Source organism: Pecten maximus, chromosome 18 (assembly GCF_902652985.1).
Source record: "Pecten maximus chromosome 18, xPecMax1.1, whole genome shotgun sequence".
Lineage (NCBI taxonomy): Eukaryota > Metazoa > Mollusca > Bivalvia > Pectinida > Pectinidae > Pecten > Pecten maximus.
The window spans coordinates 15568452-15695545 of NC_047032.1; the positions used below are offsets into that span (position 1 = coordinate 15568452).

At 33.6% G+C, this 127094-nt stretch overlaps 3 protein-coding genes across 7 annotated transcripts; 2 read left to right on the forward strand and 1 right to left on the reverse strand.

The window, feature by feature from the left end:
* Positions 1-31230: 31230 nt before the first annotated feature.
* LOC117316254 (neurogenic locus notch homolog protein 1-like) lies at positions 31231-79642 on the forward strand. The gene is made up of 37 exons (XM_033870793.1): positions 31231-31249; positions 32662-32855; positions 33640-33715; positions 36460-36570; positions 37447-37560; positions 38072-38188; positions 42450-42563; positions 44052-44228; positions 45210-45373; positions 48743-48827; positions 49931-50038; positions 50177-50290; positions 51328-51438; positions 53716-53826; positions 55319-55429; positions 56443-56553; positions 57567-57677; positions 58690-58800; positions 59813-59923; positions 60937-61047; positions 62061-62171; positions 63185-63295; positions 64309-64419; positions 65433-65543; positions 66558-66668; positions 67578-67672; positions 68443-68551; positions 69007-69176; positions 70091-70175; positions 70289-70399; positions 72832-72945; positions 73461-73580; positions 74136-74260; positions 74621-74744; positions 76219-76388; positions 78459-78540; positions 79478-79642. The coding sequence occupies exons 1-37, from the start codon at positions 31231-31233 to the stop codon at positions 79480-79482; spliced, it is 4146 nt and encodes a 1381-aa protein (XP_033726684.1). The 3' UTR covers positions 79483-79642.
* A 1060-nt stretch (positions 79643-80702) lies between these two features.
* Positions 80703-102641, reverse strand: LOC117316498 (enoyl-CoA hydratase domain-containing protein 3, mitochondrial-like). Its single transcript, XM_033871107.1, is given in 11 exon segments — positions 80703-81813; positions 86742-86848; positions 90072-90130; positions 90845-90954; positions 91722-91806; positions 93409-93442; positions 98144-98215; positions 99284-99352; positions 99354-99414; positions 100672-100787; positions 102532-102641. Coding segments are annotated over 11 exon segments (927 nt in total). The 5' UTR covers positions 102628-102641; the 3' UTR covers positions 80703-81695.
* Positions 102642-102745: 104 nt separating this feature from the next.
* LOC117316757 lies at positions 102746-117588 on the forward strand. 5 transcript variants are annotated; one of them, XM_033871522.1, is made up of 9 exons: positions 102746-103024; positions 104036-104091; positions 104786-104901; positions 105460-105605; positions 106532-106709; positions 108078-108233; positions 109517-109537; positions 110748-110774; positions 116853-117588. In XM_033871522.1, exons 1-9 carry the CDS (start codon positions 102958-102960, stop codon positions 117166-117168), a joined length of 1083 nt encoding a protein of 360 aa, XP_033727413.1. In that variant the 5' UTR covers positions 102746-102957; the 3' UTR covers positions 117169-117588. The 5 variants fall into 5 exon arrangements, with proteins under 5 accessions (XP_033727413.1, XP_033727416.1, XP_033727415.1 ...); XM_033871525.1 differs by lacking the exon at positions 110748-110774; XM_033871524.1 differs by lacking the exon at positions 109517-109537.
* Positions 117589-127094: the final 9506 nt, after the last annotated feature.

The window sequence follows — 127094 nt, forward strand, 5'->3', positions numbered from 1 at the left end:
ATCATCAATTTATTTCAAATTTGAAAGATTCAAAGACAAGCTCAAACTTTTGGACAGGAAAATTAACGGAAAGTATGTTACTGTTTGTGTTGTATAGAATATAAAGGTAGTTTAAAGGTCATTTCCTTTTCGGTCCGTCTTCGACCGCCGTGCACCGTCTGCCGTCCGACTTGGCTGAAATTTTCCTTTGAAACCCTACTTCTTCTTAATTTCTTAATTCCAAGCCAAATTTGGTCTGAAATATCATTGGGAGACAGTAGTCATAATTAATGTCTATAAATGGGACTGGTCCTACCCCAGACGACAGTGGGGTGAGGCCCAAAAAGGGGAAATTGGCTAAAAGTTGGTCAACTACCCAACTCAACATTTAGACAATACCATATATAGACAATTTACATAAAAAACAGACAGGTTTACATAACATTACGTCACATCCGCCCAGTGGCTCTCTCTCATTCGCACTTGCTATTTTCGCGCGCACGCCAAATGTTTGTCACATTGCGTACGGTTAGCCTTCCGCGGAAGGCTGCATGACTACCGGTACACACGAATCCACATAAGGAAAATACAAAATACATATTAAAAGCAGTATTGGTAAATTATAATACTGATATAACACCTCTCTACTACTAAAAGCCTAATGGATTGCAGTAAAATAAGAAGGGTTTGAATACTTTGGATATTTGGCGGGGCCTTAAAAGGGGAACTATGTCGAAATTTTGCTTTAAAACACTGCTTCCCCTTAATGCCTGAATGGATTACACTCAATTTTTGCCTGAAACATCACTGGGTGAAGATACTCATCTATGTACATGTAAATAATTCTGTTTGACCCCTTCGGACAGAGGGACGGGGACCGTAAATGGGAAACATTGTAGGGGTAGGACTATAATAACAAATAGGACTGCGGCTGGATAGATCCCGGGGGAAACCTAACTGAATGTTTGTAATGTCATGTAAACTTTATTTATTTTACAACAATTGCGAAACAAGTTATATTAACTTATATTAATCACGCTTGTTGGCCCGGATGGAAGCGCGCAAGGGGTCTTACTGTGGGAGGAAACCGGAGTACACGGGGAAAACCCACATGGTCGGGCAGGTGACCCCATACCTTTCCACGTCCGATCGGGGAATCGAACCCCGGCCGCCTAGGTGAAAGGCAAGTGTGTTACCACTGTGCCACCCGACCACACAACTGAATGTTTGCTTCAAACAAACTGCTCCTCCTGATTTCCTGGATTAAATATAACAACATTTGGCATGGAACATAGGTGAAGGGCAATCGTATCTTATGTGACAGAGAGGTGGGGTCTCTTAAATTACTTAACCAAATTTGGAATGAAATTGAAAATTGAGGGATAACCAATTCCAAAGAATCAAATTTCCTTTGACCCTTAGGGACACAATAGTAGGGCTCCAAATGGGAAAATTAACTCAAATTGGGCTTTAAATGATTTTAATTACTTTATTGATAAGTAGTTACCTACGGCTATTATACTAGAACACAAATTCTTAGTGGGATTTTTACTGCAAGTGTTAATATCATAACGATAATTACTCTCCCTGCGGTGAATCTTCAGATTATAGTCATGTGTAGTCATCAAATCCCATATCGGCCTCTTGTTTTCACTTCTTCTTACCTAATTTGCATAACGCTTTTTAAAAGTGCATTTGGTGAAAGTTTCGAGTACAACATTAATTGCTTAAGCGGATGTGAGAAATATTAACCGCGCGAGGAATTTTTGATACAAATGACATTATCAAAAGTATGAAAGCATTTCTCATTTTTATTTTTGTTGGATTATTCGCGTCCATGAAAGAGGATCTACCACAGTAAGGTATACAATAAACTCAAGGTCTATTGTAATGTATTCATATGTGTAAAATTCACTTCAAGGCAATCTGTCTTTATAAAGCAAAATATGTGTTTGCTGAGCTGTAATGGAAATAAGATAGTGATTTTTATCTTGGCGATTAAACCGTCCCGTGAAAGTAATTTGGATAGGTAGGGTTTTAAATACGGGGCGCCGTACTATACCGTACCAAGTGATCATCGATACATAGAAATAATTATACACGCACAATTTAATGCATGGAAATTATTCGAGAAAGCAGCTTCAAGAAAGATTTATTTCCAAAACAATATATAAACATTATCGGCAAATAGCGGGCTCTGCTTTTACATAGACCTGGACATTTATTAATAAACTTTAAGCTGTATTGTTCTGTAGGTATTGTTATTTATTATGTTAGTTTTGTTATTTCAGTGTTGTTAATGTTAGAGTAATCGTTGTTATTTCAATGTTGTAACTGTTGTCATTTTAGTGTTGTTATTGTTGTTATATAAGTGTTTGTTTTATTCTAAGTTTAGTCTTGTTATTGATATTGTTGTTAGTTTATTGTTGTTGTTGTTGTTACAGTCATTTTTAAAATACTGTACCCCTGGCGTTGGCGTCGGCGTTGTTAGTTTAGTGTAGTTATTGATAACGTCATTAGTTTAGTGTAGTTATTGATATCGTTGTTAGTTTAGTGTAGTTATTGATATCGTTGTTAGTTTAGTGTAGTTATTGATATCGTTGTTAGTTTAGTTATTGATATCCTTGTTAGTTTAGTGTGGTTATTGATAATGTTGTTAGTTTAGTGTAGTTATTGATATCGTTGTTAGTTTAGTGTAGTTATTGATAACGTCATTAGTTTAGTGTAGTTATTGATAACGTCATTAGTTTAGTGTAGTTATTGATATCGTTGTTAGTTTAGTGTAGTTATTGATATCGTTGTTAGTTTAGTGTAGTTATTGATATCGTTGTAAGTTTAGTGTAGTTATTGATATCGTTGTTAGTTTAGTGTAGTTATTGATATCGTTGTTAGTTTAGTGTTGTTATTGATAACGTTGTTAGTTTAGTGTAGTTATTGATATCGTTGTTAGTTTAGTTATTGATATCGTTGTTAGTTTAGTGTAGTTATTTATATCGTTGTTAGTTTAGTGTAGTTAATGATATCGTTGTTAGTTTAGTTATTGATATCGTTATTAGTTTGGTGTAGTTATTGATATCGTTGTTAGTTTAGTGTTGTTATTGATATCGTTGTTAGTTAGTGTAGTTATTGATATCGTTGTTAGTTTAGTGTAGTTATTGATATCGTTGTTGGTTTAGTGTAGTTATTGATAACGTTGTTAGTTTAGTGTAGTTATTGATATAGTTATTAGTTTAGTGTAGTTATTGATATAGTTATTAGTTTAGTGTAGTTATTGATATCGTTGTTGGTTTAGTGTAGTTATTGATATAGTTATTAGTTTAGTGTAGTTATTGATAAAGTTGTTAGTTTGGTGTACTTATGTATATCTTCGTTAGTGTAGTTATTGATATCGCTGTTAGTTTAGTGTAGTTATTGATAACGTTGTTAGTTTAGTGTAGATATTGATATTGTTGTTAGTTTAGTGTAGTTATCGATATCGTTATCAGTTAAGTGTAGTTATTGATAACGTCATTAGTTTAGTGTTGTTATTGATATCGTTGTTAGTTTAGTGTAGATATTGATATCGTTGTTAGTTTAGTATAGTTATTGATAACGTTGTTAGTTTAGTGTAGTTATTGATATCTTTGTTAGCTTAGTGTCGTTATTGATATCGTTGTTAGTTTATTGTAGTTATTGATATCGTTGTTAGTTTAGTGTTGTTATTGATATCGTTGTTAGTTTAGTGTAGATATTGATATCGTTGTTAGTTTAGTATAGTTATTGATAACGTTGTTAGTTTAGTGTAGTTATTGATATCTTTGTTAGCTTAGTGTCGTTATTGATATCGTTGTTAGTTTATTGTAGTTATTGATATCGTTGTTAGTTTAGTGTAGTTATTGATAACGTTGTTAGTTTAGTGTAGTTATTGATATCGTTGTTAGTTTAGTTATTGATATCGTTGTTAGTTTAGTGTAGTTATTGATATCGTTGTTAGTTTAGAGTAGTTATTGATATCGATGTTAGTTTAGTGTGTTAGTTTAGTGTAGTTATTGATATCGTTGTTAGTTTAGAGTAGTTATTGATATCGATGTTAGTTTAGTGTAGTTACTGATATCGTTGTTGATTTAGTGTAGTTATTGATATCGTTGTTGGTTTAGTGTAGTTATTGATAACGTTGTTAGTTTGGTGTAGTTATTGATATCGTTGTTAGTTTAGGGTAGTTATTGATATCGTTGTTAGTTTAGTGTTGTTATTGATATCGTTGTTAGTTTAGTGTAGTTATTGATATCGTTGTTAGTTTAGTGTAGTTATTGATAACGTTGTTAGTTTAGTGTAGTTATTGATATCGTTGTTAGATGTGTAGTTATTGATAACGTTGTTAGTTTAGTGTAGTTATTGATAACGTTGTGAGTTTAGTGTAGTTATTGATAACGTTGTTGGTTTAGTGTAGTTATTGATATCGTTGTTAGATGTGTAGTTATTGATAACGTTGTTAGTTTGGTGCAGTTATTGGTATCGTTGTTAGTTTAGTGTAGTTATTGATACGTTGTTAGTTTAGTGTAGTTATTGATATAGTTATTAGTTTAGTGTAGTTATTGATATCGTTGTTAGTTTAGTATAGTTATTGATATCGTTGTTAGTTTAGTATAGTTATTGATATCGTTGTTGGTTTAGTGTAGTTATTGATATCGTTGTCAGTGTAGTTATTGATATCGTTATTAGTTTAGTGTAGTTATTGATATCGTTGTTAGTTAGTGTAGTTATTGATAACGTTGTTGGTTTAGTGTAGTTATTGATAACGTTGTTAGTTTAGTGTAGTTATTGATATCGTTGTTAGTTTAGTGTAGTTATTGATATCGTTGTTAGTTTAGTGTAGTTATTGATATCGTTGTTAGTTTAGTGTAGTTATTGATATCGTTGTTAGTTTAGTGTAGTTATTGATATCGTTGTTAGTTTAGTGTAGTTATTGATAACGTTGTTAGTTTAGTGTAGTTATTTATATCGCTGTTAGTTTAGTGTAGTTAGTGATATCGTTGTTAGTTTAGTATAGTTATTGATAACGTTGTTAGTTTAGTGTAGTTATTGATAACGTCATTAGTTTAGTGTAGTTATTGATATCGTTGTTAGTTTAGTGTAGTTATTGATAACGTTGTTAGTTTAGTGTAGTTATTGATAACGTTGTTAGTTAAGTGTAGTTATTGATATCGTTGTTAGTTTGGTGTAGTTATTGATATCGTTGTTAGTTTAGTGTAGTTATTGATATCGTTGTTAGTTAAGTGTAGTTATTGATAACGTTGTTAGTTTAGTGTAGTTATTGATATCGTTGTTAGTTTAGTGTAGTTATTGATATCGTTGTTAGTTTAGTGTAGTTATTGATATCGTTGTTAGTTTAGTGTAGTTATTGATATCGTTGTTAGTTTAGTGTAGTTATTGATATCGTTGATAGTTTAGTGTAGTAATTGATATCGTTGTTGGTTTAGTGTAGTTATTGATAACGTTGTTAGTTTCGTATAGTTATTGATATCGTCGTTAGTTTAGTGTAGTTATTGATATCGTTGTTAGCTTAGTGTAGTTATCGATAACGTTGTTAGTTTAGTGTAGTCATTGATAACCTTGTTAGTTTAGTGTAGTTATTGATATCGTTGTTAGTTTGATGTTGTTATTGATAACGTTGTTAGTTTAGTTATTGATATCGTTGTTAGTTTAGTGTAGTTATTGATATCGTTGTTAGTTTGATGTTGTTATTGATAACGTTGTTAGTCTAGTTATTGATAACGTTGTTAGTTTAGTGTAGTTATTGATATCGTTGTTAGTTTAGTGTAGTTATTGACAACGTTGTTAGTTTAGTGTAGTTATTGATATCGTTGTTAGTTTAGTGTAGTTATTGATATCGTTGTTAGTTTAGTGTAGTTATTGATATCGTTGTTAGTTTAGTGTAGTTATTGATATCGTTGTTAGTTTATTGTAGTTATTGATATCGTTGTTAGTTTAGTGTAGTTATTGATAACGTTGTTAGTTTAGTGTAGTTATTGATATCGTTGTTAGTTTAGTGTAGTTATTGATATCGTGGTTAATTTAGTGTAGTTATTGATAACGTTGTTAGTTTAGTGTAGTTATTGATATCGTTGTTAGTTTAGTGTAGTTATTGATATCGTTGTTAGTTTAGTGTAGTTATTGATATCGTTGTTAGTTTAGTGTATTTATTGATAACGTCATTAGTTTAGTGTAGTTATTGATATCGTTGTTGGTTTATTGTAGTTATTGATATCGTTGTTAGTTTGGTGTAATTATTGATAACGTTTTTAGTTTAGTGTAGTTATTGATATCGTTGTTAGTTTAGTGTAGTTATTGATATCGTTGTTAGTTTAGTGTAGTTATTGATAACGTTGTTAGTTTAGTGTAGTTATTGATAACGTTGTTAGTTAAGTGTAGTTATTGATAACGTTGTTAGTTTAGTGTAGTTATTGATATCGTTGTTAGTTTAGTGTAGTTATTGATAACGTTGTTAGTTTAGTGTAGTTATTGATATCGTTGTTAGTTTAGTGTAGTTATTGATATCGTTGTTAGTTTAGTGTAGTTATTGATAACGTTGTTAGTTTAGTATAGTTATTGATATCGTTGTTAATTTAGTGTAGTTATTGATATCGTTGTTGGTTTAGTGTAGTTATTGATATCGTTGTTAGTTTGATGTAGTTATTGATATCGTTGTTAGTTTAGTGTAGTTATTGATAACGTCATTAGTTTGGTGTAGTTATTGATATCGTTGTTAGTTTAGTGTAGTTATTGATTACGTTGTTAGTTTAGTGTAGTTATTGATATCGTTGTTAGTTTAGTGTAGTTATTGATATCGTTGTTAGTTGAGTGTAGTTATTGATATCGTTGTTAGTTTAGTGTAGTTATTGATATCGTTGTTAGTTTAGTGTAGTTATTGATATCGTTGTTAGTTAAGTGTAGTTATTGATATCGTTGTTAGTTTGGTGTAGTTATTGATACGTTGTTAGTTAAGTGTAGTTATTGATATCGTTGTTAGTTTGGTGTAGTTATTGATACGTTGTTAGTTTAGTGTAGTTATTGATATAGTTATTAGTTTAGTGTAGTTATTGATACGTTGTTAGTTAAGTGTAGTTATTAATATCGTTGTTAGTTTAGTGTAGTTATTGATAACGTTGTTAGTTTAGTGTAGTTATTGATATCGTTGTTAGTTTAGTTATTGATATCGTTGTTAGTTTAGTGTAGTTATTGATATCGTTGTTAGCTTAGTATAGTTATTGATATCGTTGTTAGTTTAGTGTAGTTATTGATATCGTTGTTAGTTTAGTGTAGTTATTGATATCGTTGTTAGTTTAGTGTAGTTATTGATATCGTTGTTAGTTTAGTGTAGTTATTGATATCGTTGTTAGTTTAGTGTAGTTATTGATATCGTTGTTAGTTTAGTTATTGATATCGTTGTTAGTTTAGTGAAGTTATTGATAACGTTGTTGGTTTAGTGTAGTTATTGATAACGTTGTTAGTTTAGTATAGTTATTGATATCGTTGTTAGTTTAGTGTAGTTATTGATAACGTTGTTAGTTTAGTATAGTTATTGATATCGTTGTTAGTTTAGTATAGTTATTGATAACGTTGTTAGTTTAGTGTAGTTATTGATAACGTTGTTAGTTTAGTGTAGTTATTGATATCGTTATTAGTTTAGTGTTGTTATTGATATCGTTGTTAGTTTGGTGTAGTTATTGATATCGTTGTTAGTTTAATGTAGTTATTGATATCGTTATCAGTTAAGTGTAGTTATTGATATCGTTTAGTTTAGTGTAGTTATTGATATCGTTGTTAGTTTAGTGTTGCTATTGATATCGTTGTTAGTTAGTGTAGTTATTGATATCGTTGTTAGTTTAGTGTTGCTATTGATATCGTTGTTAGTTAGTGTAGTTATTGATATCGTTGTTAGTTTAGTGTATTTATTGATAACGTCATTAGTTTAGTGTAGTTATTGATATCGTCATTAGTTTAGTGTAGTTATTGATAACGTTGTTGCTTTAGTTTAGTTATTGATATCGTTGTTAGTTTAGTATGGTTATCGATAAGGTTGTTAGTTTAGTGTAGTTATTGGTATCGTTATTAGTTGAGTGTAGTTATTGATATCGTTGTTAGTTTAGTGTAGTTGTTTTTGTGATTTTAGTGCTATTATGTTAGTTACTATCATTGCTGTTGTAATTCTTATTATTATTAACGATTTAGATATTATTGTTTTTTTTATTTTAATGTTGTTGCGGCTGCCTATGAATTTTAACTTGTCGTTGTTGTGCTATTTTTGCATGATATTGTTATTTTGATAAGGACTATGGGATACGGAAAACAAACTTGAGGATGCCCTCGAAAGGATACTGCACGATCGCTGGAATCACGCATATAAACGTGAACACCCAACCCAACCTATTAAATTGACGATTGTGGAAGTGAGTCATCGTTTATTATTTGAATTAATGTTTTAGTTTTCGTTGTAGACGTAGTTTAATTACCGTTATGATAGTTGACTTTAAAGATGTTCTTTCAGTGAAAACAGTAATAGATATTTGTTTATCATTGGTTGAGAATTTCTGTATAAATATGAGATTTTATATGAAAACTTAAATGTATTAGCTTTTGATAATGTTTTAATTTAATCAGTCATGTCAGGAAGAATGTCAAATATCTATTTTGAATGAATGATGCATATTACGTAACCGGGTGTTTGTATGAAGAAATTAAATAGAGATTTTATTGTAACCATATGCTGTCAAGGAGGACGATGCCAAACGGAACAAGATAATGAGCGAGATAATTTGTAGGAACGGAAAGTGCAAAAAGGTACGTCCCTCGTATTTTAGCTAAATTACTACCTGTGTGTAAATGAAGTAATGACACTTCCGGTTTGCCACATTCAGTATTAACTTTGATTTTAAGTATCTTTTTTGTCGAGATTCATATTTTCGCTGATTTTGAAGCAAGAGTTTTCTCAGAACATATGAAATACAAAATATATTTCTTTTTATAATCTTGTTATCAAGGTACCGGTTATATACTTTTTGTGATTGCATTCTACCCTCGAAAATTAACACTACGGAGAATATCATTTAGAGAGTAACATTTACAATACATACTCATCAGAGATCCGACACGCTTATTGTGTCTTTCTCGACGATTTTCTTTTGTGAATGCACCACTAGTGGTACATTTATGTACAATAGCAAAAGTACCAAAATCAGTATTCCGCGAGTATCCCTGGACTCAGTCGATATCGCGTTATATTGAAGGCATTAATAGCATACAGGCTAGAAAACGAAAACGTGATTGTGCTGTACGGTTTTCACGTTGCCTATAGCTCGCGGGTTTACCAAACGGAACTAGTTCATGGGTATTAAACTTCGCACCACAACGCTTTGTAAATATTCAGTTGTAATCAATTCAATACAGTTGTATGTATATAAACATATACAAAGATTTGCTAGGCATTCATTTTTGCGCTGTATTAAATGGCTGCGACAATAACGAATGTATACCCCCGAAAATATTACCGACTACCCAGTATGCGTTATTGAACAATCCGATGGCAGTACAAAAGAGAATACAAAAGGCTTGAAATCGAAAACGTAATTCTTAACTTAAAAGCTATAAAATGAGAGTAAATGACAAAATCTAGGTTGATATAGAAATCACTAAACAAATCAAAATAGCAATAATTTGGTCATGAGGATTAAGTGTCTATTTCTCACCAACAACGTCTGCCAAAAATTTAAGTCAAATTCCAGGTTTGTAAGATGAGGATTCGAGTCATTACAATAAAATACTCTTAGTCCTGATATGGTGTCCATGTCCGATTTCACTGATCTACATTTCCCACAAATATATTTATTTTCACTCTTGAATAATGTAGGGCTACTAATGTATCCATTGATTCCAATGTGAGCACTATTCACGAAATCTCACACAGACGAGACCAAGCGAGATATTTCTATTTAGATCGACTTCCGGTTTTGAATTAACTCGCTAAATATAGAAAGATAGATATAAAGTGGCAAGAGTATTGCCACTTGTCGCATAAGACAAATACTCGTAAATAGAAGAGGGTTATACAGCTTCAAATGTATTTACTTTGCGGACTGGAGGTTGGGGATTACGGTCGTTTAAGAAGGTCGTTGCATTCAGGCGGTCCCTAAGGCAATTTTTACTGTATATATTTTTTATCCGAATATTTCTATCTCATAACCACATATGTAGCTATCGTTTTAATAAACATTGTATTACACTATGACCTTAGCTAGTGGATATAATATAAACATGTCACTGGTTAAAAATTGTGAATGCAATACCGTGTTATATTTGTTTGTGCACTTCATTCATCATCACATGAACATATACCATATTGCTTTATATAGTTTCGATTTCGATAGATAGTTTCAAGGATATTTTGAAAGTGATATATCCATGAAAATATCTACTGAAATCGAAATTATATAAGGCAATATGGTGCAGTTCATGTGCAGATGAATAAGTGCATTACTATATACGTGTATAACACGTAAGCCTCTCCACGTATATATTTCGTTGATACTTCAATATCCTAAGTTTTATCATGAACACACATCTTTTCTTTTCAAGGTTACGGGTGGTTATTCGGAATCGCTCGTGAAGATGAAAGATGTTCATAAAACTCAAAAGGTAAGTTGGTATTGGTTAAATATGACTTATTAAAACAGTTATTTATATGCACTTTACTCATCTGAAATCTGATGGTGGGCGTTTTTGACGTGTGCACATTTGAGCGTATCATTAAATTTTACCAAGTTAGAATTATTACCTTTACCAGAAGGGGAATTCTATTGTAGCTTATAGGGGCCACCGCGTAAGTATTATATCTCAATAAATAGGTAAATAAGTACATCTAATTTTCCTAGACCTATAAAATATTCCTTTTGTTAAGTCAGATATCTTTGTTGTTAGTTAGTTTTAGGTATGTAAATGTAAATGAGTAAAGCATTTTAATACTTAATTTTAAGCATGTGTACTGCTATATTTGTTGTCAATATGCGTAAAGTTCTTTATGATTTAAACAGTAAGTAGCTTTATGTTTTCGATACTTATAAGAAAGCTATAACTACAGAGCACAGATAAGGAAGATAGATTAAAAATTATAACTTACAAATTGAGATTTTTATATTACGATAAGTCCTTGTAAGTTGATTATTGAAATTTAGATAAGACAAGATGCATGCAAGATTCGGTAGAATGCATCGTCATTGAAGTTTTTCATAACTCATTGTCTGGTTGTATACAGTAAATATTAAGTACTTACAAATATAATGTAACGTTCAGAAAGATGGTTTAAAGAACAATTATCAACTTTATTGATGAAGAGCGTGTAATTTCAACTGTACTGGTATTGTCTTACTAAACTATTTTAGTTTTATTCAGTTTAAAATGTTAATCTAGCTCCCTTATCTAATTTCATGTATATTAATTTCGGGGACGCAAATAAATTAACTATGTTTATGCATTTAAATGTTATGCAAATTTAAAATGTGCTATAAATCAGAGTATTTTAATGAATCAGAATGATATCATTTTGTGTACATCGTAGCAAAACTTATTTCACAATAAACTTACTGGAAAACAATCTTACGTGACATTTATTTGCGTCCCCGAATTAAATGTACATGTACCTTTTTTATAATTAAATCGCTAAAATGCTGTCTTTATCGTATGTCGCAATTTAGCTGAGCAACAATGCATACGATTTATGGCTGGATGATAAAATTTACATTGAAGGATATTGAAATTATAACTGTAAGATTGAAGATGATATGATGATGAATATGATGACGATAATATGATAATGATTTGAAGATGATTATGCATTATATTATAATACGGTGATTATTATTATGATTATGATGATGTTATGCTGATGGTGATGTATATTATGCATGATGATGATGATGATGATGATGATGATGATTAAAACAAATGTATTTAACGTAATCACCAATACACTCTGAAATATGCTTTGGCGAGTTTCATATGTTTTGCAGTTGACGTTTGGCCATTATTATTGTTATTATTTTCCAATCTACATGACCTTTAATACAATTTCACTCGAATATTTTCTCTTGTCGGTATACACCTGTTATGTTATTCTGAATATTTCATAACATTTATAACACTATAATAAAGGTTAAATTATATCATGGGTGATGTCTTTCGTTACTTTATAAACTCATAGAAGAAGAAACCCGATGGACGCAAACGCTTCATTGTCACTGCTGACCAAGATGGACTGTGGTCTGGGAAAGTTGTTCCCTATGATGCAACTAAGTTGAGTACGTATATGCTATCATACGGTTTTAAATGGATTACGTAATGTTAAAATCTGTTTTAGTGGTCTGACCCGGAACAAACGGTATACATGGAAAAAGTGAACGAATATATGATGCTTAAAGGAATCAATAGATAAATGATTATTGAATTATCCATGAAAAAAAAAACCCAAACAAAACAGGCTGTTTTCATAAGAATAATTCATATAACACTGTTGTTAAAATGTCCCTTTTTTTAATTATGTACAAAGTATTTATCGTATGAATGATGTGATTTTTTTTCCATCAGACAATTTCTTTGATTCGAGTTCGGACCCTGACGTTAAGGAGAGCGGAATACCAGCATTCATAAATGATGCTATTGAATTGTTTGAGGAAAAAACATGTCTTCAATGGAGACAAAATACGCCAGCTGATGGAGTCTCTTATGTGGATATTGATGGTTCAGCGACGGGCGGGTACATATTAGTCCTGTCGGCCTCGCGGGGGGGGGGGGGGGGGGTATTTTTTTTTTAATTCACTTTCGAAAGGACAGATTTCTTTTTCTTCAATCTTTAATCGTGTCTATCTGTTTTTGTAATATTTTATTATCTTTGACATTTGGGAATTTGTATACATAAAACAGGAACAGTCTTGTTTTGGACATCTTATATTTGACCAATCGTGCATTACTTTATAACATTTTTTTAACCGCAATATATTTTCTCTTGATCCGATCTATTATCTAACTAACCACCATAACCGATCCCACCTCCAGGTCTGCGAAATCATACCAGGAGCCTAGCTTCCGTGTTTGTCATTCAATTCCTTACCACTTAAGAGTTAATTGAAATAATGAATTTGCCAGTATGTGTATCGTCATTCCATTGTATTGACTCTAAGACACTTAAATATTTCGTTTCGTTTATTTTTGAGGCATGTTTCAACATTAACCATTCCTCTCTTTAAAGTCTTTAAGTATTGATGATCTTATTTCTTTTGTTTGCTTCGATGATTTAATTTGAACGTTGTACTCCACTTGTGTAAAAGTTCTTTACAATAAGGTGAATAGTTACTCTAGTAAGTAAGTTTTTTTTTAAGTATCCAGATCGTTGGAATATACGTTCAATTTTTTTGTCAGAATTCTTTTAAATGCATACATTCGATGAAGTGCCGTTTATACATTTTTATGATTCTGCAATAAACATAAATTTTTCTTTTCATTTACAAAGACGCTCTTTTGATGGGGTTATGTTCGGAAATAGATTCCACCATCGATTTATTTTCCTTTTTCTTTGTTGATTTTTTTTGTGTGTATATGATTCAGATGCTCAACGTAGGTTTGTGTGTATACTATATAAATTTATTTATTAGTTTTATCTCCACTATTATCTGTAATGTGTTTGATCAAATTATTTTGAAATCGATAATTTATATAAAAAAAAAATGTATTTTAAATTTCCTGTATCATACACGTGTTTGGGCTCTGTCATTTTTCATTTTTGTGTCGTTGTTGATATTCAAAAGGTAGCGCATTTTGCAGTTTGTTTACATTCCGAAAGCTGGTTTTTCCAGTTGATGAAATTATGAAAAATATCCATTTCATCAATTTCACTTCGTTAAGAATACTCTGTGTGTGTGTGTGTGTGTGTGTGTGTCTGTCTGTGTATGTGTCTGTCTGTGTGTCTGTCCGTCTCTTTGTCTCTGTCTCTCTGTCTCTATCTCTCTTTCTCTCGTGCTATATTTCCCAATTATTTTTCTTGTTCCTTTGTGAATGAAAAGTTGAAACTCGTATTTGTTTCATCTACGTGGTCTTCTTTTTTCTTTCTAAATGAAAAAATACATAGTTACTATGCAAACTTCATAATGTTCAAAAGTTACTATATTCGGGCTTTTATACATCGGTATTTTGTAGGATTTGATAAAACTCTGTGTAATAGGATATTTTTAATGTTAAAAAAATCTAGGGATGCGAATGTTTTGAAAACAATCCCCCCCCCCCCCCCCCCCCCCCCCCCCCCCCGTTTATTTCTGGTATTGAAATCATACTTTGTTTTTATTAAATCAGATTTCATTTCTGTAATTTTTAAATCTTCATTTACAGTTGTTCAGCATTTTTAGGAAAATTTTCGAATCGAACGACCGGAGTACATTTCAATCTAAAGGGAGGATGTAATGCTGTAAGTGTTGTGTAGAATTATATTTCTCGTTTATCAATCAGGGTTTTACGACGGACCGTTTTAGCTTATTAAAGATTGCTAGGACTTTTTCTTATTTAATGTGGTTATTAAGATCTAAAAGCTTATCTTGACTTTATTTCGGTTGATAGCTGTACCTCGTGTTCATAATATACAATACAGACTTTGGTTGAGGGCAATCCATGGTTTTACGTACCTGCCCTGGACAATATTTCCAGAGGCCGAAGGCCGAGGGGGATATAGGTCAGGGCAGGTCCGTAAAAAAAATGGATTGCCCGAAACTTAAGTCTGTATTTACTTTATAATATTACTTATATTAATTCAAAAAGGGACAAAAATAATAAGATAGTTCCTGTAAAATACTTAATCACATCACCGGGAGGTCAATACAATGTTTCGCCAGGTCCGTGGGATGTTATATTAAACTCTGCTAAAAAATACAACCCAGCACAAATAACATCATTTCTATTTTTAACAGGAGTCAATATAAGATTACATGGACCTGACAAAGCATTATATTGACTCCTCGGTAATGTCATGAGGTGTTTCCAAGGAAATAATTGATGTCATGTGATCCCATTAGGACCAATGAGTGATAGTGTTATATACAAATCATATATTAAATCTAAATATTCACCTCAAGTGTCCATAATCAGGACTGTTTAATTGAACATATAATTAAACATACGATACACGATATTCTGATACTGTTTTAGCAGTAACTCTCAATCATTGGTAAATATGAAAATAAATACCATTGTGCATATGCAAAAAGTATGGCGCTAATAGTCTTGTTTCGAACTAACGGTAACGTTTTCAAAATAATGAAAAAAAACTTTAATCTATACCATATGAAGATTCTCATTTGCGAAAAATGTGTTTGTTAATCGTATTGGAGATATAAGTTATATGACCGTTAAAGGCTCTTTGCATTTAGAGTGAGGTTTTCCCAAATTCAAATTATGTTTCGATAGAGCGCATCAGAGGATTAGAATTCTATTCCTTAAAGTTGGTCCTCCGATTCGCTGGTATCACAAAATTGAAAAAAAACGTAGTTGATGAAATATTTTAATCTTAGCATTATCTATACTGATTATAAATGATAGTATACACTTTCCAGCAAGTCTGCATAGCTCATATGGCGAAGCCGCCACTTAATAAACTTTAGAATCTGGTCGTCCGGTGTTTGAATCACGAAAATTTATCGTTTTAAATTTTGTCGTTTCTTAATGCCAATTGATTTTCCAAGATTATTATTGTTATATTTGATATAAAGTACTTGGGGGGAAAAAATTCACTTAGAAAAAAAATAGACTAAAATTATCGAAATATTCTGTATCGTTCAAAGTAAAATACGAAGCACACTAATGGACCATGCCGTTTTATGTTGGTACTGTGGGAATCACAAATGTATTTTAAGATAAGACTTTCGTTGGACGTGGCTTGCGTCAGGATAAGCGGAAAACGACCATTAATCTTTAAGAGCATGTTTTCTGAGTTTGATAACGAATACGCTAAATAAAGCTAGGTGTAAACCTAGCAGTTTGTTGTAAGAATTCTTCTGATTGAAATGTTCTGCATTATCTATATCTTGTAAATGTAAGGAATGTTTAAACAAATTAAAAAAGTCGTATGGGCCTGCTCGTATGGCATTTGAACTGTTACACCCATTTACGATCAAATTGGCTCGTGAGCTAAATTCTGTTGTTTTTGTAGCAGGTTCTTTTCATTAGCATGAATCATATTTTCATTTTCCAATTTAAAAAGCCTATTGGTACATTCATTGTTAAATATATATGTATACCTGTATATTGGAATATGCCATTTTCAGTTAATAGCAAGCAATCACTTATCTGATACCGTATCTATAGGCACGCTATTACTTATGCAATTTATATCTGTTATTTATTTCTTATGACTTGTTTTTCAATTTATCAGTTTTCCATTGTTTTACACGAGTTCATGCATGCTATCTACGGCATCCACGAACAGCAACGTCGTGACCGCGACGATATACTGACAATGAAGTGGGATATACTACAGCCTTCCGCTGGCGACAACTACTTCACCTGGGCCGATGACGTTTTTGAAACGAATACCATTCCATTTTCTTTAGCATCGGTCTTACAGTATTCTAGATATGTAAGTAACTATTTATATCTAGTTAGTAAATGATATAAAAACTTGTGGGGAGAGGAATGTAATTTGATAACATTTTTATATCACAACGCCGGAAAATTGATTAGGAATCGGTTTTTAGAATTGTATATATATATATATCATTCCAATGCATTCTTAAGGAATAATTCCCATGAGCAAAACGTCGAAAGGCTTTGAGTTCAATTCCCTAAATGTCTTCATTACAGGATGGTGTTTACACTCCGTTTATCATGTGTTCATAATTTATATTATCTAAATCATTTCTTAACATATCAAACCTACCTTAATTCAAAGGTTTCAAATGCCAAAGTTGGCATTACGATAAACGCTTTTACCCTATTTAAGTTAAGGTTGATTATCCAACGGTCCCAGACGAGTTTGACATCGATATGCTTTAAATCCTTATGCTTTTTCGGAAGTATATAATCTTACGTGAGGCTTTCCGTTGAAAGGAATATATTAACCCCTGAGTAAGAGTTTTACTGACCAAAATGGTACGGGCCCATGTTTAATTATTTTTCTCACATATTGAAAAAAACACAACAGATTGTAAGGTGATGTGAATCCTTTAATCGTGCGATCATCAATGTCATACAATATGCGCTGAAATTGATGACTCTATCAATTTGCGACGTGGTTATGCTACATAAAATGATTACGTTAAGCTAGTGTGATTGGCATGATAGCGTCTGTCGGCTGCCCTTCCTTTTACCGCGTGTGATGGATATATCCCATCCCTAAGAGCTGCGGGATCACCATTTGAAGTTTGTGAGAAATATACATCAACGACACAGCGTTTTATATACCTTAGAATGAAGAGGCAAAACAAACATTAATCAACTATTTTGATGATGTCATATCCCGGATGTACTGCCGATATAACTATAATTACATTGAACTGGTATCAATTATTTTATTGAAATTTGCAGGGTCCATGCCTTTTATCGTGACGAACATATTACCCTGACGTAAAATGGCGCGGAATATTAAAAGGCCATTATCAATTGATATGTGACAAGAAACTTTTGTTTTTATGTAAAAAAAAACTTATCATGTCGCAGACCGGAATCGTTGAAAAAGACGCCAAGAAAATGTTCGCAATATTTTGCACCATTTTACGTCTGCATGTGTATCATTTAGATTGTATGTTTGTTCGATATGGTATTTAATTCGCTATCATTAGTTGTTGTATTAAAGTTACATAAAGTAACGAGATTAAGTGAGTGTCTTTTGTAACGTTTATCAAATAACTATCGAGAGTGAAATAAATCTCATATATCAAACAAAGACGAGTCGGGTGACTTGATTCTACCACAATAATAGAGTTGGCAGCGATGCGAGTATTGCTTTGTTTGAATACACGTGCTTGCTGACATACACATGCAAAAAGGAGCAGTGATAAATTTATATGTAAAAACTTTTAGTCAGGGATAACTTTATCGTAAACCCATGGCAATGAAACGTCTTCAACATGTTAACGGCTGCACTTCTATAATCCATAAACTAAACAATCGTTAAAAATTCCAACAAGTTAAGAAAACGGAAGGTAAAACAATGCATACCACTAGTAATACATGTATATCAATATATCTAACAGTCAGCACTTTTACAAAATGGTCCAAAAGTGGGCTTAAACAGTTTTGTTTAGTCTTGTTTTGTACAATTTAAATTGATATATCCCTATCTATTGGAGGGCTAATATAAAATATAGCCTGTTGCTCAATCGTTTTGTTCTCATTATAAAAAATTTGCAATGCAATATTTTCCAGATATTTAATCGGATTCAAGGACAAGAGACAATGGCCATTAAAAACAAGGATTTGGAATTCTTGACAGAACTATCTAAGAATGACTTTTCATTTTACGATCGCATTGCCATCAATGAGGCGTACAAGTGTAATGAAGGTAAGGTAATAGCTTAGGTTTTGTATAGCCTAACGCCCTATAACAGCTTTGATCCTTAAAGGATGTGTGTGTGAAATGCATGTGTGTAGTGATTTCATGTGTTTTGGAAGGCTGCAGTATGTTTGTGTTTATCTCCGTTTGATGGCGCGTAACTGATACCGATTTTATAGTGCTACTTCACTGAAGCACGGACAACAGGGGAATCAGTCATCCCACTTCAAACATGAGCTTTAACCAGAAGCAACCACTTCCAATTTTGTAGTCTCTGGTGAACCTAAAACCGTGCGCATGGGGCGAACGATCAACTAAAACATAAATGTGATGCAGTTTAAAAGGAGGTATTGGAAAGAAGAAACTTTTATGAAACGAGAAACTATTATATTCCAAATTTAGAGAACTCTTACGAATAATGCAATGGGACAATAAGTACAATTCTAAGCCGTACCTGCATAGGAGAGGCGCAATAATGGCAATTTGGGCAAATTTGTACGTCAAAAAATCCTGAAACAAGGTATACCTAGCATCACTTCGTTCCGGTCGTCTAGATATATTAACCTCTTTCTAAATTGTAATTATGTGCATGTTAATTGTGTATGCAATGGGCTTCACGTGATGATTTAACGCCAGTGGCCGGTTTCAATATTCCTTAACTTAAGGCAATTTCTTACATGGTAATTTTCCGTAGGGAAGCATTACAGAATTGGAAAGTTTAAGTAAAGGAATTTCCTTAAGTTAAGGAACGTTGATGAACCGGGGCCTGAAGTTATACTTCGTATGTAATGGTACTTTAAATGAAATGTTATTTTGTATTTACGTGAAACCTATTATGAATAATCAATGCTTCTTAAAACTACTATTAAAGTACTTAAACAAGTATTATCTATATCAATAACATTCCGTTATACTACTATGCACTTAGAAGCATTTTTTATCATTTTAGGTATAAAATTAGCTGTGAAAGAGAAACTGTAAGATGAAAATAGTGACACAAAGCACTAATAGAATATTGCTGGTTTTTCATGCATTGTCATTTTTTTTGCAGATTGTAGTGACACCGTTTGCAATAACCAAGGCTTTGCAACTAAAACTGTAAATAATCCGACCTGTACATGTGTGTGTCCAGAACATCTCGGCGGGGCCTCTTGTGATGATCTTTCAGGAAGCAATTGTAAGTAACAAAAGCTTGTGTGGAATTCATATCAGATATTTAACATGCTACTCCTAAAAGAGAATACAACATATCTTTTTACCCCTTAAGTTTTCCCTGAATGATTTTTTTTTATATTTAAACTGAACATTCGTGAAGGTTGGTGATATAACGTGAAAACATATTATTTTCTTCTACGAAAATGGTCCCAACCGGCTTTCGTAGTTATACACTCATATATATATGTGTGTGGGTTTATTTCGCGTGAAATTTGATTCGTGTGGATTTTATTTCGCAGAATTTCTAAAATCATCAAATCAACGAATTAGACTCTCAGTGTTATAATGAAGGGGCTTACATAAAAAAGGACATCATTTACAGTTATACGTACTCATCTTATGCAGATTACCGAACCAATTTACGATTTGTTATGTATACATTTTGTCCAAGATCTACCTTCAAGGAGAGTTTTATATCAAATATTTTCCTGAATTACGATTGTATTTAACCGATGTTTATCAGTTACATTTATTTCATCCATTTTAGCTTGCAGTAGAACAATCAATTTGGGAGCAAGTGGAAGTGATGTCATACAATCCCCAAATTTTCCCAACACTTACCCCACTGGTATAAAATGTGTTTTTCTGATCCAGGTAAATTTCAATTATTTATCAGATTAAATACATATGGATATATAAATTCATCATTCACTGTACTGTATTTCAATAAGATGACAATGTAGCACAAATAGCATTCATTCTGTCTTCGCCCTTACATATAATTCCTTATATAATAACGTGGTAGGAACATGCATGTCCCTGCAAAGTACTGTTTATTTTAGAATCAGAAAAGAACGATCAAATGAAAAACGGATGGGTTCTGCAGATATTTTAGTATTTTGAACGGATTTTCTTGTTCTGGTTACGCTCTAAAAAAAAACCTTTAATATTTATCAATAGTGCAATAACATACATGCTCGCCAGTCTCGTACGTCATTATATTTTCAATGCCTATATTAGGAATCGAACCTTGAGCCACTTTGGTGCGATGTGTACTTCCGGTTACAGTGATTTTATATTCATATTCCCTATGTCACTTTTATCGGCAAAAGACAAATGACAGGAATATAGGTCGTATATATATAATTTACAGTTAATTATATAGTATATGCAATGAATGAAATGGTTAAAAACAGTTTATTTTCAAAAAAAATCACTTGGTACTAGAATTCGCAATTGTCATTTAGCACAAATATAAATGAGCGATATTAATCACGGAAGCGTAATGCGTTATTTTATGCATCAAAATTGTATTCAAATATCTCCATAATATAACCAAATCAAAACATGCCCATTCAAAGATCTCATGCAGAGATCGCGTGAAAGACAATCTAATATTTGATGAAATGAGATCACTCCATCAGAACATATCAAGGTTTATTCTACTTTAAATTCCTTGTCGAAATTTTCATATCCGACTCTCACGTTTTAGCCGTAGTTGTAAAGAGAAAATGCAAAAGACAAGCTTCGATATATTGCATATTCTTATTTCGAAGTCATGATCAACGAAGCTAAATCGTCCACACGAAATACATCTATAGCAGTCGCTACAAAGGGAATATGATATTAGAGAACTCGAAATACTGTAAGGATAAGCAACTTTTTTATAATCAATGGATAACATGTAAGCAATGGTACCATTTTGCATTCATCTGATAAATGATATTTAATCATAATAAGCCTTTTACACTGATGGTAAACTGTATCATTCAATCAAAATCCAAAATTGACGTAATTTATAGACTGGTTTGCAGCATGCACTATAAAAATTACAGTGGTTCTGGTTTGCGGCATGCACTATAAAAAATGCAGTGGTTCCATATCAACAAAGTAAGTGATAGCATATCCGAACTTGCAGCGAGCACAACAAATTCAGCACATTAACAAATCAACTATTTATCAAAATTAACGATAACTATTTTATAAAGAAAACAAGCATGTAATTTGAAAATATGGAATTTTTTATATGAAGATCTCTTTTTCAGGCGGCTGAGGGATCAAGGATACGGTTTGACCTAGATCCAATGGACATCGCACAAAATGGTGCAACTTGTATCGACACTCTAGAAACACGATATAACCTAATTGGAGAACGCGCTCCTGAGTAAGTTGATCAACGGATAGATGGGCCCATTGACGACTTTTTCAAGTTTAGACTTGTAAAAGTCGGTTCAAACAATTAATGGATAATGATAGATTCGATTTATTTTTATTGTACATCTTATAACAACGCTGTTATTCCAAACGTAAATTAAAAAAAAGTTATTTATCAAACAATCAATACGGTATATAATTTAAGATGTAGAAAGTAAAGTTAGCATATTTAAATTGCATATCATGTAAGAAAGTAAAGTTAAAACATATATTTTTAAGGTTAGGAAATGTCACTGTAAAATTAGTAAGCATTATTAACTAATGGTTTATAGATTTTGATTGCATATTTTATGATAAGTTATGCAGAAGGTCCATAATTAGGTCAACTGATATCAAAGATTAAATGATACAACATTATTGCCCAATACTAAATATTTCCTTATTATCACAAATCATAACTAATAAATATGATAATCCTTCATAGGTCTCGAAACATCAAAAGGTCACGCTGAACATCAATACAGGAAAAGAATATAAGATTTGCCAAACATTAGTATATGCTTTAAAATATCCATGGTATAGAACTATTTGGTCGTAGAATGAATTGTTTCCTGGACCTTGATGCTAACTTAATCTTATTACTTCATATAAGGGATATCAAAATTTGTTCACATTAACGTTTTAAAGTTCTGGGCATACAAAATTAATGTATTTTATTGCCATACCAGTTTCACATCTGTCCCCATGGTATACTATCACTAGTAAATATAATTTGTATTGGATATAAAATTCAATTTTTGGCCTGGTCTTAAATCCAATGCAGCAAAGCTGATAGTTTGAAAGATACACTGTATAGCTAGTAATGTTATCGGGAGATATATTTATCTCTATTCCTTGTCACAAACATGATGAAATATGACAGTGTCTTCAGTAAAGCAAATACATTTCACTTGTGTGACTAATATTTTTATATTACAGAAGATACTGTTAGAAATTCTTTTTATTACAGTTTTATAGCAAATATATACCGGGTCAGCTTTTAATTTTCCCCATTGTCATTTGTAAGTCGTGTTTTGATTGGTCAAATCAGAAAATTGAAAGGGAATAATTTTTGAAATTTCATTGGTAAAAATATATAAGAAAATGTGATATCGAACACCCAACGATTAGTTAGATATACAGATAGTATTACACCCATGACCTCAGTCGGACTAGGACAGTTGTGAATTATCGTCCTGTGGATATATTGTGTACACTGTATAAAGTATAAAATGTCGTGTAATGGGACGCAGGTGGCAATGCCTGGAGAGATAAATAGATTAAAAAATCTTAAGATTAACGAAAACGCTATATATAATACCCTATTGATTTTCTTTACTGCTACCTTTATTGTTAAGAATAATAAAAAAAAAACAAATTAAAATAAAAAAAATCAAGAAATAAAATCAAGATAATTTGAAATCTAGAACCTTTTTTCAAACAAAGAATTAAGAATGTTTGACTGATGGAAACTCATGACAAAAACAATGGAGTTTAAATCATTGAAACATTAATTTTGGATCGGATTATTGCCTGAATTCTCCTCATGAGCAAACGTTTCAATTTGATGGAATTGTGGTCTGAAATATTCTGAAATATTTCGGTATTACTGTATTATGTAGAATGACTATGACGAGAACTTTGCATTTAGAAGGGTTTCGTGATTTAGTTTGGTAAGCTCTGTTTGGCATTTTAATGACTATGACGAGAACTTCGCATTTAGAAGGGTTTCGTGATTTAGTTTGGTAAGCTCTGTTTGGCATTTCTTACTGTTTCTGACACCATTTGATACTTTTTTTTTCATTTTCTGTAGTAGAATATTTTCTCCAGTCTAATTCTGTGTTTATCAACATTACTTTTGGTGTGGTATTGATTATTCGCAGAAATATACGTGCCAAAAGTATATATGATTTAAACATCCTATCTTTATTCTGATTATAATATGTTGTGCATTATTCTTATTAGAATGTGCGGTACATCGAATGTTCCAAAAACAATGTTGAGCGGACCTTACCGGGAATCGCATGTAGCTACAGTTATATGGGACACGACGACAGGATCAGCTGCTACTGCGGGGACGGGATGGAGCATGGTTGTCAGAGCATTTGTTGCAGGTATTATTCTTTAGCAACGCCGAATGGTTTTAATAGTGTATATACTGTTTTTCTTTCATAACATCAAGTTTTGCCAGTAATACGAATAGGACACAAAGTTATAAAGGGTCGTGAGTTGTTACTGATTTTTTGTTGTGACGTTATTTATGACAAGGAGAGTTAAGAAAAATCGTCATGTGAAAAAAAAAATAAAAAAATTGGGACCAGAAAAGATAGGTAACAATACTAAAAATGAATAATGTAAACTTTATTTTTTACAACAATTTTGAATGAAGATACATCAGCTTATGTTAACCACGCCTATTGGTCCGGATCGGAGCGTGCGATGAGTCTAACTATTGGAGGAAAACGGAGTGTCCAGGGAAAACTCGCGTGGTCGGGCAGGCGACCTCTTACCTTTTACGTCCGACCGGGGAATCGAACCCCTGTCGCCTAGGTGAACGTCAAGTGTGAAACCATTGTGCCATCTAGCTAAACTAATAAATATTCCATTCAGAAAAAAATGGTCCACTACAATATGTTTAGATTAATTCAATAACCCCGTTTGAAATCCTTTTGATTAAGTGCTGATTAAAGTAATTCGTTAATTCGGGTAAAAATAATGTCATGGTTTATCGCAAAATTTTGCGTTCGGTTTTATTTGATTTTAAATATAGCATCATAATTTACCAGTGTGACCACCGATTGCGAGGACATTGCATAGTCGTCGCACAGACCTCTAAAACGGGCCGGTCATTCGAGAAGAGACGCTGTTCCAGTTATCGTTCAAGGCTGGCTCCAGCAGGTTTTACGGCTAATTTTGAGAACGTCCTAGCATGCTCAGTTGATGATAAATCACATGTGATTTTGATCACCAGAGGGCCAATCTAACACCTGTACATTAATCTGCTGCGGTATCCTAGAAGTTCGTCCTGATATCGGTTGCCTATTAAATAGCAAATTTACCACAAGTCTGGTACGAGTATCCCCACCAATTCCTCCCCTAATCTAAAACAGAGCATTGTTCCAATGTCACAAGACTCAACAATGATGAATCCAACACCAGCAACTGCGATTATTTCGGTGATATCACAAAAGATGGGTTTTTTATAGGGACGTCAATCCTTCGATTGGTAGGCGTACCATTTGAAAACTGTTCGCGTAGACACACGGCGCCCAAACAATGTGCTTGTTGTCTCTACTGCGGTTACTTTACACAACAAAATAACAAACGATGTAAGATAAATTTACAGTATTTATTAAAAAGTTTGCAGATAAGGGGTGCATATCACCTTAGCAGTTACCTCCCTTGGACCGGGTGGGGTATAGCCGTGGGCTATTTGAACCCCGTAATGCTGAAGAGCATGGTGCTGAAAAGCTATGGCCAACAACCCGTTGAGAACATGACTTGGAGGTATGGCTGACCTGAAGCTCATGGGTACCATAGCCTGGTCGCTCAAATGTCCAGGAGTCGGCAAGAGTTGAGAGTTACATCACTTAGGCTTGGGGTTCGACTTGCTGTCTTACCCTGGGCCAGATAGAGTTGATGTATGCAGTCCAGCTAACCCTTGGTTCTGGGGTTGGATTGACCGATAGCAGTAGTCTGGAATCATTAATAGTCCATGTTATTATGTTATTACATGGTGTCAGTTTACTGCCATAGGCCCAAGGGTTGAAACCGATAAAGTCACAAGCAACCAATTAGATAAAGGTGGCGGTGGGGAGTTGGATGGTATGACTGTTTGTTCCAGCAGTTAGAACAACAATGGCAATTTGGATAGAATTTCTGAGGAGAAATTGACATTAGCCATGTGACCGAGCGTGGTCTTCTGATTGGATCTCTTGACATCCTTACCTTGTTAGTAAGGGGCTGTTTAATTAGAATATGTAAATTAGGTGCAGGAGTGAAACCTCCCTTCATAGATAACCGTACGGTCAGGGAGGTCATGGATAGAGCCAGACTGGTCAAGACTGAGTGATAAGGGTAATTAGATTCCCCAAGATAACAACTGCATGCAAGTCTTATCTGTGCCCATTACATTCAGACTGGGAAGTTGCTTTGATAAGGTTTGTTTATCTGAGAGACAGAGAACATAAAGACTAGCAGGTGCTTTGAGTATATATTTGCACATGTGTGCAGTTGACAAGCGGACATGAGCTGTCCTTTGATACAGTTTATTTAGCCTTAGCATGACCTGTACTGGTCAGCAAGGAGGACCATAAATCTCCAAAAGCTTCAAGTGAAGCCCTGCAGTGTGTTAAATTGACTGTGTTTGGATGACAGGCAGGCCCCATATCTGCTGTGTAAACCTGCCTAATATTTAATATTAGACTTTAATTATCAGCGGCGCAAGTGTATTAATCGTATACCATGGTCATCCTTAACGGTTGTTTTGCGTTTGTTGATCCACTTCAATTTAAGCGACTTGATAAATGGTAAATTTTATAAACGCTGGAATGCTCGCCACCGAGGAACTCAAGCCTGGATCATCCTTACAACACCTTCCTCATTATTAGTTAGATATGCCATGATGATAAAATTGGAAACGTGTAGAATTAAGTGAATTTTTGTCCTCAGACTCTACTAGTGTCTGTTTTTTTTTTAATTTATTTTTGTTCATGGTGTACGGGTTAATTTACAAATATGCGCAGTTAGCTTCGTAGAGCTCTTCTGATGTAACTACAGAGTTTAACCCTTGAATAATTTTGGTAACATCCTGGGATTAAATAATAAAAAAAATATTTAAAAAGCGTCATTTTGTTTTCATGCATTTTTAAGTATTGATGAGAAATGTGTTCAAGAAAAAAAGGAAGAAATGACACCCTCTATGCTGTGATGCCAGATAATAGCTATTGTGAAGTTGTTTAGTTGATAATAATAAGAATATTTCGATATCAACTGGAATTCTTTTAATTTAAGAAAATTAAGTTTTTAATGTCTATTTTTAGTAACAACGGTGAAGCACATATATACCATTGTAAGCATATGTAATATTGTAAGCTATACCTCCTACTAGGCACCGTTGGGTTAAACGTTGTACACATGTATGCATGCCGTTACTATTCCTCCCTTATCAACCACAATTAGGAACGTGCGCTGTGCGCCAGCTCAAATAGGGGGTCGTTTTGACTGTTGTTCCTCGCTATCTGATAAGGTCTGTGGCTAAAATTTCTTTTTCTATAAAAGTAATAAATATGAACGTATTTTGAATAAGTTTAATTCCCTTAATTGTAAACATGCAGATACTCAAAATGTCCACTATAACTAAAGTTTATAACGTACAAATATTGACAACATCAACTTCATTCGGACGACGACAGCTATAGAAATAAAAATAATCATAAATGGTACGAGGTTATAGGACTCTTGTTTATCATCGGAAAGTTCAACGTAAGAATAAAGCGTGCACATACTCCATAAGATAATACTATGATATATCATAATAACCTTTTTAGCAATTGTTCAAAACAGATCATTCGTTGGTGATATTGATTTCCTTCAGTTATCGATTTTTGATTGATGATAAAATTTAATCGGTTATTCGGTAACAGATTGATTGATGGTCGGTTGATTGTTGATTTACGGTTGCCGACTGAGCGAAAAGTTTGAAATTTTAGCTGAGAAAGTCGTAAGAGCTGCACTGTAAAAGATCGTTTACAATTGAGATGTTGGTTCTGAAAAACAAATTATAATTGCCAAATTCAAGAAAATTGACAACAATAAATATAATAATAATACCATGCCCAGAGAACTACGTTTTTAACAAGCTGAGTGAGGCTGGTCGAGAGATTTTTATAAACAATATTTTATTGAATTTTGATAGCCTGCTTAAATCGACCCTGTAAGAACGGCGGAACATGTACCGAAGATGAAGTCGGAGGGTTTACCTGTACATGTATTACTGGCATTGGTGGCAGTGATTGCAGTGATGCTATTGGTGAGATTGTACTACGTACACATTAAATAGCACAGTAAATAAAAACAATTATTAACATATTTCTTTGAACAGCAATATTTTCTCCCAAAATGTTTTCATGTAAAGGGAATATTGCAGAAAATTGTATTTAAAGCAGAGTCATATAAGAAATGTTACATGACAAACACCATAGCTATATACATATAATTAAAGACTTATTTTAACAGATGTTGATCAAATGTTAATCTTCATTATGCAGGAACTGTTTCCTGTAATGATGGAATGGACAACGATATTGATGGACCATGTTTTTTGAAAGACGAAAGTCCGGAAAATATGTATTTCGGAGAGAGAGCAAGAACTGTAAGTATTCTAACAAAATTAAGATACATGTAGCTTATACGATCGCATCCAAACCTGGTGGGATATATTTTTAATCATCAGTTTATTGCTATTCATTATTTCAAATGCTCAATTTGTGAATAATTGGTTTCAACTTAATAGCAGACATCTGCCCGTTATCAGAAATTTCCCTTGGTAAAACTTGCAAACATTTAACTTATATCCAAAAACCTTTGTAGATTTACAAGGCTATGTTTTCTGGTATTTTGCAAAATTTTCGCAGTTTCTTTGTTACCATGGAAACAAATATTTAGAGACACGTCTGTACAATGTAAGATATTGCCCAAGTTTTCTTTTTGTTAACGACGAAATTGACTTACATGAGAACAATTAGAGAACGATCTAGTGTTTTGAACGTTTTTTTCCAGACTGCATCTCAAAAACCATTTCACCATTCCATTTATTATCTATAACAAAGGATAGCTACAGAGCTCTGCATATACAGGCCTTTCTTCATATGATCCTATAGTTATTTTCATACCAAGAGTGGGCGCAAGGGATAGTGTCACTCTTTGCTTCACTTGTTTTTTTTAATTATTTTGAGTAGATACCAAGGTAAGCAGAATCATAATTGATGTATACGATATCGACACATGAGTTTGTATTAAATCATCAGCTTATAAGTATATAGGTTAATGAATAACGACATAGTCTTTCTGTGTGATTATTACTATTGTTTGATTTTGTGATAGGTAAGTAATTGATATATTTTCGGAATATATGATAAATATAGATACTGTACGTGTTAAATTACGTCTTGTAACCAATGATATACGTGTATTGGTGTTAGAAACTGGTACCTAATTAGTAATTATAGGAGTAATAAAGGGTATGCATCGTTGAATGTGTAATACCTTATTGATCGATTTAAGTTATGTACGGACTAATGTACACATAGAAGGTATATATCTATGTGTATTTTCATAATGTAAAAAGTATATGTATCTCTGTCTAACGTTCGCGTTCGTATAAATATATTGGTATATAGGTAACAGCCAAATGCATATTCATGCGATCACAAATGAAATACATGACGTGTCATGTGTATTCATATGCTATGCGTTTTATGGAATGAGTATGTTCATAGGATTAAATACGAATGCTCATAATAATTATGATACGTATCCAAAAGTTAATGAAGATAACGTTTATATTTTAGTGTATAGACAGAGCTATGTTTTTTTGCACGTTATCAAAGTATACCCTTATACTGAGCAAATACAAAATGAACGACGGTCTTCTGTAGAAAGCCCATAGGATTAAGCCGGAAACCAATGGATGAGGGCAAACTGCAAACATATCACACATGGAAGTGAAATATTGTGGATTGAAATCATGATATCGAAATCAATCTGCATCTCTCTAAGTCTTGCTTTGTTAGTTGTTCTGACAGTATTCGACATCTTTCACATTTATGAACGCCCATTAATGATCCATGATGTATACTAGATTATATTATGATTGGCAATTATTCTGTAGCATGTTAAGTTATTCTGCATAAATCTCCTGGATGAAAGTATATTAGTGATAATAAACCAAATAAATAGTTGCGTCATTTCAATTCTGAGACTATTCACAACCACAAACGACATAATTTTGTACTGTATAATTATAATTACCAACGTTATTTTCATCACCATTTACCATTTAAACGTACAGTACATAACGATATCATAATATGGGAAGCAAAAGAAAACACCTCTCTGTTATGTGGAATATGATTTGAATGAATTGAAAGAATGCAGCAATGTAGTTATCAAATGCTATAAAATATACCTGCATACAAATCAATGGTGTTTGGTTACTGTTAATACGTCCTTGCTTACGTTTCCTTATACCATTGTCATTCTTTCACAACACCGAATCAACTCGCGGTTCTTTGAGAATCCCCAACTAAAATTCTGAAATCCAAACCTCTTAATGATCAGGAACAAAATGCATCCGTGAACTGAAAACATTCTGGCTTATTTCATAAATGAAATCCCGTAATAAGAAAAAATACACAATATAAGATTATTGCTGTTCTTAAATGAATGAGAAACATTCCAATTATGTACCTTGATATGACTGTGGCCTAAATGTTTCTTATTGGAGTTAAAATCAAGCTTGCAGATATATCGCATGAATAATATGCAACTATTGTTCTTTAGACAAACGGGATTGAACCACCAGAACCTGCAGACAGCCCAACATTCTACTACGTGTCATCGAAATATTTTCCTAATAATCAGGCTGCCGTCTTGGTTTCTGACGTAAATTTTCCAGGTTTGTATATTCCGAAGCCGGAACTGTTTTCTGAGGTAAACTTTCCAGGTTTGTATATTCCGAAGCCGGAACTGTTTTCTGAGGTAAACTTTCTAGGTTTGTATGTTCCGAAGCCGGTACTCTGTTTTTTAAAAGCAAATTCTCGAAGTTCGGTTTTTCAAAGTAGTTTTTTTGTCTTTTATATTTTCCGAAATTGGCACTTTTTCCAAATTTATAGATTTTTTACTGCAGAATTAATTCCTTATATGAGCGTGAAATTCTGTGCAGATATCAAGATTCCCATACTATCTGGTATAAGTAAGATATATATACGTATACGTTTCCAGCATATGTTAAGTGATGCATATCAGCAAATAACATTTACTCTCAATAGAATATTATACAAAATTCCAAAGAATTATTCACTTCAGAGAAAGATAAGTATATTAATAAATCAATAGCCCGTGTAATAAAAATACTTAAAAAAAATCCCGGTTTCATCAGATGAAAAAATATATGGGAATAATAAGTTACTTAGTTAGGGATCCATCCTACGACATTCAGTCATTAGTTACTTTATTGTAAGAAAGGGAAGTTATTTTAAATTACGAAATACTGACGAATCTTGGCTCAGGTCTGTCGATCTTCCTCATCACTTGTCAGCTTAAAGAGAGGACTTCAATAGGACATGACGATGTCCAGTAAAGGTATGGGGAAAAAAAACTCGGATCAAAATTTGTGATTTATCCTAGTAAACGTACGGGTATGATGGTGGGCGATAACTCTTAAGCAAATTTGTATTCTGCATTAACTTCTTGTAAGAAAGTATATTAAGAGATCATAAACAAAACAAATGGTTGCATTATTACTTTTCGAATACTATTGAAACCTCAAAATTGCGAACATCGGTGAAAGCGATATTGTATATATACATAAAAAAAAAAAAAAAAAAAAAAAATAGAATAGAATAAAGTTAAATAAAAAAAAAAAACTACTTTTTGCGGAAATGGTCATGCTACTGAATATCGTATTTTATGAATTGAAATTGGTATTTGTGGTGCATCCGCGAGAATTAGTTACAATCATACTTTTGACGAGTACGTTTGTGTTTATACTGTAATGAAACGGAGAATGATCGTGTTTCATTCGATAAAGAATTGACGTAATATCATTTATATCATATCCTGATTAATATCTTATTTCGGGTTAAAGAAAGTGAATTAGTTATCTGTTTTAGAAGACAAATACGAACATAAAACACAAGGTATTTGATTTGAATATGCGTTTTAGTTCTAAAAGATGTGTCGGACGGATCGAATTTTCGTTGATTGAATATTTCCATCTTTCTCTAATAAAACATACGGTAGAGTTGTTTATTTTTTCTGGGTTTTTTATTTTGCGGTTTCCCCAATTGAATCTAGTATACACGAATAACATGTTACACGTCACCACCTTGTTTTACTGAGTAGTATGTAAGTAAACACTGTGTATGCATGTGTGTATATAAAACATTTATTTATGATTCACAGTATAGATATTTAATTCGTTGTAATATCCTATGCCCGCAGTTATCGCAAAATCTAATCCTTCGCAAATATACATTGTATATCAGATTAACAACCGAGGCTTAGTTGGAAAGAATGTGTTAAGTGTTCAAAAATCTTAAAAAATGAAATGAAAAACAAATAAAATCAAAGGGTTTCCAATTGAAATGCACAAGAATTTAATTATTGTTTATGTTAAAAGTCGTTATTGTATTGATATTGGTTATTATTGTTGACAAGTTATTAATAATACCAATGATATTCATTAATGTAACATTTTACGTGTACGTTTACTTTCCTAAAAAAGACGGTTTCCTTTTTCTTCTACATTTTTTGAAGGGAATCATTCTATTTCTTGCTTATAAGTTGTACATTATGTTGAATACTAAATGCATAATATAAAGATGATTTGACTAAGATACATATGACTGATACCACTAATAAAACAGTATATGTATATCTTCCCAGAAATTGCAATTTCTTTAACGTCTCATTAATTCATTTGTTTGAGTACCGTGTTCTGCGTATAATGGAGATATTAGTTTTAGCATGGTATGTTTGACATCTTAACACAGATGACGTACCCCTTTGTGTCCGCTTCAAAGCCATCGTAAATAATCCAACCGACTCAGCTGCTCAGTTGTCCCTGCAGCTCAGCAATGATGCCCAGACAAACGCCCGAGATCTGCTTATTGTCAATAACACTGGACTCGTATGGGTTTCACAGGAATACGAGATTGATCCATCGCCCTCAAGTACGAATCGAACGGTAATATTCCCAATGAAATTGATGAATATCTGGCTTTTGAGTCATTCATTTCTATAATTCTTGAAACATTTTGCCAGTAAAATAGTATCATTTGAAAGATAAAATGGGTTACCATCAGTTTTGTCGAGTCCTAGAAGAACGAGTGCATACATGAATTTTGATCCAAGTCATATTAATTCTGCATGGATCAAAGAAATGCAGAAAATGAAATTTAATTTTCAAAAGTCAATTAAGTAGTTGATACAATACATGATGAATAATGATTATAAAACTTATCACGACACAATAGTTTGGTGCAGTTTAGTTCATTTTGGCTCTTATATATGTGATCCTCCGAGGACTCGTCAGTGATGCTTGGACACGGTTTTTCAACTCTATACTCTTTTTCTTTTGCCTTGCACCCGAAATATTCTACTCTCACCATTAGGAATAATCATACTAGACATATAGCAGAAACAGCAATGTTTCACCAAATGTGAAAACGAAATAATTATGTTGTATCAAAAAAAAAACAAAAAAAAACGAAAAACAATAATGAGTATTATAAAGACTAAAAGTGTAAAATTAGAACGAGATTTTCTGTTTTTCTTTTTTTTATGATAATTCAACATGAAGACCAGTTATTGCGATATTTAAAGAGGAAACAAAAATAACCTTATTTGAAATATTGTAAAAAAATAATTAATGTAATAAAAGTGATTAAAGTTAATGCAATTCGGTGGATAAAACAAACTTGCTTTTACAACTTGTCTTGACTAATATTATCATCATTTTTCCGTGGCAGGTGTACTTCAGTGGCGTTTACGGAGACGGCGATGGAGTATATCTTGATGATGTTTCTATCTTTCAAGGACAGTGTGGTGAGTTTGTTATAACCTCTGATTTTATGTCCCATTTCTTTACATGAAGTGATTAAGGAAAAGGCAATAGTTGGGATACAGCCTCAGACACGTGTTAATCGACCACAAGCGATTAATCGGACGTAGACCTATTTTTGTGGTCGATATAATTAATTCATATATCAATATATAGCAATGATGCATTTGAAGACCTTAGTTTACAAAAGTTTGATTCATCGGGTTTAAACATTTATCTTTCTATGAGACATTTTGCGCGGTAAATTACGTATAATCGGTATGAATCACTATAATTATTTTGCCGGGAATTTAAGTGCACTTTCAATTAACTGCAAAGCGGTATGTAGTGAACCTCAGTCTCTTCCTATACATGGATAAAGCCATTTTATACCTACTTCAATCCTTACAATTTAATTTTAAATTTAAAGAAAAATATCAATACCTGTTTACACGAACAAGAAATCTTTTATCACTGGTGCAATGATTTTGACTACCGACAGAAAATAATGTGGATTGATAAAGCCTATGAGAAAGTACTATGGTCGGCATCTTGATATGATTTGGAAAAGGTGTTTTCCTTGTGACGTCAGACGGTTTGGTTGATTGTTAGTATGCCTTGCGGTTCCGCTGTCAACATGTTAGTTCTAATTTTGAGAGTGTGACATATAACCAGTATTGACTTAGATTGGCATTGCAGATATCGTCTATGAAACCGAAGACGCTTACCCTTACGGTGCACATGGATCCATTTTCGTGAAACCATCGAGCATGGAATTGTTGTACTCAACACAACTTCCTTTCCACTCGCTAAATTGAAACACCAACAACAAACGGTTTTATGAATATGGGCTCTGGTCCTATTATCCTTGCATTTTGTCAAGAGTCGCCATGCAAAACCATATCCTAGTCAATACTTTGCCCGCGTTTTATCATCTGAAATTGGTGTCTCTGGATACCTAACGACAATGATATGTTATTGGTCACCACTGTCTGTTAAATGCCATAGGTACCAGAATATAACGTTATTGTATCAAAAAATAGACAATGTTTCAGATGCTTTCTTCCTTGAAAATTAATATGCTATAAAATTATATCATACAATAGATTTGTGTAGCCCTAACCCTTGTCAAAATGGAGGAACATGTGCACAGACAGGAAATGAATTTCAATGTACTTGTGCGATTGGATATGAGGGAGACACATGTCAAACAATTGGTTCGTATAAATTTCCTTTTGAATTTTCAAAACTTTGTTAGCATACGATATATTTACTGTTATAATTCTACCGTTCTAATGATACATTTAATTCTCAGTTAGTATGATTGATTTACTTTCAGATTTACCTCTTCCTCACATTATATTTCTTCGTCCTTTCTTTTTATTCCTTTGAACCTCTCTGTCCGTATTTTAAGTTGGTATGCTCCTTTTCTGTCTTTCTTAGTTTAACTGCCGTAACCGTAAATCTTAGTATATCTACGCATCACTGTTAATGTTGTCCTCCATTATATCAGCACCTTAACTTCGACACTAATATTTCCTTGCCTATATTTCCCTATTTACAATGTTGTACGGGCTCAATAAGCATTTCTAATGAAACTACAAATTGTCCTCTGTATAACGAGGGGCCCTCTCAAGTCATTCGCATGTTTAGTTAGGTCACGGGACTGGTAAATGCGGTAACATTAACACCGTTATAGATTTTTGCGAAGTGCAACCTCTTAATCCCTTTTTCCAACGAGGTACTTGAATCAATGGAAAGGGTATATCAATAAGCATCTGAAAACTCATATGCATCTGAATGATTTATTGTCGGGAGAAAGGCTCAACTTCGGCGTTTTTGGCTTTATAATCGAACTTTCCCCCTATGTATCACGGAAAGCATTCAGGTCTACCGCATATCTACATCAATGAGTAAATTTCCTATCCGAAATGTCTCATTTCATATCTTTTAAAGTATGATACGATATTTGAACTCTTCAGTGTTTTTATTGTAGAAAGGCGGCAGAGAAACGAACAAACATCACGTTACACGAACGCAACGAATCGTACTAAATTAAATGTATTATTTCCAGATAATTTTCAAAGACATACTGTATGATATATGGAATATTTTAAGTTATACGTGCAAGTTTGTAGTTTAATATTTTGTTAAAACCACGGCCTCCATCGTTACCATGACAGTAGATCCCGGCTTCGATTAGAAATGCGTTGACAAAGTGAAAGTAGAATTATTATGCTTAACTTGCCGTTTCTCTTTAAAGTAACCATAACTAATATTATTTGATGTTGTTGTAATAAAGCCCATCAATTAAAATATCGAAAACTGAAGAAAAAAAATCACTGCAAAATGTAGCCTTTGTGTCAGGCAGTGCATACACAACGTAGAACATTTAAACAATGTGACGTCACCGGAATGTTGAAGTTGCAATAAAGTACAACAAGATATATTTTACATGAATACGCTAATGAGCAACAGAGCGGAGCGCAACATTAACAGTTATACGTAAGAAATCGTCAATTCTATAGAGATTATCTTGTTAATGTCTATACTAATGCAAACCTAACCTTGTTTTTGTCTTATAGATTTTAACAAAATAATAAATTTGATCAATTTGATCAAAGAACTTTAATCGTAACTCAACAGGCATGCTGATTATTTAAGGCCGTTGCTCAAAATATCTATTTAGCAAATGCGAAATTCAAATCGTCATGACAAAGGCAATATAATTGTTGTTATTCCATATTAGTTGTGTGCCAGGCTGACTACTGTAGTAATGGCGGTACCTGTAGCGTAGTAAATGGTGCCCGAGCCTGTGGTTGTGTTTCCGGTTTTACTGGACAGAGGTGTGAATTCACAGGTAAAAGAAGATAACATTAGATTAAACAAAAACAATCTTAAAAATGATATGTTACCCAAATTTTATTGGTCCATATTTTATTGTATGCTTTGTTAGTCCATTCATTTTTAATCCAAACAAAAGTCAAAGAATTTTCTTAATATGAATCCTTTGATTACACTGTTTATGCTATGCAATTTGTTTACAAACATTATAATGACATTATGCAAAAAACAAAATTACATATATATCTTTTTCTTGATTTGTCGATTACCTTGGTTTGAGACACATAACACCCCCTTTTTAAACAAGATATCCTGATGGTGTCCTGTGTGGTATTATTATATTCGAATTATTTTAAAATTTCCCCTGTTGTCAATATTGATACAGATATTCAGAAATATTAGTTAGATTACTAAATTATTATTATAGAAAACAAGTATGAAATTCACAATAAAACAGACGATCCTCGTCCTTCTGGAATGCCTGATCTAGATATTTTTAGAATAACCACTCCCTTAGCCCTCTGGATGTCTCAATAGTGTTATTCTACGAAAGTCGACTTTTGGACGAAGTAGAAAGTAGCTATAGAAAGGAAACACGCGTAATACATTATGTATGTTTTGAAATCAATCTAAAGAAATTTGTATCAAAACTATGAGGGATATCACAATTGATCTTTTGAAAATAAGGTAGCTTTTTAGTGTCCAGAAATTTCATCTTGAAGCAATGATTGATACAACAAAATGGTGAAATCGTAACAAACACGTGCAATATTGCATTTACCTCTCCTTTAACTATCACCCAGTTTAGTTCGTTTCCTTTTGAATATGAATATTTGATTTCCAAGAAATGCTGAACAATGTTTAATATTTCTCTTCATTGTCACATTGACAGATTTATGCTCCCCAAACGACCCTTGCAATAATGGTGGCACGTGCTCACAGATAGCCGATAGATTCACCTGTACATGCGCAACCGGATTTTGGGGAACTAACTGCGATGACGCTGGTAAGGTCCAAATGTGTCAATTTTATTTAATTTACCTTTTTTTACTGACAAAATATTCATCACAGCATATAAAGATCCTAGCCTGATATGCAATCCTATTCATCTTCTGAAATTGGTTACGAGTTAAATGATGTTCGTAGGTTTTAATAATGTTTGATTTATTCCTGAGAGAACTTAAATATATACAAAGTCTTCTTTAATTCGGTATGCAAATTGAAAAAAGGATGAATTAATTTGAAACGTTTTAAAAGTATCTAAATTGTTATGCAATGATTTGCAGATTTCTCATACTTATCTTATTTTTATATATTGATATGCATTACAAAAATACACCATCAAATGTTACTTTATAAGGATCTCTATGCAAATCTTGATATTTTGTTCACTATTCGCCCTCATCTTATTGATTCTGAATTGAAATTAAGGTTTTGTTATTATCTCTGTATTTGCCTTTTTTTATACAGTGTGACGTCTATTGAGTATTTCAGCTTCTATTCTTGTTATTTTGTAGACATTTGTTTGACAAGCAACAATTGTGCTAATGGCGCCACCTGCATACAAACCGGAAGTACCTCGTCCTTCTGTAATTGTCCCGATGGATTTTACGGAGCTTTGTGTGACCTGACAGGTTGGTCATGTAAAAGAAATCTTGTTTTAATATTTTCATAATACTTTAATCTTATCTCCACATGAGCACGTTGTTAACAACCTTAGAATACAGATTAGAAGGGGTGTCAAATTAATGCAGATAATTATTATCAAAGTGTTTTTAACGTTTTTTCTAATAGCTATAGACATGTATAACCAGGGTATCTGGTACAGTTGTGTGATCGCACAAGGTTCCAAAAACATCGTGCGCACATCGTGCAGACATCGGTGCAGACACCGTGCAGACATATCGTTCGCACAAATGTTCGATGTGCGATGCAAATTGCACAACTGTGCGATGTAAACCGCACGGCTAACGATAGGTTTATAAATATTACGAAATAACTAGTCATACGAAAACATATATGAAAGAAAATAAATTATGATCTAAGATGGTCGCTTTAATATGTATACGTGCTGCATAAAAATAGTTGTGATTCATGGAATACATATGACCTTTAATTGTTGCCGTCCTTTTGTCTCGCAATTATTCGTGATGTTTTTGACGGCCCGGTGATCCATACAGTACATGTACCAGCTAGGATGGTAGACGGACTCCACAAAGATTATTTATCCTACTTAATACATTAATTACATTAAATATGTATTTTTAAACAAAAACGAAATGGTTATATTCAAAATTGGACGTTTTAACTGTTGTTTAGTTCTACATGTATAAGATATCCTGCACTAGCGGATCGGGGGGTCCTGGGGATCAGGATGAGAAAACTAAGGCGCTCGCATTACCACTAAAATACTGGAACCCCCACCCCCTTTTTTCAAATTCCTGGATGCGCCTGTGCTGTATATAATCTCGCCGGTCGCTGTCTGTGAAATGAGTGTCCACACGTACATGTATACATACCACGTTATTTTCCTAATTCACACAATGAAATATCGTATTGCTACATAAAATAAAGTTCAGATTCCATGTATCAAGAATCCAGATAACTATTTAGCATATTTAATTCTTAATCCTACGGAAGCGTATTAGGGCCACATGTAAACTTTTTTTATTTTTAAATTCCACACTTTAATGTGTAAATTATACACTTTAATGTGTAAATTTGACACTCAAATGTGTAAAATTTACACTTTAACCTGTAAATTTTACACTTAAATATGTAAATTATACACTTTAATCTGTAAAATTTACACTTTAATCTGTAAAATTATACACTTTAATGTGTAGATTTTACACTTTAATCTGTAAATTATACACTTAAATCTGTAAATTTTATATTTTAATCTGTAAATTATGCACTTAAATGTGTAGATTTTGCACTGTCTTACTTGTTCCTTGTTACGTCATCAGACTCTAAGGGTCAGGATGACTCATATATGTCGTGTTCCATCCGTCGTCGTCTGCCATGCACAGTCCGTACACTTTTAACATGTCAACCTTCTTAATTTCTACCATCGGGAATCAGCTCTTGTTTGCAAAATAGCACATGTAAAATTTCTACCCCAATTCCGCTTGTGCCATGGAACTGTGAATTGTTGAAGATGTTAAGAAAGGGTAGCCGACAAAATGTTATTTTTCGATCCCGAAAATGTATGACATAGCAGCCACAGTACCCATTTGGTAAGATGATTTTGAAAAAACAGGGTTTCTTAGTGACCCAAGATGGTCGCCATGGCCAGCATGAAGTTTTGCACGATCCGAATTGATGTCAATACCTATCTACTGCTACTAATGTATACTACAAAAGTACTAAGGACGGTAAAAGTCAGATGGCAGTTAAGGCCCATGTTCTCTTGTCTTCTTGTTCTATCTAAGCTTCTAAACTAGTATCAACAATGAATACGAGAGTATACATGAGGAATAATATGATAACTTCATTCGCTGGTATTATTTTTTTTTTTTTTTTTTGTAATTTTTTATTTTATTTTTCTCATGTTTATAACAATGCAAATATGTCATACATAAATTATTTAACTTTCACAGATTTTCATTCACCAATGAATCTTCATTCATAATTAATTTCAGAATTGATTGTGATTGTGTCGAATTGACCTACTGTTAATTGAATTAAAGTACATATATGGGCATTGTTTGGAAGGGATAGACGTAGGAGAGAAGGTCCTAGAAGTTTGAGATGAGAGAGAGAGAGAGAGAGAGAGAGAGAGAGAGAGAGAGAGAGGGAGAGAGAGAGAGAGGGAGGGTGAGATTGGGAGACGAGGATTCTAAAGTTGTGCCAACAATTTCAAGGGAGTAAACAATGTATGTATTTAAAAGTAGAAGTTTTCAAAATATTTTAAAGTTATGTTGTTTTATTTTGGCAAAAACTGCGATAGGGTTTAAGAATTATTAATTAAATTTTCCCATTTTTTCCATTCAATATTAAATTGTGATAAAAATAATTCACCTTTATTAACCGCACTATATTTCTGAGTATAGTATGTATCTTTGATAACATTCTTAAGTGCTGTTATTGACAATGATGTCTGTAAACATCTCACTTGGTAAATATAATGCTTTATAATCAAAATTATGGTATTATCTACCCTACTATAGATACTATTTTGACGAAATAAACCAAAAATGAAGGTTTCCTTATTATTACCAAATGGGATCAACAATGCATCAAGAAGGAACTCAAAATCTTGCAAAATTTCTTTACTTTCTCACATTCCCATAGTGTATGAATAATTGTCTCTGTCTCAGACTTACATTGAACACAAATAGCACTATCTATAAGAGCAACTTTAAATAGATAAGAGTTTGTTGTTAGAATGTGTTGGTTTATTCGTTATTGTAACCATTGTCATTTAGAATTTTTCGTGACAGTAAAAGGTATCATATATATCATTTTCCATTTGTCCTCATCAAAATCAAACAATTCATTCCATTTGGTTTTCCCTGTGGATTTGGTACTATTATGGCACAACAAATTGTAAAAATCTTGAGTTCCTCTCCTATGCTTCATGAATACTTCTAAATTTAGGGGTAAATTATTTAAAGTATCATCATTGGACATATAGTTTTTGATAGTGTTAACAATACCTTGATATGTGAGATAGTTAGTGTTTACATCAATTTTTTGTGAAAATTCCACAAAATTACAAAAAGTATTAGAGTTATCTTTTAATAAGTCATTTATAATAATAACACCATTTTCAAACCATTTCTTATAGAAAACACTCTTGTTTCCTATTTTACAACATTTATTATACCAGATAGGCATTTTCAGTATATTTTTTCTCTCCTATAGAAACTTCTTTATCTGCTAATTTTCTCCATGACTGGAAAACATCTTTCCAAAAAAGGTTTTTACATTTGTCATGATTAATTGATAAATATTCTGAACCACAATTAAATAACATTTTTTATTAGCATATTTTTCGAATAACACTTGCCATTTACCTACGTATCCAGGTAAGTTTCAAGGCTTCGATAAAAGACATGAATCATTTTAAGACCCCCTTCTTGTTATTTTTTAATGATTGTCTCCCTTTTTTTTTTATCAACTTTACTTTTCCATAGACAATTAAAGATTTCTGAGTTTAATATTTTAATAAAATTGTTATCCGGATTTGGTAAGGAGATAAATAGATGATTAAATTGGGAAATTAATAAAGATTTAATGATTTGTATTCTTCCTATTGGTGTTAATACTCTTCTACTCCAATTCTTAATTATAGACTTAAGTTTCACTAACCTTTTATCATAATTTAATTTAGGGATTTGATGTAAATCTACATGAAATTCTATACCTAGTATCGTACATTTTCGACTTCCCCATTGTAGGTTCCATTCTGGGTAAAAAAAACCATCATCACTGTACTTTTTATTGCCTATCCATATCACTTGTGTTTTGCTTTTATTTATTTTGAGACCAGAATTTTTTGCAAATGAATTTAGTTCTTTTATTGATTCTTTTAATGATTCTTTTGCTGCTGGTGTTATTCTTGTCTAGTCTTCCTAAAACGAACTTAATTTATTTGTTCTGCGAGTTGAAATAACTGACATTATTGCGATGCGTATGACTCTTGGAAGCGTTTGATGGGCTGTATGCATGCCGTTCAATGAGGTAACCACCAGCTTGTACAAAGAAACCTCATCTCTTAATGAGCATTGATGCTGACGATTAAATAAAATATTAAACTATCAAATACATAACCAAACTATATGTTTAGGTAAAAAGTAATTATAGTTTAGTTTGTTGAATTAAATTTTACGGGATCGTGAATTTAATGTTAGATATGCAATTTACATTTGTATGTTGTTTTCTTTTTAGACATTTGTTCATCGCAGCCATGTCAAAATACTGCCAGCTGCAGCGCTAGTGGGAGTGCGGACTTTTATTGTGTTTGTCCATCCGGTATTATCGGTGATGTGTGCTCCGAAACTGGTAGGTTATAACTGCAAACTCAGTTCTGTATCAAAAAATACTATCTGAACAATTATATATAATGCTGTCAGACGTATTTTGTTATTCTTTCAATTATATATCTATCTAATATAAACTTTATTTTATTCATTCATTTCATACATATATATTTACATTCTGTGTTGCATTTGCCTATATGTCTTTAGTAAACCAAATTGTATTCATGAGACTGTATACTACAATTTACAGTGATTCGGTCAGTGTAGGAATACAGCCCCAGGTGTTGCTGGTCAAAACAATGGCCGCCAGTTACTTTTGGCCTGGAGAGATTTCGAATGCTAGCATTTATTATCCACAACACAAAAAATGAAGCAATTTCACAAGTTATGAGAGTAATATTTTATAATTAATACAAAATGTAGTCAACACAAAATAGCTATAAGCGCCGTCCTTGATCTAAGAATTGTCAAATTTTAATGTCGTCACACTCACAGGGGCTCGTTTCCGAATTTTCAGAAATGTAAGACACGACAACATTAAAAGTCCAGTATTTATAAAAAAAAAATAGAATCTTGTGAAAAATCGGGAGCATCGACATGGTTTCCGGTTGTGTATGTATATTGGATTTTAGTTTTGTGGTTATTCACTGATGTTAAAGGCCTACCTTACAAAATCGAGCCCCTGTGAAGTTGAAAATCGTTTGCGAAGATGCGACTGGTTAAACTTGAATCTGTTTCGAACGAAATATCTTTGGAATCGTTTTCACCTACTGTCAAGACGACTTTCATTTAGAATTTAAGAACTGATATCCTTCTGAAAATAATGTAAATCCAGTCGATAGAAACTGAAGTATTTCCGAGGAATCGAGTCTGTCCTGTGCAATACCCGTTCAAAGCCGCATCGCTTCTAAATGTTAACCGTATAGCATTGCGCCAAAAAACGGCTTGGATTTTAAACCATCAGAAATTATGCAATTGTGAATAATTTGACGATATCTCCAAACGTATATGAAATAGAAAATAAAGCCAAATTTGTGCAAAACCATTGTATGTGTTTGCTATTAATAACGACATGAGGGACTATATTAATCCTTCTGGAAGTTTCGGCTGTTCCGGTATTGTAACCTGATGACGTCAGTGATGGGGAAGCGGCAAATTTAAACATGTCTTAAGCTACAGTAAATAAAAAAATATGAATCTTAATATAAGCATTGGACTGTCACCAAATGGTAGTATACAGTCGATATGAAAACAATTTGGTTGACAGATAAATATTTATCTGTCACCCAAATTGTATTCAAATCGACTGTATACTTCCATTTGGTAACAGTTCGATGCTTAAACAATACACAACCATCAGAATTAATTGTGGTTTTGATAATCATTTATTTTTGGTAAGTTTGAATTGTTTTATTAATATCTTCTTTATAAAAATGAATTATTTTATTACTTTAAACTAATCAGTACTTTTCTGGTTGTCATTTTCTCAATGTGAAACTTTATATTTCAGGTACTGGTTGCTCGTTTGAGCCAGGCCAGACTTGCCCGTTCACTAATATTAATGCTGGGGAGAGCGACTGGGATATCAGCACACCAGGAGGAGGGCCTTCTGTACCTCAACATGGAGAAATATACATGTATCTTACCAATGACTTTGCTTGGTTTTATGCAAATTCTGGGCTACCTAGTATGTATTGATATATATAGATTTTATTCTTATATCAAGTACATTCATACTTTTGTATGTATATATGTGTGGTATTGTTCCTGTAGTAAGTGATGTAAGGTTTCAGGCGACTTTAAAAATAGTTTCAAAATATTATCGCGAATATTACCAACGGTGCAATATTTATATTGTTCCCTCCAAAAAACAAAGAAGAGAAAGGACTTCGAGCCTACAGATTTGTCTTAGTTAGCAGTTACCACGCAATAATTTTCGCATTACTTATTACTTGGCTTCCTCAGTAAAATTCCAAACAGTGTGTTGTGAAGATACATTAGCCTAGTTAAATAATTCTAAAATGCCGGCCACATATTTGTGTATGACAATGGTTACAGTATAGGCTCGTGTGTGGCTGTGCCAGCCAGTGTCATGATTAGTGAGAACTTGCCTTTAAGCAATCCTTTGCTGAACATCCCCTTGATATGTTTTTTTTTTCTAAATGAATAAAGAAGTCAAATGTGAACGGATTGGCATGCATCGCCACTACTATAATCCGCGTTATTTGTACCTTATTTCAGTAGCTTTTGAAGTGTACTTTGAAATGTTTTAGCAATTTTTAGCCATTATTTCATTCTCAAAAGTAACAAAAATTGCATATTTATCTAACAAGTTCTGGAAAATAGTCATTTAAAACAATTCTGAAGATTGGTATTTGATGAATGAGTTTTGGAGGAAAAATGAAAACGAAATCGCCTTGTCAATATTAAAACATATATGTTTAAAGGTACACACCTCTCTTTATGTCCCCGGATGAAATACCTCTAACCATATTATACCTATTTCATAATTGTGTTTTTATTATCAGCTAATCAAGGTACATTATTAAAACATTGCTTTTTTACGTTTTATCACATAGATTCTTTTTTTAAATTTGTTAATGATTGCATTCAATTTGATTGCTATTTTTAATCAGCATGAAGGAACGTTTATAATTCATTTTTTAAGCTGGTGGTTTCTGCTTGACCTTTCACTATATACTTGCGGAAGTGGCGACCTTAGTGGTGTTCTCTGGAAATTCAGGACAACTGTCTTCCAATTGGATCGCATCAGGAGAATCATTCACCGATTATAGATTGATTAAAGTCGATATACCTGCAGATAGATCAGAGGTATGTTTTTACTAAATAATGCATCAATTACGACACTAGATTTATGAAATGTTCACTTATCTTATTTGTGGATTTTATAAAAAAAAATGTTGACGGACGACGGACGGATGGACGGACGTCAGACGCCGCGCCACCACAGGGGATGACCTGATGCGGGTAACTGTAGTTTCCCACATCCAATATGGCGGAGGGCTGAAACGGCGAGGATTAACTGATGTGAATTATCATTGTTTTTTTTTTTTAACTTTATATGGCATTCTGAGTAAGCGTATCGATAGTTGGTTCAATATAAATGATGAGTTGGCGATACTTGGTGTAATGAAGCTGATGTTAACATCGTTAGTTTTGGCATGATGACGGTAACTGTGGATCTATGATGCGGGTAGCTAATAAGGTAATTTGACAAATGATGCGGCTAACTGCTAAACTGAAACAGTAACTGCATATGATGAACGCTATTGTAGGGAAATTACAAACATAAAAATCACATTCTATATAGTAGTTATAGATCTAGACGCGTATCATTGTATTAAAAATTATATACAGCGAGCCCCCTCCCCCATCCCCTACATATCAATTTCAATTACTTGTAATTGTAAGAGTTTGGGTTTCGTTTATGCGGTATGTATCGAAATTTGTATGTATTTATAATTACACTCCCTCTCCGATCCGCAATCATCCAATGATTTATTGAAATGACACTTTTATGTTTTATTATACTTAAAGTTTAATTTATAGTAATTGTAGATTTCGTTTTAATTTGAATTCATACCAAAGGATAATATTTTATGAAGGATTATCACAGTTGTCTGTGATAATCGTGTTCATCGAATAAAACTTTTTTTGCAGCACGTACATATATTAGTGATCATTTCAAATACAAATTTATGCTGTAAAATTGACCAAGCTATCGTTTATACATCGCATATATATACCTGTGCAGTTTGCATAGCACATAGCACAATTGTGAACACGATAACTGCACGATGTACAAAAGCTGTTCTTGGTACATTGAACGACCACACAACTGTATAATATCTTGATTGTAATGCTTTAGCAAGAGTTATAGTGTATATCAAAACACCGTCGTATTCCATCTGTACTAAACAAAATTCAACAAAAAAGGGGGGTCTTAAATAAAGAATAAAAAAAACAAACAAATAAAGAATTATTAAACTCTAATCTGTTTGACTTGTATACATACCTGATGCGTTTAATAAAATATATATAACAGAAAGAATGATTCATCTGGTGGATTTGATACAAGGCGCAATTTTTCTTACATTTGCAGGCAGGATATGTATATGTAATATACACTGTGTAGCTATATTAGGTCTTGAAACGCCCATGTCATGCGACGTGACAACGAAAGTCAAATATTCTTTTACTAATAAAAACTTTTTTCATAAAATACCCGTAATCTAGCATAATTCAGTTTCTTAATATGTAGTGTTTTCAATTTGAATACTATCACAATTATCACTATTTTCTGATATAAAAACAAGTAAGTAATCACACACAACAGGTTTCCACAAACTCTAGTTACATATTACAAATGCACAATTACCTCAATGTAATCTTCTGTTACATTAAAAACCGATCCGTGGGATGCTAAAAGACCACTGTATAATAATAAAAACCTATAGCTACATGTGTATGAAAATAAAATCAATTTATTTAAAGCGTATAGATACACTAATTGTAGTACGGGTTTTGACGCAGGGTATAGAAACAAATTGTCCTGTCTGAATACCTAGTTGTTGAAATTAATTAATGCGTTATGAAGGTACATGTATGTAGTAAAAATAGCGAGATAGTACGAGTACAAAATCATACGAACAGAATAAAAGTATATGTTTTCCAACATATTTTTCCTTTGAGAGAATTTTTAGGCCAAAGCTTTACTGAATTATACATCGATTCTAATGCGTTTTCGATTTAAATGAATTTACAGTAACCAGTTACCCTTATTGTCATCCGAAGATACCCGCATCATCGCGATTGGTTACACTGATTATCGGTAACTCATCGCTTCGGATTACTTTTAAATATAACTAACTATCGATACGCTTACTTAGAATGCCTTATAAAGTTGAAGAAAATTGATAATTCACATCAGTTAATACTCACTGTTTCTGCCCTGCGCCATATCGGAGGTGGGTAACTACAGTTACCCGCATCAGTTCATTCACTGTGGTCATGGCATAAGCTCACCGGACCTTCGGTCCAGATGAGCTAAAAATCTGGGTTTACATTAACCAGTTAAAGTAGTTGACTAGCATACTATCATTTGACACCAAAATAGTGTTTTGGTTACGGTTCCCATGAAAAGGAGTCCCCAAACACGAACGATGTGAAGATTATAATGCATATGGTGGTATCTTATTGGTTTCTAATTTAGAACCGGATCGTGATTCTATGTACCAATTGCATCACGGTCTATGGCCGTGAACGTAGTAACAGTGGGTTAGCGACCACGTGGCAAGATGTTCAAGTGTAAATTTTGCTTGCACTTCTATTTTAAAAGTGTATCACTGTATAAATAGACGACATTATGTTTTAAGATATGAATTAAGGATGTAAAATATCATATTATAATATAAAATATATCAAACATAATCTGCATCAGTACATTTATATCTGAAGATAAACGCAGATAGCCTGCGTAACCAGATAGCTGACACAGAAATGATCAGATGTATAGCAAAGTCAAAGGCTGATTTGCATGCCATAACGGTAATAACACAACCATGGGACTTAACTCGGTGCCTCTGTAAGTAGGAAAGTTCACGTAAAGTGTTGACTAAATGTGTTACATGTAATAAAGTATTGCAAATGTTTGATCTGAAAATCTCCGAATCAATTGCAACTTCAAATCTATCCACATCAAACGCTCATATAAAGTGACATTGACTTCTTACGTAATCAACAGAGAACGCTTACAGTAAAAACTGCATGATATTTGTGGTAATATCATATACTTTGTTTTCTTTTGTGACACAGTAACATCCCTGCATCTCTTACCTGTCATAGTGATCAATATCAATATTTCAGGTGATAATGAGAGAAATTATATGATTTCAGAAGATGCATGTCGATTCAATGGTCAGCATCATGATATTATTGGGAACTTTATATACATTATTGCCGTCTTTGTCTTATCTCATATCCTTATTCAAGATAAGACGTTGTGTTATTTATGTCATTATTCTGCTTTTCCTATATATTGTATATATTTTTCAACGATTTTGTCTCTTTTGAGTTAGAATATATATTCACTTATGCTTTACAGGAAATATGCTGTTTCACATACTTCCTATCTCACAATATCATATATAGAATTACAAAATTATAATATCCCCATTCCAGGTCGCATTCCAAGGAACTGTATCGCAGACGAGCAATACTGGATATATAGCCCTCGACAATATACGTGCTTATTCAGGAGCATGTGGTAAGTGATATACCTCTGTACAGATTATTTCGAATGAGATTAATTGGTTTATTCCCAAACACATAAGAAATTCAAAACTATGCGTGCTTTGAAAAACGCCTGTTTCCTTTATCAAGTGATGAGATGAAAGTGACGAAACCATAACACAGCCCACCATTCGACGATTGGACGAAAGTGTTAAGTCAGCTGTCAAATTGACAAGATGTATTTTTATCGCAATGACACACAAATCCTTTTGCAATCTGATTGATTGGTATTTATTTTCCTTTTCCACTCTTTATTGGTTGTTATTATGAAGTCAAAAAGTGGTGGATAAGGTAAATATAAGAACCCCTAATAAATGTATATAAAGATGTGAATGGACTTGGGTAGATCACAATCGGTAAAGAATTGGAACATTACGTTTTGGTGACTCTGTCAACTTTTATTAAACAAGTGACCGGCGCAGCAGCATTTTACACTGATGTGTTCCTGGCATAAGATGTGGAAAACAGTTCACAAGTATAAGAGGCCAGTCTGAGCTGTGTGCTTCTGTACTGGTCATTTGTCTGATGGTTATACCTAAATTCATTCACATATCTATATGCATGTGGAAAATAGATCTTAATTTGTTATACATTTAAGTTCATCAACATACATACTTACTAAGCTGAATAACTTGTGTCACAATATATATGAATATGTTTCATTAAATAAATTTAAACGAGATAACATTTGCTATTAAAAAGCGAAATTATTAAAGTTCTGTGACTTGTAATGGTTATATATCATTATCTTGATATTATGTTGAACACTAACGTTTTATATTATCATGTTATATTTTTAAAAAATCAAGGGAAAAATGGACGCGTAGAATCCGTGTCATTTGATACTTTAATAACAATTGTTTCCAAAAGCTTAGCGTTATGTGTCATTATAGACAAATAACATTGTTTTACTGACGTTATATAAGAGAAATAAAAATTGTTATTGATCGAGTTCAGAAAGTCAAATTAACACTTATCTACTCGAAGTTTCGTAAACATATATCAAATATACACTTTTTTGTTAACAATGAAAGGTTGTAATGTAAATCGGGTTTTTTTGGAAAAAAAATCTTTCAGATGAATGTAAACCAAACCCATGCCAGAACGGAGGGACATGCGCTTTGGAGGGTAGCACGGCTACTTGTACTTGTCCAAGTGGCTTCTCCGGACCTAATTGCAGTGAAGGTATTTCAATGTACCAGAGAACAATGCTATTAGATGTGATTAAAATATATAAATATTTTATTTTGTTTCGATGTAATGGTCGCTGTTGTTTATTTCATACTAAGTTTCTTGTTATTTTTATTATATATCTTTTTCCAGTGACACAAGTTTGCCAAAACAATCCTTGTCAAAATAACGGAATCTGTTCTGGGTCAGATAATGACTTTTCCTGTGCATGTACTACTGGATTTTTTGGATTATTATGCGAACAAGGTAAGACAACGTATCTATAGTTATCTTATTTAATCATTTGCTACGTTTATATAATACATACGACACAAAAATTAACAACAAAAGTAAGAAATGAAGTCATTGATTCTATTAATAAAAAAAATAAAATAAAAAGCATCACAAAGGGGTCGAAACTGCCATTCCTAAAACAGGTGATGTCACTTATGGCGTTTCAATACAATTTTAAGCTTAATACGCCTATCTCATATATAGAAGATGATGATTATTTGCTACTCCTGTGTTTTACTGAACACATATACATTTGATGTAACATTATATCATTGAAGGTTGTCATCGGGTCCCTTACATGCTAAAGGTCACATTCATTTAACGACTTGGCATCTTCAAGAAAATGTATAGCTAGACAGATAAAATATGTAACCGTCAATTTAATCATGATGATTCTTATGTTATTTATCCAACATATTGTTACAGTAATGACCTTAAGTGTTCTGGTTTGTATTGCTCACATATCATAACTTAAATGTGATTGTAACAAACATCTTAATAGCTTTAAGAAGTATATTACCTTGTAGCGTCACTTTTTATTGGCTTATACAGCGGCGTAATGCTTTCTAAGAGAACAGAGTATAACTCAAAGTGGATTTCCGCGAGTTTATTATTTCCCTTTAAAGCCAGGAAGTCTCTATCCACGCAAACAGTTCCATTAATACAGGGAGTTGATATCAAAAGTACACAAAATCTTACTGCATCTTAGTTGAAAATTGTTAGTTAGTGAACATGTAGAATAAAAAAGAGGAATGAACGCGAATACGTATTAATGATTTTCTTATAAGATAACTGCACTTGATAAAAACGGGGTTAATTATTTTACACCAATCATTTTAAATTAGTTAAAAGATAATTGAAGAAAGAATGATTATTCAGTTTTCACAAGAAAATAGAAAACAATCATGATTACTTTTTCAATATATTCTTTTGTCAATGGTTCATTTTACACACATTTGCAGATAGGTTCGACTTGAATGCGTTGATTCTGTAATTGATTTTTTTTTTAGCTGCATGTGATACCAACACTTGTCAAAATGGAGGGACTTGTTCCATAACAGGATCATCGTTCAGCTGTCAATGTACAAGTGGATTTACAGGATCTAGATGTGAAACAAATAGTAAGAATTTTATCCTTGAATTTGAATATCAACATTCATTATACCCCCGTTACCGAAGTTAAGGGCGGTATACTTGAATCAGCCTGTCTCTCTGTCCGTCTGTTGTCCCGAACAACTCCTACATAAGCACAAACCGTATTTTAAGGAAAGTTGGTATTTTTGATAGATGTTGCGTGTAGTTGTGCACATGAAAAATACCGTAATGCATTATTTAAATTGGCCGTGATGCATTTTCAACATGGTCCCCCGCTTTTGATTGGTTGAGACACAACTCCTACTAAAGTACTGATGCAATGTTAACGAAACTAAAAATTTATGATCGGTATGAAATGAAGATGCGTATAAAAAACTGACCGTGATGCATTATTCAAGAACCCGCCGGCCTCTGATTGGTTGAGGAATGACTAGACAACTCCTACGCAAGTACTAACCGGATTTTAGCGAAACATGGTATTCATGATTGGCATTGCCAGGTAGTTGTACATAAGAAAGAAAAGAAAACATTACCATGACACATAATCCAAAATGGTCACCGGCTTCAGATTCATAGACACAATCATCAACTGACTTGATAGATATGATGTCACTCATATAAAGCCTACTCAAATATAGCACCCTCGGGATACAAATATGGTTGAATTTATTTTAGAATTAAATGTTAAACATTGTGAAATTCATTGAATTATGGCCAATCGCTGTTCCTCATTTACATTCGGATATATATTTCGAATAGTTGCTTCCTTGTATATGTGTGTATCCCTATGTTAACACATTGAGCCATGATCATCATTGTCTTGTCCAAGTAGCAGGAAGCAGGGTTTTTTTCGGTTTGATATACTGAATTCCCGATATCCGTGTAAAAGTGTCGATTTCTTCTGTGACTTTAGTACAATCAGGATTAACGACTCCAGAATATTAAAACACACGATATTACATTAACATCCATGCAATATTGAATGGAATGAAGTATATATTTACATGTGAATATCATGATCAATTCATTAACGAGTAAAATCAGTTCCGTTAAAATGAATATGAAACACAAAGAGAAAAGTCCCAATTGCATGTGTTGTATAAATATGCGCAATGCACTATTACATGACAAGTTGTCCTTTGGATGCAACTTCAGAGGAGTAAAAAAGACGATGACTAATTTGTTTTTAATCACTCAGTTGTATGTGTTGTACAAATGTGCGCAATACCCTGTTGCAAAACAAGTTGTCCAAAAAATAAAGGCGATGACTAGCGTTTTAATCACTCAGTCAAAATATAACTGACGACAGAATAATTAATCAGTTTAAACAGGAATCTACATGTATAAGTATGATAAAGTTCTTTAGTTTCTGTTTACGTCAACGGGTTACTTAAATGGGTATCTAAACAGCAATACAAGTCGAAACTGTGATATTTGTCAAGTATGTAAATTCATACTATGGTGCATTTAAACAGAAATAATCTGACGATCTTTTAGTATGTATCATGGCAAACCATGGGACTTGCTGTTGACATTTAATGTGTTAGGCTGTTTGTTAATTTTAAGAAAACCATGCGAAAAATACATCTTTCAGGGGGACATAATTAGCTCATTTGTATCTCTTATATTGCACAAATAGCCATGTCGTTTTTACTTAACCTTGAAATACAAATGGCGGTTGTGAATGATATCACTAAAGTATGGCATATAAGGAGGTATGTCAAACATAAAAAAATAGTCTTATTAGACACTATAAAGAACTCTAGACACGCCAGTTTATTATTATTTTTCCTTACAAAAAGGCCCTTCTCACTATTCTGTCTTAAAATTATGATACAGCAGCTTTGTTTATTGAAATGCCTCCCTTTATTCCATAATTGTGTAGTATTATTATATTCACAGCCGCCATTTGCATTTCAAGTTCAAAACAAAATAAGTATTTATACGTAGATAAAACCAACTCATGTCAATCAAATGCTCCTACCGTGTGCTTAAGATACTTGTGTGCGTAGGGGCTTAGCTAATTTTCAGGTTTGATTATCAGTGTGAATAACAATAACTCCAAGCTACATCTTAGCACAAAACTACTCTATAGTAAAAACTGTCAGCATATACAGACAAGCATTGGTGATATTAAGAGACTACATGTCCAAACAATCATTGACTAATTTTGTGCAAACTTCTATATATTTACTCGTGTTTGTAATTAAACTTTATTTTCCTTGATAGATGACACTTACAAACAAGTGCAGACAGGTTCGAATTGAATGCGTTGATTTTGTAATTTATTTCTTCTTTATCAGTTCAATGTGATACCAACTCATGTTCAAATGGAGGGACTTGTTCCATAGCAGGATCAACAATCAGCTGTCAATGTCCAAGCGGGTTTACGGGATCTACATGCGAAACAAATAGTAAGACACCTTTTTTTATCCTGTAATTTAATGTTCACATTCACTTTAACATGAACACTATTGTAAAATAATATAGATCATGAAACTCGATAAACGTATTCACACATATTTGCAATTCCCTTTTCCTTACTTATATGTCTGAAATCAGGGACGGCAGTTTTGACTTAATGTAAATCATGGATTCACATCATAAAAATGTCGTTACGTCATTATTACTGACGCCTAAATTGTTTTCCATAGAGAAAAGTGTCAGTTGCATGTGTTGTACAATTGTGCGGAATGCACTGTTGCACAAGTTTTCCCTGTCAGGCAATTTCAGAGGAAAAATATTGACTTGTTTTTTAAAGTCACTCGGTTAAAAGCTAACTGACGATATAATGATAATGCAGTTTCAACTAGAAAATAAATGCATAATTAAGTGTTTTAGTATCTCTTTTTCGTCAACGGTTCTCTTAATATACATTTGCAGACAGGTTCGAATTGAATGCGTTTATTTTGTAATTGATTTCTTTTGTCCACATTCAATTTATTGACCAAAAACGATAGAATAGCCTCTTGTTATTAGCTAGCATCACATTACTGATAGAAGTATCGTATGTTAAATTACGCGTGACATCAATGGTGATGAAAAACAACCTAAAAGGTTAACGAAAGGTTTGAAATCCTTGTGGGTCTTTTGCACATGATTTGGGTAGGGGTTTGTCCTCGAAGTTTCTTGCAACGAGCAAAGTCACGTCTCAATTCAATTGAACAATGACAAAATTCAACTTTGAAACGGGTACTCATGACTTATTGACTTTAGTTCTTGTCCATACCTGCGATTCCGCAGGTAATTATTATTTGTGCCTTTAGTACAATCAAATTAAATGTCTTCAGTCTCAGGATATCTTAACACAAAATATAACATCAGCGTACATGCAATATTTAATATAATGAAGAAACAGATAAATTCTACATCAGTTGATTGCTTGTGAATATCATGATTAATTGATCAACTAGCGCAATCAGTTTCATTAACATAAACACATATTGTAATATAGTATATATCATGAAACTCGATGAAGATATTCACACATATTTGCAATTCCTTTTTCCCTACTTGTATGACTGCAATCACGGATAGCAATTTTATTGAATGAAAATCATGGTCCCACATCATAAAAATGTCGATATGTAATCATTACTGACGTCTAAATTGTTTTCAATAGAGAATAGGTCAGTTGCATGTGTTGTACAATTGTGCGGAATGCACTGTTCCACAAGTTGTCCCTGTCAAGCAATTTCAGAGGAGATAAAAAAAATATTGACTTGTTTATAATGTCACCCAGTTAAAAGCTAATTGAAGATATAATGATTATTCAGTTTCATCAAGAAAATAAAGATATAGTTATGTTGATAATATTTCTTTTTCGTCAGCGGTTCTCTTAACATACATTTGCAGACATGTTCGAATTGAATGCGTTTATTTTGTAATTGATTTCTGTTTTATCAGTTCAATGTAATACCAACCCATGTGGAAATGGAGGGAGTTGTTCCACAGTTGGATCAACATTCAGCTGTCAATGTCCAAGCGGGTTTACGGGATCTACATGCGAAACAAATAGTAAGACACATTATTTTATCCTTTAATTTCAATGTCCCATTCATTTAATTGACCAAAAACGATAGAATAGCCTCTTGTTATTAACTAGCATCACATTGCTGATAAACGTATCGTAGGTTAAATTACGCGTGACATCAATCGTGATGAACAAAAAACCTAAAATGTTGACAAAAGATGTGAATTCCTTGTGGGTCTTTTGCACAGGTGTTGTTTTTGGTGTTTATCCTCCAAGATTTTCGCAACGTGCAATGTCACGTCTCAATTCAATTGAACAATGACAAAATTCAACTTTGAAACGGGTACTCATGACTTATTGACTTTAGTTCGTGTCCATACCTGCGATTCCGCAGGTAATTATTATTTGTGCCTTTAGTACAATCAAATTAAATGTCTTCAGTCTCAGGATATCTTAACACAAAATATAACATCAGCGTACATGCAATATTTAATATAATGAAGAAACAGATAAATTCTACATCAGTTGATTGCTTGTGAATATCATGATTAATTGATCAACTAGCGCAATCAGTTTCATTAACATAAACACATATTGTAATATAGTATATATCATGAAACTCGATGAAGATATTCACACATATTTGCAATTCCTTTTTCCCTACTTGTATGACTGCAATCACGGATAGCAATTTTATTGAATGAAAATCATGGTCCCACATCATAAAAATGTCGATATGTAATCATTACTGACGTCTAAATTGTTTTCAATAGAGAATAGGTCAGTTGCATGTGTTGTACAATTGTGCGGAATGCACTGTTCCACAAGTTGTCCCTGTCAAGCAATTTCAGAGGAGATAAAAAAAATATTGACTTGTTTATAATGTCACCCAGTTAAAAGCTAATTGAAGATATAATGATTATTCAGTTTCATCAAGAAAATAAAGATATAGTTATGTTGATAATATTTCTTTTTCGTCAGCGGTTCTCTTAACATACATTTGCAGACATGTTCGAATTGAATGCGTTTATTTTGTAATTGATTTCTGTTTTATCAGTTCAATGTAATACCAACCCATGTGGAAATGGAGGGAGTTGTTCCACAGTTGGATCAACATTCAGCTGTCAATGTCCAAGCGGGTTTACGGGATCTACATGCGAAACAAATAGTAAGACACATTATTTTATCCTTTAATTTCAATGTCCCATTCATTTAATTGACCAAAAACGATAGAATAGCCTCTTGTTATTAACTAGCATCACATTGCTGATAAACGTATCGTAGGTTAAATTACGCGTGACATCAATTGTGATGAACAAAAAACCTAAAATGTTGACAAAAGATGTGAATTCCTTGTGGGTCTTTTGCACAGGTGTTGTTTTTGGTGTTTATCCTCCAAGATTTTCGCAACGTGCAATGTCACGTCTCAATTCAATTGAACAATGACAAAATTCAACTTTGAAACGGGTACTCATGACTTATTGACTTTAGTTCGTGTCCATACCTGCGATTCCGCAGGTAATTATTATTTGTGCCTTTAGTACAATCAAATTAAATGTCTTCAGTCTCAGGATATCTTAACACAAAATATAACATCAGCGTACATGCAATATTTAATATAATGAAGAAACAGATAAATTCTACATCAGTTGATTGCTTGTGGATATCATGATCAATTGATCAACTAGCGCAATCAGTTTCATTAACATAAACACACATTGTAATATAGTATATATCATGAAACTCAGTGAAGATATTCACACATATTTGCAATTCCTTTTTCCCTACTTGTATGACTGCAATCACGGATAGCAATTTTATTGAATGAAAATTATGGTCCGACATCATAAAAATGTCGTTACGTAATCATTACTGACGTCTAAATTGTTTTCAATAGAGAATAGGTCAGTTGCATGTGTTGTACAATTGTGCGGAATGCACTGTTGCACAAGTTGTCCCTGTCCGGCAATTTCAGAAGAGATAAAAAAAATATTGACTTGTTTATAATGTCACCCAGTTAAAAGCTAATTGAAGATATAATGATTATTCAGTTTCAACAAGAAAATAAAAATATAGTTATGTTGATAATATTTCTTTTTCGTCAGCGGTTCTCTTAACATACATTTGCAGACATGTTCGAATTGAATGCGTTTATTTTGTAATTGATTTCTGTTTTATCAGTTCAATGTAATACCAACCCATGTGGAAATGGAGGGAGTTGTTCCACAGTTGGATCAACATTCAGCTGTCAATGTCCAAGCGGGTTTACGGGATCTACATGCGAAACAAATAGTAAGACACATTATTTTATCCTTTAATTTGAATGTCCCATTCATTTAATTGACCAAAAACGATAGAATAGCCTCTTGTTATTAACTAGCATCACATTGCTGATAAACGTATCGTAGGTTAAATTACGCGTGACATCAATCGTGATGAACAAAAAACCTAAAATGTTGACAAAAGATGTGAATTCCTTGTGGGTCTTTTGCACAGGTGTTGTTTTTGGTGTTTATCCTCCAAGATTTTCGCAACGTGCAATGTCACGTCTCAATTCAATTGAACAATGACAAAATTCAACTTTGAAACGGGTACTCATGACTTATTGACTTTAGTTCTTGTCCATACCTGCGATTCCGCAGGTAATTATTATTTGTGCCTTTAGTACAATCAAATTAAATGTCTTCAGTCTCAGGATATCTTAACACAAAATATAACTTCAGCATACATGCAATATTTAATATAATGAAGAAACAGATAAATTCTACATCAGTTGTTTGCTTGTGAATATCATGATTAATTGATCAACTAGCGCAATCAGTTTCATTAACATAAACACATATTGTAATATAGTATATATTATGAAACTCGATGAAGATATTCACACATATTTGCAATTCCTTTTTCCCTACTTGTATGACTGCAATCACGGATACCAATTTTACTGAATGAAAATCATGGTCCCACATCATAAAAATGTCGTTATGTAATCATTACTGACGTCTAAATTGTTTTCAATAGAGAATAGGTCAGTTGCATGTGTTGTACAATTGTGCGGAATGCACTGTTGCACAAGTTGTCCCTGTCAAGCAATTTCAGAGGAGATAAAAAAAATATTGACTTGTTTATAATGTCACCCAGTTAAAAGCTAATTGAAGATATAATGATTATTCAGTTTCAACAAGAAAATAAAGATATAGTTATGTTTATAATATTTCTTTTTCGTCAGCGGTTCTCTTAACATACATTTGCAGACATGTTCGAATTGAATGCGTTTATTTTGTAATTGATTTCTGTTTATCAGTTCAATGTAATACCAACCCATGTGGAAATGGAGGGAGTTGTTCCACAGTTGGATCAACATTCAGCTGTCAATGTCCAAGCGGGTTTACGGGATCTACATGCGAAACAAATAGTAAGACACATTATTTTATCCTTTAATTTGAATGTCCCATTCATTTAATTGACCAAAAACGATAGAATAGCCTCTTGTTATTAACTAGCATCACATTGCTGATAAACGTATCGTAGGTTAAATTACGCGTGACATCAATCGTGATGAACAAAAAACCTAAAATGTTGACAAAAGATGTGAATTCCTTGTGGGTCTTTTGCACAGGTGTTGTTTTTGGTGTTTATCCTCCAAGATTTTCGCAACGTGCAATGTCACGTCTCAATTCAATTGAACAATGACAAAATTCAACTTTGAAACGGGTACTCATGGCTTATTGACTTTAGTTCGTGTCCATACCTGCGATTCCGCAGGTAATTATTATTTGTGCCTTTAGTACAATCAAATTAAATGTCTTCAGTCTCAGGATATCTTAACACAAAATATAACTTCAGCGTACATGCAATATTTAATATAATGAAGAAACAGATAAATTCTACATCAGTTGTTTGCTTGTGAATATCATGATTAATTGATCAACTAGCGCAATCAGTTTCATTAACATAAACACATATTGTAATATAGTATATATTATGAAACTCGATGAAGATATTCACACATATTTGCAATTCCTTTTTCCCTACTTGTATGACTGCAATCACGGATACCAATTTTACTGAATGAAAATCATGGTCTCACATCATAAAAATGTCGTTATGTTATCATTACTGACGTCTAAATTGTTTTCAATAGAGAATAGGTCAGTTGCATGTGTTGTACAATTGTGCGGAATGCACTGTTGCACAAGTTGTCCCTGTCAAGCAATTTCAGAGGAGATAAAAAAAATATTGACTTGTTTATAATGTCACCCAGTTAAAAGCTAATTGAAGATATAATGATTATTCAGTTTCATCAAGAAAATAAAGATATAGTTATGTTTATAATATTTCTTTTTCGTCAGCGGTTCTCTTAACATACATTTGCAGACATGTTCGAATTGAATGCGTTTATTTTGTAATTGATTTCTGTTTATCAGTTCAATGTAATACCAACCCATGTGCAAATGGAGGGAGTTGTTCCACAGTTGGATCAACATTCAGCTGTCAATGTCCAAGCGGGTTTACGGGATCTACATGCGAAACAAATAGTAAGACACATTATTTTATCCTTTAATTTGAATATCCCATTCATTTAATTGACCAAAAACGATAGAATAGCCTCTTGTTATTAACTAGCATCACATTGCTGATAAACGTATCGTAGGTTAAATTACGCGTGACATCAATCGTGATGAACAAAAAACCTAAAATGTTGACAAAAGATGTGAATTCCTTGTGGGTCTTTTGCACAGGTGTTGTTTTTGGTGTTTATCCTCCAAGATTTTCGCAACGAGCAAAGTCACGTCTCAATTCAATTGAACAATGACAAAATTCAACTTTGAAACGGGTACTCATGACTTATTGACTTTAGTTCTTGTCCATACCTGCGATTCCGCAGGTAATTATTATTTGTGCCTTTGGTACAATCAAATTAAATGTCTTCAGTCTCAGGATATCTTAACACAAAATATAACATCAGCGTACATGCAATATTTAATATAATGAAGAAACAGATAAATTCTACATCAGTTGATTGCTTGTGAATATCATGATTAATTGATCAACTAGCGCAATCAGTTTCATTAACATAAACACATATTGTAATATAGTATATATCATGAAACTCGATGAAGATATTCACACATATTTGCAATTCCTTTTTCCCTACTTGTATGACTGCAATCACGGATAGCAATTTTACTGAATGAAAATCATGGTCTCACATCATAAAAATGTCGTTATGTTATCATTACTGACGTCTAAATTGTTTTCAATAGAGAATAGGTCAGTTGCATGTGTTGTACAATTGTGCGGAATGCACTGTTGCACAAGTTGTCCCTGTCAAGCAATTTCAGAGGAGATAAAAAAAATATTGACTTGTTTATAATGTCACCCAGTTAAAAGCTAATTGAAGATATAATGATTATTCAGTTTCAACAAGAAAATAAAAATATAGTTATGTTGATAATATTTCTTTTTCGTCAGCGGTTCTCTTAACATACATTTGCAGACATGTTCGAATTGAATGCGTTTATTTTGTAATTGATTTCTGTTTTATCAGTTCAATGTAATACCAACCCATGTGGAAATGGAGGGAGTTGTTCCACAGTTGGATCAACATTCAGCTGTCAATGTCCAAGCGGGTTTACGGGATCTACATGCGAAACAAATAGTAAGACACATTATTTTATCCTTTAATTTCAATGTCCCATTCATTTAATTGACCAAAAACGATAGAATAGCCTCTTGTTATTAACTAGCATCACATTGCTGATAAACGTATCGTAGGTTAAATTACGCGTGACATCAATCGTGATGAACAAAAAACCTAAAATGTTGACAAAAGATGTGAATTCCTTGTGGGTCTTTTGCACAGGTGTTGTTTTTGGTGTTTATCCTCCAAGATTTTCGCAACGTGCAATGTCACGTCTCAATTCAATTGAACAATGACAAAATTCAACTTTGAAACGGGTACTCATGACTTATTGACTTTAGTTCGTGTCCATACCTGCGATTCCGCAGGTAATTATTATTTGTGCCTTTAGTACAATCAAATTAAATGTCTTCAGTCTCAGGATATCTTAACACAAAATATAACATCAGCGTACATGCAATATTTAATATAATGAAGAAACAGATAAATTCTACATCAGTTGATTGCTTGTGAATATCATGATTAATTGATCAACTAGCGCAATCAGTTTCATTAACATAAACACATATTGTAATATAGTATATATCATGAAACTCGATGAAGATATTCACACATATTTGCAATTCCTTTTTCCCTACTTGTATGACTGCAATCACGGATAGCAATTTTATTGAATGAAAATCATGGTCCCACATCATAAAAATGTCGTTATGTAATCATTACTGACGTCTAAATTGTTTTCAATAGAGAATAGGTCAGTTGCATGTGTTGTACAATTGTGCGGAATGCACTGTTGCACAAGTTGTCCCTGTCAAGCAATTTCAGAGGAGATAAAAAAAATATTGACTTGTTTATAATGTCGCCCAGTTAAAAGCTAATTGAAGATATAATGATTATTCAGTTTCAACAAGAAAATAAAAATATAGTTATGTTGATAATATTTCTTTTTCGTCAGCGGTTCTCTTAACATACATTTGCAGACATGTTCGAATTGAATGCGTTTATTTTGTAATTGATTTCTGTTTCATCAGTTCAATGTAATACCAACCCATGTGCAAATGGAGGGAGTTGTTCCACAGTTGGATCAACATTCAGCTGTCAATGTCCAAGCGGGTTTACGGGATCTACATGCGAAACAAATAGTAAGACACATTATTTTATCCTTTAATTTGAATGTCCCATTCATTTAATTGACCAAAAACGATAGAATAGCCTCTTGTTATTAACTAGCATCACATTGCTGATAAACGTATCGTAGGTTAAATTACGCGTGACATCAATCGTGATGAACAAAAAACCTAAAATGTTGACAAAAGATGTGAATTCCTTGTGGGTCTTTTGCACAGGTGTTGTTTTTGGTGTTTATCCTCCAAGATTTTCGCAACGTGCAATGTCACGTCTCAATTCAATTGAACAATGACAAAATTCAACTTTGAAACGGGTACTCATGACTTATTGACTTTAGTTCGTGTCCATACCTGCGATTCCGCAGGTAATTATTATTTGTGCCTTTAGTACAATCAAATTAAATGTCTTCAGTCTCAGGATATCTTAACACAAAATATAACATCAGCGTACATGCAATATTTAATATAATGAAGAAACAGATAAATTCTACATCAGTTGATTGCTTGTGAATATCATGATTAATTGATCAACTAGCGCAATCAGTTTCATTAACATAAACACATATTGTAATATAGTATATATCATGAAACTCGATGAAGATATTCACACATATTTGCAATTCCTTTTTCCCTACTTGTATGACTGCAATCACGGATAGCAATTTTATTGAATGAAAATCATGGTCCCACATCATAAAAATGTCGTTATGTAATCATTACTGACGTCTAAATTGTTTTCAATAGAGAATAGGTCAGTTGCATGTGTTGTACAATTGTGCGGAATGCACTGTTGCACAAGTTGTCCCTGTCAAGCAATTTCAGAGGAGATAAAAAAAATATTGACTTGTTTATAATGTCGCCCAGTTAAAAGCTAATTGAAGATATAATGATTATTCAGTTTCAACAAGAAAATAAAAATATAGTTATGTTGATAATATTTCTTTTTCGTCAGCGGTTCTCTTAACATACATTTGCAGACATGTTCGAATTGAATGCGTTTATTTTGTAATTGATTTCTGTTTCATCAGTTCAATGTAATACCAACCCATGTGCAAATGGAGGGAGTTGTTCCACAGTTGGATCAACATTCAGCTGTCAATGTCCAAGCGGGTTTACGGGATCTACATGCGAAACAAATAGTAAGACACATTATTTTATCCTTTAATTTGAATGTCCCATTCATTTAATTGACCAAAAACGATAGAATAGCCTCTTGTTATTAACTAGCATCACATTGCTGATAAACGTATCGTAGGTTAAATTACGCGTGACATCAATCGTGATGAACAAAAAACCTAAAATGTTGACAAAAGATGTGAATTCCTTGTGGGTCTTTTGCACAGGTGTTGTTTTTGGTGTTTATCCTCCAAGATTTTCGCAACGTGCAATGTCACGTCTCAATTCAATTGAACAATGACAAAATTCAACTTTGAAACGGGTACTCATGACTTATTGACTTTAGTTCGTGTCCATACCTGCGATTCCGCAGGTAATTATTATTTGTGCCTTTAGTACAATCAAATTAAATGTCTTCAGTCTCAGGATATCTTAACACAAAATATAACATCAGCGTACATGCAATATTTAATATAATGAAGAAACAGATAAATTCTACATCAGTTGATTGCTTGTGAATATCATGATTAATTGATCAACTAGCGCAATCAGTTTCATTAACATAAACACATATTGTAATATAGTATATATCATGAAACTCGATGAAGATATTCACACATATTTGCAATTCCTTTTTCCCTACTTGTATGACTGCAATCACGGATAGCAATTTTACTGAATGAAAATCATGGTCTCACATCATAAAAATGTCGTTATGTTATCATTACTGACGTCTAAATTGTTTTCAATAGAGAATAGGTCAGTTGCATGTGTTGTACAATTGTGCGGAATGCACTGTTGCACAAGTTGTCCCTGTCAAGCAATTTCAGAGGAGATAAAAAAAATATTGACTTGTTTATAATGTCACCCAGTTAAAAGCTAATTGAAGATATAATGATTATTCAGTTTCAACAAGAAAATAAAAATATAGTTATGTTTATAATATTTCTTTTTCGTCAGCGGTTCTCTTAACATACATTTGCAGACATGTTCGAATTGAATGCGTTTATTTTGTAATTGATTTCTGTTTCATCAGTTCAATGTAATACCAACCCATGTGCAAATGGAGGGAGTTGTTCCACAGTTGGATCAACATTCAGCTGTCAATGTCCAAGCGGGTTTACGGGATCTACATGCGAAACAAATAGTAAGACACATTATTTTATCCTTCAATTTGAATGTCCCATTCATTTAATTGACCAAAAACGATAGAATAGCCTCTTGTTATTAACTAGCATCACATTGCTGATAAACGTATCGTAGGTTAAATTACGCGTGACATCAATCGTGATGAACAAAAAACCTAAAATGTTGACAAAAGATGTGAATTCCTTGTGGGTCTTTTGCACAGGTGTTGTTTTTGGTGTTTATCCTCCAAGATTTTCGCAACGTGCAATGTCACGTCTCAATTCAATTGAACAATGACAAAATTCAACTTTGAAACGGGTACTCATGACTTATTGACTCTAGTTCGTGTCCATACCTGCGATTCCGCAGGTAATTATTATTTGTGCCTTTAGTACAATCAAATTAAATGTCTTCAGTCTCAGGATATCTTAACACAAAATATAACATCAGCGTACATGCAATATTTAATATAATGAAGAAACAGATAAATTCTACATCAGTTGATTGCTTGTGAATATCATGATTAATTGATCAACTAGCGCAATCAGTTTCATTAACATAAACACATATTGTAATATAGTATATATCATGAAACTCGATGAAGATATTCACACATATTTGCAATTCCTTTTTCCCTACTTGTATGACTGCAATCACGGATAGCAATTTTATTGAATGAAAATCATGGTCCCACATCATAAAAATGTCGTTATGTAATCATTACTGACGTCTAAATTGTTTTCAATAGAGAATAGGTCAGTTGCATGTGTTGTACAATTGTGCGGAATGCACTGTTGCACAAGTTGTCCCTGTCCGGCAATTTCAGAAGAGATAAAAAAAATATTGACTTGTTTATAATGTCACCCAGTTAAAAGCTAATTGAAGATATAATGATTATTCAGTTTCAACAAGAAAATAAAAATATAGTTATGTTGATAATATTTCTTTTTCGTCAGCGGTTCTCTTAACATACATTTGCAGACATGTTCGAATTGAATGCGTTTATTTTGTAATTGATTTCTGTTTCATCAGTTCAATGTAATACCAACCCATGTGCAAATGGAGGGAGTTGTTCCACAGTTGGATCAACATTCAGCTGTCAATGTCCAAGCGGGTTTACGGGATCTACATGCGAAACAAATAGTAAGACACATTATTTTATCCTTTAATTTGAATGTCCCATTCATTTAATTGACCAAAAACGATAGAATAGCCTCTTGTTATTAACTAGCATCACATTGCTGATAAACGTATCGTAGGTTAAATTACGCGTGACATCAATCGTGATGAACAAAAAACCTAAAATGTTGACAAAAGATGTGAATTCCTTGTGGGTCTTTTGCACAGGTGTTGTTTTTGGTGTTTATCCTCCAAGATTTTCGCAACGTGCAATGTCACGTCTCAATTCAATTGAACAATGACAAAATTCAACTTTGAAACGGGTACTCATGACTTATTGACTTTAGTTCGTGTCCATACCTGCGATTCCGCAGGTAATTATTATTTGTGCCTTTAGTACAATCAAATTAAATGTCTTCAGTCTCAGGATATCTTAACACAAAATATAACATCAGCGTACATGCAATATTTAATATAATGAAGAAACAGATAAATTCTACATCAGTTGATTGCTTGTGAATATCATGATTAATTGATCAACTAGCGCAATCAGTTTCATTAACATAAACACATATTGTAATATAGTATATATCATGAAACTCGATGAAGATATTCACACATATTTGCAATTCCTTTTTCCCTACTTGTATGACTGCAATCACGGATAGCAATTTTACTGAATGAAAATCATGGTCCCACATCATAAAAATGTCGTTATGTTATCATTACTGACGTCTAAATTGTTTTCAATAGAGAATAGGTCAGTTGCATGTGTTGTACAATTGTGCGGAATGCACTGTTGCACAAGTTGTCCCTGTCCGGCAATTTCAGAAGAGATAAAAAAAAATATTGACTTGTTTATAATGTCACCCAGTTAAAAGCTAATTGAAGATATAATGATTATTCAGTTTCAACAAGAAAATAAAAATATAGTTATGTTGATAATATTTCTTTTTCGTCAGCGGTTCTCTTAACATACATTTGCAGACATGTTCGAATTGAATGCGTTTATTTTGTAATTGATTTCTGTTTCATCAGTTCAATGTAATACCAACCCATGTGCAAATGGAGGGAGTTGTTCCACAGTTGGATCAACATTCAGCTGTCAATGTCCAAGCGGGTTTACGGGATCTACATGTGATACAAGCAGTAAGCCTTTCATTTGAATGTAAACATTCACTTAAAGAACTAAACACCTTTTACCCAGCATTTAATTATGCTATGATATTTCTGCCGTAAAATGTGTATCTTGTAGACAGAAAAAAAAATTGTTTTTAAAGTATTCAAATACATCTCTTTGTTTAGTTGTGTCACCAAGACCCTGGTATTTGGGAGACAATATTGTTAAACCTTGCATTCTATAGTTACAAAGATGCACCTAATCAATACATGTACATGTAGTCTTTGTCTAGCTCTAAAAATAAGGGGGGAATGGACCAAAACACTAACAAAACAGATAAACACTTGTCCTCTGACTATCCATCACAACATTTATCAAACTTCTATGCGACTCTGGTTCGCTGGTGCGTTTGATTAGTAAACAAAACCGGTCTTTAATTAAAAGTGCTGATATAGACAATAAATATGATATCGTTGTTGGATCGTACCTTACTCTAAGATAATCTGGAGAATCTTAAGAAATCAAAAGTTTTGTTAACTCGTCATTATACTTAATAGAAAATAATGCACTATTATATTACAGTTCATAACTATATATATACAGTACTTTATAGGGAAAAATACAAATGACACTTTCACTGGGATCGATAAGAGGCACATACCCATTTCGACCTAAAAAGATGAGGGAGACCTCCAAACCAAATACGGTCCAAATAGGATTATTTCTAAAATACAAGGAGCCAAAGGCCATTGCAGTGTATTTCAATTTCCGTTGAAAATAAAGTATATGGAAGATTTTAAGACATAAAGCATACTACACACAGCTTTTTTTAATTGTGCTTTCGTGAAAAAAAGAGGTCTTAATCTGCCGAACTCGTTCCAAACTAGTATTTAGCGGCAACACATTCATGTGTAATAAATCATCTTATGTCTTTCCAGTTGCTGGTATGACGAAATGTACCTTTGAGGATGGAGAGTCTGACTGTCCGTTTGACAATACTGACATCGATAGATATGACTGGGTCATCGTAGAAGTGAGATATATTTACTTGATTTAATATGGAAAAATATCTTAGGAATACATATAAAAAATCAATATTATAGTACAAGCGGCCATTATATTGATGTTGCTAAATATTGCTATAAAAGTTTACCGTTAAAGGTGAAATGCAGCAAAAAGATACACTATCCGCAAAAGAAGAATTTTTGCGTATGCATTAATCAATGAAATTTTATGATAACATCAAAAACAAATTACTATTTATTAAAATAAATGGTAATCCGTCCAACAATCAAGTTGAGAGATTGATTTTAGCACCAACTATACGTCTAGTCATTAGTCCGCTACCGGTGAAACCGGGGGGACTATAGGCTTCCTCCCCGTCCGTCTGTCCGTCCGGCGGTAAGTCAGTTTGTCAGTCCGTCCACTCAGCTTTCCGTACTTTTCTCAGTCGCACTTCAAGGTATATTTGTGGTGGAAGTTGGTATATAACTTCGGTATAAGTAGCTACAGATCAAGTTCGAGTTTCAGGGTTTTCGGGTCAAGGTAACGGTCCATGTTACTAATCTATTGTATCAATGTCCCTTGCAATGTTTTACTAGTAATTCGCAAAGTCCTATACCCGTACATTTTAAAATGTAAATCATTATTGCGCAGCCATACAAAAATAAAAATAAAATATCAACGCAAAAAAGCTCTAAAATAAGAACAGTATAATTTAGCAGACCAATTCTTTAAAAGTTAATCGTGAAATACAAGCGTATTATGTACAATAACATCATAATTCCCGTCTCCATCGCTTAGGGAAGTTCAACCAGAGGACCAAGTGCAGCGCAGGAGGGCGTCAGATATTCTACTGCGAGAGCTTCTGGTTCGTTTGGGTATGCCGGACTTATTACTGAAGTGGAAACAGGTATAAAAACTCGTTTGCTATCAAATCATATATCGTGTATTTTTGGTAAAACATCTGGTTAGTGGGATGATTTCAGAAATATTATAGTATACGTGATATATCACTTTATTGTATTTGTTGTCAGCCTGTAATCATATTGGATGAATTTGTTATAATTCTAAACTTGAATGTCTTTCTTTAATTCGACAAAATTCGGTGTCTGCCTGTGAAACCACAGTTTCATCACTTAAATGTATAAAGATGGCAACGTTACTCACTTCCGTGTCAGTTGTACACTCCTTAACACAATATCTTTATGATTTTATTTTCTTGACACGTAATTCCAATTTGTTCCGGTAAAGAAAACGTCCGTGTACTTTTTCACGTTTCACCTTGTTTGTCTATAGGTGTTTCTATCTTCAGTTACATATACGATTTGTTTACATGGCGGTTTCTCTTGTGTTTTTCTGATGTAGATGAAGACCGGTGCCTGTCGTTTTACTATCAAATGAATAGGAGAGGTGGCTATCTTGATATCTATGAACTTCAGCCAGGAAATGATGAATATACACGTGTCTGGGAGTCAGACGGAAATGTCGAGCTTCGAACGTGGTTGTATGCGGAAGTGGATGTTACAGAAAAAGAGGTTTTAAACATTTACTGCACCACTTAATATTAACCATTCTGAACACCTACTCTTTTTGCATTTTTCAATGGTCTCCAAGGAAATCGGTATGTTGTAGCTATTTTGTCCTCGTTGGAATATAATCTCAGTATTCGCTGTTGTCTTTGAAATTTCTTATTTTACCTGATCAATTATATATGATTAAAATTATCGTGATCTGAATTTTTTGTGAGGTCAAAATTGAATACAATGTAGCTAAGGCGAGAATCTTACTGCATGTTCGCGTTAAAATTCAGACAAAGTATCTTGATTGATGGTTTAAGAATACTTTATCCACGAATTTCATCAAAACAACTACATATATATGTATATATATTCTGTCATCTTACCCGTGAGGAAACTTTGCAATATCTATAACGCTTACTGTAGTTATTTCGAAAAACAAATCGATTTCCTAAGATAAAAAATAGATATGCAGAAATTTAACTTGAAAAGTGGGATCCTCGTATGATCAGATCAGACAGAGTCTTAGTTGCCAACTTCGTTACAATTGATAAACAGTTAAGGGATGTCGATGAACAGAATCCATAATGGTGTTGTGAATATGAAGTGTTTATGTTCGGCCGTGCGTGACTACAATCGGTATATTGTCTACACCTGGTCAAGCTTGAATATGGACGTATTTACGTACCTGCACCAGCGTGATCGTAAACTACACTTCCCATTGTCGGCATATTATGCTTGATTACATACCGTATTCGGTCATCTTTCTCAACAGTATCAATAGTAAAAAATGTGCAAACTAATTGCTAGTGAAATTAGAATAAAACGTAATGCTTTATCTGTAAATCACAGTTAAAAGAAAAATACTTATATACTTAAGAATCGCCTTTAAATTTTGTATTAGTTTTTTAATTGAACTTTCAATATTGCAGTTGGTAATCGCTGCATGGATTGGAAGAGGCAGACGGGTATCAATCGATAATATCGAGCTAACATTGGGAACGTGCTCGAGCTTGAGTAAGTAAATGATGAAGGTACAATAGTTATATTATATTAGCCTTATCACTGATTGGCCCCAGAAAGTCCCAAGTTGGCAACCCTCCTTTAATTGATCGTGTTCTCTATTACAGATATATGCGATACCAATCCCTGTGATAACGGTGGAACCTGTACCGGAACAAGTCGGAATTTTACATGTACCTGTTCAGCAGGGTTCAGAGGCCCCACCTGTGCTGAAACAGGTGTGTTCATGTATATTCATTTTATTTCATATTGTAGTTTTTGTTTACCTGTAATGAATGCTTTGAAAGCGATACTAATTTGTTGCTTTGTATCCGCGGCGATAATGTTGTCATTATTTTATGGTTAAGTGTTGTGTTTATGTCTATTGCCTAAAAATATTTATTTGGATCACAAAGTTCACATCTCTCAGCATCTGTTTCTTTTATGGAATATCATCCAGAATGTATAGTCCATTGGCGCTGAAAATCTTGTTTGTTAAGACAAGTTTCCAAAATAGGTTGGATTATTTTTTGCCCATTTTGAGACGTTATTCTGCAGTTTAATGATGGCGGAGAGTATCGTATATAATCATTTCACTGTTATAAGCAGTAAATTGATTTATTGGAGATCAAGCCTATATTATAATCAGAATGCAAGTATATATATTTGATCAAAAGTCAAATAATTGCTACATGTACATGTATAACATAATTTCAACGAATATTGAAAGACGTTGGCTATCGGTAGGAGTTCATGGGGCCGATTCTGAACACGTAAACATAAATATAATGATATAAAAAGACAATGTAATATTTATTCAAATTCAATATTTTCGGATTTTGAATGTTGAATATCAAATGCTGAATGTTGGCTCGACATTCAAATTCTGGATGTAGAATATTCAAATTTTGTAGGCAAAGTAACACTTCAATGCAAACAGATATGATTCATACAAAACATTCTTGAAGTAACTGTATCATCATGTACATGTATTGATGGATGAAAACAATATGTCATATATATAACACTATATGTTAAATTACATACAGTGCAAGACATTGTATATATACTGAAACGAAAAAGAAACGCAACTTCAAATTGTAGGTTTAATAAAATAATACTTGTGAGCATTATGTTTAAATTTCATATGTAATAGTTAATATTGAATATTGATGTAACATCCTTTAAATGTTTAGAGATTTTTAAGAACAGGTCACTTTGCTAGAAGGTCATGATTGGTAGTACCCTACGTGAATCCAAGTTGAAATGGCAGCAGTTTTGAAACCGTGCCCTAATATCGTGTGTGTCCTCCTCGAACAGTTATCACATCTCTAATTCTTTGTTGCATTGAGTTCATCAGGGCATTGACTTTCCGTATTGGAATGTTATTCCATTCTTGGACGAGTGCATTTGCTAACTGAGGGAGGGTATTTGGGGGGTTACGGCGATTTCGAATTCTTCTGTCTAATTCATCCCACAAATGCTCGATTGGGGACAGGTCGGGGCTATATGGAGGCCAATCTATAGGAACAATGTTCTGTGTCGCAAGAAAGTCTCTACAGACTCTTGCAACGTGTGGTCTCGCGTTATCTTGCTGAAAGGTTAGATGATGCTGCCTAACAAACGGCACAACATGGGGCCTAAGGATCTCATCCCGATAGCGTACGGCCGTTAAATTCCCATTGACTATCACCAAAGGCGTCTTCAAACCATGGGAGATTCCCGCCCAAACCATAACTGATCCACCCCCAAATCGGTCGTGTTCCAAAACACAGGCGTCAGCAAAACGTTCGCCTCGACGCCGGTACACACGTTGACGGCCATCTGCTCGAAATAACGTGAATCGAGATTCATCGGTGAAGAGCATAGACCTCCAACGTCTCATAGGAAAACGTCTGGGCATATGTGCCGTTGCCCATTGCATACGACGTGCTCGACGTTGCGGTGTTAGTGGTAAACCAACGTACTGTCGCCTTGCACGCAAATTAGCCTCACGCAGTCTGTTGATCACTGTTTGGGGATGAATTCGACGGTTATGATTACCAATCGTATTCCTTGCCGTTTCAGCGGCCGTTAATCTCCTGTTACGCAGGTGTGCCAACCTAAGAACCCGGTCTTGACGTCGCGACGTTACGCGTGGACGTCCTGATCTCGGCTGGTCATCGACTCTTCCTGTTGCGTTAAGACGTGAAACTAATCGACTAATAGTCGATTTGTGAACTCTGAATTGTCGAGCGACGTGAAGTTGCGTGTTCCCTGCCAGAAGCATCGCTATAGCACGTCCTCTATCAACCTTTGATAACCGTGGCATAATTGTAAAAGGAATTATTGTTTGCAAAAGTATTGGCGATGATGTGGCTCAATGTTAGTGATGAATTGATACTGGTTTGAATGAAAAAAGAACGCATATGTTTGTACAGGCACGGTTTTTGATGTTTTTACCGCGCCGGAAGTGCATAGGTCTCTAGTCACACTTGGGTGATTTTGAAGATTGGTATGGGTGTTAGGCAGGGTGCATGTTTATTTCCGCGATTTTTATACAGATATGTATATTTAATACAAAATTAATCACAATTTTCCATGTTGCGTTTCTTTTTCGTTTCAGTATATATGTGTGTATCAATATTGTATTATTATTCATTATCATTAGCATGTCAATTGTTAATTTTAGATCCATGCATCCCCAACCCTTGTCAAAACGGTGGCACATGTGCACCGGAATCTGACGGAAGTTTTACGTGTGCTTGTCTCCTTGGTTTCACGGGAGCCAATTGTGAAAATGAGGGTAAGAACGAATGATTCTCGCTGTAGTTATTACACCGATGTAATATTTACACAAACAACACTGGTTCAGAACAAAAATTTTCTAAGTTCATTCGTACATCCTTTATATCAAGTTTTATTTTTCTTTATCCCTTGATAATTGCTTTTTAGTTTTGCAGCATTATATTTAATCAGATGTCGTCGATAAAAAGAAGACATTTACGCTTCCGTAACACCCTTTTAAAATGAAAACAAAGTTTCCATTACCATTTATGGTTTATTTTCACAAAGCTGAAAACATGTAAAATGTGTCCGTAGTTTATACCAGCAACTGATAAATATTTTCCTCAAGACTAGGGTTTTGCTTTCACCAATAATGATTGTTTTATTAAAACATATATTTAGGATCTTTGGGTTATGTTTTGTATTATACATGTTCTCTTGTTTGGTGTTCACTATCAGTGACATTGCCTTCCCGTATAGTTTAAATGCCACTGCTGTATCATTATTCATTATAATCAATATGTCCATTTTAAGTTGTAGATCCATGCCTCCCTAACCCTTGTCAAAACGGGGGCACATGCGCACCAGAATCTGACGGAAGTTTTACGTGTAATTGTGGCCTTGGTTTCACGGGAGACATTTGTGAAAATGAGGGTAAGAACGAATGATTCTCATTATAGTTCATTACACTTATGTAATATTTACACAAACAGCACTAATTCAGAACAATAGAATTTATTTGAATTCGTTCATCCTTTATATCAAGTTTTATTTTTCTTTATCCCTTGATAATTGTTTCTAGTTTTGCAGCATTATATTTAATCGGATGTCGTCGATAAACAGAAGACGTTTAAGCTTCGGTAACACCCTTTGTAATATATAAAATAGTGTCCATGTCAATCTTCATATATCGATTTCGATCATAATAAGGATTTTGTTTGCATGTCCAATTCAACTGACCATAACCATATGTCTGCTTAAGCAAGCAGTCGACAATTCTTCAACTGAATTAAATATTGCAGCCTCCATGATTTTACGACTTGATATGCGACATGTAATCAAGGGAGTGTGAAATCGAATAATGAACACACACGTGTAGTTATTACTAGTGCATATTCCCCGCTAATTCGGAGACTATCCTAGTGTTTTCATATTACAACGTTTGTTTTAAGATTATCGATAACATCTTTAAAAAACTTGTTATTATAGAGGCAAACATCCTGACCTGCTCCTTTGAGCTAAATGAATCAAACTGTGGACTGACCCAGGGAGTGAATTTCGCGGACACCCAAAATGGATTATATGATGACTTCTCTGATTGGAAAGAAACTTCAGTAAGGAAATGATTGTCATGGGATCTAATATATACATACAAAATGTAGCGACGTTTGGTTTGGAGCTTTCCATCAGATTATCGAATCGTATGCCCCACTCTATTTCTCATTAGCTGTCAATGTAAAAAAGTATTTGGAATTTCAGCGGTTGATTATTTGATGAGACGGCCTAGCATAAGTACGCTTTATGTACTTGTTCCAACATCATATTTTGTATGCATTTTTTCATATGTACTTATTCCACTTGTATAAATACTGTTTGAACCAAACGCATATTGTATATATTCAGCAATATATAAAGCTATGTAATATTGATAAGCAGTCATTATCCTTAATCTGTTTTGTTTTGGTGTGTAACAGGGGTCGACACCCAATCCCAATACAGGTCCAAGTAGCGCAATCGATGGTGACAGGTATGCTTACATAGATGCCAGAGAAATGTCGCGTAACACCTACGCTATGCTTATTGGACGTGATTTACCAGGTAAGTATCAAACTTTCATGTGAAGGAGTGATTTACTCACATAAACCTTTCTTGTTTCTCAGGAAGGATGTTACATACGAATGAGGCCAACACCGCTTCTAATAAATGATTTAGCATTTCTTACTCATTCATAATATAGATAACATTCTTCAAGTAGAGCAAACACATTTTACATTTACATTTTACAACGATCAAAAATATCGTCTTGAACAAGTTTTTTATGTCCTTAATACACGAATGAGGCCAACACCGTTTCTAATAAATGATTTAGCATTTCTTACTCATTCATAATATATATAACATTCTTCAAGTAGAGCAAACACATTTTACATTTACATTTTACAACGATCAAAAATATCGTCTTGAACAAGTTTTTATGTCCTTAATTTCTTTTATTGAAATATGCTTATGTTTTTGTTTTTCTAAGGACACCATAGTTTTTTCGTTGAAAGGAATGTACAAAAGGTGTTAATAGAGTATAAATCTAACATATTCTCGGCCCCTATTCTACGGCTATTGGCCATGAAAGCGTACCATAATAATGTATCATTGATTGTATTTAGATGTGTTTCTGACTAGATTAACTGATAGCACCAAAAACTATCATACTATTTTTACAAAGGAAAAGATTATTGATCCTCTAAACTCTAAACTTTCAGATTAATAATGTCTATACTATATTAATAATGTGTATATACAGGAACACTTGCGCTTGCTATAATCCACTACAAATAAACAATATCACATAAGTACACTGAAAATGAGACCTCAGGAAATATGATTATTGATGTTTTTTTGTTGTTGTTGTTTTATTTTACATTGTATTGTTCATTAATATTAAATAAAAGCATTAAAGAACGTTAAGACAAAAATGATATCTAGAACCGCGATATTTTATCAATATCAGATGTTCATTCGTTGGTTTGGAACTAAGGTCAGTGTTTGTTCTAGCAAGCATATTTATTGGTTCGGCTTTGCTTTATAACATAGATTTTTCTTTTATATATTTGTCTATTTGTATATGGTTGCTAGGTAATAAATCAAACACCTGAAGATGGCCGGGAAGGCCTAAAAGCGCTAGCGTTAATTATTGTAATTGTTTGTCATGTTGAATCTTTTTTGTTTATATATAAATATATGAATATGCCAAGATATATCAAGCTGTCTTCCTTCCTCATTTGTGTTACTTTGTTATATATGTAATCACTAGCACAATGTGTCAAATGCACTTTGTGATGTTGAACCGAAGGTAAAGATTTGAATTTCCAGTCGCATTTATACTGTAATGAATATGTAAGTCGAGACATATATTGTAGTAGGATTTTCAGTACTGTAGTACTATAGTTAATATGTCAGGTACAATGTTACGCCAATTTATCATTGAACTTACCTGTTGAATTCAGTCAATATTATGCAGGCAAAATAAAAGAATAACGGTACCTTCAGATAAAAAATACCTTCTTTATTTTGGCAGTTGATGAAAAGTGCCTGACATTTAAGTACCACATGAGAGGACGACCATATTTTCTCGAAGTTTACGCCTCTTCACCCAATCCATTTGAATTCTTATGGTCAGAGAATGGCAACCAGGGTGACGTTTGGAACACGGCAACAATATCTCTACCAGCTGGCCGTTATTCGTCGGTATGGTATACGTGAAAATAGAAAACGCATTCAGGAAAAGAATTTCCCCTTTCATATGCGTTCATTGCAGAATATTTACATTTACTCCGCATTTCCCCATTGACACAATGCTAAGAGGCAGTTGCCACCACATGCCTATAACACCCAGTGCCTCAGGCTATAACACCCAGTGGGTCATGTGACATTAAAAAAGGTGGGATTTTTTATGTTGGTTTATTTTTTTTTCTAAGTTGACGATAATGTTAAGACAATGCTAATATAAGTATTGAACAGTAGTTTTAATGTTGTTATAGTCGATATGGCAGCAAGATGTATGATTGGCAAATGTAGCATGGGAACCCGTTATTTGCCCACCATACATCTTGCTGCCATATCGACTATTACAACTTTAAAACCACTGTTCATTGCTTGAACGGGTTGCCTTTGATCTTTAACCTTGTAATAGGTTAATGAAGACAATGCGACCAGGTGTATAACCTGTTGTTATGATACAATTGTTTTAATATAAACCAAATATGTTGGGAGTTTTATATATCTCATTAATTCGGAACGAGACAAAACGGACATTGATACATAATTACTACGTGTCCTCGATTTAATGGCATGAACATTAAACAGTTTCAAATAACTAATATCTCTGTGTGTATGTACCTAATAAAGACATTGAGTATATATATATACCTGACCAAGCGAGACAGACGTTAAATACTAGTAAGTATCCGTAATTATTGAGTACAAATATATCAACACTATTAAGTTAAAAAATAAAAACCAAACACACTAAAAGGGGAAAAAATCAATGATTATAATTGTCATGGACTATTTTACAGTTTTTTCACACCTTTTACATTTTTACAAACTGAAGACAGTAATGACCATTATGACAGGACATCCATATCAACGAACCTATACATTCCGGTTTGTTACAGACCCAATATCGGGTCTCTGGTGAAGAAGTCGGGTAAAATTTAAGTCTATTTGACCCCTTTTAAAATGAAGGAGGTAAAAGTCGTTCATTGGAACAAATTGGTAGCTCTTCAAAACAGCCTGCTAAAGATCCCAATATCATATCCCTGGGCCACTTGGTTATTGAGAAGTCATTTCAAGATTTTAGTCTATTTGACCCCTGTGACCTTGAATATAGGTCAAGGGCATTTATTTGTATAAACTTGGTAGCCTTTCGTCCAAGCATGCTGCAGATATTTCAAAAATAAAAAGTTGAAAGGTTGGTGACTTTTGACCCCATACCGACCATCTTTATCTGACCTTTGACCTGAAAATTTGTGTGGAAAAAAAAGTTAGCCCCAGACGCAATACGAATAACATAATTACATGACCTCTGTATAATGAATACTTTTTGAGTTATGGTCATTTGAAACGTTTTTGGTATGACGTCATGACCGTCATATAGGATTTCGGACTGACCCCAAAAATGCAATTCTTGATCATGACCACCTCATTGTCATTTTATAAAAGCTTGTGATGAATCTCACTGGTGGAACTTAGGAAGAAACTTAAATTGATTGGTATACCCAAAAGATATGACGTATCAAATTAACGGCAGATGTTAAACTGAAAAACTAAAGACATCAAAATCATCGGAATGACATACTGTATAGATCTATGAATTATTTTTTCACAAAAAAAAGAGAGTGGAAAAATGAGAAATGAAACATTTTTTTTAATTTAGACGAACTTGACCCCTTAGCAAGCTTTTTAAATACACACTTTTTTCTATAACGATGTAACAAGAAAAACGCAGATAAGTAGTAAATTTTCTACAAATAATAAAGTTATGTTAACTCTGTATAATAAATGATTTTCGAGTAATAGCTCTTTTAAAGTTTTATACTGATGACGTCAAGGCAGACATATTGGATATTGACCTGCTTGAAAATGTTATAGTAACACCTTTGCAGTCCATGCCCTATAACATATAACCTATAACACAGATTAGTCTCCTTTAATCATATATAAAAGACTTTTTGCAGGTTAGATAGGATGTTGAGATATATAGTTGTTCTGTTTTACACAATGCCAATGACTCATTAATAAAAAAAAATGTTGTAGATCTACATTGTCGGCTGGAAAGGAAGATCAAACAATGGAGACATTGCTATAGACGACGTCAAAATAACAAGAGGCGCCTGTAGTAAGTACATTGTATATGGAATATATATAAGTACTAATGTAACCCTGTACACCAAATACATCTCGATATCGCCATACTGTTAAGACTGGCGCTTTGGTTAGTTGACTGGCATTTTTTGGTGCTTTAGTTAGTTGACTGGTGCTTTAGTTAGTTGACTGGTACTTTGGTTAGTTGACTGGCGCTTTGGTTAGTTGACTGGTGCTTTAGTTAGTTGATTGGTGCTTTGGTTAGTTGACTGGTGCTTTGGTTAGTTGACTGGCGCTTTAGTTAGTTGACTGGTGCTTTAGTTAGTTGACTGGCGCTTTGGTTAGTTGACGGGCGCTTTAGTTTAGAGAGTATTCTTTAAGTTCAAATGTATCATCAATAACATAAATTGAAGTATCGATGATCGCTTCTTTCTATTTCCAATTGACCTGCAATATCATTTTTCAGTAAGTAGACAGGATTTAACACAATGGCTTAATTATTCGTTTAGTTTGCATCAATATTATGAAAATTATAAAAGGAGTGCACATAAATACTGTAGATGACGTCATTTTCATCATTGTTTACTATAGTTATTTCCGTTATAGTGTACTAGTTATTTTCACAAGTGTGTACTAGTTATTTTCACAATTGTGTACTATTGTTATTTTCACAATTGTGTACTAGTTATTTTCACAATTGTGTACTATAGTTATTTTCACAATTGTGCACTATAGTTTTTTTCATACATGTATACTATAGTGATTTTCATTATTGTATACTATAGTTATTTTCATCATTTTATACTAAAGTTTTTTCATTATTGTGTACTATTATAAGTCCCATTAAATTGCATAATTATGTTGCTGCAGAATTCGTCCTCGTCTTTCTGAAACTGTATCAAATTACATTATGATCTTACTAGGTACAATGTAATAGCGTTCATATTTAACAGTTTCTATTTTTGTTTCAGCCTGAAAACACAGTTGAATGCCGACGAATGCCTAACGACTCTCCATGCCATCGTTAACAATTTGACTTTATTTCATTTTATTTACCCATATTTCATATATAATAATTATCCGGATTTTCTTTTGTATCACATTTGTCTACTTATATTATAAAGAGCATTTGAAAATATAGTTGTTGTGTTTTATCTGACAAGGGAAACAAACCACCACATTTTCAGACTGATTATATACATGTTCTATTTAACCCTTTCACCCCTACTGACCATATTGGACTTCATATTATGAATGAATGGCAGAGTCCACTAATGTTTCTTAGGGTTGAAAGGGTTAATGATAAAGTTGATTTATATTCAAGTTGCAAAGCATCACCATTATGCTAGGTACCAGGTAAACTACTAATAGTGTATGTTTCTGTATAAGGATCTTCCTGATTATTGCATAAGGACGACCTTCCTCGTTTGTATTGGATTCTGAAAATTCACACAAGATGTTTTATCGTTGTTCAATAAGGCATTATCCTAATTCTTCATTCTTCCTGTAATCATGAACCATTCTCATACTCAAACATAAAATCTGCTTTCAAACCAAGTTGTTTTTTTAAACTCTCTCAAATCATGTTATAACAGGTTAAACGTAAAATCTGAGCACCAAAAATATTATTTAACTTTTAAGGCTTTTCCAAAAATCCTTCAAATGATTGGGAAAAAAATATTAAATCATTTAAATCATTTAAATCATTTGAGCACAAGTACGATTTTGTGAATACATGGTCAAGTATAGCCTATAATGTGACATATTCCTAATGGAAGACTTACATGGAATGCAAGATTTGAAGATCTATATATATTGATCAATCCTTTTAATATTTCTTTCCCCAAATTCCTTCACTTCTTCGTATGGTTGAAGTGTTTGTTTATGTTCAAGACAAAAGAAAATTATAAACACTGTATAGTGAACATTATCTCACACTTCAGAGTGGTCTCATACTTGCTTAGGAATAGAAAATACATTTTTATCAGTATTATTTCTGTGACATCATACCATCATTTTGATACGAAATTCTTCAGTCTCTACCTTTTTCCAAGTGCATGCCTGCTGACCATTCAAAATCTCATACAGTAAAAACATGTGTAGGATTACTACATCATCCAATGTTGCTGATGAAGCTGAGCCAGTATATATTTGGCATCCAATATAAATGTACTAAATTAACATAAAAGCAAGAAATTCGCCTTTTTGTAATTTTATTTTAAATTTGTGTATCACAGACAATTTCATTTCAACATTATTACATAAATCAAGCAATATTACCACTACATACTCTTCATGTAATCAAATCATATTCTTTATGCTGAAAACATTCCAAAAATCAATGTTTTCATTAATAACACTTGCTTTATGTTGGTATTAATGGCAAACATGTGGATGATCTAATAAATCATTGCACAAATCTGTTTAAATTTGTTTACATGTATGCTCTAAATTATCTGAAAGACTAAAATAATTACTTCAGTAATCACATATAAATTTCTGCCAGCAAGATTGTTTTACTAAGGTATTGAAACAATTAAGTGTCAAATAATCTGCAGAGCTTGTATACATAATATGCATATATCCTGAGTTTGAACTGGGATATATGATCTATACTATACCTCCCTGGTGCAACCTTTGACTCCACAGTGAGGTTGTTTTTTGGACCTCTAAATAACTTTAAAGATATTGTTTAAGAAAAATACTGATTGTCTTATAGACATAAAATGTTTCAGATAAATGTATGAAAGAAACATAAAATGTGACTATATAAGCACCTTTATATATAAATCAAGTATATGAATACAGTATTATCCAAATCATGAAAATATATTTGTATTAAAACTGTACACTTCTGCAATACTATTAGCCATGGACTTCGTTTTACAATATATTAACGTTTGCTTGACACTGTAATTGAGAGGATGCTTAATATTTTCAATATTCATTGAATACTTAATTATCTATTAGATTCATATATATTCAATGAGGATTTAAATTTCACAAATAACTCCTCTTCAATCAATCACTCCCATGGTTGACATAAATTTTATCTCACTGCAATTATCTCATGTATCAACTTCTTGGAATTATATTGTCACAATGTGATTCCAAGAGGACCTCAATTTCTTTATATCTTGTGGAATTTTTTCGGTTTGTGATCCAAAGATGGCTTTCATTCCTTTTCATCTAGTGGACTTTTTCAGTTTTGTGATTCCAAGATGGTTTTCGTTTCTCTATAAAGGCTCTGATGCCCTCCTGTCCATCGCCTAGCGATAAATTCTCAACCATGACCTTTGATGTCAACCTATGGGTGTAAAAAGTTATAATAATTTGATCAATACATAACACATTTATGAGGATGATTATATTATATAGTAAAACCCCACTAACTTGAACCTGCATTACTTGAGTACCATGTATTCTTTAAGTTCTTTTCTTGGTCGGAACGCATTTTTACATATTCTTTGTAAATTAACCTCAGATAATCCACACAATTCCCTGTTGAATACTCCTCATTCCTAGATCCAATATTTGTCCCCTTCCCTTCCTATTGATAGCATTAATTTGTTCTGAATTTTTTTAACCATGTCACACATCATGCATCAGGGCCTCAGGGTCAAGACAGCAGACAATTAAGAGTGGCTTGATTACACACCTACACTAGCTATACCAACTTCATTAGTTATTGTCATATGGATAAATTGAATTGATGAATAAGTCTGTATGAACACAAAACAGAAGTTCCGATTTTTTTTAGCAAAAGCAAATTACAAAATTACAAAATTATGCAAAGGTTATAGAGGATTTTATGTGCAACATTAATCAAATGTGCATCATATTTGCATTTTATAAATTTTCTTGGATTGGGTTATATAAAGAGTTTATTGTGATATTACACAACAATAGTAACTTCTTAATATTGGAAAACATTTGCATATATTTTAGCATCTTACAGAAGACTCCAGAAAAAATATCCTACAGGGGGACTCCAGAAATGAAGATCCTACTGGGGGACTCCAGAAATGAAGATCCTACAGGGGGACTCCAGAAATGAAGATCCTACAGGGGGACTTCAGAAATGAAGATCCTACTCGGGGACTTCAGAAATGAAGATCCTACAGGGGGACTTCAGAAATGAAGATCCTACAGGGGGACTTCAGAAATGTAGATCCTACAGGGGGACTCCAGAAATATAGATCCTACAGGGGGACTCCAGAAATGAAGATCCTACAGGGGGACTCCAGAAATATAGATCCTACAGGGGGACTCCAGAAATGAAGATCCTACAGGGGGACTCCAGAAATATAGATCCTACAGGGGGACTCCAGAAATGAAGATCCTACAGGGAGACTTCAGAAATGTAGATCCTACAGGGGGACTCCAGAAATATAGATCCTACAGGGAGACTTCAGAAATGAAGATCCTACTGGGGGACTTCAGAAATGAAGATCCTACAGGGGGACTCCAGAAATATAGATCATACAGGGGGACTCCAGAAATATAGATCCTACAGGGGGACTCCAGAAATGAAGATCCTACAGGGGGACTCCAGAAATGAAGATCCTACAGGGGGACTCCAGAAATGAAGATCCTACAGGGGGACTCCAGAAATGTAGATCCTACAGGGGGACTCCAGAAATGAAGATCCTACAGGGAGACTCCAGAAATATAGATCCTACAGGTAGACTCCAGAAATGTAGATCCTACTGGGGGACTCCAGAAATGAAGATCCTACAGGGGGACTCCAGAAATATAGATCCTACAGGGGGACTCCAGAAATGATGATCCTACTGGGGGACTCCAGAAATATAGATCCTACAGGGGGACTCCAGAAATGAAGATCCTACAGGGGGACTCCAGAAATATAGATCCTACAGGGGGACTCCAGAAATATAGATCCTACAGGGGGACTTCAGAAATGAAGATCCTACGGGGGGACTCCAGAAATAAATTAGATTCTATTGGAGGACTGATTTCAAAAATAAAGATCCTACTGTCTGTGATTCTGTTTTCTAATCAGACTCAAAAATTAACTAGGATCCAAGGGAAACCTATTGTGAAGTTTTAGAAATACCCCTTCTGTACTTTTCCAGAAATAGCAATATCAATCTTCAATCTTAACAAGAGGCCCATGGGCCTTAACGGTCATCTGACAAACACTTACACTTACAGCAGGGACACACCCCTCAATCCAGCATTATTAAATGTACCATAAATTATTTATCGCAGCCAGTTATGTTTTGGATCAAATTTGGTTTTTATCCATTTAGCTTGTCCAGGAAGAGCAGCATCATAAAGCAAAATTTTAGCCAAGTTCCCATTTTTGGGGCATGCCCCTCTGTCCCAATGGGTCAGAAAAGACTCATTTATATCAATTAGGATTGCCTTTCCCCAATGATGTTTCATACTAAATATGGTTGTAATCAATTAAGGCATTAAGGAGGAATTGCATTTTTAAGAAATGTTTAACCTAAGCGCTCCTTTTGCCCCATCTTTTTTTCCCCAGGGGTCAAACCTGTCTCATTAAAAAATATGATTGCCGTCACCTTATGTTTCACATCAAATTAGGTTGTAATCCACCAAAAGGTTAGGGAGGATTAGGATTTAACAGCAAATATTCACCACCCTTTTGGGGCCCTGCCCCTCAGGCCCCAGGGGTCACACTAGCCTCGTTTATATAAAATATGACCACCCTTCCCAAAGGATGTTTTACACCATATTTCGTATTAATCCACCCAAGGGTTAGAGAGAAGTAGGATTTATAGCAAAAATTCACCAAAGTTCACCTTTTGGGGCCCCGCCCCTCTGGCCCTAGGGGTCAAACCAGCCTCATTTATATAAAATATGATTGTCCTCCTCCAATGATGTTTCACACCAAATTTGGTAATAATTCACTATGGGGGTTAGGAGGAGTAGTATTTTAAAGCAAAATTTCATCAAAGTTCCCCTTTTGGGGCCCGCCCCTCTGGCCCCAGGGGCCACACCAGCCTCATTTATATAAAATATGACCACCCTCCCCCAATGATGTTTCACACAATATCTGGTTGAAATCCACCAAAGGGTTAAGGACGAGTAGGATTTTATAGCAAAATTTCATCAAAGTTCCCTTTTTTGGGCCTGTCACTCTGGCCCCAGGGCTCACACCAGCCTCATTTATATAAAATATGACCACCCTCCCCCAATAATGTTTCACACCAAATTTAGTTGTAATCCACCAAAGGGTAAAGGAGGAGTAGGATTTTATAGCAAATATCCACCAAAGTTCCCTATTTGGGGCCCGGCCCCTCTGGCCCCAGGGGTCAGAGGGGCCTCATCTATATAAAATATGATTGTCCTCCTCTAACGATGTTCCACACCAAATTTTGTAATAATCTACTTTTGGGTTTTGGAGGAGTAGTATTTTAAAGCAAAATTTCATCAAAGTTGCCCTTTTGGGGCCCCGCACCTCTGGCCCCAGGGGTCACACTAGCCTCATTTATATAAAATATGACCGCCCTCCCCAAATGATGTTTCACAACATATCTGGTTGAAATCCACTAAAGGGTTAAGGAGGAGTAGGATTTTATAGCAAAATTTCATCAAAGTTCCCCATTTGGGGCCCCGCCCCTCAGGCCCCAGGGGTCACACTAGCCTCATTTATATAAAATATATGACCGCCCTCCCCAAATGATGTTTCACAACATATCTGGTTGAAATCCACTAAAGGGTTAAGGAGGAGTAGGATTTTAAAGCAAAATTTCATCAAAGTTCCCCTTTTGGGGCCCCGCCCCTCAGGCCCTAGGGGTCACATCAGCCTCATTTATATAAAATATGATCACCCTCCCCAAATGATGTTTCACACAATATCTGGTTGAAATCCACCAAAGGGTTAAGGAGGAGTAGGATTTTATAGCAAAATTTCATCAAAGTTCCCCTTTTGGGGCCCCGCCCCTCTGGCCCCAGGGGTCACACTAGCCTCATTTATATAAAATATGACCGCCCTCCCCAAATGATGTTTCACAACATATCTGGTTGAAATCCACTAAAGGGTTAAGGAGGAGTAGGATTTTATAGCAAAATTTCATCAAAGTTCCCCATTTGGGGCCCCGCCCCTCAGGCCCCAGGGGTCACACTAGCCTCATTTATATAAAATATATGACCGCCCTCCCCAAATGATGTTTCACAACATATCTGGTTGAAATCCACTAAAGGGTTAAGGAGGAGTAGGATTTTAAAGCAAAATTTCATCAAAGTTCCCCATTTGGGGCCCCGCCCCTCAGGCCCTAGGGGTCACATCAGCCTCATTTATATAAAATATGATCACCCTCCCCAAATGATGTTTCACACAATATCTGGTTGAAATCCACCAAAGGGTTAAGGAGGAGTAGGATTTTATAGCAAAATTTCATCAAAGTTCCCCTTTTGGGGCCCCGCCCCTCAGGCCCCAGGGGTCACACCAACTTCATTTATATAAAATATGACCGCCCTCCCCCAATGATGTTTCACACCAAATTTAGTTGTAATCCGCCCAAGGGTAAAGGAGGAGTAGGATTTTATAGCAATATTCACCTAAGTTCCCTTTTTGGCGCCCCGCCCTTCTGGCCCCAGGGGTCAGACCAGCCTCATTTATATAAAATATGATTGCCCTCCCCCAATGATGCTTCAAACCAAATTTGGAAGTAATCCACCCAAGCGTTAAGGAGGAGTAGCGTTTTGAAAGAAAAAGTTTACGGACGGCGCACGGCGCACGGCGGACGACGACGGACGAAACACGATGACTATAGGTCATCCTGACCCTTTGGGTCAGATGACCTAAAAATCTAAGAAGGCAGCTAGTCGGCCATTTTATTTTCCTGGTCAATCTTAATTGAATGGGCACACCTGTAGGGACAAGCGGGAGCCTTTACGTGAAGACTTAGAAATAGCCTTCCAGTACTTCTCTAGAAATAGTGATCGTTTACGAAAGGATTGACGGACCACAAACAAAAGGAAATTTGAACAGCACACCATCTAATAATACTGGCCTAAAAATTCAACCTAAATCCTAATTATTGAAATGATAATTACCACACTACAAATTGAAAATTCTACCTTAACACTAAGTATAGGACTAATACATGTAATTATGACACTATGTCTACAAACTGAAAATTCAACCTTAACACTAAGTATAGAACTGATAATTACGACACTACAAACTGAAAATTCTACCTTAACACTAAGTACAGAACTGATAATTACAACACTACATACGTGTAGGCCTCTTTCCTCTCCAGGTTCATCTGAGCGTAGAATGTAGCTTTTCCCAGAGCCACCACACTCTTGCTTGTCTCACATATTCTATTGGCTATGGCCATGGTCTGCAAAACAAAGAGGTTCATACAATCATGAAGACGAATAATACACTTTTATGTTTACAGTGGAACCTCCATAAACCGAACATGCATGGGACAGGGATATTTGTTCGGTTTACAGAGGGTTCGGTTTGGAGAAGTTGATCGAAAAATGACCGGTCGAATTCCGGATATAATTGAATTGGTCGGGACGATGTTTTATTAGAATGTACCCGATTACAATCGAGAAGATAAACAAACCGCTGCGCTTCAATGAAGTGTGGCATTGTTTCATAATTGCCGTGTTGATCAAACACTAGGCCTTCCGTCATAATGCCCCCTTGGGGTATATATTGGATACCTGTACAAGTCACCTACATGTATACTAGGTCCCGATACAATTAGGCTTCACACAATACCCATCACAGGTGTTGTTTCACGGTTGACTGGCCTGACCTCATGTTATTATCGCTCAGGTAAGGCCGGTTTTCAGAAGTAATTTTTGGTATATTTTAACAGGAACCGGACACAAAATTGGTCCGGTGTTCGGAATTCAGAGGGATCGGTATTTGGAAGTTTTTTTTATACTAGAATAAAGAAGGATCAATTCCGTACAATGACAATTCGTTCGGTATTCAGAGGTGTTCGGTTTTTAGAAGGTTCGGTTTTCGGAAGTTGCACTGTACTTTGTTTTGTCTGTATATATTTTATATCAAAAAACAAAGTGGTTCAATGTAAGTAATATATAAATAATTACAGATGGGAAATTTGTCTTATCAATCATATGAAATATACATGTATTCTCAGTGTTTTTGTTAAATTTGGATATACTGTAACTACATGATTATGGAGGAAATCATTTTATAGGCCATTTACTGCTTAGAAATAATTCAGCCAATTTATTTCTACTGTGGTTTTTGTCCAAACCAGACTTGAATAATTCTGATCTTTGTCTAAATCTGTCAAAAACCTTTTTTTTTTTTAAATCTTCCGTTATCCGTAGTAGTTTAACTCTGCCTAATCCGTACTCTGTCTATTCTGGATATATTGTGGCCATATTTCAATGTCCTGTTCCTTCTTTGCACTAGCAAATCTACTCTGTATAAAAGAGATCCCAGAGGGATCTTGGCGCCCACCATTGAATGATCTTTATAGGTTCCATGTCAGATTGATCTTCTCTCTTACTAATCTGTGTAAAATGAGAAACATCCCTTCAGTACTTTTCAAACAAGAGGAACCTATATATGAAATTAGAGATTTAGCAATAATGGCTGTCTGTCGGCCATGTTGTTTTCAGATTGGTCACAAAATGCAATAAGAAGGACCAAGGGGAACCTACCTATGAAATTTGAGAAAGATCCCTTCAGTACTTTCTGAGAAATAGCAATAACAAACTTCAATTGTCAAAATGCAAGATGGCTGCCTGTCGGCCATGTTGTTTTCTGACTGGTCTGAACATGATTTATGCATAACTATAGGGACCAAGGACAACCTACATATGAAATTTCAGAAAGATCCCTTTAGTACTTTCTATGAAATAGCGATAACAAACTTCAATTGTCAAAATCCAAGATGGCTGCCTGTCGGCCATGTTGTTTTCGGACTGTTCTGAAAATGCAATATGCATAACTAGGGACCAAGGGGAACCTACATATGAAATTTGAGAAAGATCCCTTCAGTAGTTTCTGAGAAATAGTGATAACAAATTTCAATTGTCAAAATCCAAGATGGCTGCCTGTTGGCCATGTTGTTTTCCGACTGGTCCGAAAATGAAATATGCACAACTAGGGACCAAGGGGAACCTACATATGAAATTTCAGAAAGATCCCTTCAGCAGTTTCTTAGAAATAGTGATAACAAACTTCAAATGTCAAAATCCAAGATGGCTGCCTGTCGGCCATGTTGTTTTCCGACTGGTACGAAAAAGCAATATACATTATAGGTTACATATGAAATTTGAGAAAGATCCCTTCAGTACTTTCTGAGAATAGTGATAACAAGAATTGTTTACGAATGGAGGGACGGGCGGAGGGACGGAGATTTGAATAGCCCACCATCTGATGGTGGTGGGCTAAAAATGGTGTCGCCTTCAAATTTGTTCTGGTCCAGTGCCCAGCAGTGGCTTTATGGGTGCCCAACAGGTGTAAATTTTTACAGTGCTAACATAATCAATTGACCCTGCATTGTCATTGTCAAGGTAGACAGAGTCAGCCCAACTCCTGAACTCCTTTCACATATAATGAGAATGCTGCCTTAAAATGCAAGCAAGACTTGTTCTCGAGATCCCAATGATTGAGAAATTCCTCGATGAGGAAATAAAGGATCATATCTTGCTCATGTTATTAAAAACTCCAATGCTACCGATATAGAAGATTAACTTAAAATTGAAAGCATTTCTTCTGAAAGGGATATCACACTTCTTGACAGTGTTTGACCAGTTTATCACGTAGACACAGATGAGGAGTCAGATGTCGAAGCAGAAAATGAAAGTTGGATGAGCTGGACTTCAGTGATAGATGATGGGCATTACTGATCATTAACTGATCTATAAAATCGAAAAAAAAAAATTCTTATCTACCTCATTTGGATGAATTGAAAAAGAATGACAGCTAGAGTCTGATCATGAAGTTGAAGTCAAGTTCTATTAAAACAATAGTCAAAGACCTTTGCAAGCATTAAAATGGTTTAATTGAAGATTTTATTCCCATTAACAATACAATGATGTGATAACCTATGTAATAGCCATGTTAAAATCCTAACATTTTAGCACCTATATTGCATCATAAAATTAACCTTTTTTCACAGATACAATTAAATGCAGTTTTATGATTTGTTAACTTATAGTCCTAATGGAGTTCAGTTTAGACAGAGTCCATTGGATATAAGAGATTTGAGTTTAAATTTTGCAATGATACAGCTTATTGATGCAATACGAAAAGTTTCGTATCTTACACTATCAAAATAATCCAAAAGCTTGCGCTTTCAAGCTTCTTATCTTTCAAATTGGAATCAAATAGATAATGTATTCATCCCAAATAAATTAGATGAAACTTGATCTGCCCCTATATTTATGATACATAATTAAGCTATCGGCAAAATTACAGATTATTTTTAGAACACTGTGAACATTTTTTTTTTAAATTTATTGGTGTTAATTAGATATATTTCTATACTTTGGTTAATTTCATGCCTTAATATCTTTAAACAATTACATTAAGGTGAAATTTTCATCATCCAGCTGATAACTTACAGTCTCCTCCAATTTGTCCTCCGGAACAACTCGACTGACTAGGCCATGTAGAAGTGCATCTGTTCAAATTAACAAATGAAAAAATAATTATTTTTGACAAGTAAACGCCTTCATCCATGGTAGAAATAGTTTCACTGTACAGTAGCACAACAAAGTATATCCATATCATAACACATCCCCCCTCCTTTTTTCTACTCCCTCCTCCCCCCCAAAAAAGACAATATTAAAGGGAAATAATTCATATACATTTTGCAATCATGATTGTAACTGGCATAAAGTGCCTGTTACTGTCTTTACCTGTAATAATCCCAGGGCCAGGATCAACCCATCAACTTCCACCCAAAGATAGTACAGAAAACATAGCCAGGAAAGTATATAATAGTATTTGTTGTATTTTACTCTAACTGCAGTAGACATGGATGGACTTTAATTGTAGTAAATTAATTGTCTTGGGCAAAGTGAATCGCAGTGAAATTAAATATGCCGTGATGTCTATTTGTTTATGACACCACCCTCAGCATAAACGTACAAGTCATATTATATAATTAGACAAGATAGAAATTTCTAAACTATATACCTTCTTTTAATGTGTAAATATATGGAATGAAGGTACATGTATATCAAATTCAATTCACCATTAATGAAATACAATTAACTCATGAACAGCTAGCACACCTTGACTGTGATAGAAGTTTCCGATAATTCTACATCAAAACATGCGACATATTATAAAATTTATGATTTGAAAAATTACTGAAGACATCTGCACCTACCCTGGGCAGATATAGGATGTCCTGTGAACAGCATCTCCATGGCAACCTTTCTGGGCACTGAACGGCCAACAGCTACTGCTGGGGTTGAACAGAATAATCCCACACTGACCCTGAAATCGACAATGTCATATATATCACAGGACGGCCAGTTCTGTCATCCAAGATATTTACTACCATGATATGTTTATTTTTTGGTTAAAATAATATAATGCTATTTCGCAAGTTAAACAATCGCATATGTCAATGCATTAAAAATACCACTTAAAACTAGGTATTTACTTTGAATTTTCTTGTTCTAGTCTTAACAATATAATCAAAGTAATAAAAAGAATGCTTTTAATACAATTTATCATTCAGACATTCTTTAACACTGGGAAGTGGCTCAAATTCCCAGCCCCAAGTGTTATGTATGGATAATATAATATACAGACTCAGTTGTGGTTTGGCATATTTTGACAAGTCCCTGTGATTTTTCATACTACATATTATTTAAAGTAAAATCTGAACATGTGTTCCCATCTACTGTATAATGCAAAGATTTAATAAAAAATAGCATTAATTCACCAGATAATGAACTACTTTCCTTGGTAAATACCAATACAAATTGCAAATAAAGTGTTCTTTGGCCGATTGATTGCCATTGATGTGTCAAAATCAAATAATTAAATGTATATAATTCAAATTCTACAAGGGGATCAACAGTAAAAATATGTTCTCCACACAAAAATTTTAATGCGATATATACGATGATCAATTCATCTTTTTTTTTCACCAAAAATACAAATAGTCTTACAATTATTTCTCGCACTGTATACCTTTGATTAACAATCAATACACCACAATGACAATAAATAAGTTAAATATAAACATGCATTACCCCGGAGTGGCAAATCTAGATGTGTCCGTTGCTACGGCTATGTCACAACTTGCCACCAACTGACACCCAGCTGCTGTAGCTAGTCCTATATTGTGACAAAGGAAAGGATAAGAGAGATTTTATACCTAACAGCTATAGTCATGTAGGCATCCAAATATTTATCAAATCTGCAACCTCTGCTGACCAACACAGACAAAGACAAATCAGGAAAGTAACGCAATATAAATATACTTCTTCTACAAATGTAGCTGTGCCAACCCAGAGTCAGACTGTTCTTCCCTTACTCCAAGAGTTCCTGGACAGGAAGGATCACCCCCTGATCACAACAGATACTTTTAAACAGAGACTCATGGGCTCCAGAGAGAGTTAGTAAGTTATTTATATAGTTCTTAACAGCAAATCAACACTATAAAGGTCAGTAATGCCAAAAAAATAGTGAGCTCAAATTAGGGCTCCAGAGACAGAAACTGAGGAGTTACCAATTGATACAGATCCGGCAGCAACTGAGAAGTTACCAATTGACCAAGGTCCGGCAGCAACTGAGGAGTTACCAATTGACTCAGATCTGGCAGCAACTAGGCAGTTACCAATTGACTCAGATCCGGCAGCAATTGAGAAGTTACAGATCCGGCAGCAATTGAGAAGTTACAAATTGACTCAGATCTGGCAGCAACTGAGAAGTTACCAATTGATCAAGGTCCAGCAGCAACTGAGGAGTTACCAATTGACTCAGATCTGGCAGCAACTAGGCAGTTACCAATTGACTCAGATCCGGCAGCAACTGAGCAGTTACCAATTGACCAAGGTCCAGCAGCAACTGAGGAGTTACCAATTGACTCAGATCTGTCAGCAACTAGGCAGTTACCAATTGACTCAGATCCGGCAGCAACTGAGTAGTTACAAATTGACCCAGATCCGGCAGCAACTAGGCAGTTACCAATTGACTCAGATCCGGCAGCAACTGGGTAGTTACCAACTGACCCAGATCCGGCAGCAACTGAGCAGTTACCAATTGACCCAGATCCGGCAGCAACTGAGCAGTTACCAATTGACCAAGGTCCGGCAGCAACTGAGGAGTTACCAATTGACTCAGATCTGGCAGCAACTAGGCAGTTACCAATTGACTCAGATCCGGCAGCAACTGAGTAGTTACCAATTGACCCAGATCCGGCAGCAACTAGGCAGTTACCAATTGACTCAGATCTGGCAGCAACTGAGCAGTTACCAATTGACTCAGATCCGGCAGCAAGTGAGTAGTTACCAATTGACCCAGATCCGGCAGCAACTAGGCAGTTACCAATTGACTCAGATCCGGCAGCAACTGGGTAGTTACCAATTGACCCAGATCCGGCAGCAACTGGGTAGTTACCAATTGACCAAGGTCCGGCAGAAACTGAGGAGTTACCAATGGACTCAGATCTGGCAGCAACTTGGCAGTTACCAATTGACTCAGATCCGGCAGCAACTGAGTAGTTACCAATTGACTCAGTACCAGTAGCAACTAGGCAGTTACCAATTGACTCAGATCCGGCAGCAACTGAGTAGTTACCAATGGACTCAGTACCAGCAGCAACTGAGTAGTTACCAATGAGTACCAGCAGCAATTGAGGAGTTACCAATGGACTCAGAACCAGCAGCAACTGAGTAGTTACCAATTGACTCAGTACCAGCAGCAACACTTGCTTACCTGATACTTGGGCTATTACTGGCACTGGAAGCTCCTACAACACAAATGATTATTGTAAAAGGAACATGTCAGTGTGACATGCAATTGAGCATAATTGTGTTTAATATAATTTCTATCACTCAGCTGACTATAAGCAAGCTTCTTTTGCGTATTTGGTAGGAACCTTGGATTTTATTTTCTCTTACCCTGGACAGGGATATCCGCAGTTTTACCGGGGTGAGATTTCCTTATCTCACCCTAGGGAAAAGACAAGCTACACATGCTCTTTGAACGTGCTCTTATTCTCGATAGGGTGACGTCACTGACCCGAAACGTTTGAATGTTAAATATCGATATCATTCACAAAAGAAATTAAGATAAGTATTAATTATCAGAGTGAATGAGTGTTTGATATTCTTTTTGAAACTGCATCGCAAAGCTTGCATCATCAAGTTCATACTCACTTAAATGTTTGAAGCCAATAACGTGCTATTCTCAGTAAAAACACCTTGATTGTAGACTCTGATTTCATATGATTGTTTGTCAGAAAATATAGGAATGTTGTTTACATGAATTGAAATGTATGTCAGGACTCAAACTTTTCATTATAGCCATTCGGGCCAACATTTAGAAATTTTACATAGACCGGCCAGGTTTTCTATAGCCTCGGGCCATCGGACCACCTTTACTTTCGAACACTGTACTCTTAATCTCGATAGGGTGACGTCACTGACCCAAAATGTTTGAATGTTAAATATCAATATCATTCACAAAAGAAATTAAGATAAGTATTAATTATCAGAGTAAATGAGTGTTTGATATTCTTTTTGACAAGCTAATCGGAACAATATTTTGTATGAAATCAACATTGTATGGTGTAAAGCGTCTGCTGTAGCCTTGTCACAAAGACATCTGCCTTCCACGTGTTGTTGTTTATATACATTTGGACTTCGTTCACACTACGATTTGAAAACAGGGTAAGAGAAAAATAATCATTCACTCCTTTTTGGGATGAGATAGAGGGATCTCAATTAACCCTTGCTGGGAGATTGTTAAGTTCCCAAACACGAGGCTAGCCTCGTGTTTGGGAATTTAACAATCTCACCCCTCAGGTTGAGATCCCCCTATCTCATCCCAAAAGGGTGAAAGATTCTATTAATCTTGTCGGAGACTGACTGCTCCAAAGTTCTATTCCTCTCTGGGTGCTCGGCAGCAATGTGTTTTCCCTGTTTTCTCACAATACTAACTGTAAGCGTACATATTTTCGAGGTAATCATATTTTAGTGCTTTTCGCACTTAAGAAGCATTATACTAAATTATGAGTGTGCTAATTGCACCTGCTTTATACTGTTTCTATATAACATACTTTTGGCGTGCCAATTCATCAATGTGCTTAATCTGTTGAAGTTTCAAAATGTACTGAAATTTGAGTATGCCAAATAAAGCACCTTTAAAGTATATCCTCACATTTTGGTAAGTCTGAATACAGTTTAGCTGGATAATAACAAATAGAATTTTTGAGCTTTTGTATTCCTAACCCTATAGCACTTGAATTTGTTTACCAATTGTATTTACTAAATTCATTAGCTGACCTGAAACCATGGAGACCATTTCAAACATACCAGGCCATAATTTATAGGAAAAGTATTAAGAAATTAAGATGAAAGAAACTATGTCTGTGAGCTTGCATGGCTAACTGTTATCACTGGAATCTGGAATTTCTTTCCAAAATGAAAATGTCACAGCTAATGAAGAAAACAAAATTTGATCTTTGATTGTAAATTAAGGTAACAAATATATGAATTATAAATACAAAAAAAAATGTCATTCATAATTCTGGACGACAAGTTTACATACATGGTGATTGGCATATTTACATCTCTCCCTTCTTCAGCTTAGTAAACTCTGACTGCGAATAAATTAGTGTATACACAGTGAAACAAGAGGCCCAGGGGCCTTAACGGTCATCTGACTCTAAATTAAAACCCTTATATTATTGTATAATATTACATGTATATATGTATATTATATATTGTATGCATTCTCTGTAGCAAGTATATAGTGGCACTGTTGGCCATGGTGGCCATCTTGGATTTCTGACCGACCCAATAAATAACAACACTTAGTCTCGACCATCTAAGGATAATTTCTGGTAAGTTAGAGCTGAATCCCACCGGTGGAATTTGAGAAGAAGTTTGAAGTAGGTGTTGTTCAGGAAAACCATGATTGCGCAATCATGTTACAAAATGGCCACCATTGCTGCCATGTCAAAGTTTTTACGAGGCCAAAAAAATAACAACAATTTGTTGGCCCTCCTTCCTTAACATCCACACCAATTTCCAGCTCAATGGCACCAGTGGAACTGGAGAAGAAGTTTAAAATGTGTTTTTCAAGATGGCGGCTATGGCGGCCATCTTGGAAGTCGGACCGACCCGAAAAATAACAACACTTGGTTGGGATCATATCAGGATCATTTCAGGCAAGTTTCAGCTCAATTATAATAGCACTGATGAAACTTGAGAAGAAGTTTTAAATGTGTTTTTCAAGATGGCGGCTATGGCGGCCATCTTGGATTTCGGACCGACCCGAAAAATAACAACACTTGGTCGGGATCATCTCAGGATCATTTCAGGCAAGTTTCAGCTCAATAGCACCAGTGAAACTTGAGAAGAAGTTTTAAATGTGTTTTCCAAGATGGCGGCTATGGCAGCCATCTTGAATTTCGGACCGACCCGAAAAATAACAACACTTGGTCGGGATCATATCAGGATAACCTCAGGCAAATTTCAGGCCAACAGCATTGGTGGAACTTGAGAAGAAGTTTAAAATGTGTTTTTAAAATGGTGGCTATGGCGGCCATCTTGGATTTCGGACCGACCCGAAAAATAATAACACTTGGTCGGGATCATATCAGGATAATCTCAGGCAAGTTTCAGCTCAATAGCACTGGTGGAACTTGAGAAGAAGTTTTAAATGTGTTTTTCAAGATGGCGGCTATGGCGGCCATCTTGGATTTCGGACCGACCCAAAAAATAACAACACTTGGTCGGGATCATCTCAGGATCATTTCAGGCAAGTTTCAGCCCAACAGCACTGGTGGAACTTGAGAAGAAGTTTAAAATGTGTTTTTCAAGATGGCGGCCATCTTGGATTTCGGACCGACCCGAAAAATAACAACACTTGGTCGGGATCATATCAGGATAATCTCAGGCAAATTTCAGCCCAACAGCATTGGTGGAACTTGAGTAGAAGTTTAAAATGTGTTTTTAAAATGGTGGCTATGGCGGCCATCTTGGATTTCCGACTGACCCGAAAAATAACAACACTTGGTCGGGATCATATCAGGATAATTTCAGGCAAGTTTCAGCACAATAGCACTGGTGGAACTTGAGAAGAAGTTTAAAATGTGTTTTTCAAGATGGCGGCTATGGCGGCCATCTTGGATTTTGGACCGACCCGAAAAATAACAACACTTGGTCGGGATCATATCAGGATCATCTCAGGCAAGTTTCAGCTCAATATCACTGATGGAACTTGAGAAGAAAATTAAAATGTGTTTATTAAGATGGCGGCTATGGCGGCCATCTTGGATTTCGGACCGACCCGAAAAATAACAACACTTGGTCGGGAACATCTCAGGATCCTTTCTGGCAAGTTTCAGCCCAACAGCACTGGTGGAACTTGAGAAGAAGTTTAAAATGTGTTTTCAAAATGGCGGCTATGGCGGCCTTCTTGGATTTTGGACCAACCCGAAAAATAACAACACTTGGTCAGGACCATCTCAGGATCATTTCTGGCAAGTTTCATCCTAATCCCACTGGTGGAACTTGAGAAGAAGATTGAAATGTGAAAAGTTTACGGACGGCGGACGACGACGGACGAAGCACGATGGCTATAGGTCATCCTGACCCTTCGGGTCAGATGACCTAAAAAGGCTCAGCGGATTAATTAAAAAGCGCAGGAATCCCTAACATAATTATGACTTCATCTATGTGTGACTTAATTTTACTGGAACTTCAACTAGATGGTACGTGCCATTTTGAAAGGATTGATCAACGCAATCTTAGCATTTTCTCCTGTTACCCAATGATCTCTGCACAGAAAGCTTATGTCAATTGAGTACTTTGTCAAAAATTAAACTGAATATTACGGGAAATGGGTGCATATCTAACTTCTCCACGAAGAAAGCTAACAACAAATGGCTGAAGCGAACATATATAAACAGTTTGACATTTGACCATATCACCACTAAATCTGTGTAAATGCACACTGTGCTTGACAACCTTAGTTCAGACAGAAATTGTGGATTGTGAATATATCAATTAATTAAAAAACGTAAAAGGTATTAAACAAAATTGTTTAGTTGTTTCTTTTAATTTTGATAACAATACTGGTGCATGTTACATGTCTTTACATAGATTCACTGGAACTATATTATCTTAGAAATCATGGCTACCGTAGTTACCAACATCGCAACACATCCTTCATTTCATTTTCTTACTGCATTTAAACAATTTGTTTGATGTAAATATATCTAAGGATTGTACCTCATTTTGACTGCGTATACGGTAGTATGCCCACAGTTGGCAGCAAACATATCCTATCGCGTGCTAACGCGCTAACCATAGTAAATGCTCGTTGCCAACTGCGGTCATATACTACAGTAGTACATATAGTCAAAATGAAGAACAATAATCCTCAAATATTAATTCCATGTAGTGTGTTTCCGACAATAACACTGTATAATTAAAATTACCTGGACCATCAGCATTACATCCGTACAGGTTTGGAATACCTTTCTGTGATAATCTCTGCCCTCTTTTGTTGTCTAGAATTGGAAATTAAAGGATACTTTAACAACAGATCTGACACACTCATCAAGTTATAGAAAGTTACAACGACTTACATTAAATCTCTCTGAAGGTAATAACAATATCAACAAAGGTAATGTAACAGTGTGGCTGATATGTATTTATAAGTAAAATAGATTTTAGTGCTGAAAGAATTGTTTTCTATGAAGAAGCACCAGACATAACTCTAAAACATGTTCTTTTTTAAACGAAAATTATAATTAACGAAAAATATATATAGTAGCCTGTAGAACATAAGTACAGCATTAATAATAAGTGTGCAAAATGTTTATGGTCACAAATCAATAAAGCAATTTAGTAGACGATACAGCACGTTTTTATGTAATTAAAGGAGACATAACTAAGCAGAGGGCTTTTTCTCACTGGTTTGGAATGGGGCATTTTTGTCTCATTTTGGAAAGAAAATTGGTGAATTAGGAAATATTTTTTCATGAGTAAACTGTAAATTTTATGAATTGGCTTAATTATATGTGATATAATTTCATTTGGGAATGGGGCCCATTTATGACCCCCAAAAAGCCCTCAGAAAAATCCCTGCAGACATATAAACGTCTAAAGAGACAGATACATTTACATACATGTACATGTATGAAGAATAAGATATATGGTTACTGATATGTTATAAAATATTGGCAGTAAAATAATATAAATATTAATGAAAACCAATTACGTTACCAACTACAATGTACATTATAGACCTTGCTTCTTTAAATAGACAGTATTATGCTGGAAATCCTACAGATTTTAACTTTATTAATGAAGAAGGGAACATGGGTACACTTAGAAAATCCTACAAATTCATATCATCCTTCAAGAAAAATGTTGTTACTGATGCAAATTGTAATGTAGGACTTTGATTAAATTCAAAGTCTACCACATAATTGTTACAGGATTTCTGTATATATTTTTGTCTTCCATTTATCAAAATTAAAAGATAGAATTAAACCAAGCAAGAGTTTGGTGATTATATGGTCAAACTGAAGACAGCAAGATCGGGTTTCATCAATTTATTGAAGAATACATACCAGTTCCTTAAGATCATGACCGGCTGAAAAAACTGGTCCTTTTGCAGAAAGTATGATGACCCGTAGGCCTATCAGTCTCGTGTGATAGATCTGTTTTTAAGGTCTCCAGCATTCGCAACGACAGAGCATTTCTGTAACCGAAGTTAACTGCGTTCACCAAGTCGTGCTATAGCACTTACTGCATCATATCCACTAACAGCTTATTTTTGTTGTGATCCAGTTCTTATTTTTTTAATACATGTATCTAAAATTTCAAACACAGATCTCAGAGGGACCAAATGAAGTGCCCACCATTACATATCTTTATTCATGTATTGGGTCTTATATGTAAGGCTGGTCTTTTCTCACCTTTGTTGATCTTCATTCAAGCATTGAGTCTTATGTATGACTGCATGATCTCTTTCCTACTTTTCTCACCTTCGTCTTTTCCTCTTCAGGTACTCGGATTCTGATCAGTCTCAAAATGAAATGGTCACAACTAGGGGACAAACTTAAAGGGAACCTACATTTGAAGTTTGAGAAATAACCTTTCAGTACTTTTCAAGAAATAGTGATAACAAGGATTTGTTACAGATCAAGGGACAGACCACAAGTGTAGAGCGAGTTGAATAGCCCACATTGATCCATTTGATGATGATGGTGGGCTAAAATGTTTATGAGATATTTGCAAATAAACCAGCACTTTTAAATTTTACTTTTTTTTCAACGCCCGTCATGGCTCCCACCTGGGGAGCTGTTGTTGCTATGGAGATGGAAGGGGTATATTTTAGGAAAGATACAGTATTGTTATTATAGTAGCATAGTGTACCAATAAAAATATAGTAGATTGTGCATAACATATATTCAATATCTGTATTATATTAGCCAAATAGTACACTTTGTATTTAAATTCATTTTTGTGATATATATATATATTGGCTGTTTCTTTTACTCAGCCCCAGTACTTATTTACCTGAATTTTCCCTGTTTGTTTCTGCTTTTTTGTCCCAGATATATTGTCTGGGCCATTAAGAGTTTTAATCACAATAACGACAGCCATACATACAGATGCAAAGTCAGATTAACTTGATGTTTGAAATTCAGAATTAAATGAGCAACAAGATCAATCTGAAATCCCAAATCTAATCTAGCTGATAACCGGTGAACCCCTTATACAGTGGACCCTCGATAATCCGAACACCTTCATATTTCCTTTTCCTGACAAACTGTTAAATTATGGGAAAGAACATTGTAGATTGTTGGGTTTTCTGTCCTCTCATGAAAAATACCAGATATTTGAAAATTTGCATAATTTTAATTACTTCATTTGGGAAATAAACAAGACTTATGAGAGATCCTGTAATGTTAAAATTTCTAAAAAAAAAAATAATTGACTCTATTTTGCTTACCTCTTCTTTGGATCATTCAAACAAATTGTCCTTATTCCATTTTCTTCTGTTGTGATAGTGTATCCATTGTCTGGTCTCCATAATCTTGATCTTTGTGTTGAAAAATGTCTTCCAAGCTACAATGTATAAATTTTTATTCATATATAATATGTGTTCATTTTGATGGTGTGTCAATGGATGATTGGAAATTGAAAAATAGAATCAAAGATGTTTATCAATCTTCAAATAAGTAATGTCAGCATGGTGAACTCTTTTGATTAATTAGTACCAATTACTTACTATGCCGGAATTAAAAAGTTAATTTATCTACAGGGTCAATAAATTATTTAATGACATTTTCCTTTCTCAAAAGATTTAGAATTAACATGATTCTTCATAAAAACTGTTTTATGTTGTGATAATTTTCAACCTTGCAGAACCAGAATGGTTAGAATTATTATGTACTTTAATTCAATCAATTATGATTGGCACAAATCATGACCTATTCAACTGATTTAATGAAAGAACAGATTCCCATCACCAATTCACACAATTGTACAAACTGTATATTGATGCAAAGGTATACGTGTATTTTATGTATACATGACAATGTACATTTAATTGTATGTGTACATGTGGACTGTCCATCCATATAAAATACATATCAAGTATATTAAATATTGCAATAATAATAATATGCAGCATGGATGTGTACCTTAAATTTGGTTAATATATTGCATATGGTAGCCCGAGTTTTCTCTGGCCCTGTCACCATGCCATGTAGACATGGTGACAGGGCCAGAGAAAACTCGGGCTAGGCATATGGCAAAAACAATCCAATTAAGTATTTGTATGTGAGGTTATCATCTAAATTCTGTCAAAAGCCCCATTACAATCAGGTTGGGGAAAGCTGCCATCTTCCTTATATATAGAGCAAAAGCCAAATGGGCCTATTAATACGCCAATGAATAGTGGCATTAGCTTTTTGATTGAAAATATTCAAAACACTTTAAACTTAAAATTAAAAAAACTCCGTCTAAGTTTTATTTATTTCGTTAGTTATTAAACATCATACAGTTACAAATGCAAAGATAAAAATAATTTGCCCCTGTGGTCGCTATACATTTGCTTTCACATTTTATTACATGCACATGTGTAACCCTGGTAAATACTAGCCGCAATATACCGCTCGGCTAGAGTGATCTTCTCTTTAGCTCGATCGGTTGAGCGTAAGACTAGTAAGCCAGAGGTCCCGGGTTCAATCCCTAGCGGAGGCAGTGATTTAAATTTAATTAATCCTGCACTCTGTTACATTGGCGCCCATGTAGGGACTCGGGAATGATACTCATCGCTGCTTGCGAAAGCATCGCTGTTACCCCTGGAAACTCGAGGACGAGTTCTTCCCTGGAGGGGGAGTATGTAACCCTGGTAAATACTAGCCGCAATATACCGCTCGGCTAGAGAGATCTTCTCTTTAGCTCGATCGGTTGAGCGTAAGACTAGTAAGCCAGAGGTCCCGGGTTCGATCCCTAGCGGAGGCAGTGATTTAAATTTAATTAATCCTGCACTCTGTTACACATGCATTTACGCTTCGTGTATCCAGATAAAATTGGTACATTTTAGTGTATAGATGTATACATGACATTCGTATTGTCAGCTGAAGCACACGGACATAACATTTTGTATACATACATGTACATCAGTAGTACAGTACATGTACATTTTGTATCTTCAGCACGTGTACTTTATCAGTGTATCCTTATAAACAATGACATTTTTAAATACAATTAGTTTACGTGCAAACAAAATATTGCAGACATAGTTCCATAATGATATACATCATCGACATTTCATGACATTGACACAAACATTAGAATTAACCTTTGTTATCTGTAACAGACGACTATTCCACAACCTCCCTGCCATCATAATGCAAACCGTAGTAAAGATAATACGATGTCGTAGATTGGCTGCCATAATTCGCAACGACTAATCACATTCACCGATTCATTGTATATCTTTCCTTTCGGAACGCGCACCTGTTATAATGTAAATAGAAGGTATAGTCAAGAAGCCTTCCGATACATCGATAACACACAGCAACCAAGTTGTTTATTGATGGCCGCTGCCTACAAGAAAATATTTAGAAACCGCGTACTGAGTTTCCCATCAACGACTGGCTAAGTTTCATTGCCAAGAATGGTAAACTATTATATTTGCTAGTTTGAAGGAAAAGACACTCAATTAGCATTGGTAAATAACCCATTTATTTATCATTTTGTATAGTTTTACGCCTTTGGAATCAGTATGGACGCAAAAGTCATCATTGTAGCGATGTCGTTGATGGTCACTCTTTGCCTTGGGGACTTGGCTAGTAAGTACTGTAAATTTGTTTTGATCATTTCATGACTGTGCATATTGTAAAATTTATTTCTAAATGTTGGCATAGATATTATTTAAAATATACCAGATCACATGTACATTTAATTAAACAAAAGACATGCATGGACATCACACAAGTTGCACATGTACATTTAGATAGATAATTTCATTGAATAATTGTAGGTTTTACTGTTAATTGTACACTTAACAATAGAACCAACGTTATATTTTTGTCTTTTCTAATATATAACCTTGTCAATAATTTAGAAATTATATACATGTATATATTTAATTGTATATATTACAAATTTAAATAATTTCTTTAATCAGAAGGACTTGTTACAACACACAGATACACTTTACAATTGTTATGCCTTAGCCATGATAGGGTTAGTACTTGGATTCATTGTTAACACTAAAATATTGATACATGTAGCTTGTATAGCCTTTTAGCTTTGACAGACATTCTTTCCGCTTAGATACTATATAATGCTACATTATATGGCTATACAGCTTTGTGTAGTCTAGACTACATTGCACTGATATTTTCTTATTACGCTGAAATAACCTCACATTAAACTTCTTTTATCAAACTAGGGATTTTTGGACATATAAATGTCCTGCGTGTGGCTATTGCAGATATTAATTGGTTTGGTATAATACATACAGTACCATCCATAAATAACCCCCATTGTATTTAAAAGTCAGTTAAGTGTTAATTACCTCATGAATAATTTCCCATTGGACCTATCAATCATACTATATATAAATGCTACTTTTAAAAATTTGAAGGACAATCTGAAATTGAAAAAAAGACATTTAAGTAAAAATAGTATTTACTGGCAGTAAAGTCTAATATATTCTACAAATGCCCTCTATATCTGCCTATATATTTGATGGCTATTAAGGCAATGGTGCAGTGAGAGAAACCAAAATGAATTGGAGAAAGTCTGAGCCCTCATATCATACGAAAATATATTATTTAATTTGATTTAAATTTTAGGTGACATCAGCACAAATACTGTGGAGCTTGAATTTTACCGACTACAGGTGACAGATGTATGTATGATTATATCAATGTTGTGTGATTGGGTTTTATATTCTACACTGTATTACAGGAATTGATAATGATATTGTTTGGAAAGCATATCAGAGTTCAAAATGGAAAACTGGGGGATAGCTAGGGGATGTGAATGAGTTTTTGAATGGGATGTGCCGCATTTTTTCAATTTTTGTTATCAATAGCTTTTTATATCAAGTACTTGATAATATGTGATTTTAAGAAAAGAGAAAAGAAAGAATATATTATACTTGATAGCTAGATAGTGTCAAAGTTTTTCTCTGGTATATCAAGGGGAAATTTGAAAAGATACATTGTAGAATCTATTCAACATTCAGGAATAGTTTAAAAGAGTTGAAAAAAGGATTAAGATTTTATTTTGTTATTGATTTTGTAGCATCTTTTCCACTAAAGGATGTATGTTTCATCAGACATGAAAAAGGTCAACTTTTTGTAAAAATGCTGGATAAATGAAAGAGTATTCATTGGGATACTTTTCAAATTGATTTAGGCAAAACATATTTGTTTAATCTGTAAATATTATTCCAAAAATTAGAATATTTATTCAGAATTTATATAAAGTCTTTATATATGAAAACTAAATTCCCAAATTGGAAAATTATTAATTCTTTATGTATTTAACATAAGACTTGCAATAAGTATATTGTGATTGTGTCATGTTGTGTCTTGTAGTGGGATACAAATGGTATGCAGACAAAGGTGGCGGCCATCCTTGCAAGTGGAGCTAACACCTACTGCAGTGCCAACCCCAATACCTGTGGTCTTGTTACATGCTGTACCGGCACTGCGTAAGTTTTCAAAATCAAAATTTTGTGTGGTGATTGCAAAGAGCTACCATAACTATTATGGTAAAAAACCCAACCAATATTTTTTGTGAGCTTAAAAATTCAGTTGGATGAAACAAAATTGTGGATACAGTAAACCTTGGGTCAATTTGAATTGACCAATGAAATGTTCGAACACACATTTTTTCTATAATTTTTTTTATATCAAGGAATAGTTCAAGCTCTAATTTTTTATAGCTGACATTACTTTTGATATTCCAAACACAATCTCATATACAAATTGGCAAAATGTGAAGAAAAAAAAATCAGAGAACTCCATTCAAAACTAATATAGCTCTAAATTATGTTGAAATTTACTAGTAACTATTTTAATGGTTTCCTTCTAATTTTATTGATCATAACAACATTTATTTTGTTGAAAAAACTTATCACACAATGTATCAATTATTTTAACTATATATATAAGCAATATCATAAATCTTTTATTTCATTAATCTAAATTAAGATAATCATAATTAAATTATCTCATGATATATTTTTTGTTTTATCTTTTTTTAACAGCTTTAAAGAAATAAACATTGGTAAAGATGCCAACTCCGCAGTTAATGAGGAAAAGAACATGCTTTTCAGCTTCCATATCACCATACCTAGTGGAGCGTCTTTGGTTTCTAATGACACTTATGTCCTCACATCTGCTATTGTTATCAGTAAGTAAAAATGAAAAGCACAGGGGCCTGACACTTTCTATTACCAAGAACGAAAAAACATCCCCAGTGTCTGACCCACAGTTCTCTTTATTATCTATAATAAGGGGTTTTAGGGGTTGGTCTCTAGGGTTAATTTTTCATCCTGGGTCAGAGGAACACTGCCAAGCCCCTGTGATGTTAGGTACGCTGTAATCTTATTTATCTGTTAGGCCTTTGCCTAGTAATAATCCTGGCCACCCTATATGATCATATACTTAGTAAATTATTGAATTAACCTGATTTACAGTTGTAAAGTAGGTAAATGTGTTACTATATTCATATCTGGCAATATATAAATAAATCTGTACGGTACACCCATTGTCTATTGTTGTTCAGTACATTTATTACCAACAAATTGAAATTGATAGTCCTGTAATAAGCCCTGATCCATACCTTATTGTTATTCAGTAAAACTATACTGAAGCTTCCTTATACATACACATGTATGTGGTTTAAAGCAGGTTATATCAGCTAGCTTATTACCCGCTTTATCTGGCAATAAGCCAATCGCGATGCCAAATCAATAAGCTTATCCAAATTTGTTGCTGTTCAGTAAAATAACCATAAAATGTAACTTCATTATCCTGTGATAAACTCCTATATCGATAGACTTTGAGACACTGAGTTTGAGGTTAAATTTTGGGTTTACTGCAGGATACATTCTAAATACTGTACATGAAAATATTCTTCGTTATAAATTCTAGAGATAACAAGAGCATCTAATATGACTCTAACACACAGGATATTTAGTATTTGTCGTTATGATTGATTGTTTAAATTTTTTTCTAGTTCACCTTGATTGAAATGTTATTTTCTGTCAACATTATTTGATAATAATTGAATTTATTCATAATTGTATCAGTTGTAATAGAGATTTTTAATTTCAGAAATCGTTGAAAATGTGAGGACAGATGTCTACGATTCGATTGGATACTACATCACCTGGGCTGACGAGACGTACTTCGGTGTTCCAACAGCAACCAATGAAAACATTATCATCACCATCGTTGCTTTTATTGTTCTTATCATTGTCATTGTCATCGCACTTTTCCTTCATTACTGGAAGTAAGTTTTGTTAAGATGTTAATAGTTTCCAATCTCAGTGAAACTTTAACAGTTAGGGATTGTACAGGAGAGTTTAAGCTAGTAATTGAATTAATCAGTCTTTCCTTGTAAAAAAACAATCAATCTAATTACTATCATGGCCAGTCACTTGATAAAAAGAATAAATAGACCTATGAAAAAAAGCCTATTACAACCAAATTTAGATTATAAGTTTTAAGCTTTTACATGTGATAGGTTTCTCTGGGAGACATCATGCCTCAGTTCTCTATGTTAAACACATTATAATGAGGCATATGTATACAGTGGTCTAGTGGTTGGGTGCTCAATTGGCTGGGGATCAAAGGGTCACTAGTTGGAGTCCTAGCACTGATCACTGACCATATGTTAATTATATCTACACAAAAGATGCTTTATTATATACGTTCTTTGTTGTCCCTGTTGACTCAGCTGTAGGAAATGTTCTGTACAATTTCTAGCTCCAAATAAATGCTTAGGCTCCACCCACCTGTATGCTTCAAAATTCCGAGGCAGATCAGATGATACGGCTTATAAGGGGTCAAAGCAATGATAACCACAGATATTTTTTTTGTGAAGCTCTTTGGGATGGCTACTGTGGTATATGTTATTTTAAGAGATAGATGAAATATAAACTTCAAATCATTACAGTGTATTATTGTTCAGCTAATTAGACTCTATACAATCTGGATATTTTTCTTAACTCCTTGAATAATGAATTTGTTCCAATATTAGTTTCAGTAATTATACAATATAGCCAATATATAGAATATATGTTGTCTCTCTACAATAATGGAGTACAATTGGAACTAGTCTCCCTGAGGATGAAGTATGATCAGTGAAAAGTGTTAATAGTTTCAAAAACAAACTTGATGAATACCTGGTAGTTGGAAAACCGAGAAATAATATTTTACGACACTTCATATATACAGAGCTAACATTCAATAATCTGTAACCATAGAGGCTATGATGGTTAAGGTGTCCCAACACTTTATCACTAACCCTCCACCTCGCGAGTTCAAAACCAAAGTGGGGCAGTTACTTAATTGGTACTGACTGTATATGAGGCCAGTTTGCCTTTTTTTATCTGCATACTCCAGCTTTCCTCAACCACCAAAACCTGGCACATCCTTAAATGACCCTGGCTGGAAATGTGATGTTTAACAAAATCAATCATAAATCACTTGAACCATATATGTGTGAGAGTCTCTGGTATAAGCTTAGAGGATTTCCATCTCGCATGTGAAATAAATTTGATCTAATCTAACTAATTTAATCTAATCTATTTATAATCTAAATTACCCAATACTTATGCAGTACTGTTACAGTGAATCCCATATTATCTTTATCCAGCAAGAGGCGTGAACACAATGAAAAGATGATGAAGAAAATTGAAGACAAGAAGGCCAAGAAGAACAAGAAGAAGGAAGAGGAGGGAGGCAAGAGTGGAGAAAGCGAGGGTTACAAACTGGAGACTGAGACCGGCCCCATCCCTGTACCTGAAAAATTGTAAGTAAAAACATTCTTATTTATAATTGTTTGCCTTTATTTTACCTACTTGGGTTTTTTGACATTGTAGTCCTCTAATTGTGTTGGAAAGTATCAATTAATGTAACATAACTAAAATTGCCTTATTGTTAGAAATTACAGTCCTTTAACCAAACTGTGAGACTTCATTTAATCAACAATATTAGAATCCTTCATCTCATCTGCTGACATGACAATTAAAAATACAAAACCTACCAATGCAACTGTGAATAATTATTTTGAATCTCACCCACCATTCATCTTATTTCTTTTGAATATAAGCCTTAGAAATTTCCCAGTATTTTTAGCCCACTATCATCAGATGGACGACTATTCAAATTGCCCTGTGTCCGTTGTCCGTGGTCCATCCGTCCATCTGTCCTTCCGTAAATAATTCTTGTTATTGCTATTTCTCAGAAGGTTCTGAAGGCATCTTTCTCAAATTTCTTATGTAATTAAGTTCCCCTTGGTACCTAGTTGTGCATATTGCATTTTGGGACCAATCAGAAAACAACATGGCAGACAGGCGGCCATCTTGGATTTTGACAATTGCATGTTGCTTCTGTTATATCTTGTTATACAAAGTTATTAAATGTTTTGAAAGAAGAGTGAAAGAAGGGAAAAGAAGAGAAAAGATCAGTCTTATCATTTGACTGATATGTATGCATTCAATGGTACTACAGGTGCCAATATTCCTCTGGGATCTCTTGTTTATATATGGTCAAATAAAATATTCTGGGTGACTTTTTTTTAATTTCTAAATTGATTAGAAATCTTGATCTGATCTGCAAATATACAACACTTGAAACTTTTTTTTTTTTTTTTTTCAAGTTTTTGTCACTTTTTACTCTCTGTACCATATATCATGATAAAATCAAAAGCACACAACTAGCTATTAGATTGGTGTCAGAGAAAAATACTTGGCCAATCAATAAGCTGATTTAATTCCTTTGAAGATTACAGAGAATTAAGGGGCAATTTAATCAGGTTTAAGGCAAGAACACAAAAAACAAGATTTTAACAAATTTTACGGTTTGTTTAATTCACATTAAGATGGCAGCGACTAAGCCTTCAATTTTGTTATTTCAACATATTCCAGGGGTGCATGCAATGAGATAAAGTGAAGGTTTATTATATAATGCTCACCATACCGAAATTATAATAGCATGATCATTAAGGATGCAGACATGGAAGTTCCTTATTTACAGATAGTTTATAATGACTGAGATCTATACCATGATAGTTAAAGTAAACATTTTTTGTAGAGCATATGACTATAAAAAAACGTGAGTATCCGGGCCTGCTGTGAAATGCACACCATAAAAATTCAGACACATCATGCACTATATGACATCTTGAATTCCTTCTGACAAGATTTTTATTTGTTCTAGGTCTTATATAATAGTCAAGGCCTGATAAAACATTGTTTGAAAGCTCAGCCATATTGTTAGGATCAAGTTTCAATTCAGTTAGCAAACAGATTTTGAATTCATACGGAAGTTGAAATTTTTTTTATTTTTTGTCTTTTTCATTAATTACGGTATATCATAATGTTACATCTTATCTGAAACGTAACTGGACAAAATTCCTAGTGATTTCCTCGTTTCCAAAAACTGTAACAAGTATTAAAGTCTGTAAGGATTTTAAACAATGAAATGTTCAAATTTTACTGAAAAAAAAGTTTTCACAATTTTTTTAGTTTTTAATTGTAAATCAAATTCTATATATAAAACAAAATGATTATATGATCAAATTTTATATTTTCAAGAGTAAAGTTTATTATTTTGTTTGTTAATGTACAGTACTTAACATAAATATATTAAATTTTACAAATTACATTATGAATATATAAGCAAGAACAAATATGAATTTTGTTTAATTATCAAATGTTCTGTTATACATTGTACAGAATGTGAAATAGTGAATGAAATGATAGCATATACAAAAAAAATCCAGAAAAGTAACTAAAACCTGTTTCTATATATTTCTACAGGAGATTTCATAACTGATATATTATCATCAAATGCCTAATAAGAAGACTTTAAAAAGAAATATTCATTTAAGCATTGATGTCATTTTTTTTTAGTTTCATCGGGATATGAAACAAATTTTGTTTGCAAACTGTATGAATCCACGTAGCGGATTCTTACAGAAGTTTGCAAACAAAATTTATATCTCGGAATTTCTTTCATAGAAGAATGAAAAGAATTTTTCGACCAATCACATTTGAGTATTTACCATGAAAACAAAGAAAAATTAATTATTTTGCAATAATGTGATTCAACAACAAAAAGTATAATCATAACGTTTCTATTTTCAAGAACTTAAATTGAAACTAAACCAGAAGTTTGTGTACTCATAGGAACTTGGTATAAATTGAATTCCCTTCCCCCTGCCTGTATGATTTTTTTTATAATAAAAGTTATGCCATGTCTCTGTGTATGCACTAGACATAATTGGTGTTATGTGTATAAAAGAGTTAATGTATTGTTTTAGAAAGTCAAGAACTGTAACTCCTGCTAGGTAAGCGATTCCTCACGTGTTTCCATGGTATCATATTGTCCTATCTCACTATCTAATCAAATCATTTGTTTGTAACCGATAGCATCTGAATATACAATGTATATGTCAGTTCAGGAAGTTCTAGTCCTTTGTATTAATTTGATTAAAAATGAGAATCTGAGGCTCTGGTTTCATCAATGTTCCATATCTAAGAAAATTCCTTAACTTCAAATTTTCCATAGGAAAGCATTACAAAATTTAAGGTAAAAAACGTAGTTAAGGAACATTACTTAAATTTTGTAATTTTTTCATATGTTAATGTTCGAGTTTAGGAATTGCCTTAAGTTGAGGAATTTCAATGAAACCACCTGACCCCTGACCTACATTGTATTACTGTAAATATATGCATACTAACTATAACACATTCAAAATCTAAACAAAATTTTATCAATGGCCTATTTTGAAAGAATTCATACGAATTATAGCTGGTCTCTCAAAAATACATGTCTGTCACAAGTATAACAAATCTGGCCCCGATTTCGTTACCATTCCTTACGGGTGATACTTAATTATGGAGATTCTTTAACAGAAAAATTTCCATAGGAACACATTATTGGGATTAAGGGGGAAATCTTATTCAAGGGAATTTCATCATAGGAAATTGTGATGTAACTGCATACAAATTTAGAATAATGTACATATTAATTTCTTTCGTTCTTTAGCTGTCAAAAATGTCTAAACGCTGCATACAGGAGTGTGCAAGCAGAGAGGTATATAAATGTCACGGTTAAACACAATACTTTAAAATTCATTCTGTCAAAAGCCAAATTTTATATTATGAATTATTTTCATGTTTTATTTGTATGGCTTGATTTTCTTAGTTTACAGTATTTGTCTGGTCACAATTGCTGTTTTTAAAAAACTCTACAATTTGAAATCTCTGTTAATATTAAAAAGCCTTACAATTTGAAATCTTTTTCAGCCTTGATAGTGATAACATAATAAAGCAGTTACATGTCCTTTTCTTAATTAGTGTTTGATGTCAATTTCTTATAACATGTCAATTTCACTGACAGCAGTTGAAATCATCTTTGAGTCATTTCAAAAAAAGACTATAATCATAAATCATAAATACCATTTTCGTTTTCATAATTTAGAGTTCATCATTGAACACATCTGTATTGAATGCTTTGATTATCACAGTTCAATATAATCATTGAACAAATTATAGAATGTAGCAAATTTAACTTAATTGTCTTTATTTTGTTGTTTATTCTCACATATTTTGTGTACAGCTAGTTTTTGTGTGTCTGCATGACGATGGACATCACATTATTTCTTGTGAAATTTACTAATTTTACCCTTTCATGATTTAAAGCATTTAGATGTATTAATTTAATCAGTGTATCCCCATGCATGTGATCTTAATTAAACCAGTTTGCATCACTCATGATTTCAGTCCATTGATTGTCCCCCTTTAATTATCAAAATTTCTTATCAAACCTGACTTTTTGACTGAATTTCACAATCTGCTGTGTGATTGTCTCCCCTGAACATTTGAATTGTTATTGAATTTCACAATCTACTGTGTGATTGTCTCCCCTGAACATTTGAATTGTGATTGAATTTTGCATTCAACTGTGTGATTGTCACCCAAGAGCAGTTTTGGAAAATTATGATGGAGCATTCTTGTGATTATTTACCCTGCACTTACAGTAGGTACAATAAATTTACATCTCCCTTGAACTGTTTGTTTTACTCACTCATTTAACATTGGCATGTACCATTATATATATAATGTATTCCCTATAAGTATACTTCCGGTTACTACTCCCCCTACTGTTGAAATTAAGGTGGGGGGAGGGGGGGGGGGGGGGGGGGGGGGCATTTGGTTTCCTCTCCCTCCATCTTGTAAGTTATCTAAAATAGTGCCAAAGTTTGTCAACTCTTTAGTGACTTATCCCTGAAGGGTTTTTTTTTCAACCTTAACACAGTAATAACGGACTAACTCAAACTTGCTTGAATGTCAGGGAGATTTGGGTCAAGGTCAGGGTCACTGTTTCTATTTTTAGCAAAAGTCGACGAGCCATGTAAGGGACAATATTTATAAATATGCTTGTTTGTTCTGAATTAGAATTTTGTATTTATATTAAATTACAGAGAGTCAGGTGCTCGAAAGCACAGACGTGAGAGAAGGAGTCGGTAATAATGCAAAACTTAGTTCCTTTCAATGCTCTGAGGCAATATGCCTACTTGCTTACCAGAAAACCTCTTTCATTGACATATAATGCATGTATTTATATATGTATGCCATCAATTTCAAAATGTGTTTCTTTTAAATTTTCCTTTTTCCAGACAAATATGCAATTAAATTGTACAAATGAAATTTAATTCTGATTATTCTTTTCTGTTTTCCGGGTATTCAAAAGTGATTTTAGAGTGCGTAATTAAATTACACTCAGTTAAAATACATGAATTTTGACAGTATATTAGAATTTTAGAAAATTCACTTAATTAAAATGTCAATAGATGAAATTAAAAGAAGACAATTTCAATGATTTTTTAAATCAATGGCATATGTAGTAGATATGTTAATTATAATGACAATATTGCATCATCAGAATTGCCAATTTTACGTTACCTTAATCAATTGATAAAACTAGTATAAAAAACATGCTTAATTTTACAAACAAGGATCATTTTCAAGGCAAACACTTTGTTCCCCTTTACCATAAGAATCTGGTGACAAAGCAGATTTATATTTCTTTTCTGTTCTCAGTACCTGTCAATATTTGATTAGATCTGATAATTTCTGATGTGTAAATATTGTGTTGTTGACTGCAATTTACTCAAATTTATGGGTAAAACTTCCAGTGGAAATAATCAGCTCTACATTCAAACATCTTCAGTTTTAAAGATTGTGCACTGGAAACTAATATATTTGCTAAAATAAACTGGAGGTTCAATCCTCCAAAACTTGACATGACAGGAATGATTTTATCCAAAAGATTATACCCTTGTTATTTTAGTTGACGTTTCCTACTGGCCTCAGTTTTAACCATGTAACCTTAACTTATGGAAATTCTTTATTTAAGAAATTTAAGAATTTACGGAAAAATCTTTTTAAGTAAATTTTCCTTAGATTCTTCAATATTTTCCAATGGAAAATTTTAAATTTCGGAACCTGTTTACCTGCTAAGTTAAGGGCCCGGTAAAATGTATTTACTCCAGAGAGCATATTTCTTTCAGGATTATGAGGGGCGAGATTCATCAATATTCCTTAAGGAAATTCTTTACCTTAAAATTTTCAAAAGGAAAGCATTAAAGAATTTAAGGAAGGTTTCTAAACCAAGATTTTTATCCTTAGATTCTCTAATGCTTCCTATGAAAAAAATCAAGGAAAGGAATTAAGTTAATATAGGAATGTTGATAAAAGTACAAACTGTTTAGCCCTGTAGTTGTAGCACCTCTTGCACCTGTCCATCAAGGGCACCTATCTGTAGTGACAATTAAGACACAATCAATAGTCACAAAAATTCAATGAAATATTAAATAAAATACATTAATTTATCATAATTCAACAAAATAACAAAATATGTGGTCTTAAATTTAATTTTTTTACTGAGAAATTATTTACACATTTGACTGAAATATTCTCTTACAACAGTCTGCAAATATTTAAAAAGAAATCTTTATCTAACCAAGCAATCCTTCTTTTATTCATAGTCTTGCAATTATTCTTTTACTATTTTTGAACAAAATAATTGCATAGAATAATTTCGGTTAAAATGCAGCTTTATGAAGATGTAATTTTCAGCAAAAAATACTTACTTTCGAAGAAAACTATTTTTTATAAACAATTTTTAACATTTTTTTCTGCATTTTTGTGACTGTGATTCATCAATTTCAGAAGACTTTATGCTTTGAAGTTGCAATAGCTTTGTGAGTTCAGTTAAATTTGATACAAACCATAAATTGACACTATAAAATCAATAATCAGAAATATCAGCCAATCTAGAAGCAGCTTTTAAATAAAATCCTATGATGTTTTACACATGTATGTATGCTTTCTAGATTCAAGTCTGAATGCTTATAATTATACGTCACTTGTCGAGTGCTGGCCAACCAAAATCTTACACAAGGGTTGGGATATCTTTTTCTCTTACCCACGACAAGGATATCCGCAGTTTTACAGGGGTGAGATTTTCTTATCTCACCCTAGGGAAAAGACAAGCTACATGTGCTCTTTTCACGTTCTCGACAATACCATGATGTCACGTTGACAATTCAATCATGTCACGTCAATATTTCCTTGCATTGATGTAATGCCAATATTAGATATATATAAGGGTAAACTGTGTAAGAGAAAAATAATATCATTCACCCAACTATATTTGTTGTTATCTTTTTTTGCATCTTTCTAAATATGTAATTGGTTTTATTGTCAGTCATCGAGAAAAAAGTTTTGATATGGTTTCGCCATGTTGGATCATTTCCCCGTGCATTTCACAAAAAAAGGTGTGAGAATGTGAGATAGGGAAATTCTACCCTCGGGTATAGAATTTGGGGTCAGAACCTCAGCAAGCCTCATATATGATGGACACTATTAGTCTTTGGAAGAGGCACATGTTTTATTATTACCTGTGCTTTTCTGATTACCCTTATCACAGAAAACAAAGAATGTTAAGTACCAACAGCTATTTCCTGTTGTACAGATTCTGTCGCCAGTTGAACAAAAAAATGCAAGAACATTAGGAAATATGTCCTTTTTTTTTTTTTTACTATTGCTTGAAATCAAAAATCATCATTAAGAGAAAAGTTATATCGCTGAACGTTTGGCTGCCTAACTTCATGCATCATTAAGTTCTACTGTGGTATGTTGTCCATTGCTTCAACTGTTGATTTCGCTCTTGACAAATGAAAGCTCTCAAAATTATATTGAATTTAACCAAAATCTCAAAATGTCTTTCTCTAGAAAATGTACATATTTTAGTGGTAATCGTATTTTAGCATTTTATGCGTAGGACGCATTCTGCTAAATTATAATTGCTCAAGCTGTAGTTAATTATCTACATTGATTTCTATGGCGATTATTATTGGTGCCTTTAAATTCATCATTCTGCTAATCTGTTTTTATTTGGTTTCACGCTAGAATTTGAGTGCGTCAAATGATTCAGTACATTTACAGTACTAGCCTCTGTCTATGAGATCAGTCTGGACATTAATATCTACCACCAACTTCACAAAGGATCTATATATATATTATGTATCTAGAATTAAGTTTCATTATCATCATTGTTATTATAATTAATGATAATATATCAAGAATTTACATCAGATTTAAAATTAGAAAAAATTTAGGAGCTTTAATTATAAAGAAAGTAAGAAATGAGAGGATGATATGAAATATTCAGAAAATTATAGGTACAAGATTTTAAATTAATAATCTTCTGAAATGATCAAGTCTCAGGTGTTCATGCAGTAGTCGGGTTTCCTCGGGTCCTGTCTAGGCTATTTATGCAGTAACAGTACTTTTGAATATGTACAATTTTAAACTGTTTTATTTAGAAAAACTATACCTATTTCAGTGCTTATTCATGGTTCAGGGGACGTGGCATTTTACCTCTGTGTGCACTCCTTTAATACTCCTCTTTTGATATTAATGATTAATGAATACCTCCATTAAGTTCATGCCTTCATTTGCCAAACGATTTCTGGATTTGCACTTTGTCACTTCCTCCCTTCCCCTCAGATAATTGAAATCATGTATTGTTATATGTGGAAGCTAATGACTTTAATTAACAATGTAGTACATTATTTGGAAACTACAAAAGTACATGTCACTGCTGAATTTATTGGAAGCAAAATACATTTGATAAATATAGCCCTGGAATGAAAACAACAAATTACAAATTTCAGACCCATTTACAGATATTCTCATGATAAATTGTTTTTCTTTAGATTGAAACGATTGTGAAGTGAAATTTAAATAAATAGCACCATTTCTTTATCTATTTTTTTTCTTCTTTTTTTGTGATTTTAAAAAAATATCTATTTTCATATTAAAGACAATTAATTATGTGTTTTTAACTTCTTTAGGAAATCCCAGCTGTATGGTAATGTTGATGCTGGTGCGAGTAAGCTGCCATCCTCTAAAGTGAGTGACACTGATTCCGCAATAAAGATGGATGAACCAAAGTCAAATGGTGACCTTGAGGAATCGTCTGCTAGGCGTCACGTAGACAAGGGTCACTCACTACCTCCCCTGAGGACTTCGGAGGCAAGAACAGAGGAGGAGGGTGAGGACAAGAAGAAGAGGAAGAAGGCAAAGAGGAAGCATAGGAAATCAAAGAGGGCAGCTCATGAGAATGCTGGGTATCAAGCACAATCGGATGATGAGGTGACAGACCTATAGAAAAAGAGAGAGGTAGATTCAGAGAGTCAGAACAATAATATGGTATATTTGGACCAAGCTTTACCAGGCAGAGTAAGCTTAATATGTGTTTACCAGGCAAAGTAAGCTTAATATGTGTTTAAATGAAAGCTTTAAATACTATGTGTAACGAATATTGTACATGTACATTTGTGAGAAAAAAAACTCAAATCAAAAATAAATTTTATTAAATGTATGTTCTTTGATAATATCGCAACCACAAAAAGAGTTGTAAATTATAGACATTTTTCTGCTTTGATATTCCTTTTCATAATTTGTTTTCAACTGTATGGACTTTTAAAGCCAGATTCTTTAATACTGCTTGATAATAAGAACACATTATGACAAATGCAAGCACAACAAAAAAAAAAAAATTAGAATACATGAACATTTTCACCTGCAGTGAAAAAACATGTTTTTACAAATGCCATATTAGAAAAAACAAAAACAACGAATAATATGGTGTATTTTTGTGTGTCTCTGGTTATAGTTCACAAGAAAATCATTTTCATGACTGTGCTTAAAATTTTAGATTTGAGAATCAGTATTTTTTAAACAAATAAAAATGATTTTTTTTTTTTGGACATTTATTAAGAAAGTCAGACTTTGAAAATGCAAGTCGCCCTGGTTACCAATCTTTCTGTAAGGTATATCCTTAAAGCTGCTGTATTACATGTAAGGTAACAATTGTAAGGGTTCATTGTACTAAGGTATATTGATTTATATTGCATAATATACGCAATATAAATCAAGAGATACAAACGGACATTTTTTTTCTAGATTGACAGCATTTGGGATTTTCAAAGTGATGTTTTTGACAAGGGTAAAATTTCCTCTGACCATATATATAGTGTACAGTATTGGAAGTACTTAAACCTTTGATACATTGTCAAATTCACTTTTTCTTATTCGGTGGTATAATGACTTGGCAGTGAAAAGTTTCTGGTGTGATATATTTATGAATAGGGTCTGCCAAAAAAGAACATTATATACACTTGTATACTGTAAACATAACAATTTTAATGTACTCAAATTTAAGTAGATAAGAAAATTTAAACACATTCGCGATGAATAAGCACACTGACAGTGCTTGCCTTAGAAGACAATGACCAGTTCAATTAGCACAGCATGATTTAGCGAAAGATTATTAAGCGTGAAAGCGCTAAAATAGGTTTTTTCGCTACTATATGTACATTGCAGTATATTCTGTGTTCCCTGTTGGAAAAAGGGGCTGCGGTGGCCGAGTGGTTAAGGTGTACCGACACTAATTTATCACTAACCCTCCACCACTGGGTTGCGAGTTCGAAACCTACGTGGGGCAGTTGCCAGGTACTGACTGTAGGCCAGTGGTTTTTCTCCGGATACTCTGGCTTTCCTCCACCTCCAAAACCTGGCATGTCCTTAAATGACCCTGGCTGTTAATAGGACGTTAAACAAAAACAAACCAAACCAAACCCTATTGGAAAAGCTGAATAAATAAAGCATGCATTATAGGAAATATTTCAGGAACAATAGTAAATACAACTCTTGTTTGTTTAGGTTTGATCTTTCTTGTATAGCAACTCTGATATTAATATCTTTGTATAAGGAAGTAACTGTTATATACAAAAAATATTATCAACAGGTAATTGTCATATGGAAATCACCTGAGAGAACCTGGAATTCCAATGACGTGACAACATGCTTTTTAATTACGTGTAGTATTTTTATCTCTTTTTTGATAAAGGCATGGAGATTTCAATTCCTATTGTGCTGTTTGTTATTTACATCTGTGTTTGGCAATCTTCCATCTTTGAGTTAATGGGATTTTCACTAAAGCAGAACCTTAAGGTAGCTTATCCTGTTGCACTTTTTTGTATTTTAATAGCAGAAAGGAATTGCAATTTTTTTTTATATACAAAGGCAATGATTTTTTTCACCAAATAATCTCTATCTGGAGAATGTGATTCTATAGTAACTGCAAGGAGATTATTCAGGTGCTACCCGACAGCTTTTCTTATAGCTCTTTACTAGTAAAAGTAATTATATGGGACTCGCTACCTTAAAATGCTGCACCAAAACCTGTTCTGACTCAGTAATATATTTATAGCTCTTAAATGTGTATGTGTGAGTCACAGAGTATAAGTTGCATGGCTATAGATGTACATGTAATGGCAAATGATTTTATCACTAGAAGAGATATCAAAATGAGTTAACAACTAAATTAATTTCAAGCTTGTAATCATACGAAGAGAGTAAATATAAGACAAATATTAGACAAAACTATTGTTGTCTCTTAAATGTGTATAATATATATATATATATATATATCATTTCAATTTTTGGTAAATTCTATTTTTAATAAACCTATTAAAAAAAACTTTGATGAACTTTGAACTTTGTCAAAATAAAATCAACAGTTTTAATTTCTTGAATATCTTTAAAAACATTGTAAATATTCTCATTTTGTGAAAAGATTTAAAGTCCTGGTACATCTGTAACAACTCATTTAACATTTGGGTACCGAATGCTCGAGTTTATAGACTCACCCGTATATACATTTATGTATATATACCAGGGTATTTCCTTATAAGGAAAATGTACCTCAAGTCTTAATGTAAATAATGCCTAGATTGAATTAGCCAGTATTGCCAGTTTAAAATATTAGTATGGATTTTCTTATGTTATTCTTCATCATCTTGTCATGTTTTATCTTTAATATATTTTTTATTCCTCACAGGGACTTGGCACGATTTCCCAACCCATGGTCCATATATATGTAATATAATAATACTATTATATAGTATATTTATGTATGTATGCCAAGTCCCTGTGATATTTGCCTGTTGTACAAAATAATCACGAATGATTAATAGATAGCCATACACTGTTTTAAATTTTATGCCACTATACTGTGCTACAGTATATATATTGCTTTAGTATTACTGACAATGAGATATATAGATATTTAGCAACAGTATTATGACAAGTTTTAACAATGAAAGGGTACTCTATTCTAACGCTTATGGGGAAAATATATAGTCTTTGTTGTTGTTCTCTTATAATCTTATAACTGTACTTTACATTGAGACATATTTATTTAGATAACCTTTCGATCTTTCAATAGACAAATATTAATTTTAATTTTCGATTTATATGGTATGATATATAAGAAAAAATGGCATCGGACATCACCTATAAAAACCTTAATACCAAATTCAATATTAATTGAAAAGCTTAAATAAATAATTCCATTTTGTTGCTGGGAAAGATATATTCATTGAAGAAAAAAAAAACTGCTGCATTTAAACTCCGAAATTCTTAAAACATATTTATGAAAAATTTTAGGTGTTATTAAAGTATACATACAGTACTTGTATGTTGTAATATATTGTATTTTATTTCTAATCCATATTTATTCCAAACCAAATGGGTAACATTATATGTTTTTACAAACATTTATACTCACGAAATGTTTGTGAACTCAGTGAAGCTATTATATGTATGTAGTTTGTATTTCTTTTCACCTGATGACCAAATGGATCTACCATGTACATATCAGGGATCTTGACCCCAGCCTCCTCTGTCACAAATTTGTAATAGGGAATCTTAAGACAGAAAATAATTATAATTAGCATTCATTTTATCGATTGTTAAGAGAATTTTGTCAGAATGTACAAATTTTAAAACAAAAACAGAACAGAAAATAAAAAAAGACTTGCTAATTGAGTTACCTGTGCTAAAACAATATGAAAATGTTTGTTTTATGGACCACCATCCCATGTGTGGTACATTGTAGAGGAAATCAAATTTGACAAATTTCGAAATTATTGAAATTCTTTCAAATCATTTGAGGTATAAATCTGTTTATTCATCAGGTAATTTTTCGATTAAGACCAAGTTTGTTGCTCAAAAGAAGATTTTGCCTGACCTAAGACTTTACTTTAAATGATATGCTGGGTTACTTTTTACTATAATGATAATATTAATCATACACTTGTAATATTTAATGCATGTTTTTTGATATTTATAGTTTTATGAAGTTTTGCATGGCTGTTATGGAAGTACTGAACTTTTAAGTCTGAATATTTTTACAAACCAGATACTTAACTGTGATAAGCATTACTGTTTTAATATTTACGCCACTTTCATCTGCACGTCATTTGAATTTCTTACAGTGATTGGATGAATGTGTATCAAAAACTGTTTTGATAACATTTTGTGTTATGTGGGTGGTAATTTCATTTTCGTTTAGTGCTCAATATATTTATTCATGTTGATTTTTTATTAATTTAAGCTATGCTTTTGAAAAGAAAACATGGTTAACTTGTTGGAAAGCGTGTCTTGAATAGCGACCACAGGGGCTTGGCACGATTTTCCAAATGATGGTCCATATATATATGTATTATAGTGTCCTTCGTGCCAAGCCCCTGTGATAGCGACTGTCTATCAATAGCGGTTTGGCTATCGGACAACAAAAACTTTGCAGTAACATGTAAAATGTGTATCTTTACTTCTGGTTGACATATTCTTGAATTGTGTGTAAAGCTTTTAAAGGGGCTCAGTATACCGTTACGTGATCACCCTGAAACAGGGTCTTCTTAACTACAATACATTTGTACCTAATTGCGCTCTATAGTTTAATTGTACAATAGTTTTCCTTAATTTTATAATTCTATCAAACTGGCATCATTATAATTCAATACAGTTTAACTAAAATGCTATATATGGTGTTATTGAAATATCATTTTAATTGAAATAAAAAATATCATCACGGTACATGGGATTCTCAAATTTGATTTTTTTCTCTTTTTACCTTTTTTTAAAATTATGTTATTAGTCTAGAACGATTTCAGGACATAATTGTGTATTTCTTGTAACATCTGATACTTTAGTTGTATCGGATATCCTTTAGAACTCAAAATCACTATAACATATTGTAGTTATTGAGCCTCTTCAAAGTGTCTCTCATTTGGAAAACATGTTTAAATTTAGAGCCTTTCAAATTAGATTTTAAGAAAGACTCAAATTCACTTGTGCAAATATCTCATTTTATTTTTAACAATAGGATTCGGAATCCACAGCTCTACAATGATAGCATAATAAAAATTCAATTCTAGTATCATATGGCTTTATGCATATGAATAAGCAATATATTGTAAAAGGGTCAATTTATACGATAAATGATATTTTGAATTATATTTTGGATATTTGTTGGTAGGAAAATGGTTTCCTTTATATATCTTGAACTTGTATGTAATGATTTATTAGAAGAAAACACTCTTTGTTATAACTTTATAGTTCTGGTTCGTGATTATATGTATGTAATAACTTTTTATTTTCTCTTTTTTTCCTTCCGTTATTAACATTGACATTCATCTATAGGAGATAATAAAAAACCTTAAAATTAAAAGTATATGCGTTTCTTTTATTGCACATTGGTGCTATTGCTTGGGAAAAATACATGCCTGTGTTTTCCTGAAGCAAAGAAACAATCTACAATATGTAGGATTGCTGGATTTATAAATAAATCAATCAATACGACCATGCTATCATACAGTAAATGAAGGAACGTCTGTATGCGTACTTGTCCTATATTATTCACCTAGCCCGAAGGACCAAAGTGAGCTTATGCCATAACGTGGCGTCTGTCTTCCGCCCATCCGTCCGTCCGCCCCTCCGTCCGTCAGTCCGTCTCTTCATCCACATATTTAGTTCCCAGCTGTTGACTTTTGGTACTTATTGATTTACATGAAATATGGTCCCGAATAAGACGTTCAGTTCTCCAAAAACACATGCTGAGGTGAATGATAAACGTCAAAGGTCAAGGTCATTGGCCAAATGTAATGGTGAAATTTTGTATCTTTTCACTGATAAATATTTTGTAATGACATGAAACGAAGTTGGTCGGAAGTAAGCAAAGAGTGATCTAACCAATGATCACGGTAACTGGGTCAAAGGCCAAGTTTAGTTGGTTCCAAAGGTCAAGGACAATGTTGATCTCTGACAATGACCCTGACAATGACCCTGACGGAGGAAATTCACAACAGGACGATAGAAATGTTAAAATCAGGAAGGAGAGCTGCAATATAGCTCCATAAATCAATACATTACATAATATACGATATTAGATTTCAAAGGTAAATCAGGTACTTATGTATATTCTACGCCATGTTAGAATCTAAATGGATTTAAAACGTGGCATGCAGTCTCAGGGAATTAAAGTTCACAAGCTTTGTCAACCACTTTCAAATCGAGAAGATTTAACAAAAGATATGAGTAAACAATGAAAAATATTGCCATTGCTTATCCAATCCTTGGTATGTTCGATGTGTTGACATATTGAGGATTTAACATTCTTTAATAATGATAGATCCCTTTATTATACATTTTCATTTTTTATTTTTTATTAATTTTTTTTTAAACTTGAATTTTTTTTTTTAAACACTCCAGTTTCTATACAATGGTACCTATACAATAAAATTACACACTAGGAGTTGTTAATATTTCATAATTTTTTTATATTCTAACATATTTTATTGTCAAAACGTACAAAGGGATTGGGCACAAGTTTTATCAACGCCCTTTCCCAAAACAAATACAAAATTATAATATTTGACAAAATAAAGACTAAAGGTCATCAATTCAATATGTTTGTAACATCTTTGTAACATTGCTCTCCGATTTGTCAAAAGGCAAGAAGTACAGAACAAACAAATACCATGCATTTTAAAATCTATTGCTTGTTTTTATAAACTTGTGTACACTTCTGAATATGATTAAATTAGTGTCTACTGGCAGATAAACATTTCCACATAGGAGTAACTTTAAGTTCATAGCTGCCTCGATATCTACATTTCGAAGACTAAGAAAGAGTAATTGCCTCTGTATATCGTAATTTGGACACTCAAAGAAAATACGAAAGGCATTTTCACAGGGGTTACCACAAATACATTCAGCATTTTCTACCAGGTTAAAACGAAATAAGCCATATTTGAGAGAACTATTTTGATACCTTAATTTTGGTGTGAATTACATTAATTTTCCTATCACCAAAACCATAATAACTGGGAGGTTTTAATGTATTTATAACTGGTGTAATAGCATTTTTTGAAAATGCTCAAGCTACATGTAGGAGAAGATATAATTGTATGAACTAGTTCGTTCCATAGACGAAGAATTGAAGGTAAAAAGGATGAATTTGTAGTAGAAAGCCTATAGTTAGGAATAACAAAATTATTTCTATTTCTCAAAGCATAAGGAGTGTTTTGACCAACATATTGGGGTACTAGAATATTTTTTAAAAAATCTGGAGTTAGATTATTTTTCATCTTATACAGTAATTGTAGTTTTCTTCTATTACGTCTATCCGAAAGTGGCTCTAGACCCGTTTCAATGTATAAAGAAATGCTACTAGCATATGAAGGTAAACCAGTTATAATACGTGCCGCTTCACGCTGGGCCTTTTCTAATAAATTTGATTCTAACACATCACACCCATCCCATAATTCACACGCATATTCCAAAACCGATAAGATAAATGTTTTATATATTCTTATTAATGTATCACGTTTAAGCATGTACCGTATAGCGGGAAATTTTAGCGGGGCTTTAATTTGGCGATTTGGCGGGTCCGTTTATAGATCGCCAAAATTTAACCCGTCAAATTTTAACACCGCCAATTAAAAAGACGCGAAAATTTCAATTTTGCCATTAGTTTCCGTTCCGATCGCCATTTACCTTTGATAACTCCCGAGAGTAACGACTGGTGCGTAACGTTGGTTGTTGCCTTGCACCTGTGGGCCAAAATGCCATGAATAATATATATTTATGCCATATATAATTATATATAATTATATATATTATATATATTATATATAATGCCATGAATATATATATATATATATTTATGAATAGGTATAGCTAGTGAACAACTACTCACCATACATGTATAGCAATACAAGTATGACATATATAGCATCATAATTATTTTTTGTGAAAACAAAGCCATCTACCCTTACCATTCAATGGACTGATGTTAACACTTTACCTGTATACTCATTGTTTAACATACCTGTACGTATACACATCATACAATAGATGACCACGTCGATAGCATACGGTTGATTAAATTCTCTTTGTCTGTTGCTTGTACACATACTCATATAAACACTAATTTGACAACACACTTCATCAGCATGGATAGAATGTATGGGCATAACATAATTATCTATGTATACCGGTAGGTAATATATATGCTCAACGCCAAATTAAAACCCTAGATTTAATGGAAATCGCTAAATTTTAACTCGCCAAAATTTAACTTTCAGTTTTCATGACCAAATCGCCAAATTTTACGACCGCTAAAATTTCCCGCTATAAGGTATTTCAATTTTCTCAGAGCATTGAGCTTTTTAAGAACAGACGTATAAATATTTTCAATATGGTCACTCCATTTACCTTTCGAATTGAAAGTGACGCCCAAATGTCTATGGTTATTACTAAAGTTTAAGAACTAGTTTTCAAATTCAAATTCAATGATCTCTTCTAAATTGTTAAAAAGAGATCGAAATAAAAATCACTTCTTTTTTACGTGGATTAAAATCTACCAACCATCTCTTTGCGAAAGAACTTAATGATTACAAGTCCTGGTTAATATTTATTTCAATTTCATTACAAGAGGCAGATGTACTCATAAGTGAGGTATCATCAGCAAAAAGACGTGAAGCAGAAAGCCGAACTTCCGCAATATCGTTTATATAAATCAGGAATAGTAGGGGGGCAAGGATAGAGCCCTGTGTTACTCCTGCCTTAATATTACCAGTGCCAGAGAATGAATTGGATATGAATACTCTTTGTTTTCTGTTTGTAAGATAGTAACTTAACCATGTCAACAATTTACCAGATATACCGATTTTAATTTAATTAACAAACCCTTATGCCACACACGATCAAATGCTTTTGATATGTCACAAAATACTAAGCAAACGTGTTTTTTTCTCCTCGAGGGCTAAACAGATATTGCGATATATTTCAATTAGTTGATGGTGTGGAGTGACCGGGCATAAAACCTGATTGATACGTGTAGAAGAGAGAATTTTCAATAAAGTAATAGTGGATATGTTTATAAATAACACGCTCGAAAACTTTACCTACGGTTGATAATAAAGATATTGGTCTGTAATTAGACGTATAGTGCCTATCACCTTTTTTGAACAATGGCATAACGGTGGCCATTTTTCACATATTTGGATAGATACCAGAGGAAAGTGATAAGTTTAAAATAATTTCAAGCGGCTTTGCAACTTACTGTGCTGTATGTTTCAACATATGGTGGCTTATCCCATCATGACCAGAGGCTTTACCTAATTTCAAAACTTTCAATATATCAATAATTTCTTATGTGTTTACCCTTAACGAGCTTAGTGTTTTATAAGTTTTTTGAAATAGGAATATCTCCATTACTATCATCAACATCGGTTATAGAGCAAAAATACTAATTCAAAATATTTGCTTGGTCACCGTCGTTCGTAACTATATTTCCTAAAGCTGGATATGTTACCCGATGATTTCATGAGTTCCTTAATTAATCTCCAATATGTTTTAGGATCTGAAGAAGATTTTCATAAAAAATTTGACGAGCATGTTTCTTCATATTGTTGACTTTATTTCGCCGAGCCTTAAATTTGTTTATATAATGCTGAAGAGAAGAAGAACGAGCTTTCTTATGTAATCTGTCACGAATCCTTATGTTTTCCTTAATTCCGATGTCATCCACGGTTTATCTTTAGGTCTAACCGTAATCTCTTTGAATGGAATACATATATGAGTAAAATCTAAATAAATTTTGCTAAAGTTTTCACATGAATAGGGTTACGATAGCCTTCTAAATGTAGTTTTTCAGATGAAACATGCTCATCTAAGTGTGT

What these genes read in the sequence shown, in the direction of transcription:
- LOC117316254 (XM_033870793.1), top strand. An exon ending in CCTCAAGTACGAATCGAACG is followed by an intron (nt 32,856 to 33,639) that starts GTAATATTCCCA and finishes TTTCCGTGGCAG; the next exon opens with GTGTACTTCAGTGGCGTTTA. An exon ending in ATCTACATGCGAAACAAATA is followed by an intron (nt 59,924 to 60,936) that starts GTAAGACACATT and finishes CTGTTTTATCAG; the next exon opens with TTCAATGTAATACCAACCCA.
- LOC117316757 (XM_033871522.1), top strand. Translation starts at nt 102,958, where the DNA reads ATGGACGCAAAAGTCATCATTGTAGCGATGTCGTTGATGGTCACTCTT. An exon ending in ATCCCTGTACCTGAAAAATT is followed by an intron (nt 108,234 to 109,516) that starts GTAAGTAAAAAC and finishes CATTTTTTGTAG; the next exon opens with AGCATATGACTATAAAAAAA. An exon ending in AGAACTGTAACTCCTGCTAG is followed by an intron (nt 110,775 to 116,852) that starts GTAAGCGATTCC and finishes TAACTTCTTTAG; the next exon opens with GAAATCCCAGCTGTATGGTA.